Source organism: Misgurnus anguillicaudatus, chromosome 19 (assembly GCF_027580225.2).
Source record: "Misgurnus anguillicaudatus chromosome 19, ASM2758022v2, whole genome shotgun sequence".
Classification (NCBI taxonomy): Eukaryota; Metazoa; Chordata; class Actinopteri; order Cypriniformes; family Cobitidae; genus Misgurnus; species Misgurnus anguillicaudatus.
Genome location: NC_073355.2, coordinates 14,365,054 through 14,489,331, shown reverse-complemented (window position 1 = coordinate 14,489,331; position 124,278 = coordinate 14,365,054). Strand labels below are relative to the sequence as shown.

Genomic DNA, 124,278 nt, shown 5'->3' with positions numbered 1-124,278 from the left:
TTTTGTCTTCCCCTTTAAAGTAATGAATAAGCATTGCTGGGCATGTGCTTTCTCAGAGATCACATGATTTCTGGGATGAAATCAGACCCTCTTTCAAGGAGAACCTCCCCCGTCCAATCACTCACTCGTCCAGAAAAACCCACACAAATGAAACGTGCTCCTCCCCCTGATTCGATGACCCGGACTACTAGAGACAAAATGGAAACTAAGCATGCGATCATGAATGCTCCGCCCCACATAACGGAAAAGCTTTTCAACAGTATGTCAAACAAACAAAACTAAAAGCCTTGTGATGCATAATGTTTAAATTAAACAGAATAACAGAAGATAAAAAACGATTTTAGTATAAGAAACCCATTGGGTTTAAAAAACAAACAATAAAATGTTATTTAAAAAAGTATGATGAATTTATAGGACACAGTATGATCAAACCACATGGATTTAGTATAATGTTACAAACAAACAAAAACACTTTTCTCTAGACAACAGTGATTTTAAAAATAGTATTTTTTTAAAGAGCAAAATCACAACATTGTTAAATGGTGTAAATACACTGCAAAAAAATGACTTTCTTACTTAGTTTTTTTTGTCTTGTTTTCAGTAAAAATATCTAAAAATTCTTAAATTAAGATGTAATTTCTTGATGAGCAAAATTACCTAAGAAAATAAGTCTAGTTTTTAATCAAATTTAAGCGAATTTGTGCTTGAAACAAGCAAAAAAATCTGCAAATAGACTAAGAAAAAATTTCTTGAATTAAGTGTTTATAAAAAATTTAAACTTATTTCAAGAAATGTTTTCTTATTCCATTGGCAGATTTTTTTTTTGCTTGTTTTAAACACTAATTTGCTTTAAGTTTATATTTTTTGTTTAAAAACTAGACTTATTTTCCTAGGTCATTTTGCTCATCAAGAAAATACATCTTATGGGGCCATGGCATGAAAATCTGACTTTTTCCATGTTTACGTGCTATGATTGGGTCCCCAGTGCTTTTATCAACCTAGAAAATGTGAAAAAGATCAACCCAGTAACTTATTTTTGGTAAACCATTCTCTACAAGCACATGAAAAAATAGGTCGTTGAAATTTGGCTCTCCTCATGATGTCATAAGGAGCTCTTATTATAGAATACAACCCCTTAATCTGCACTATCCAATCACGGCACTGCCATTTAGTGCAGAGAAAAGCACAATTGAGTTTTAATGGCGACAAACCACCATCATTGTGATCAGTGTTTGAATTTCATCAGCTCATTTGCATTTTAAAGGACACACCCAAAACGGCACATTTTTGCGCACACCTACAAAGTGGCAATTTTAACATGCTATAATAAATTATTTATATGGTATTTTGAGCTAAAACTGCTCTGGGGACACCAAAGATTTATTTGGCATCTTAAAAAAGTCTTGTGCCATGGCACCTTTAATTTAAGAACTTTTTGATATTTTTACTGATAACAAGAGAAAGTCTCTGTCATTATATTGTTTATGCCCAATTGTGGTCGCATTTCCTGTAAAGCACACAAATATAGGAAATGTCCATTTAAAACTCACACTGAGAGCAAATGTACAAGAGCATCTCCTACTGGTTATAGTTAAACATGTACATTTATAATTGTAGAAACTTTGCAGATAAGTTACCAAACAGGCAATGTTATAATAACTTAATAAATGTTGTTAAAACAATCACATGTTGTTAATAGCACAGGTATTAAATAATTCTCATACTGTTGGATCAATTACACAAAGGGTTAAATGTTTAAGTGCTAAAAACACAATTTTAGTGTATCACTTTTGTTCAAATAAAATTGTCTGGTTAAAATTGTTTGAATATTTTCATTATTTTGCATCTTTACATAGGTCTACCATGGTTTAAGTAGGCTGAGCACCACTGGACTACTGAACCACTTTGATAAGGCAGTATGCGTCAGAATTTTTTTTTTTTAGAATTCAGGCCTGTGTTTTCTTGTAGTTTTTTTTTTTAAGTTTCTTATTACCATTGGCAAAACTGGGAAGTGTTGTAACATAGAAGTTGTAACACTGATAAAAATAAATTACATGCCACGGGTTAAAAATTACTGTCTTAATGTCTGATATTTTATCAGAATAGTTAGCATGTTCATGTTTAAAATCTCTGGCTAGTTTTAATATTTCTAAAACAGCTAAATGATGGTTTATTCAGCTATGTTGTACTCATGTTTAATTAAAGTTCCTTTACTTTTATACTTATTTTTTTATATATATATTTTTGATCGCTGTGTTACTGTTATTATAATTAAAAGTGTTGCACTAATTGGCTTGAACTACAAGCACTAGGATACATGCAATGGATGGCTGTCATTTCAGTTTTGTCCATGTTTGTATTTGTCCCTATACAAATAAAACATAAATAAATAAATTTATTTAAATATTTACACTTTTTCTGTGGCTGAATAGATTACACATGTTTTCGTATTGCATTCACTTGAGGAAAAAAATCTACTCTGTTTTTCTGAATTAACGTATACGAGTGTTAAGGACGCTCAGTGGGTTCAGGTTAAAATGCAGTCAAGATGGATGCAGATGTTTTCGGTTAGAGAAATGGAATAAGGAGGCATAGTTCAGCTTTTGAATCAAATGAAATGTAGATCTGCATATGTTTATTCACACACAGTCTATAATAAACAGAAGATATATCAGTAGATACACAATGTAACATTAATAAATAAAATATACACAATATACAGTACATACATACATACACACACACACACACACACACACACACACACACACACACACACACACACACACACACACACACACACACAGACACACACATTCTGGTTTCCATGTTTTGTGGGGACATTCCATAGACGTAATGCATTTTATACCATACAAACTGTATATTCTATTCCCCTTACCTACCCCAGTCCCTAACCCCAACCATCACAGAAACCCTTCACATTTTCAAGAAACATCATTTTGTTTGATTTATAAGCTTGTTTCCTCATGGGGACATCAAAATGTCCCCACAAGGTCACAAAAACACTGGTATTCCTATCTTTGTGGACAATTGGTCCCCACAACGTGATAATTACCAGGTACACATATATATATAAACACACACACACATACATATGGGTCAAAGACAAAAAGGGGGTTTAAAGCATAAAAAATTTAAAAGTGTAAAAGAGCTTTAAATTTAGTCGTTTTAACATACATTAGATTATGTCCTGTTTAACTTTATATTTTTCTGAGCAAAAAATAATTACTATCATACATTTTTACTGGGATTTTACAGAAGACACCAACTAAAATGTCATTCAGTGTAACAATATTTTTATGCAAAAAAATATTATCAGACATTTTTAGAAAAACTATTATTTGATGACACATTACTCTATTTAAAGATCACAGTGCAGACACCAAATACTAACTATTTGTCATTTTAAAGCATTATACTTCGCCAATATCCTTTAAACCATTAGGTTTTACCCATTTGTCAGCAAGAAGTTTTTGTAAGGAAGTAAACATCAATTCAAATAAAATTAAATTTTGTAGGATTCCACATTATTTTACATATTTTAATAAGTACAGCTCAGAATAAGTATATCGTTTCATTTCTACATAAATGTATCTGTTACACCGAATGACCATTGTTACACTGAATGACATTTTTGACAAAAGTGTCATTGTTTCCATTATTGCAATCTTTTGAATATTATTCTGTATCATTTAATTCCTAAACAAATCACAGAAGCAGATGCTGAAATGAATAATAATTTTATTCCACAATGCATATCATATTCGTAAAAATTAACTGAACTGGTGGTAATACTGTATAAGATCCAGAACTGCCCTTATACGTTTAGCTTCTGCCCTGTGTTTTCTTTGATTTTCCCACCATTGCTTTCACCTCTTCTCAGCTGCAGCATCTGATAAATTCCTGATTGACGGGTGATCAAGATTTGCAGCCAAGGCAGCTTGCTTTCTTCTCTGGTAGCTGAAATACAGATTCCATGTAATTATTGACATAAAATTATTGACATGAACTATATAAAACGTGTTATTAATTAAAGATACTTTCTTTTTGGCAACATAAATGACATGTTATCAGGATTGGTATTATGGGCGGAGAATCCTCTCAGTGGCCTCTCTTAACTTCTGGTATAGGTAGGGTGGAGCCTCTATCTAAAAACAGCAGTAAACTATTATTCTGTAGGGCTAGGCTTGGACACAAATTTTACGATTTGATTCAATTTCAAATCAATTTGATATTGATTAACATCAGCTGAAAACAGACTGAAAGATCGATTCTTGGGATTTACAAATCACTATTGTTTCTTCAAAATTAGAATTGATTAAAATCTATCTTTTTAAACCCAGCCCTATTATTTTTACATTGCACTCCTCAATACCTTTCTCGTCTCCTTGCTAAATGCATTGCCCTAGCTACTGGGTCTGCATTAACTTTCTGCCGGTGATTAGAAACTCTCTCTTTGTTTGTGGGCATCTAAAAGAAATCAGTACCCAAACGACAAAAATGCATTAAAACATTAATATTGATAAAGTTTGATATATTTTTTGTGCTAAACATCCCTCATTTATCTGGAATAGAAATAAAAAATTTTATCTAAACAGTGACACTGTCAGTATAATGGATGACACTGTGGTGTAACAGACAATTAGCATTACACCGAATGACAAAACATTACCCTGAATGACAAAACTTTTACTTAAGCTAATATTGCTAGCTAACAACTAGCCACCTATATCAAACAGTGAACTTGACCAGAAAGGTTTATCATCATTATTCACAACATTTATTTATTTTTCAAAAAATCTAACAATAATTTGCATTTCACTTAATGACAGTCGTTTTTGTAACCCAAGATACCACACTATGAAAAGGTGAAATTATCAAATATTTAAGAGCAATAAACTTACCTTGCTGACTGAATGAAGTGCACACGGTAATAGGGCCACAGGTCATATACCTTCCACGCCATGCTGAAAAAAACTCTTATATTGGATTCAGGAAGGGGGACTTCAAATTCAGGGTGCTCATGGAACCAATTATGGACCAGAGCAGCCCGATGTTCCAAATGACAATGTACCGCATCTGGTCCACTTGGTTTAATGCTGTGACAATCTTGTGCAATCTGTCAAGAAATGCAAGTACTAGATTGCATATAGGATCCCATATTTGCATGGTGGTGGAGGACCCCATTTTGTGTGGTAGCAGCACAAAGGATGATGTTACCCCCTCGCTGCCCTGGCACATTGGTGATTGCCCTGTGTCCAATTACATTTCTTTCTCTTCTTCTTCTTCTTTTCCTTCTTCTTCTAGTCTTTCCATTTTTATTAAAGTTGCCTTTTATAGCACACCTGGGTGCTGCGTTTTCAAATTTGCACATATGTGCTTCCACACTTGGTGGATGTGACTATCCAATTAATTCGTTGGTGTTGTAATTGGCAATCCAGGGCTTTGTAATGACAAGGAAGTAACCTTACAATCCTTATCTGTGTATAAGGTGTGAAAATGTGTGTGGAGTTTTACAAGTCCCTGTGTGTAATGTTTTTTTCAAATCTGTGGAGGTGTTTTGCTCATTGGAGTAGAATTTTGAAAACTGTGTGGAAATTTACATTTTAGTGTGTAAACAATCATAAAAAACTGTAATAACAAGTCAAATTACATATATAAACTCACCCCTAATCAAGTACACTTGGGAAAAACATATATACGGTTTCATAAGTAACAACGTAAACACGCCGCTTTCGTGGTCATCACGTAACTTCCGGTAAACTCTGCGAAGAATAAATAACATCAAAGTCCTTTTAAAGTAGTTTATTTATATAACAAGCAAAATAAACAACACGTATACTACTACATAGGACCCCCAAAACATTTGTTATACTGTTATCGATGAGGTATTTGTTAAAGAGTTCAGTTACAGCAACTAGTCAAACCATTAAACAAACAGAAACCAGAAGTAAAGTTCAGACCAGACGCTTATCGCGTCACCGCACGTGCGCCTGATAAAACGGTCTATACAAGCAGGGTGCGATTTGTGAAAAAAAACAGAGAGGGGATGTTTTCATAGGCGTCGCTTTCGGTGACGGTGGATACGTGTACCCACCATATTTCGTCATGAGTCATTTTGTACCCACCACTTTTAACTTCCGGCCATAATAATTTGACTTTTGGTTCGACTATTTTAGTGGTTATGAGGAGCAATACGAGAGAGAAATTTGGTAATCATTGTCCGACCTAACAAAAATTCATTTTAATATTATATATATATATATATATATATATATATATATATATATATATATATATATATATATATATATATATATATATATATATAATTAAAATATTTCGAATAGGCTATTCAGAAATGCGCTCTCCGCTCATGAGCTCTGATCGTAACAAACCCAAACCTTTTTTTTGGACAAACTGATTAATCCAGGTGTGTCTGATTATTGTTGTTGTGACTACTGAGGTCAGGCACACCTGGATTAATCAGTTTGTTTGTGACTACTGAGCAGGCACGTGCACACATAGACATCAAAGGGGGCTTGAGCACCTGCCCTTTTTATTCCTGGAGAGAAAGTGCCCTTTTTTTCTGGGGTGCTTTTTAAAAAAATAATAATAATATGATCTTTATTCATATAACAACTGATGTATGTCTGTTTCTTGTGTTTTTTACTTGTTGCTTATTTAATTTAACATGAATTTATTCAGGAATCATTTAAATGAGATTTAAACTCTTATATAAAGAAAAATAGCGCTATTTGTGGCACACAAACGGTTAACAGATGAGTCCCGCCTCCAAAATTCACATCGCTAATATGATTGGCTTTACCTTTCCTTAGTCCCGCCTCTCTAACTTACTGCGCTTTCTGATTGGTTTGTCTACACTCGTGCTGCATCATTCGCGCTACAAGCGCCATGCGCCAAAGCGAGACGCGATCATGTGCATGATTATGCAGGCAGCTACTGGTAAGTGTGTGAGGAAGAAAACCTTCTTATATTAACAGTTTTATGCACAAAATATGGGACACGTTGTTACACATAACGATTCAGGGACATTGTTTTCCACGACAATCCCATATTAACCTGAAGCCTGAAGAGTTGCAAACTTGTATCCGTATAGTGTATGTAGTTTAAACAGACTGCTCATAAAATAATAAAGCACAAACAATAAAATAATCGCTACCTGCAGTAGTAAGCTTTTTTGTTTGCGTTTTTTGTAATGGCTGTTAAATAAGTATAATGTGTTATACTGGAGTGCTGGAGTAGATTGGGAAGAAATCTGATGGTTCAGTATTTTACTTGCCCAGTCTGACTTTTCACTGACATCACAAAAAACTAAAATATAAAATACAAATAAAATAGGCCTAATCTATATTTGTTGTTTCTGACATGTGTAACCCTAATAAATATGAAACCTAAGATTAAAGGTGCCATAGGATGTGTTGTCATAATATGTTAAATTGTTCTTTGACAATTACATAGAAGGTATGTTGCTTTATTAAGTGCAAAAATTATCCAGAAACGTTTTTACATGTCTATTTACAACCCTAGAATTTGTCATTTTAATTAAATGGTCTATTTTTGCCCTATTTGAAAGGGTCATGAATAATAATGTTGAGCTCTGCTCTGATTGGCTCTGCTCTGAGGCTCATGCCAGAAGCTCACATTAGTAAACAGACCTTATATTTTGAGCACTTATCAGACAAAAATACATTTTGAGTAACAACTAATCAGCTAAACGCTAGCTTTTAGATAGAATTTATTGGCATGTAGAGCTAAACCTAGCAATCACAACTTTGTTTTTAGCATTTTAACAAATTTGTCATTAATGTGTAATTTAATGTTTTCAAAACATGCACATTGTGTAATGGCTTCCTTTGCTGCTCTATAAACCTAGAATACTAAGGAGAACATGGTTTCTGTGTGAACTGATTATTGTGTAGACATATTTTGAAAATTAAACAATTGCGTGAGTTTGAGGAAGATAAAATTAATTAACTTTTTAAATATTTTTTTAAAAAGGAAGTCAGAATTGCGTTAATATATATACTTTTTGTTTAAAAAAAAAGAAAAAAATATATATATATAATTATGAGAAGTGCCCTTTATTTCACTTGAGCCCCTGCCCCTCAAAATGTCTGTGCACGTCCCTGCTACTGAGGTCAGGCACACCTGGATTAATCAGTTTGTCCAATAATGGCAGACAGGAAACAAGGAGTTGGCTGAAGTTCAGGAAGTAGTGCAGCTGGGCATAAAGCCAATTAGCCTCATTTGCGCGAACTGGACACGCCCGCGCCTCGCTAAACGCCTCATTGGCGGTCATCATATGTGTAACTTCGGCCATTTTCAGTGGTGTGACTGGGACACTAACTCTGATTGTCATCATAAACAGATAATCAGATTGTGATCAATATATAAGAAATCTCCAAGGCACTCGAATGGTGTAGAAATAGTTAAAAAGCCTTTATTTCACATGGCTTAATCTTTAAAAACAGGTGACAAATACACCTAGCGTTGCGGCTAACAAGTCTTCGTCAGGGTGTAACAAACACATGCAAACACAAGTTCATTTGAACGGCAGTCAATTAGTCCAATAGCAACCACCTGGTCGCGATATGTAAGGGAGCCTAAAGAAAGAAAGCTCAATGTATCCCACACACCAAAGACACTCATCAAAACACCATACAGAGAGAAGAGAGAAAAAAAGAAATTCAAAATTATATAAAATCCACAGTTCAATAATGTCCAACTCAAAATACAAAGTATTATTATTCCACACATATATCACAAAAAAGGTACAAAGTCCAATTCTCCATTTAAATCTGGAAATGTTGTTGCTTTCAACGTATATATCCAAAAGGACTCTCTTTGTAAAAGCCTTTTAACCCTATCTCCTCCTCTTGTCATTCTAGGAACATGTTCTATGCCGATATAATCTTTAATGTGCTCGGACTACCATGATTTGCATTTTTATAATGTTGAGCCATTGGGAATTACAAAGCGGATTACAAACTCTTATACCACGGGTCTGTTGAATGCTGCATTTTGATTGGCTGAGAAATGTTCTATGGGTGTTGATTATTTTTTTGTAAACCGCACACCTATCTTTTCAAATGTCTTAAAAATAGGCACCAGAGCAATGTTTGTGGTAACCGTGGTATAAGCGGAATGATTGACTCCAGTCCTTTGAATTATTTGAAAATAATGCACACCTGCATCGTGCCGCATTACCACCTTGGTGTGCATTATTTTCTTATAATTCAATGGCCCGTCGTCAATTATTCCTTACTAATTGCATTTTTATGTTCTGATAATCTGATCCTTAATTTCCTCGTAGTCATCCCTATGTAGAAGCAACCACACGGGGATTCCAACTTATACACCACAAACGAGGTATTGCAATTAATAAATTATCTTATTTTAAATTCAACTCCTAAGGTTACATCTTTAAACATATTTGTCTTCAACATATTATCACAATGATGATGCAGTTGCCACATTTGTAATTTCCTGCACTTTGATGTAACCAGGTGGAAGGTGACTTCTCACTAATTTGTCTTTTATTGTAGGTGCCCTTCGAAACACAACGGAAGGAGACTCAGGCATAACTTCCCTAAGATAAGGATCACTAAGCACAATTTCCCAATAACGTTTTATAATGTTCTTAATTCTGTTCGCCTCTGTGCTATATTGTGTCACGAAATAAACAGAATTATCTGAATCCTGTGATTTGCGTTTTTGTACTAACAACTCATCTCTACTGATATTTCTTACTCTATTATATGCTTTGTTGATCACACTATTTTTGTACCCTCGTTCCTGAAATCTTTGAGTCATCTCTTGAGCCTTGATGTTAAAATCCACTTCTTTATCACATATTCTTCTCAACCTTTAAAATTGTCCAAAGGGAATGTTATCAGTTATCCATGGCGGATGAAACCTATCTGCTCTTAATATAGTATTTCTATCCGTTTCTTTTCTAAAAAAATAGTGGTATGCAACACTCCATTAAGATCTTTAGAGATTTTTAAATCCAAGAAGTTAATCTCGGTACGTGAAAAGTCAAGACTCAACTTCAAATTTATATTGATGTTATTTAAGTATGAATGGAATGCTAACAGCTCTGTCTCCAAACCAGTCCATATCATGATAATGTCATCTATATATCTTCCCCACCAAGGAACAGTATATAAGAAATTTATATAAATTAATCATAAAATGGCCCTAATATGTCTCTAGACATGAAGAAATAATTTTCATTTCAAATACTTATTTCACTCACAACAGTGGTCTGGACACGATATTGTCATTTAAAAAGTGGAGTTGCAGCCCTCAACTGATGTTTATGTTGTCATGTTGTGTATTGGCCACCAGGGGCCCGTTTCAGAAAGGTGGTTAAGTGAAAACTCTGAGTTTGTTAACCCTGAAATAAGGGAAACTCTGAGTTTTCCGTTTCAAAAAGGGAGGTAGGTTAAACCTGAGACAGCGGGGTAAGTCAAGCCTGTTTCAGAAGGAGAGGTAACTTATACTCAGAGTCTGTTTCCGGAGTAACATACTCTCTGAACCTAACCTGGTCGGGAGCAGGTTTTATCCTGTAAACTCTGAGTTTCTTGTGGTCTCCTCCCCATTTTTAAAGGAGTAGCCGTGTTTAATCTTGTTAGTTGCTTTAGTACATTCATTCATTGTGCACATTTTTATCATGTAAAATGTAAAATATTTTTTAGCTCTCTTTAAGTTATAATTAAATATACAGTGAAAACCATTTTAACTTACTACTTTATATTTGTATATATTACACTAAACTTAAAACAAAAAAAAAATTAAAACAGTAAATTGAAATGACTTGTAAAGCTAATATGATATACTTAGGTGCATAGATCGTCTTAGTGACTAAAATTTGATGTACTTTTATATAGAATCTTGTAGATGATGATGTTGCATTCATTTGTAGAAAGTTAAATTTATGTCCCGAGAGGATTTTGAGACCCCGAGTGTTTTTTGTCATATCCGCTTACATTTATGTGAGCGCAATTATTATTTTTTGCAGTCATTTTAGATATATAAATATCATTATATGACTAATATCAGTCTTTGTGGTGCTCTTACATTTATACAGTTGCCTTGACATTTCTTACGTATCCACTCGTCATTACCGCTGGTCTAGTGGATAGTGCTGTGTGATAGTTGGGCCAGACGTACCATTGGCGATCGGAGTTCAAATCCCGGCTGGGCGAATTTTTGTTTTATTCATGACAAACATTTGTAAAGTTCGTAGCCTTATATGACAAAGTATTATGCTTAATTTTATTTTAGCTGAACTGCTGTCATCTTTTTGTCCATGGGATTGCATGTGCATGTACAGTTGTGTTCAAAATTATTCAACCCCATTGATTTTGATCATTCAGTCATCCTGCTTACAATTACATCAAAGAGGCATGTGTAGGTCAGACAAATATAACATAACATTTATAATGAAATAACCACAAATGTCTTTTCTGTGCTCACATCATTATCAGTTTTATTCAACCCCCAAGTGACATTCAATCTTAGTACTTAGTACAACATCTTTTTACAGTTAAAACAGCTTTTAAACGTGAAGCATAGCTTGACACAAGTGTCTTGCAGCGATCTACGGGTATCTTCGCCCATTCATCATGGGCAAAAGCCTCCAGTTCAGTCACATTCTTAGGCTTGCGCACGGCAACTGCTTTCTTTAAGTCCCACCAGAGGTTCTCAATCGGATTTAAGTCTGGTGACTGCGATGGCCACTTCAAAATGTTCCAGCCTTTTTTCTGCAACCATGCTCTAGTGGATTTGGAGGTATGCTTGGGATCCTTGTCCTGTTGAAAGGTCCAACGTCTCCCAAGCCTCAGGTTTGTGACGGACTGCAACACATTGTCATCCAATATCTCCTGGTACTGAAGAGAATTCATGGTACCTTGCACACGCTGAAGTTTCCCTGTACCTGCAGAAGCAAAACAGCCCCAAAGCATGATTGACCCCCCACCATGCTTCACAGTAGGCAAGGTGTTCTTTTCTTCATAGGCCTTGTTTTTCCTCCTCCAAACATAGCGTTGATCCATGGGCCCAAACAGTTCTAATTTTCCACAGAACACTATCCCAAAACTTCTGTGGTTTGTCCACATGACTTTTGGCATACTGCAGTCGACTCTTCTTATTCTTTGGAGACAGCAAGGGGGTGCGCCTGGGAGTTCTGGCATGGAGGCCTTCAGTACGCAGGGTGCGCCGTATTGTCTGAGCAGAAACTTCAGTACCCACATCTGACAAATCTTTTCTCAGTTCCTCAGCAGTCACACGGGGACTTTTTTCCACTCTACGCTTCAGATAGCGCACAGCAGTCGCAGTTAGCGTCTTTTTTCTGCCACGACCAGAAAGCGTTTCAACAGTGCCCTTTGCCTTGAATTTGCGAATGATCCTATGGTGTCTCTTGGTATGTTTAACATCTTTGCAATCTTCTTATAGCCATTGCCCTTCCTGTGAAGATTAATCACCTCTTCTCTTGTCTTCCTGGACCATTCTTTTGACTTCACCATGTTTGTAACCACACCAGTAAATGTTTAGAAGGAGTTGAGTATCACAGTCATTTTAAAGCTGCCTAATTGGTGCTTATTAGGCTTTATTGCTGTTCCCTGACATCCATAGGTGTTTTCAATACCTGATTGTGATTGCAGTACCAGTTTTAGCCACAAGTTTTGTGATTGCAATACCAGTTTTGGCCACAATCCTACATACTGTTCCTTTAAATATGGATTTGAATCTGAAAAAACAAATTTCTTTTCCCATAGTCCCAAATACAAATTAGCATAGTTTGATGCAAAACATGCACCATAGCTGTACCTTTAATTTGTTTATAAAAATTCTCTTGGAAAAGAAAAAAGTTGTTATTCAATGTCCATTCTAGTTGTACAATAAAACATGCAGGTGGCATTTCGGTAGGTAATCTCATATTCAAGTAGTAAGCTAATGCTTCCAGCCCATCTTTATGATCTATAATTGTATATAGCGATTCCACATCCATAGTCACCAATAAAGATGTTACAATAGTTTTAATTTCTTTAATAATATTCAATACATGGATTGTATCTTGAATAAATGAAGGTAGTTCACTAACCAATGGTTTAATAAAAAAATCAACATATTTTGAAGCCGGCTCTATAATAGACTTATTACCACTAGGTCTACCTGGTGTTTTTTTTTTAGATTCTTATGTATTTTAGGGAGCATATAAAAAGTAGGAATTCTAGGATCTTTACAAAACAGAAAATCATATTCATTATTTGAAATCCATCCCTCATCTTTAGCATGTGATAAAATATCTTTCAATTCATTTTTAATACTTTCTATTGGATTCAATTTCAGGCGTTGGTAGTACTCACAATTCTGTAATTGTCGCAAAGCTTCTTCTACGTACTGATCTCTGCCCCATACCACCACTGCACCTCCCTTGCCGCTCTTTTTATTACAAGATCATCGTTTTTAGAAATCCAGTCCAAAGATTCTACTTCATCTTTAGGCCATCATAAATACCAGTTTATTTGAGAATCCATTAGGAGTCTGACGCACTTGAAGGGTTTTGCATCTGAGCTCCTCAATTGTTCATATTAGTTCATTGTGCATAACTAATGTTGACAGATACAACTTTTGATTTTATTATGTTTTACGTATTAATAAATGCTGAAATTGACATGAACTAATATTAATAAATGCTCCGAACATACTGCTCATTGTTAGTTAACAAATACAGCCTTATCGTAAAGTGTTACCATGTAAAGAAAATATGAATCAAAATATTTTATTATGCATTTAAAAAAAGTTAAGTCATTAAATCCTTTTGTTATTATTACATTTTTTTATTTACAAATGATGTGATAATATAAAATAGCCTAGGGGAAAATAAATTTTACACAAAAAGTGAGAAAAATTTTACATCAAGTGTTCCCACAGGTCAATAGATCTTAATTCTAAGCCTTTAATTCAGTGTCTTTTTCAAAAGCTGGTGATAAATATTTAAAAATGACTAAAAGCCTAAGACAGACAAACAAATAACTTGATGATGCGTTATGGTGCCTTTTGACCGCAGTGTCAGGTACGGTTAGCAGCTCACATTCACATTGACACACTGACATATCAATGTTCTGTAAATCCTCTCTCTGTGGACTGACTGATCTCATTGTGGGCTCAGCAGATGAAACGGACCTAAAGAAATAGATATTGCTGCTGCTAAGTGTCCTCATTTTAATTGTGCTGCGTGTCCATTTTGGCTTTGTGGATTTTTGGCAACATTCCTCAGGATATATTCGCCAATCATTGTTTTTTGTAGTAGATGATGTAGATGAAGATGATGATGATTAAGATGACCACCACTATGGCAACAATAATGCCTACTATTATGGGCACGTAATTCTCTGTGTCAAAAGAAACATAATACGAATGAATCAGTATGCATAATTTATACCCTACAGGCTAAAGATCAACAATACATACAAGCAAGCAAAAGCCTTCTGTTAGTTGGTTTTCTAAACAACTGTTGATCTCTATCCTGCATCACGATTTAGATATCGAACTTATATGCTCTGTACAATTCTTAAATCCATCCATGTAAACGATGATGCAACACGATAGCTCTCAGTATATACAAATAACACCAAACTGCAGAGTTTGCTTTACACGTCCTATCTGGTATTGACATTAAGCAAGACAAACAAAGCAAACAATATCATCCAGATGCTCAATGTAATCACACAGCAGCCAAGATTCAATATTAAAGATGGTTTTGAATAGTTTAAAGAAGAACAAGGGATTTTTATAATAATTTAAAAATACACAGCTATGACACAAAGAAACGATGAAGCAAAGTAAAACCACCTTGCCATTTGCAATGTAAACTAATGCACTGATAATATCTAGAGTAAAACATAAAAAATAACTATAGGCTAGATTCTGATTCTTGATAATTTTCTAACAAGATTATCATTTATACAGCAAACTGTAAATGAAATTGAAGTATTACTGTCAGGATTCCTATAGCAAACATAAAGTACTGTACTGCAGGCAGATGGCAGTATATTACAAAAATGCATAGTTACCTGTTATGACCACTTTTACTATTCGTATGGTTCTGTTAACAATGTTGTCTGCAGTGCATGTGTAAAACGCTTCATCTGAAACTTTATCCAGAGTAAGGATTCCATTTGATGTTTTCAATATACTGCTATTGCCATTGCTCCAGCTGATCTTTGGTGGTGGGTTACCTTCTGCTTCACAAACAAGCTGCACAGGATAGCCTCGAATCACAGACACTGTGGAGGGCAGTTTGGTCTCATTGATGGCTGGTTTAACTGAGGTTGTGGAAACACATAAAGAGGGCAGAAAGAGACAGCATAAGAAGTGATGATTGGACTTCAGGATAAAGCAGAATAAAACTGACTATAAAACACGAAACTGTCTCTTATTCTTTTCCAGTGGTGGCCGGTGACTTCTTTTTTTGAGGGCGCTCGATGCAAAGTTCGTCACGTGTATGTAGCCCGTCATGTGTGTGATTCCTTTTTTCAAAATATGTGTTCTGCGCATCAAGAGATCCTGTGTGCATCACGTGTCTTGTCAAAACAAGTGCCTGCTGCAGACGCGTCTAAAGGGTTTATGATAAAAGAGACGCTCACGTTTACCAGATACTCACATAATCTCATGCGTAATCAGAGTTTATTGAGTGTTTTGCGTGTATTTTGTGAATGTGAGCGTCTCTTTTATCATAAACGGTTTTGACACGTGTGCAACAGGCACCCACTTTGACAAAACACGCGATGGACATGGTTCACATGACGCAACAAACACATATTTTGAAAACACGAGCAACACACGACACTTTTTTGAATTTGCACCCCTCGGATGAGCAGTCACGAGCCGCCACTGTTTATTTCATGTTAATCAATAATACAAAAGTAGTTGTCAGTCACAATAACAAGTTTAATGTTTCAGTTTAATTAAAAGAGCTAAATCTGTTATTAATACTGTAGTTTTATCATTTAGATAATGAACCACAGTTAGTTGCTTTTTAGATTTTTATTAAAGTAGTGTAGACTAAGGGCCAATCTCATTTCTCTGTCTTACCCCTTCCCTTTTGTCTTCATCTTCCCCTCGAAACTGAGTGAAGGGGTAAGACAGATCGTTTGTCTAAAAAATGAGTCACCTTCCCTTGCCGCTAACTGGCTGCTATGTAAACAGACAAGCGTTGACATAAACAAAGAAGATGCCATCGTTGTGGTATCGAAAGCCTAAGCTGAGCTCAACAAATAGCGCATAACTTAGCTGCAAGCTAGCGCATTAACTAGCGATTCAAAACAAAAACATTACAATTAAAACTGCGTGATTATTTTATTTAAAGTATCATAAAACATGAGTGTCATAATATTATCTCAATTAAACTGCTGAAAATAACGTTACTTTTATTTGTGCGACTCCTTGACAGTTCGACGTTCAGCCATAAAACATCTTGATGTCGACTCTCCTGATAAATTCCTACGTTGACGTTTACCCCTCTCTTTCAGGGGTAATACAGAGAAATGAGACGCACCCTAAATCTTAAGCTTGGATGTTGAAACTTAACAACTACATTCATAGACCTCACCAGTTACGATTTGAAAAAAGAAACGCTTTCTTTTTTTTCTTATAACCACAAACATAAATCTTTAGCGAGGGACCTCTTTCCTAAAAGATATATCCTTTATAAAGAAACATTTAAACTGTGTTAGTTAACAATAATTGTGATGGTACAAAGACAGCTAATTTTTTACAATCTTTGCTTTGTCTTTTTTATTTTGAAATTTTCCCTGTTCTAGGGAGTCTAGATGTGTTTCTAGAGGTGACTATTCACACAACGCAGTAAAGTTGAAGCCAAAATACAACAACTTAAAAGTTGAATACATGGCTTTCAGGGCATTGCCTGTACTCAAGACATTGCCCAGCTAACAGAAAAAAGTTCTAAGAACTTTCCCTGAAAGTTCCCAATGTTTTTAAAAACGTTCTGCCAACGTAAAAAGTGTCCAGTTTTCTTGACGTTCTAATAACGTTTTTGTGTTGTCTGAACGTTAGAGGAATGTTACATTTTACCATTTTTAAACGTTATGACAATGTCATGTTTTAATGTTCACACAATGTTTAAAACAACAGCTGTTTATTATATTGACTTGTTTGATTGTTATGTAAATGATAGAGAAACATTGCATTTTATTATTTTATAAAACATTATTTCTGAATGTTCAGTAAATATTTTGCTCTAGAAAACTGCAAAAGTAGCCCTCCAGATTGTTTTATCCATTGTGGTAGCCCTTGCTCACAAAAAGGTTGGAGACTCCTGCTTTATGCCTTACTCCTGCTGCTGTTTAAGTTTTCACGTTATTGTTTGTAACTGTTCTGAATCGCTTTTTATATATAGTTTGTTATTCATAAGTTGATAACCTGCTGTTTCAAACATTAAGTAAAAAAAGTAATCCAGACAGCCCTGTTTATGACTGTCACTGTTAATAAGTTTGTGATTGAATCTCCATTACGGTGTTTTTTTTTGGGGGGGGGGGGGGGTTATGCGCACGGGGGGCACCTACCTAGATATTCGAATATATTCGGATACATTGCATGATATTCGAAATCCGTTCGAATTAGATTTTTCTCAAAAGTGACAGCCCTAATGTCTAATAAACAAAGCAAAAGTATCATAGTAAACAGTGCGCTCGCCTGAAAAAAGCTGGTAAGCGAAAGCGCCTACAGTTGGCGTCTGCTTGGTGTTTTCAGCAGAGTTTAAATGCTTTGGTGTGGACACACTTTATGTGTGGAAGACTAATTTTAATACAGCTTGTGACATTACCCGCACTACACCTGTCTCCACTGTCTCTGAAATCCAACAAATAACACCCGGTTTCACATGGCCGGCATTAAGACCACAATATTGTCTGTTATATTTTCTCTTGCATGGCAACAGATAAATCGATAAAACTGACAACTCAAAAGACTTACAGTATACTGTGATTTTGAAAGGTTCTGATGTCACTTTAGGAGGAGGTTGAGGTCCATCTGCACCCAGTTCCAGTTCTGCTTCACATCTGTACTGAGCTTTATTATCAGATCTGTTTGCAGTGATGTTAAGTGTGGATGTTGCAGTCACTGAAGATTTGGTGGTGTTATCGAAGGTCTCAGTTTTCACCTCTGTCTCTTCTTTAAACCATTTCACTGTGAGATTCTTACAAGGAGCCACATTCATGATGTCACACTGGAGCTCATACTGTGATCCCTCTATCATTGGTCCTGTGTGATTCACTGTGTTGATGGAGACACTATCTGGAGTCTCTGTGAAAGAAGATTTTAAAAACCTAATATTACATCAATGAATGTAGATATTATATTCTGTATTTTAGAGAATCAAAATTAATGACAATAACATGGAAACTCACTGTAAACTGTGATTGGGAGGAAAATTGAACATTGAGTCCTATTGTAGTTAATGTAGCACTGTGGCCGTATGTCCCATTTTGTCAGGTTAGACACTCTCCAGGTGATCAGTTTGTCTTTGGTCATGTGTACAAATCCTACAGCGGCTTCCCAGCCCATCCCTTCATGTGTGACATCAGTGCTACAATCCACTGAAACAGAGCTGCCGTACTCCACAACAACACTCGATGGGTTGAGCGTAAGAAAATGGCAGTCATCATTACCTGTTAAATATAGTAGGTTGTGATATATAACTTTAACTATAGCGCCCTCATCTGGTATTAGCAAGTGTCTTGCTTCATATGTTTGCTTCAAATAACGCGCACCACAAAGGCAACAAATAACTTCACTGTTGTAAGGCATAACTTTACTCAAATACATGGCTGTGCCTAGACACACATAAGGTACAGACACAAAAATAACCTGTTATAAGTTAGTCTTGACCAGTCGATATTGATCAATAATCCCAGCCAGCATAATAACAACGACAATAATAATAATGCTTAAATACTTACCCTCGACTTGCGAGACCCATGATAAATACAGAAAACACGTAAAAAAGCGACACAGCGTTACTTTAAACGTTTGTCGTCTTCTTTCGTTAATCCGTAATGATGCGTTATAAACCAGTGCTCGTGTCTGCATTGTAAAATCCTGTTTGATGATCGGTGTGATTTCTGAAGCGATCCCGTTAGATCTGCGCTACAGCTCACACAGTCTGAGTTAAAGAAGTGAGAGTGACTCGACTGACCCACGTGTTTGGTCCTCTATAACCCTGAGGAGTGCGTGAATGTCCCACCCACATTTACATCGCTAATCTGCTTTCACTAGAACTTTACTTCATTTTTTCCAATTACAGTTTTTGCACACACAAAATATGATTTCCTGTGTTACACTGGGTTATCCCTGGCTATAGTATGAAGGTAAATTAGTTGCAAAACTTGAGAGCTTGTAAATTTTTATGTGAGAACTTGTACTTGTATATGTTTTGCCGTGCGCAGCGCATACAAAGTACACGCGATTGAGTTGGTTTATGAAAAGATGATGAGACTAAAGTAATTTTCTAAATAATAATGAAAATCTTATTTTCACCCGATCATTGACACATGTGATGAACATCAGAAATGTTTGTGCAAAGCAGGAAAAGGGAAGCAAAAATGAGAGATGGTGAGTTTAAGGGAGTAAAGACACATAACTTACCCTGTCAGGGCTCAAACATTAGAGGAAAAATCTCAGGAAAACCTCTGTCAATAGTCTATAAAATTGCATTGTTCACATACAAAAACTGTGTTATACTTTTCTGTATTTTCAGATATGAAATTAATATTTAGTTCACTAGCTCTAGGTCATTAAATAAACAGTTAGCAGTAACTAAGCTAGATTTTTTAGTAGCAGTCAAAAAATGAAAATATTCTTAAAAATAAAAAAAGAAGTTATTAATCATTGTTATGTAAAATGCAAATGTGCATAAAAATATTTTCTCTCCTGTTATTATTTCCAAACATTTTATGCCTTTAAACATGTTAATAATGTTGTATGTATATATGAAGATGATACTTAAATATTTTAAATAAATGTTTGTCTTTCCCAGTACTTGTTGCAATGTTGGAATAGTGGGTTAAGCAAAGGAAATTGTATCTTGCACACCGCAGGCTTTTAAGAAAAAAAATTATAATAATGGGGGGCCCGTGCCCCAGTAGAGCTTTATGTCTAGCAACGCCCCTGCTAAAATCGTAAATTCCTGTTGTCCGGATTAGTCAATTCTGTTACTGTTAATCTTTGTTATCAAGGTTCAGTATCAGTGGTGAAAGCATGTAAAAGATCTGGCAGTCATACACTGAGAAACACATTGTCCTTTTCTTCCTCCCTGTATGGAATAAGTCACGGCTGAAGGGTGTTGTTATGCACAACGCAAAGCTGAGTAAATGCAACCTCTTCAGCCGGACAGTACATCAAGTCCCTTTACTTACCACATAATACAAATATTAAATCAAAAACATATCAACACAACTTTCATGAAGTAAAATCACTAAAAGTCTTCCAGAAAAGATAATCCCTGAGCGGCTGTGAACAGCAACAGAGGTTTCTTATGCTAAGGGTGATGCAGTGACTCATTGGGTGCAATGGTCATAGTTTTATCAAAAATTAAACAAACCTATTGACTAATCAGAACCAAGGAATGGAACTAACCATTATAGAGTGACCTTTTTAGATTTGTCCAATACGTCTTACATTCCTCATTTAGCAAGTTCCTCTTTCCAGGAAAAACACTACTTCCAGGAAGATACTTTGACATAGACGTAATGTCACAGGTCGGAGAGGACCACAGAGGTCGTGAGTCCCGCCCCTCCCTAGTTTCCACCTCGAGGAGGTCCCAAGAGCACCCCAATGACCAGACACACAGAGAGCGCAAGTAAATATTAAAACAACTTTATTAAATTATTTAAAAAGGGTATTAGGGAAGGGGGAAAGGGGCTAAAATCCAATTCTCCAGCCGGAGAATTGGACTCCCGAGTCACTCAGACTCTGTCGCGGGAAAACTCAGGTGAGTCCTTCACTCTTCCCTCTTCGATTTGTGCGACGGCAATCAGCTTATTCACAACCTGCCTCTTCGTTCTGGCTTACAGGGAAGCAGTCTCGGGCCCTCTCCTTTCCTGGACGTAAAAGGATGTAGATGGTAAGTATCAAAATGTCAGATGTAATTGAATACCTGCTGCTATGCGTGGCGAACTCCAACGCGGCCCAGTGGCTGGGACTCTTGACCGTCAAGGTGCAGGTTGAACTACACGATGAATGATGGGATCGGGCTTATGCCGTGCTGATGGGGTCCAGAGGGCTTTCACCGCTTGGTAACACTGAGGGCCAGTCAACGAACGGGTGGGTACTTCAGAGGAGTCTACTGGGTCTGCACTGGAGCAACAGGTAAGTATGACAGAACAATGCACGGACTGTAGCTTTGAGGTAAACAGGGAGTATACAAGGGACAGTGGGATCTATACTATGGTGTGTCAATAGGTGTATACAGGAGGGCTGGATCTCCACTCAGATATGCAGGTAAGTATACAATACGGTGAGTGTATAAAAAGGCAACTGGGGTTTCTTTGGGCATACAGGTGGATGTACAACACAATATGCTGGGGTTAACTTTGGACTTAAGGCAAGTACAATAGAGGGCAACTGGAACTTCACTTGGGCTTTCAGGCGGGCGTACAACACAATATGCTAGCTTTAGCTTCGGGCATGTGGTAAGTACATAGCAGGATAACTGGGGCTTCACTTGGGCTTGCAGGCGAGCGTACAACACTATATGCTGGCTTTAGCTTTGGGCATATGTTAAGCACATTCGAGGACAACTAGGACTTCTCTTGGGCTTACAGGCGAACGTACAACACAATATGCTGGCTTTAGCTTTGGGCATATGGTAAGTATATCAAATGGGCAACTGGGGCTTCACTTGGCCTTGCAAGCGGGCATACAACACAATATGCTGGCTTTAGCTTTAGGCATATGGTAAGTATATCAAAGGGCAACTGGGGCTTCACTTGGGCTGGCGGGCAGGCCTACAACACAATAGGTGGCTTTAGCTTTGTGCATATGGTGAGTATACAGAAAAGGCAGGAAAAGGATATAACTCACAGACCTTTGGGGAAATGGACGTCGGGCGTTCACCCTTTCCGAGGCTTCAAACCAAGGGCTGATGGAGATGAGGATCGTAGGCTGCTGCTGCGTTGGGCCGAACACGGCCTCCACGTCGGGCGTTCACCCTTTCCGAGGCTTCAAACCAAGGACAGATGGAGATGAGGATCGAAGGCTGCTGCTGCGTGGGGCCGAACACGGCCTCCACAGGTGTTACCACACAGGTAAGTTCAGGTAAGATGTTTCGCCCGGGGTATGCTACACTGGGTAAATGCAAACGCTTCCCTCTCCTCTCTTCCAACCAACAGGGCAAAAGATCTAGACAGGGGCGTACCTTTGGAGATGCTCCACACAGGTAGTTATACACACACACAGCTGATGTTCTCTTACAGCAGCCAACTTCTCACCAATAACACTTCCCAATGTATCCAAACTATTCTTACTTGAGGTTGTTGTCGTACCACCGTCACGTGGGGGGAAAGGAGTCAGGATGTCGCCAATGGCATATAAATGGAGATGTTAACTTCGCCAGCCTCAACGTTCACTTCCTGCACAGGATTTCGTCTGGCCTTTTCCTTCTCTTTTCCTTCCAGCTTCTGGATGACTTCCCTGCTGCCGTGTGACTTCGTCTGAACAGCCTCCTTTCGGCAGTACTTCCGGTGAGTCTTCCTGTTTACAACCACTCAGAGTCTGTTACACACTTCCATGGAACTTTTCACAGTTAAACATAGCCCACAATATAATCAGCCTGGTCTCCGTTTCTGTCGATCCTTAATCCTTCTTCGCCCAGCCAACAATATCTTCCGCCTTCTGTCCACTGCACTCGCCCGAATACTCCAACTCACTCACCGTATCGGCTTGAATAAACTGCCCCATCTGAAGTTTTTGAGGCTCTCTTTATACTCCTCCTTCTCTTCACACTGCCCAATCCGCGATCGCCACGCTCATCTATAAACCTGTGATCAATGAAGCCCTGATTTCTTCTCCCAAAAGTAACTGGTGTTTGGGGATTTCGGTCCGGGCGGAACCAATCTCTATCACTTTTTAGTTCCGCCCTCAGAAAGTCACTCCTTGACACGTAACATTTTCCTGGTAAGCTGTATTCCAGACTCTACATCTTGATCCTGTTATCATTAAAAATTCTAAATGTACTTAATGAAAATAAAATTTTTACTTTAATGATAGATTCAATTTGACAGCCGACTAGGGATGGCTCCCACGAAACTGACGTTTCGACACTGTGTCGAGATCCCGAAGCGTAAATGTTTCGAAACACTGCTCCGAAATGTGAATCGAAACACCCATGTCACGTGATAAAGTGATTCGAAACACCAAGCGGTGCATTTCACAAGTATTTCGAAAGGTGGCGTACCTGTCGAATCTGCATCGAATCTTAAACTGACAGGGTAGGAAACAAATACCTCATAGATGCGTTTTTGGCAAGATCAAATACTATAAATTACTGAAAAGAAGTAATTTTTCCTCATAGGTGTAAGGATTTTTAGAGACGAACCCAAGCGCAGATGTATATGAACACTAAACACTTTATTAAATATAAAACAAGAAAACAAAACCCACAATGGGGCAAATAACAAACAATAAACTGAACAAAAGACAGGATTTACACAGGATTATACTAACTAGACTAAACTACAAAAACCAATAACAAGCAACTGGACTTAGGCTAAACTAAACAGACTTCAAATACTCACATTGACAGGACAAAACGGACCAGTACAAGACACCAAACACAAGGACTTTAAATAGGGAAAACTTAATGACACACACCTGAAAAGAATCAAGAGTAAGGGATCGGGGAAAAAGTGACGAGACCTGGGAAATGCGTGGTCAGAATAATTCAATACTTAAACCACGCATCTCCTACATAAAATATGGTACTGCCAGGACCCCGAACACAAAGACTAGATCTAATTTAACACATGATTCAGACGGGTCCTGACAGTAGCCCCCCTTTAAGGAGCGGCTACCAGACGCTCCTCAAGGGGAACACTAAACACGGGACAAAACAGACTGACAAACAGACAAGATCCAAGAAAACATTACAAACAATAACAAAGGCAAACAAGCAAAAATGACCAATGGGTTGGGATGGGACAACAAAAACAACAAACAAGGGAGGGGGGGTGGGGGAACAACAAAGTTCATGGAGGGAGGTCCAGATTGGGTGGGAATGAAAGGGGTTTGGGACGAGGCAGGAACCATGACAGGTGGTGCTGCGGATGGCAGCGGAGCAGACACAGACAAAACAGATTCAGGAGGTAGGGCTGGTGGCTGCGAGGGCTGCAAGGGTGGGTGCGCTGGCGGCTGTTCTGGCGGCTGCTCTGGGTGCGCTGGCGGTGGCTGCGCTGGCGGCTGCTCTGGGTGCGCTTGTATTTTGTATTTAAATACATTTAAGATGAGTATTTTTGTATTTTTAAAATACTCAAAATACTTTGAGCCAGTCAACCAGTCAGGGTGCTGTTTTCATGCATCAACTAGTTCAGACCAGACACAAGAGTTCAGGTAAGCAAATATATCTGTGCAGCTTTTAGTGGTCAATCATTGAAATGTTGGAGTGGGAAAAAAGCAAGGGCGATTGAATAATTGGGTGTGATGTAATTTGTGTTATTATAACTGTCGCGAAAGGAGATTCAAATTCACACTTGCACGTTGCACGACTGAGACAGAGTGTGACAAATAGGCCTACACTTTTGACTTAAAGGAAAACCACAATTTTTTTATATTTCACAATGTTCTTACCTCAACTTAGACAAATTAATACATAACTATCTATTTTCAATGCATGGAGGAAGAGCACTTAGTTTGCAGCATTTCGACCTCAGCGCGCAATAACATCTTTACAGGAGTGATGATGTTACTGCGCCAGAGGTTGAAGTGCTGCAAACTTAGTGCTCTTCCACCATACAATATAGTTCTCATTTTATTCACTTAAAAATCACGTTTTACTTTGTGCAACCATACTTACTCGTGTAACTACTCATGTAACAGTCTTTGAATGGGGAAAACATGGAAGTGTTTGGTGGCTTCTAAATTCTTCCCTGCTTAGATCCTAAGGAATAAATGGAACTAGGCTAAATGCTAACACATTCATGACACGATGTGCAAAGATGAAGTGTACATATTGAAAAAAGATAGGCATGTATTCATTCATCTAAGTTGAGGTAAGAACATAGTAAAATATTGAAAAACGGTGGTGTTTTCCTTTAAAGGCCCTTTCACACGTGACGCTACAAGTGGTGGAATCAGCACACAGTTGCTGATTTCTTTTTAGCTTTGTGCAGTCAAAACCTTGTTTACATTTTTGCAATTCGCATGGCTCTACTCTACGGCGTGAACCTGCAGGCTCCTCAGTAAACCTACAAGACTTTTAGGCTTGACGTGTTCTCTGTTGTATAATTCTGTGAATTGAAAAAGGGCGACTCGTGAGTAATTGTTCTCAAAACCATCAAAAAGCAGCGATGAGAGAAAGTAGTTTGCAGAATAATTTGTCAAACACTCGTCTCGTGAGAAGTAAATATGTGGATTTCTTCACATATAAACTGTTTAGGTTGTGGGTCGATGACACATGAAAAAGTTTTGAAAAAGTTTTTATAAAACATCACTTTACATAAGGCTGACATGACACATTCATAATCATGACATGACACTTGTCATGAATATGAAGGAGATTTTATGGACGTTTATGACAACTGTCATTAAGTGTCATTTGTTCAATTATGTCATTTTTATTGCAAAAATGACATTGTTTGAGATGTCTTTATGACAACTTGACATTAACCCATATATCATAAATTGTCATGACAACTTGACATTAATAAAGACAACATAACTAACCACTTTTTTACCAGTGATACAAATTGAAATTGTCATTAAAATGTCATTAAGTGTTAATACTCTGTTAAATAGTTTAATAACAGCATCATGAATATTCTTCAGTTCATAATGTTTATTTGACCAAGTATTAATAATATTTGACATAGTATCAACACTTAATGACATTTAAATCACAGTTTAATGTAATGTTAACCCACCAAGCTAGGTAGTTTCTTAAGTTTGATAATTATTGTTTATAATTTATAACAAGTTGTGTTGTATTGGTTTATGTGTCAAGTTGTCATAACAAAGATATCTCAAACAATGTCATCTTTGCATTAAAAATTACATAATTGAGTAAATGACACTTAATGGCAGTTGTCATAAATGTGCATAAAATCTTTATGTTCATGACACATGTCATCTTATGGTTATGAAGGTGTCATGTCATATGCACACCCCTTCAAGTAAAGTGTTTTTTTCTAGTTTTTTATTTCCTACAGGGCAGGGGAAAGCAAGAGGTACGTAAAATAAAATGAAAGTTTCTAAGCAGTTGCACGCATTCAGAAATAGATATATTTCAGCCTAATAGGGATACTCGCACTGAATCGCCAATTTCACATGTATTTTGTGTATTTTCAAAATACAAAATACTGTATTTGTATTTAAATACATTTTTCCTCACAGTATTTTGTATTTGTATTTAAATACATTTTTTGACACAGTATTTTGTATTTGTATTTGAAATACATTTCCATGCATTTATGCCCATCTCTGCATACAGTACATACATACATGAAATCCTGGTTTCAAGATGTTTTATTAGTAAAATCTTTACTGCCATGATGTTTCTGTGGTTTCGTGAGATTGACCAAGATAGCTCAAGGTTTAAAACTGAAATGGTTGTGAAGCTACCTTAAAATAAAGTGATAAACCACAGGAGGTTTGTGACTTCTGGTTACTGGAGGTTAAGGGTGTTTACCTACCTCCTTAACCATGGTAAAACTATACATTTATGTACAGTATAACCACTGTAATGAGTGATTTATTGCTGTTTACATAAGTGTTAAATAGAATATCACATTAAATTGTATTAAATATCAGCTACAAACATACACACTTCTGGTCATGTGGCATTCCTGAAATAGATGCTTTAGATATCTGACAGTCTTTCTTGTATACTTTCTATACTTCTGTCTTTTGTGATTTGCATAAACAGTTTTTTTATGAGACACGAAAGAACTGCTTCTGTGCACACCCAGTTTATTTTGAGTGCGTCCTATATGCATCTCTTGGGAATTGAACATACCGTCTTATTCTCAAAACAAGAGAAATCACATTTGGGCGTAAATACTGATCTCTCATGTTTTGGTAAGAGCCACAACCCAAAACACATTAGAAACATCAGTCACAACTTTGCAGGTGGACACATTGGGGTGTTTTCCCAGACTTGGATTAGGTTAAGCCAGGACTAGGCCTTAGGTAAAAAGGATATTTAAGTTGTTTTTAAAAGCATAATTTATAAATAAACATGACTGGTGTGCATCTTGAGACACAACACTTGCACTGATAAATTTTAAGATATGTCAGAGCAAGTTGTTTTCAATCAAGACAACACTAACATTTAAGACTAGGCTAAAGCCATGTATGGAAAACCGCCCCATTGTGTTCAGGGGGATTTAATGCAGTATTAAAATGAAGTCTGTCATATTCCTACCCTCACGTTGTTCCATAACTGTATTAATATCTTGAACACAAACGAAGATGTTTCTGGTAAAGATCTTGGGCACCATTCACTTCCATAGTATGATTTTCTCCTACTGTGGAAGTCAATGGTGCCCCAGATTAGCTTTGTTACATCCTTCTTCACATATCTTTCTTTGTATTCAGCAGAACAAAATAATTTTTGGGTGAGTATAACTTGAGGGTGAGTAAATGATGACAGACTTTTCATTTTTTTCTTTCTTTAAAATGAGGAAAGCGTAGCATGGGTATGTTATATTGTATACTTCATGTACCAAACACACAATACAACATCATGAGCTTAAATAAACCTCATTTGGTCTATGCGTTTTGCATAAACAATGTCTTTTAGAAATGACACAGTAGAACGGGTTCTGTGCACACCCAACACGTCGAAGAAATGTATCTCAGGGGAATTTAATATAGCTCAAAATAGAAAGTGAAACGTGGGCATTAAAACGATAGTTCACCTAGAAATAAAAATTCTGTCATCATTTACTCACCCTTAAGTTGTTACAAACTTAATTTCTTAGTCCTGCTAAACACAAGAAGAACTTTGTAATCAAGGAGGAAGCAGTACTAGAGGCCTTGACTTTCATAGTAAGGAAAGAATCTTACAGAAGTCAATGGTGCTCCAAACTATTTTAGTTACAAAATATCTTCCTTTGTGTTCAGCAAAACAAAGAGATTTATTCAGGTTTGTAACAAAGTAAAGTAGTAAATGATGACAGTATTTGATGACTATGCTGCAAAAAGCAAAATGTCGTCAATGTCACTTTTCAGTCGACCGTCCAATCACAGTGGAGAAGGGGTGGGACAAATACCACAACAACCAACATTGCATTGTACAACGACTGATAAACAGAAGAATCATAGCAACCAAAGTACCCAGCTAAAAAAAGGCTTGCAAGCGCCCACAGTTGGCATCCGCCTGGCGTTTCAGCCGCGTTTAAATAGACTGTAAAAAAGATGGATGTAGTGTCTGTGACGTCACCCATAGGTTTGCGAAGATTTTTTTTTATAACCAATAGTAGGCAGTGCCTTCTGTCGCCATCTTGGCCGCGCGTCACCGTGCATCACTCCCGGATATTGAAAAATGGGTAAAGAGGCAGGACGTGGGTGAAGCAGAGGTGGCTGGTTGCTGAAACTACGCCCACCCTAGCTTGACTCTAGCGACAGCAGTGCCAGTTCACCCGTCACTCTAGTGGCCACGCCCTTAATTATGCAGATCTTTAAACTGATGAGTTACAAAATAATTCACCCCCCTCACAGTTGTCATGAAGGGCAAAATTAGCTATATAGACCAAAAAAAAATTTGTACCAGGCTGTAAACATATTTATGTCTGATGTAAAGTTGGTCATTTTACATTGACTCCCTTTTGGAGCCTCTAGTGGTCAGTCGATGAATTGCAGTTTAAGTCACATCAGTATTGGCTTCATCTGAGAAATCTGATGGTTGCAACTCGGTTTAAACGCTTTGGTATACACGCCCCCTTGAACTCAAATAAACCCACAATCTCATCTACAGCCAGAAAAATGCGATATATATGATATCATAAAATCAATTTGAACTTTAAATGTATTTAATTTTTATTTTATTTACTGGATTTACTAGCATTGATTGGATGGTCCCTGAAATGGCGCGAGGTGTTGTAAAGGCGGTGGATAGTGCTGCACAATTAATCGCATCGCAATCGCAATCGCAATGTCAGCCTGTGCAATTATATGACAGCAAAATGTTGCAATTATATTAAATAAATAAATGTGTGGACTTAACACAAACTTTCTGATAACAGTTTGATAATTTTCCTTGCTGTTTAAAAAAAGAAAGAAAAATGAACAAAAAAGGCAGTGCACGTGTGGCATGCACGTGTGTGGTGTGCGTCGTCACTTATACCAGAGCAAAGATGGATGCAGAGGAGGTTGACAGTGATCTGGTAGCTAAAAAAAAAACTCCACGTCTGTTGTATGGCGATATTTTGGATTTAGGATTACTCACACTGAGCAGTTGCTACATCACGTGGCAATACGAAAACATTTATAGTTTTACAAATACAAATTTTAGCTAAACTGTGTGTGGATTTTCCTTAAAACCCATCAAGTTGACTCATGATACCATTTAGTATAATCGCAATCGCACATCGCAATATTAGCATCAATAACCGCAATGGGAAAAATTACCCAAATCGTGCAGCCCTAGCGGTGGAGCAACTTTTTTAAATAATTATACATGATGAAACCATGAACATAATATTTAGGACTAAATAAGGATAGTTTGTGCCCACCTGCAGGAAAACCGTGGAGTCTTTTTGGTAGATCTTGACTAGTTGTAGGTTAGATATGGTGTCAATAACACCCATAACAAGACCAGACACTGCCAGAGCAAACGCCAACATGAGTAAATGATTGCATAATGGGATAATGGCAAACACCACAGAGATGATGAAAGTGGACACTGCCAATGCGGACAAAGAACACACATACCTAAAAAAAGAGAAACAAGACATCAATTATTTACTTAACTGTGTTCAAATATTGTAAAATTAAAGCTGAAGGAACGACACTTTCCATGTAAAATAAATAAGCTGCAAGTACTGATTGTGCTTAATCAGGGTTCCCACACCTTAGTTAACTTCAAATTCAAGGACCTTTCAAGGACTTTCCAGGTCAAATACAATACCCTTAAATTCAAGGACTAAATATGGGGACACATTTCAAGTGAGAGCAAGGTTACATTTTGTTACCTTTTATGATACATTGTTACAGTTCCCTTTTGAGGGAACTCGCGCTGCATCACTGCGGTGACACTTTGGGGACGCCTCCAGGGGTAAGTGCGTCTGAATGTGTATATCAAATTCAACCAATGGTGAGGCTTAACGACAAAGACAGGGTTACGTGGAAGCCAGGATTTATAACGCTATCTGAAATATTGCCAAAGACGGCGTTACAGTGACGCAGGAAGTATGGCAAAGGAGACACAGGGTCTCGTTCCCTTCTCAGGGAACAACAGTTACATACGTAACCTGAGACATTTTCATGTCAAACACAACTATGCAAAAAAGCATTTTGGTATGAATCAGCATTCGCATACAGAAGATACAAGCATTTAAAGCAAACTGATTTTTTTCAGAAAACTTCTTGCAATGACCTGTATCTATGTATGTATATTTTCAAAAACTTCCCAAGGCCTTGAATTTTTTCCCCGAGATTCACAAACTTTCAAGGATTTTAAGGACCCGTGGAAACCCCACTTAACATAAAGGACTGCTCGATGGCCCGGGGCCAGTGTGATAAATGCTCGAGCCAGTAAACAGTATTGTCAGGCCACTGCTTCGCTATTAGTCACCAAAATATCTTTTATATGGCCGTTTGTCTGCGTGTATTCTTATGGAATGTTACCATCGAGACACAATTTAAACATTGCAAAAATTAACTTCTCAGCAACATCATGAGGTTTCTCCTACCTTATTGGTTGTTGTGGACACTGTTGCGTGTTACACAGTGGAGCGAGAGACGTTAAGATGGCGGCAATGCCCTCTTAGTACGAGGTCAAATGAAAACGTAATTATTTTGGAAGCAGACATTTATTCAGTTATATCAGTTTTCAGGTAAAGCAGACAAGTTGGGACCTTTTTCATTGAATCAAACAACTACTGTAAACAAAACCTTGAAGCTCATGAGAAAAGCAGACAGCACATAGCAATGCATTGTGTCTAAAAGTGTTGCCGATAACCCTTCATCTGGTCCACTGAACTTAATGGTGAGACGTATGAATAAAGAGAATTTTAAGTGCATCGAGAGACATATCAACACAGCATATTAATAACACTGTTTTATTCGTTATAGGGCTGCAAAACAATTAATTGTTTACAGAATAAAAGTCTTTGTTTACATTATGTATGGGTGTGTATTGTGAAAAATAATTATGTATAAATACACATGCATGCATATATAATTTTAAGAAAAAAAATCTATTTATATATTACGTATTTATAATTATATATAATTTATATTATATATCAATATAAAAATGTTTATACACCTTCTTAAATTTATACTTGCATCTGTTTGTATTTATATATACATAACTATCACACACAGTACACACACATACATGATGTAAACAAAGACTTATTTTGCATAGATTGGTCGCGATTAAGCTCTAGACTTCGCTATTTTTCTTCATTTCTGTTCACAGTTTATCCTGATATACCTGAACGATTGACCCTAATGGGATTATTGTGAAATTTCAGAATTAGAGTTTATCTTAACAAATTGGCCCGAAAACTATTTTTGTAGAGATAACTTATCAAGTATCTGTGCTAGCTTCATGACAGAAGATGTTTAACTCTGTTCATGTCAGGTTTCCTGGTCTTAACACATTCACAGACCAAACACAACATAATCTTGTTTAAATATATTCAGGGCTGTAGGTAATAAAGACTGATAAAGATCCTACAGGACAACCGGACACAAATGTACAGTGTGTTGGTATTCAAAAATTTTCAGTTTTCTCATTGCATATAAACTTTTTAAACCAATTAAAGGACGCCTTAAATGTCAAATATTTAAAGAAATAACACAGTAAGAATGGGGGATTTGGTTTGTTTGATTTAATTGAAACCTTGCAGACTGTCAGTGTGAAGAAACTTGACACCTACTGTAACTATATAAGACATTGATGTTATCATCAACAACAGACCTAAAAGCAACATTTCCTTCTAAATAAACAATTCTCAGTTCCTTATTCAACACGAAGTTAGGACACAGAAGAGCAGTTTTGCAAATAAGAAGAATTTGTTAAACTTGTTTGTCATATCTTTGTCTGCCATGTACTGTTTCCACCCTAATTTTCACGTTTAGCGCCGCGTTGTTTAAATAGCAAATGCATTTGCGCCCCCTTTTGCGCCCATGGGCGTACTGGTCTGAAAAAGAGGTGTGTTCAGCATTGTTGGCGCGTTGCTATTTTGAGGCAACTAAAATAGACTACGCCATTGACCAACAAAAACCTGGTCTAAAGTCAATGGCGCAATATGTTTTAAGTTATTTAAAGAGCGCATTAGTAATATGCGCCTATAAACGGGCGACAACGCGGGTTTGTGTCACGGTGAAATCCGTGTCATGTTTTGTGTCTGTCCTGATTACGTCACCTGGACAATTCATTGATTCCTCATCACACGTGCACATCATTAGTCTGTCTGTATTTATACCCCTGTTCGTGTTGTACTCACTTGCCGGATGATTGTCGCTGATGTCTTGTTTGTTTCCAATGTTTCAGTCATTGTTCTTACCTGCCCGTGTTGTTCCTCCTGTTTGATTTAATGTTATTTATATTAAATGTTACCCTTTCCTGTGAACCCTGCGTTTGTGTCCTTACTCGTGTTTCCGATCGTGACAGTTTGCTTATCACAAAGTACATGAATGCGCAGCAGCACAAAAATGCTTTTAAAGTGACACCATGTAATTTTTCAACCTTCATAATAAATTTTCAAGACCCTTGTGATAGTACATCGACTTTAAATAGGTTGAATGACATGTCTACCATAGCCTGACGGGGTCTGTATCACTTTTACTCGTATTTTAAAACTTAGGGTTTCTGGTAGTAACCAGAGCACAAAAAAAACTACAAAATTCGACTGCTTTACGGCATACGTCACTTCCTCCACACAATTTGTTTTTAACGTGAATTTTGCTGGAGGCTTACTTAAGGAATGTAGAGAGCAGCTTCTGTTATGTGACTCTGTGGCACAGTCTTTAGTGTCACGGACCTATGACACGGGCGGCCCGGGTTCGATTCCCCTTTAAGGCAATTTTTTTATATAAACTCTTGATTCATACATAAATGCGATGTTCTTTATAAATGACGGCGATTATCTTGCATATAGTTCCCTGTATTCACATGCAGTGTTCGCGTATTTACCTTTCTTTTACTGTGTCTATGATATTTACAATCCAGGATGCAATAGCAGTCAAACTTGCTCAAACTCACACAGTGTAAAACCAAACCCTATTCATTCACCAATCAGATCCGAGCGTTTCTCTCTTCTCTCTTCCTCATTTGCTGCGTTCCGCTGTCACTCGCGTGACGTATTACAAAGCGGCAGCCTTTAGGTCTGCTTGGACCACATCGGTTTACTTGGATTTGGAGCGACGATTTTCACACAAAAGAGAGGAAAAACGAGCGCCATTGCGGAAAATCCTGGTGGCGAGGGAGAGAGAGAGAGACGATGCAACAATATTTGTTTGGAAAAAGGCAAGGAAATACTTCTGGTCGTTGCTCAATTGGAAGGCTGCAGCCTCCGGAGGTCATAAGCATACTGCAACAATTTACGATTAACTAAGTATAATAGTCAACTTTGTAATTGTTAATATTGTGAAATAAGACAGTCTTGATGACGTATACAGCTTAGAAATACGACATCTGGAGGCTGCAACCTTCAGATTGAGAAATGGCTTCTGCCACGACGAGTTCCTCATCAGAAAGTTGTAACATGACTGCGTTTCTCACTGTTGTCTCAAAATGTTGATCGTTTAGCGTTTTAAATGTTTAGTTTTTTGTTTAGTTTTAAGGTTGGCCAGTTCCTTTCCTTTGCGACAGTGCTGCGGCGCTTGTGGGCTCTAGGGGCGCTAGAAGTGAAAAATACATGTCTAGCACCCCCTAGAGGCCAAAAAGTTTCATGGTGTGTCTTTAAATATGAAAGATTAAAGGATTGAATGTAAAAGATTATTATTGAGTCTCTTGGACATAAATGAGGACTAATTATGAGACGTTAGAAGGCGCAAAGAGCTGCCTAGTAAGTAAATAAATGCTTTGCTTTAAACAAATGCATCTGTTTTTATATGTTTTTTTTTAAATGCCACCTCACGGATTTATTGTATATGATGACTCTGTACCTGTGGATATGGTGAGATGAGAAACATTTTTAAGTAACGCTTAAAAAAACTCTTTGCTAAAAACCGCTGTCCAAAGTGCTGAAACATGAGGAGAGCCGTTTGTAAATTCTTTATCTCCTGTTTGTTACAAATAAAGTATTTTTAGTACAAACCTTTTCTTACATACTTGTAAATTATTTTTTTGATATTGGATAGCCATACATTTAAAGCAATTACAAGCCTGCTCTTTTATTTCCATGACTAAAAGAAAACGGGTTTTAAAGGTTTTAATAAAACAATAACAATTTCAATACAAGTGAAAAACAACACAATTATTTAACATTAATCTTAAACTGGGGATCTTCTTCCTCCGCTTATTTTTCAGTTTACAAAGTCCGTCATCTAAATAGGTATTAGACATAAGTCCCTTTCACACATACAGTCTTTACTGGTAATTTACTGGTAAATTGCCGTTAACATGTCATGTGTGAACAGAACCTTTCCGGTAAATCAGTGCTCCCAATTTACCAGTAAGACAGGTTGTAAGATTAACGGTAATTTACCGGTAAGCGCTGTGTGTGAACGAAAAATATAGCATTACCGGCATTTAGATGACGTCAGACCGCGCTGACAGATCGGGCGGGCCAATCAGAAAGTTTTTTATACAGGTGACGCGGTGTCCCCCAGACTGTTTACGGACGTTTCCACACACATGTTGCTTAAAAGTCGAGCACACCTAAAGTTAACATCCACATTTCTTCACCAAAGTTTACCATCTAATTGCCAAATTGCCGACGTCCTTAGCACACCACCTGTGAAGCCTAATGTGCAAACGCGCAGGTTCGGTTTGACGCCGCCTAACACAATGTTGTTTGGTCACGAGCAACTTCGCGACCGTTTGCCGACAGATGTGAAAACAACAAAATACGGACCGTGGATATTAAGTCATAACCCGCCGTTTACAAATACGACACGGACGGAGCTCGCCGGCCGCGCGTCACAGGTAACTTCCGTTTTCTCTCCGAGTTTACCGGTATTTTGATACTGATGTGTGAATGATGTCTTACTGGTAAAAAGACGGAACGTCACTGCATGTGTGAACAGCACATTTTTGTATTTACTGGTAAATTAATTCTGGTAAATTCATGGTAATTTACCAGAATTACTGTGTGAAAGAGGCTATAGAGCCAGCGCAACTTGCTTTTAAAGGGGATGAGAGCTGTGACTCTCATTGGTTTATTGCACATTACGCCCAAAATACTCCCATTACAATTGTACCAACCCTTTTCCACCATGCGCTCGGCGCACAAACCATTTTTCCCGTCGTTAAATTAGCAAAAGTGGATTCGGACACGCCCATTTAGACGTTGCGCTGTGCGCTTTAGACAATGCGCTTAGATCGTTAAAATAGGGCCCTTAGTATTTTTGTCTTGTTTTCAGTAAAAATATCTAAAAATTCTTAAATTAAGATGTAATTTCTTGATGAGCAAAATTACCTAAGAAAATAAGTCTAGTTTTTAATCAAATTTAAGCGAATTTGTGCTTGAAACAAGCAAAAAAAATCTGCAAATAGAATAAGAAAAATTTTCTTGAATTAAGTGTTTATAAAAAAATGTAAACTTATTTCAAGAAATTTTTTCTTATTCCATTGGCAGATTTTTTAAACAATAATTTGCTTTGTTTATATTTTTTGTTTAAAAACTAGATTTATTTTCCTAGGTCATTTTGCTCATCAAGAAAATACATCTTATAGGGGCCATGGCATGAAAATCTGATTTTTTCCATGTTTACGTGCTATGATTGGGTCCAAAGTGCTTCTATCAACCTAGAAAATGTGAAAAAGATCAACCCAGTGACTTATTTTTGGTAAACCATTCTATGCAAGCACACAGTACTGCCATTTAGTGCAAAGAAAAGTACAATTGAGTTTTAATGGCAACAAACCACCATCATTGTGATCAGTGTTTGAATTTCATCAGCTCATTTGCATTTTAAAGGACACACCCAAAACGGCACATTTTTGCACACACCTACAAAGTGGCAATTTTAACATGTTATAATAAATGATTTATATGGTATTTTGAGCTAAAGCCTCACATATGTGCTCTGGGGACACCAAAGATTTTTTTAAATCTTAAAAAAGTCTTGTGCCATGCCTTTAATTTAGGAACTTTTTGATATTTTTACTGATAACAAGACAAAAATACTAAGTAAGGAAGTCATTTTTTTGCAGTGTGATAATAAATCTAAATATCGTCCCCTTGGAATTATAAGGTTCTATCTAACATTTTTGTCAAAATTGAGTTATTCGCATATTCTTACTCTGTGACAACTTATTTACATTATGTGATGTTTTATTTTAAGTTTTGTACATTTTGGGACGTTTTATTAAAAAAACAAAAAGGTTCTATCTACAAAATCGAACTCTAACGTGGCTCTATAAGGTTCTATCTGCGTGAGCTAATCAGCACTTCAAATGCACAGAAGGGGACCAATCAGGATCAACTTTATGGGGTGGTTTCTCAGACAGGGATTAGTTTAAGCCAGAACTAGAACTTAGTTTCATTAGAAAATATTTAACAAACATGTCTTACTAAAAGTATTACTTGTGTGCATTTTGAGGCTAAACAAAGGGCACTGATGTATTTTAAGATATGTCAGTGCAAGTTGTTTTCAGTTTGGACAGCTTTATTCTAGGACTAGTCTAATCCCTGTCTGTGAAACTGTTCCTATATGTGGTGTTGCCGGCTTTGTCCTTGACGATAGGAAAAATCACAGACACACAATATCTGTGAGGATTATGGCACGCAACGCAAGGTTTTGAAGAAACCTTAAGATCGACAGCCCGAATTATAGGCAAGTTCACCCTACTGTAAAGTCCAGCTTAAGCTGGTGAGATGGTTTTAGCTGGTCTCCCAGCTTGGTTTTTGCTGGTATTGCTGGTATAGCAAGCTGGTCTAGCTGTGTTTTGGTCACTTTTTAAGCTGGTCTAGCTGTGTTTTGGTCACTTTTTTAAGCTGGTCAAGCTGTGTTTTGGTCACTTTTTAAGCTGGTCTGGCTGTGTTTTGGTCACTTTTTAAGCTGGTCTGGCTGTGTTTTGGTCACTTTTTAAGCTGGTCTAGCTGTGTTTTGGTCACTTTTTTTAAGCTGGTCTAGCTGTGTTTTGGTCACTTTTTAAGCTGGTCTAGCTGTGTTTTTGGTCACTTTGTGGGCTGGTCTAGCTGTATTTTGGTCACTTGTTAAGCTGGTCTAGCTGTGTTTTGGTCACTTTTTAAGTTGGTCTAGCTGGACTTATCTGGTCATGCTGGAAGACCAGCTGACCCACCAGCTTGACCAGCTTTGCCAGGCTGGTTGGACCAGCTTACACCAGCTGCTGCCACCTTGGACCAGCTGGGGCCGGCTGCCAGCTTGTGCTGGTCTTTGCTGGATTTTTCAGTAGGGGCAGTTTTTTTAGGTCTTGCTGAGGAGATTGTTTTCATAGTTAGACACCACACTAGCCAGCAATGCTAGCTTCTTAGTTCCTGATATTAAGAGGCAAGCACTAAGATAAAAAATACAGAAAAAACTATCTGACCCATCCTACACTCTAAAAAAAAAAGGTTCCTTGAGGTTCTATATAGAACTGTGGGGTTCTATACTTGGCCAATAGAACCTTTTACCAAAAAACAGGTTCCATATAGAACCCTTGGAAGGCAAAGAACCATTTTTATTTAAATGGTTCTATAATTCACGTTTTGTGACTGAAGTGTAAACTAAAGATTACACAATAATTGCAGACCTACCCAACTCATTTACAAACCTACACAACTCATTCACAAACCTTTTTGTGTCAATAGGTTGTGGTCAAATAAAGAGAGAGTCAACAAATAGGCTACTAATATTTAGTGTACACTGTAAAAATCCAACTAATGACATGTTGGACGGGCAAAAATATATAAGTTAAACCAATTTTTTTGTTTGAGCTAGTTGAGAAGACATATTATTTTAAGTCTAGATAAATCTGTGTTTAAAATATTAAATGAATGGTTATTTTCAAATCCAGTCAAGATTCAGAATGGCTAGTGTTGACTGAACTAATTAAGACAAATCAGGTAAATATGTGGACTTATGACAGCTATGTTTCCTGACAACAAAATGCTCATAATATTACTGTTATTTGGTCACAAAATGTAATTGTAAGAGTTGTTCATGCGTAAATGTATGTGCTTAAAGTTTAAATATGCGGTCGGTTAATAAAGATAGCGTCTATTTAAAAATGTGCTCGGACACTTTCGGACGTAGATGAGCTCCATATGAGCTCCAGAAAATCACAGACACTTAAGCGCTCACACCCCGCCCAGCGCAGCCTCGCCTCGGCAAGCGCATCAGAAATCGACTGCTGGCTCTGGTATCTCTGTGGCGTTTAAACGTGATTTAATTCATTTTAATTTCTCATACTTAACAATGAAAGGGTTATGTTTTAAATCATATTTTAGGATTGCACTTAATTGATATTGCTGTTGAGTGATGTTTCATATCTTTTACATTTGTTATAACCGGACTGCATGCGAATTTGAACTTCAGAGCTGAAGGAGCGGGTGGAGAAATAGTCCCAATATCATAACAATCTTAAATAAAACTTCTAAATATACCCGTGTGTGTACCCGTGTGCGCGCGCGCGCGTGTGTATGTACAGTATGTGCGTGAGTTTTTAATTTAAAATGTCTTAACTTAACTCGGAAGGATCTGAATCACAGGTCATTTCATCCATAGACATGATTTCATCTGAGATCATTCCGCATGTAACAGCCGGAATCACTCACTGTTTCCCACAACGACACAAGTCATCAGCGGTTTCCTCAAAGTCACGTCAGGTAAGTGTTTGTAAATAAATGTTAATTTTAGACTATATTAATTGGCAAAGACGCAAATACTCGACGTTTTTGTAAACATATAAGTTATATAAAGGTGTGTTATGTTATGTGTCCGAGTTAAAGTGGAGCTATTTTAGTTAAGATAATACCGGACAGGGTTTAGGACTCCGTCTTAATTATAATTGGGACATTTTTACAAACAAACCTTATAAAATACAATTCTGGCGTGCATTTTGAGACAAAACAATAGCACTCATATGTTAAGAGATGTCAGTATTTTAGTCAGTGATAAGTCCTGTCCGAGAAAACCGCCCAATAGTGTTTAATTCAATTACGTGTGATGTCTGAGGGAAATTTGGCAATTTTAGGGTATAAAATCTTTCACCGTCAAGCTTTATTATATTAAACATGTTATTTATGTATGTGTGTGTGTTTATATTCCTCTGTTTATTAAACCAGAGCGGTGGTGATGTGGAGAGGGAGACCAGACCACCACCATACGCGAAGATGAGGCTCGAGGCGTGACAGTTATTTTTTCAAACTGAGGAGTTCGGACTCCGGACCGGCATTTCTGCTTGTTTGTACCCTGAGGTAAGTAAACTTCCTACATTTTTGAAACGATATTACTGAAATATTTAGTATAATTAGTTAATATTTATTTTGTTAGAGTAGGTCTTGTGCTAAATAGTGATACTAGAAGCTACATTTATAATATTTACCTCAGTTAAAAAATACTGCTGGTAACGTTAAAGCACTGACGGGCTTCGTTAACCGTCAGTTATAAAAGCTCTGTTAAATACATTTTGTTCCGGGTTTTAATGAATTACGTTACAGTCCTGCTTTATTTCTTTGTCATTTTAAATTAAATTGCCAAGCACAATAAGACAGCTGTGTAAGGAGACGAAATTCGAGACAGGGGTGTTATTTCAATGAAGCGCGTGGTCAAAGGAACCGGGTGGAAGGGAAATTATATGTAAATGTTTGTCGCAGTTTTACACATATTCCGTGAGTATTGTTCGCTTGTTCACGAGTGTTTTATCAGGGTTGGAGCTAAACCTTGAAGGAAAGTGGAAACTGCTGGCCACAGTTAAGAACTTTCTGCTGGTCTGTATTATAAATGCACGATTGCAGTGCAGCGTTCGTATCCGCAACACGTCTAGATATGCATGTTTTCTGTGATGCACACAATTAATTAATGTGATGGTAGCTGTTAAGACACTTACATTTAACATTCAAATGTTTTAAAAACCAAACGTGTTCAGGTTTTTATGTGTATTTGGTTTGTGAAGTGTAATTTAAATGCTTTTTTCCTCTCCCTCACAGATAACCATGGTTAATAAATGGTCAGACACGTCACTGGCTTTAAAATATAAACCCCATTGATGCAAAAAGGTAAGGTGCTTAAAAGGACCTTGTAAGACTTCGTCACTAATGTTCATTAAAGAGAAAATAAAAAGAAATCTGTGTTTTGTAGCTTTAATGATAATTCTTACTGTATGTATTTCATTTAGAATTTAGCATTAAAGACTGTAAAGTGTTTGAGGATTTAATTTAAATTCTGTATATTTCACACTATTTTTTTATTGAACATTTTGTTTTGAAAAATACATCACTAGTCAATTGCAACCTCAAGTTAATGTAGACTTTAAGGAACTTGTTTGTCTGAAAGTGGATATATAAAGATTTTGTGTTTTAAGATGCTGCATGGAATGACAATGAGGTTTGGAACAGACTTGGTGAAGAACATGGAAACATCTCTTAATAAAATGGCCCCAAACATCATCAGGAGTGCAAAAGAAGGAAGTAAAAAACATCTCTACGGCAATCTCATTGGAGAGGAAACCACAGAAGGTGCTTGTTCTTTGTCCAGTGTAAAGTAGCTTTATTTGCATTGTCAATGTAAAGGTTCTAGCACCTATAAATTGTATAAGTGAAAATATGAAAATAATGTTAGTATAAACTTTTTCCTTGCCATTGAAGAGTAAACTTGTTAATTAAGAGACGCTGGCTGAGAAAGAGTTAAAGTTTACCCACAAATTAAAATTGTCGTCACTTTCTTCAGCAGAACACAACAGAAGAAATTTTGAAAAAGTATGGTAATCGAACAACAATGGTGCCCATTGACCTGCATTGGTTTTGTGTCCATTAAATTGATAGCAGAGTTGTTCGATTACAGACATTCTTCAAAATTTTTTTTGTGTTAGTGTTCTGCTGAAGAAAGAAAGCTGTGAATGTTTGAAATAACGAGTGAGTGAATGAGTTTTCTTTTTTGAGTAAAATGTCCCTATCTGTACCTAATGTACAATAATTTGTATCTTTGTAGGTCTGGTGAGGAATGCTGCACTTATGTTATTGCAAGCATTATTTCAAGAAAATCCCAGCTTCCTTGACTGTGTAAATAGGGTAAGTATAGTCTTCTGTAATTTAGTTAGCATTTGAGGAACTTTATTTAAAGTAACATTCAATGCAAATATAAAAATATTACTCTGTTTACCCTTAAATAGCATACAGCTCCACATCAATTATTATGAGTCTTGTTGGTTCTTGAGTGTCGCTTGCCTAGTTGTCATACTTTATTTGTGTTATTATGGGGTAATTTTAAGTCTATTTGATGGCTTCTGTTAATTGGTAAAAAGCACTTAAAAGGTGAAATGTTTGTTTTACAGGAACTCAAAGGTCCCACATCAACCATAGTGTTCAACGGCTCTCCTGATCTTCTCAAATCTGAAAGTATCAACTTTATAATGGACAATGTGAACATAATATGTGGAAGACATTGACATCACAGGCTGTGGAATGACTGTTTGCGTTTTTTTTCTCCTCAATACCCTTTTGCCATTAAGCACACAGTGACATTAATTTATAAAATATATGCTTAAGTTTTAATACCTGTACAAAACAAATGTACAATCAACTTGTGTAAATTGTCATTCTATTTAATAGATTGTTCATGAATTGTCTTTAAATGCATTGTGATTTCGGTAACACTTTACAATAAGGTTCATTAGTTAACATTAGTTAATGTATTAACTAACTTGAACAAACCATGAGCAATACATTTGTTACAGTATTTATTCATTAACTTTGTTAATGTTAGTTAATAAAAATTTAAGCTTTAATTGCTTGTTCATGTTAGTTCATGTCAGAGTGCATTAACTAATGTTAACAAGATTTTAAGTAAGTATAAGTAATTGTTGAAATTAACATTAACAAAGATTAATAAATGCTGCAGTGCAGTTCATTATTAGTTCATGTTAACTAATGTAGCTAACTAATGTTAACTAATGAACCTTATTGTAAAGTGTTACTGTGATTTCTTTTCATAATTTGAGACACATGTAAAAGTTACTAAAAATTAGTACTGCATATACTGTACAGTATCTGCGTAAGGGAAATAACTTTAACAAAATTTTTGAATGTATAGTGTAATTAAGAGTTTAGCTGTTTAATACAGAGATGCAATTTATATATATATATAAACGTATGTATGTTTATTAAAAAGTGAAAATGCTTAATGGAAATAATTAAATAACTAAATGGTTGAATGTAATGAGACATTTTAAATGTAAACTAAAGTTTTGCTGTCTAATACAGAATAAAGAGATGTGATTTTAAGTAATTTTTATAGATTTATATTTCTGTATAATACAATTAATAAATAGTAAACTTTTATAATTTTCTGGATCGGTTATAATTTCTTATCAATAATAAATTACTCATAATAATAAAGAACCTTTAATGGTTCAAAATAGAACCATCTAACTTTGATTTAAAGAACCATTTTGGGTTCTTTTTAATGAACCCATTAAAGTGGTTCTATATTGAACCTTTTGGGGGTTCCATATATGAAGCGGGTGATAGAACCATTTCTGGTTCGATATAGAACCGTTTTTTTAAGAGTGTACCCAAAAAAAGTGTGTTTACAGTAAGTTATGATTGTAATGTCAAAATGTAAACATGAGAAAGATTACTAAAGCAGAGTTACCTCATTATTACAATGATTTCAGAATGATTGTAGCCTGTAGCTGCTTAATCCTGATGAGGGGTCCAGCGAGGACCAGCATAAGCTGGTAGCTGGTTTTGGCTGGTTTAATATGGTAGTAGCTAAGTCCAGCTGGACCAGCTTGAAAAGTGACCAAAACACAGCTAGACCAGCTACTACACCAGCAAACCTGCTAAAACCAAGCTGGGAGACCTGCTAAAACCAAGTTTTGAGACCAGCTCAAACCAGCTCACCAACTTATGCTGGTCTTAGATGGATTTTTCAGTAGGGAATGGTATAACATGCTAAAACAAAATTGTCTATTTTGTAATGAACCCGACATATACAGGAGGATGGTAGAGAAACTGAGGCAGAAGAGGGAAGGAGCAATGTTGTAAATGAGCAATGTAAAATCAGACTCTTAGAGATAAAAGTGCTAAAAATAAAAATATAAAATGTCATAGAAAGGATTAAAATGTTACTTTCTAACACATGTTAAAAAATTGTTACAACATTAATTTTATATTTAATGTTTAAATAATGTTTTGGCAGATAGAACCTTATAATTCTTAGCGAAAAGTGTTGTTTTAGAATTAGAAGGTTCTATCTGCATTTGACCCCTTCCAAAAATCCACATTTAGAAATTTGAGAGGATTTTGATATTGTATATTTAGAATACATTTAGGGTCCCTGTTATTTTCATGTTTGAAAGAAACTTCTTCCCCATGTAAGTTTTCCTATATGTAATGCAAAAACTTTGAAGCTCAATATCTCAAAACTGCTCAGAACGCAGATAGAACCTTATAATTCCAAGGGGACGATATGTCTGAATAACACAAGGAGTCTCTGTCATCCCCACAGTTTATGTCCAATTGTGGTCGCAGTTACTGTAAAGCACACGAATAAAGGAAATGTCCATTTAAAACTCACGCAGAGAGGAAATGTACAAGAGCATCTCCTACTGGTTATAGTTAAACATTTACATTTATAATTGTAGAAACTTTGCAGATAAGTTACCAAACAGGCAATGTTATAATAAGCTGTATTCCAGCTTAATAAATGTTGTTAAAACAATCACATGTTGTTAATAGCACAGGTATTAAATGATTATAATACTGTTGGATTAATTACACAAAGGGTTAAATGTTTAAGTACTAAAAACACAATTTTAGTGTATCACTTTTGTTCAAATAAAAGTGTCTGTTTAAAATTGTTTGATCATTTTCTGTCTTTACACATGTCTTTACATAGTTGGCTGAGCACCACTGGACTAGTCTACTCAACTACTTTGACAAGGCAGTATGCATCATAAATTTTTTTTTTTTTTTTTTACAATTCAGGCCTGTGTTTTCTTGTATTTTTTATTTTTAGTTTTTTTTATTACAGTGGCAAATCTGGGAAGTGTTGTAACATAGAAATTGTAAAAATAAGTTACATGCCACGGGTTAAAAAATACTGTCTTAATGTCTGATATTCAGTGTTGGGCAAGTTACTTCCAAAGTGCAATACATTATATATTACTTACCATGTTCATTACCTGATTGTTTAAAATCTGTGGCAAGTTTTAACATTTCTAAAAAAGCTACCAAATCATGGTTTATTCAGCTACAATTTTGTACTCATGTTAAATTAAAGTTTCTTTACTTTTATACTTTTTTGTTTACTTATATTTGATTGCTGTGTTATATTATTATAATTAAAAAAAGTGTTGCAAATTATAGCTTGAACTAAAAGCATTATGATAAATGCATTGGAAGGCTGTCGTTTCAGTTTTGTTCATGTTTATTTTATATGTCCCTATACAAATAAAACATAAAATCATAAATGTATTTAAATATTTTATGTGACTTAATAGATTACACATTGTATTAGCAATGTGTAATCTGTGTGTAGATTGTGTGCAGATTGAATGCATTATAAGTCGCATATAAAAGCATCTGACAAATGCATAAATAAAAATAAATCTTTTACTGAGCACTATTTTATTTGCAGCTTAATATCAGTTCTTCCCAGCTATATATTTTTTAATTAAACATTCACATACTACACTCTAATTTCTTTTAGATTAAATTAGTTTAAATAGAAAATAACCCAGCTTTTTTTTTTTGAATGACCCCTTGGTTGACAACAAGGATATTTTAGGCCCCCACCTCCACAATTTTTACTACTAAAATAGACCTTGCAATGACTACAAATGTCTTTTTATATTTTAGTTGTTTTAGTTTATTGAAATGCTTTTTTGTCCTATTTAAAACAATTTTAGGTCATCTTTAGACCATTTTTGAAGTCTGTTGACGCCCCCTATGGGAGTTATGGTTGAATTACAGTTATTTATTATTTATTTATTATCTTCTAATAAGTTATTAACTTAATTATAAACATCTAAATTAATATGAAACAATATTTAATATGAAGATTTTATTTATAATTCAGTTTTTTTTGTTGTCGTTGGAAACTACCCTGCTAAAAAAAAAATAGACATCATCACAGAAATTCTATTGGATGTATTGGTTTTAATGGGAATTTTAATAGGTTGTATTGGAAACTAATGGTGTCTATGGGTCTCTCTAGGTCTCTACTGGTATGTGTTGAGTTCTATTGGTGGGACCATTAAATCCTAATGGAATATGTCCCAAAATGAATTTTGTAGTGGTTTTAATGGTAAAAGCTAATGGTTCCTATTGGTATTTTAATGGAAACCATTTGGATTTCTGTCATTTTATTATTATTGTTTTCAGCAGGGTAAACTTGTTTTTAATTTATTACATTAAAGTTTACTGAATTTGTCTAAGGAAATATAGGAAAACTTTAACGGAAATCACTTGAAACGATAAAAAAGTCGCAGATTTTTTGGTTTGAGAGATTTAGTTATAAACCTACAACGACCAAAAAATGAAAGGTGACGACGCAATACATTTTTACAACACAAGATGGCGGATGTGGACAGCTGTAAAACTCCACGCAAAATCCATCACTTACAGTTATATTGTTTTTTCCACAGAAAAATGTACTTTTCGTAACTTTTGATTCGTTTGGCTCTTGCTAAAAGGCGGCTTGTCGAATAGTGAAGGTTGAAACGTCCAACAGTCTCATGTTTCTTCTGGATTTAGGAAACATCAGCAACGGCGACCACAAGAACCTCAGATAACCATTCTGGTTGTGAAAGTGTGGTTGAGCTCATGAGGACATGATTAACTATGTCAAACAGACTGGTTCACGTCGTTACTGTGAGTTTTTCAAGTATTTAATGTTTCTGTGGTCGACCTCGGAGATGCAGGGAGCTGATGAACTAATAAAATAAGTCCTACTTGCCTCATATTTAGTGATTTAACAATAATAAATATTTAGGCTTCACATGTTATTTCGCATTTAAAATGCATTATTGTTTTGCAAAATATTATCAGTGCACAGATAAGCTGGCCTGGCTGTTTCCGGTACAACATGCTCAGTTGGTATGCATTAGCAGTACAAAGGTCACAGTAAACACACAACCTGATAATATCAATAGCATAATGTAAAGTCATTTTTCGATAAAATTGTCTTCCAAATAAATAAATGGTATGTATGCGGTATGCGGTAGTGTAAACAGATTACACTGGTTTAAATAGAGACAAGTTTCACAAGCCGTATTGAAGAAGATTGTGTGACATAATGCTAAACATGTTAAGCTGTTTTTCTCAATACTTTAAACGCAACTAGACCTCCCTTAACTTTTGTTTGTTTGTTTTGGGTGGCCTCCACAGCGTGTGTTGCAGATGGACATACTCTCATGAAGTTGCTCCATCCAGAAGGCCGTCCCAGCCCCTGAACTAAGCCTGAATCTTACTCATACAACCCCAAACTGCTGTTTTTGTGTACTACTTTGTGACCCTGCCTGTGTTTTTGTGATTTACTGTTTTCTACATAAAATCACCCTACATCATTTTGTGAAAATAAGACATTGAAATTTTTAATATTGACTGAGGAAGGTCATGTGAAAGACTGAAATCAATGAACTTTGATGCTTATAATTTATGAGGCTTTAGTCTTGTTTTCACACCTAGTTCGTTTGGAGCCTCCAAACGCTCTCGAAGCAGTTCCGGGTGTATATGTGAACAAACCAAGTGATCTCAAATCCCTCTATAAAAGGACCCAAAAGTGAACCGAACTCAGACCACGTCAGGAGGCCATTTCTTTTTGATATATGTGAAATCAATGAGGTCCCAGTCCGCTTCGCGTGTCGTTTGGACACTGTATCAAAATCAACTGCTGCACAGATAGCTGGGGTTTGAGTTCTCATGAAGTTGTGGTTTGAACAAGAAAGGGTCTAAGATCACTTCAGTTATGAAGAGGATAAAAAAAGAACTGGGTCCTCTTTTGAGTCAACTATATTGTGAGCACCAAAAGGACTGAGGTTACATTCGGTTAGTACGTTTCCTGGTTCACTTTAAGTGACCCTTAATTTCACATGGGTCACTTCATAACAAATTGCCCACCATTTTACATTAGCGATAGCTTCAATTTCAACTGCGATTTGGTTTTTGCAAAAAACATCTTGTCACCCTTCAATTCAAGCAATGTCATGGTTACTTTTACATTTATGCATTTGGCAGACCCCTAAATCCAAAGCGACTTGCAGTGCATTACAAGGTATACATTTTTATCAGTATGTGTATTCCATGGGTTCAAACTCATGACCTTATGCGCTGTGCTCTTTCACTGAGGAACAGGTTATGTGTCAAGGAACAGGTTATATATCAAGGCTAAGGTAATACTTGTTGCAGTTATTAGTGCTGGTTTGTATCAGAGGCATTAACATACCATGCCAACAGACTGAAGGTTTTGTGGCTCTCACTGTTCCCCAGTGGCCTTTCCAGCTCTGCACTGAGGCACAGATGAAAGCCAACAGGCCTGTTTTTCTCAGACTCACAGACTTAAATCCCTCCCTCTCTTCTTCCTGTGAGAACACTCTGTCTCAAACAAATCTCGCTCCCTCTCCAAGGGAGACAGTTGGGTCAAGTGAACCTGCACTTGAGATCGGCTCTGGATTCTCCCTTGGGGGACGAATAAGCACTTGTCTCCAATTCAGGCCCAGTCGGAGAGATAAGTCAGCAGCTCGACTACAGGCATGAAAACGATTGGTTTGTGGCTGTGGCCAATTAAAAGACTTTGTACAAAGTAATGGACATTGGTATTGGAGGAATTTAAGGCGAACGGACACAACTTGATCCCTGAAATATGAGCCCACAAGCACCTCGGATCCCCGTGCCTGAACTCCCAGCCACTCATCGCCCTCCCCGCTCCCTTACTAAAACAAACAGGTCACGTGGTGGGGTCACATTCCCATGAGTTTATCTAATGATTAGAGATCTTGCCTGTTGAAAAGCCATCAATAAATGCATCCTTTCAAAATCACACACCTCTGAAGGTAGTTGGCGTGGGAATTGGCGTAAAAGCTGATCCAGATTGGGAAAAGAATTCTACTCTCTGTCAGTTTGACCTTCAGCCTGGTTGATCAGAGATCAGTAGCTTGTGATTGTGGTGGGAGACGAGCGTGTAAAAAGGGAAAGGGGACGGAGGGGGGATTTACAGACTCCAGCCTTTCTTTCTTTTAAGTCCCCGAGGCATCATTAAGACTCCCGTGAGAGGGGCACTTCCAGTGTTGGGTACGGCCATTGAAGACAACATCTGGAAAGCATTAGTCTATTATTGCCCAGGGGTGAGGGTCTATCTCATGGAGAGCACGGGACCATGTTTGTTACTTTTCCCCTGCCAAATGAACGTCACTTTTCCATTGAAGCAAAAGTGTGAGGTCGAATGTGCGTGCGTGAGAGGCAGCTGGCGTACGAAAGAGATGAAGAGATACCAAAAACTCAGACGTGGACTCTGTTCGTGTATGCCTCTTTGTTCTGAAGACTCGTTTGAAGACTGGCCTTTTCATTTCGAAGCAGGAAGTGGAAAGCGGCATCCTTGGCAACAGAGTCCTTCCATCTGGACCACGAGCTCAACAGAATGGCTTTGTATGTGAGACTCGCCCCCACCTAAGATAACTCGGCCTCTGCAGTTGGATGCCAGGTGCCCTCCCTCCGTCCTCAGCTACATCAGCCCAGCTGCGACAGGCCAAGAAACAGGCCACCCTAAAGTGGTTCTCTATCAAGGGCTTGTTACACAGACTGTACATTCATGCAAGACATTTGGCCTTCATCTGGTTCGGATTTGTCAAAAGGCTTAGTATTCTTGCCTTTAAGTGTCTGACAGCATCGGCACAAAAGCCTTCAGCCTGAGGGAGGACAGCGAGATTCTGAAGTCTTGTTCATTATCTGAGCTTATCCACCGGCAATATGGATCCTCCCTCCTGTAAGCCATCACTCAAGAGCACATCTGCAAAGGAAAGAGCTCCTGCCAGTCACCATTACTGATGATTTTCCCAAATTCCCTGATGCACCAATCCGAATTGAATATTTTGGTTTAAGCGAGTTGAAATGCACCATAATGTGAATTCACACTGTGTTTGGGCTAAGTGCCCAGAATATGGTGAAGACAGACCTTGGACGTTATGATCCTCACCATCAGCTCCAACCCCCCACTGTGCCCAGGTCCATCACTCTGCCCCAGGCTTCATTCTGCCCCAGCCCCCGCTCTTCTCTGGCCTTGGTCGGGGCTGTTTTTGAGCAGGAGGCATTTCACAGACACTCCCTCTGAGACTAGTGACCTCATCGCTGGGCAGGAAGTCAAGGGGTTCAAGTTCTCCTTGTGAAAGTAATCCCACACTTCCCTGAATATTTCAGCTGGTGGGGGGGGGCAGAACATTCGGGGAAGGATTGGGGTGGAGAGTTGGGGTGTTGGTGAGGAATTAGGCTGCTTTTTTGCCACATCTTCAGTGCTGGATGCTAATTCCTTTCTTTTCACCTCATAAAGCAAATATATATTCAGCTCAGGTTCTGTAGCATCTGGAGACGTGGCAGCAGACATGGCGATCCTTTGAAAAATGGTACGGGAAGCATAGGAGAGACAGAAGACAAATGCTGGCAGGGTGTAATGAAGTCATGGGGTAGTATTCTCCACGGACACACGGCACTAAACAAAAAACACAGTGTATTCATGTATCACTGATTGAGTATGTCTGGTCTAAGAGTATCTTGATGAGAGAAACAGAAAGTCGAACTTCGAGCTTCATTCCCTGTTGCCATTCAATGACTGAGACTGTTTGTTTATGTTTCATGTGTTACTGCCAGGGGTCTCTGCCTGAAAAATGTCATCGGGAGGGCAGTAAATGCACTTTCGATTGAAATTTGGCTGAGCTGCGTCTGTTTAAAAGGAAATGCACCAATGCTTATTTGGGGTACGAAGCATGTCATTATTTGTGTCGTAGAGGTACGCCTTTACATTTAGAAACGTAGATAGGTAACCACATGTGCATACAATTTATCTGCATTGCATGTATGAGATCGTTTCTTGGCAGATACATAGCAACTCAAAATTTAAAGATATTGAAAATACCCCCAAAATACGCCCCCTTGAGCTGTTTTTTCCCTTTAACTATCCAAGTTGAGTTTTTGTAAGTGCTGTGAGACGTAAAGTCATCTTTAAACTGAATATTACATTACAATGATTGAATACCATGTTGCAAATCCAAGAAAAGAATCCAAATTTAAGGGATGAAAAATACATCAAGCCAAATCTATCCAGTTGAAGGTGAGCAAACAAATTACTAAAGAACGTATCATGAGGATAAGTCCTTGCGAGCAGGAAAGAGACGAAGGATTGTATTGATCTAAAAATCGGATTTTCGACCAGACGGCTCAAAGCGATAATAAAAAGACAGATCAATGAGGCCACAGGTACCTTAGAGACGTCTAATGTTATGGTCTCATGCTTATACTCATATTGTTTAAATGGCCTCACTAAGCATGGAGCCATAAGTCCTTGCATAGATAGACACCTGCTCTTTATTCACTAATGCACCAAAGGAAAGTTTGGACACTTACAAGCAGACAGGTTTCTATCAACCTTTCCGCTGACAGGGCAGAAACTATATACATACACAAACACTTCCCTAGAAGGGTGAGTCTAGGCTTAGCCGCTCCTACCACACTTAAAACAAAAAATCACACCCCGCCATAAGACACACTTAAAGAAGAGAGAGAGAGAGAGAGAGAGAGAGAGAGAGAGAGAGAGAGAGAGCCTGCTGGGACTGGTCTATGCTCAGAAAGAGAAAACAAAGGCAAGATCTAATCTTACAGGCTTATATACAAATATAAAAATATGACATTTCACATCAAAACCTCAGTATGTTTTAGAAGCGATCTTCAGCTTTTTTGGAAACCATAGACTGTTTGAAATGCACTTACATGTGTGCCATGTCACACCACAACTTTACCACACTCTGTTTGAGAAATAGTGAAACAAAAGTGGGCTGTAGACCAAAAATCAGTGAAGACACCATATGAGTGGAATGCTTCATTAATTGAACAGCGTTTGGCAATCAAATACTGCATAAAAGATGTCCTGTTTATAAGAGACAGGAAAAACCCTTTTTGTGCGTAACATTGCATCGTATGTGGGGGCTTATTATTCTTTGGAAGACATTTCAGTTTCCACTGTGATTCAATTCAGGCTGTTGTGAAATAAGCCATTCAAATAAAAGCGGTGCAAAAACTGGCTGAACATTCAGAGATAACTTATAACGGCCACAATGAGAACATTCAGCCTCTCTTGTCCAACATTGAGCAATCTGGAACCATGATGGATTGTGCCGTTTGTATGTCCATGGCTCACAGAGCAGGAAATTAACTTAATGTATTACTCATTAGATTGTCGCCAGGCACATTACTCTGCAGCTGCTGAATAAAATTACTGAATAAAGTTACTCTCATGCGCAGGTTCTTTGTCTGGATTTATGGTTCCATGAAGAACCTTCAACATCCACAAAAGCTTTCTGTTGCACAAACGGGTCTTGGAAAAGATTTTACACAGGTGCTGTTGTTTTTCATAACGATCCGATAGAAGAACTATTTTTGGTTCCACAAAGAACCTTTCCATCAAAGTTTCTTTGAAGAACCATTTTTTGTCATCTTAAGCACCTTTTCACTACAAATATGCTTTTGCGAAACAGAAACAGAGGTTACTTATGGAACCATTTGGCCAAAAAATTGTCCTTCTATGGCACTGGAAAAAACTTTATTTTTTTAAGAGTGTACAGAAAGTTTAGAACCTTTATTAGAACATTTGATGGTCAGAAACCCATAGGAAGTTAACATCAGCATTGAGTCAATGACAAATATAACTGTGCGTGCATATTATGGAACAGTTTAGCAAAGCAGATTTTTGTAATGTGGGGGTGGGGGAAAAAGAGGAGAGAGGGGAGAAATTGATGTGGGGGCAAAGAGTGAAAATGAGAGATTTGAGATGGAAAAACTGAAAGTTGTTGAAAAAGAGAAAAAAAAACATGAACTAGCGTGATGAATCATTAGAGAACAAAGTGTTTGAAGTACTTCAGAAGGGAAGTTAGATACTGTTGAATAATATCTCAACTTGTGATTTAATGGAAATAAGTCATATACATTTTGAGTCACCTTCTCAGGAGAGGAAAATGACGACAGATGTTTTGTTTAGGGTGAAGTAACCTTTTAAAGGTGTCATATGATGCGACTTCATGTTTTCTTTGTTTTTGGAATGTTAAAAGCTGTTGTGCATATTAAAGATCATCAATATCATCAATTCCTTCCTTAAACGTCTCATTGTGGAAAGATTTGCATATGTTGTAATATATAGACGGTTTTCATCGGACGCAAACGTGTTGTTTAATGGTCTGGCTTGTGGCTCCCTTACGAAAATGAACCATGTTTTTTGTGGTAAAAGTGTAGTAACCATGTTTTTTGTGGTAAAAGTGTAATAACCATGTTTTTTTGTGGTAAAAGTGTAGTAACCATGTTTTTTGTGGTAAAAGTGTAGTAACCATGTTTTTTTGTGGTAAAAGTGTAGTAACCATGTTTTTTTGTGGTAAAAGTGTAGTAACCATGTTTTTTTGTGGTAAAAGTGTAGTAACCATGTTTTTTTGTGGTAAAAGTGTAGTAACCATGTTTTTTGTGGTAAAAGTGTAGTAACCATGTTTTTTTGTGGTAAAAGTGTAGTAACCATGTTTTTTGTGGTAAAAGTGTAGTAACCATGTTTTTTGTGGTAAAAGTGTAGTAACCATGTTTTTTGTGGTAAAAGTGTAGTAACCATGTTTTTTTGTGGTAAAAGTGTAGTAACCATGTTTTTTTGTGGTAAAGGTGTAGTAACCATGTTTTTTGTGGTAAAAGTGTAGTAACCATGTTTTTTGTGGTAAAAGTGTAGTAACCACACTCTAAAAACAAACAATGCTAAATAGCACTAAAAGTGGTTCTTGGATCGTAATCATAGAGGAACCATTTTAAGTGCCATATAGTAGAGGTCTTCTCGGGTCCAAAGAAATGTATCCGACCCGAAATGACGAATCACTTTATACCCGAACATGACGTGCATAAATCATTTTTAAAGAAAGACCCGACCAGAGAAGTCCAACCCTATATCACAAAATTATGTACCTATAGGCACGTATGGACCAGCATGACAATGTCACGTTTCGCCGCGTTTGAGGGTGAGCATGTCATGCTTTTCTGTTTGTGTCACTGTCACGTATTGGTTACTCAACTTTTTTGTCCTATTTTCAAACCATTGTCGCTTCGGTTTAGGGTTAGATTTTGTGCTTTGTCACTTTAAGTATTGGTTTATAAAAAAAGATACAAGACTTATTTTTTTATATTTTCTAAACTTTAACCAAATGTCGTCTGACGTTGGGGTTAGAGTTGGGTTTGGGTAGGAATGTCATTTTATGTAAATCTAACCCTAAACCATAGTGACAATGCTCTGAAAAAAATGATTCATTGAATTTAATAATTTTTTTAAGGTAAGTGGTTGCAATCAATTTATTTAAGCTACATTTAAACAAAAAAGATTAGTAAAGTAACATAAAATATAAAACTTTTGTTTAAATGTAGCTTAAATAAATTGATTGCAACCACTTACCTTAAAAAAATTATTAAATTCAATGAATCATTTTTTTCAGTTCAAACAGAAAAGCGTGACATGCTCACGCTCAAACACGGCGAAACGTGACATTGTCACGCTGGTCCATACGTGCCTATAGGTACATACTTCCGTGATATTGGGTTGCAACACGCAATGTCGCCAGGGCTCTTGGCCAACAGATGAGAGGTTTGAAAAGGACATTGATGCAAACACACGAGGGAGTTCGGGTCTTCTCTATAATTTCTCAAACTATTTCTTTCTTTAGCACAAACTTTTATTTACCTGCAACTTTGTGAGCAAATGTACAAACAATAAGAGTTGTGCTAAATAAAGACTTCGAGGGGGCACATCAGGCCCCCTAAGTGGGCATGATGCCTCTAGCTGTTCGAACACTGATGGGACGGCAAGGTGAGTGTACTTGCTAGTAAAAGAGCATGCAGATCGGTTATATGGGAAAGCAGAGAGAAGAAATAGTTTTAGGTCTGTTTGGGATAATTGGACTGCGTCCCTCAGCTGGAGCCCGTGGTGACTGCGTGTGTAAAAAGGGGAGTTTGGTGCTGGGGAAAGTCTGGTTCCCATTAGACCAGAGGCCCGGGGGTCGGTTTGTTTGCACAGGCAGAATATCCCATAGGATAGAGAAGGGGCGGGTCACTGTGGCTCCGCCTCTTTGGGTCGCTAAAGATGGAATATCAGCTGCAAACTCTCATGTACTTATACTCCAACATCTACCCACCCCCCCACGTTGTTAGGAAAGAATTGTGAATTGTTTACGGATGTTAGCTGTTTATAAGTTATTCATGAAAGTTCAGCTCTCATGCCTTTTCAAGAGCATGCATGCTTTGATGGATGTGTCATTGGCTGCTGAACCATGCCCATTGCTAATCGCCTTTTTGCTGTTTTACCAACGTGCGAGGACAGGTTTATGCTTCGAACGGGCTTGGCTTTCACAGTATGCCTTTTAAATGTTCTGCAATTATCCCTGGGGAAATACGCCAGCTGTATGCCTCATATCTATCACACACACTTCTTCCATTTTGATTCTCATCAGGCCTTCCAGACTAGTATCCAGTCTTTATCCTTTGTGTCTGGCGCATCTGTCATCACCTTTGTGTCCCGTTGAGATGGTCAATGAGACCAGAAGCTGATTACAGGCGGTAAATGGCTAACGGCACCCTGGCAATGGAGTGACGCTAATGGCTAAAAGAGTGTAGTCTGTTTTGAAGTGCTTTGGCATTGACACCTCCGTGGCAATTTAGCTAGCTTTTGGGCTATAAAAAGCTTCACAGACCATAAGAACTGATGATACTAGACAGACCAGAGTTTGAGGAGACTGTGTAAAGGCGTCTCGTTTCCCTCTCGGAAAAGAGGGGTGGAGGGCTTTGAGTCTCACCCCCGGTTCCTTGGACACAGGGGGACGCTGATTTATAGAGCCAAGAGCTCCACTTCAGCTTTCCTGGAATCCAAAGTCATTTCTGGAGGAGCATAGGGAGGCTCCGAGGGTGAGCACACACTTGAGGAAGAGAGAGGCCGTATTTCTTTTTGGCCGTTAAATCAATTGATTCCCAGATGCGCGAGAGCGTTTTGAAGTGTATCGACCACCACACAACAGTCTCCTGCCCACTGTTTCCAGTTACAATGCCTACTGTTTCCTGATGGATCCAGTGTTAAGCACTGGAGAGTCTAAAGGATTGTTATTTGAGATTGGAGATCCTAAGTGTAAACTCTGACATGCCTCAGGCAGTGACCCATACTAGAGAGGAGAGCCGGTAGGGCGAGGTAGATGTTTATGTGGTGAAAGGTTTGCTTGTTTAAAGACTGACCATTAAATTCTCATGAATTAGAGTCATTTGTTTAGAGAACACAGGGAGTCAGCCACCCTTGAGACTGCCAGCTGGATGAACGGGTTGTTGTTTGAAGGACACGGGAGAGTATAGGTAAAGATACAACATATTTGGCATTTTACTGGGATTTTGGACAAGGTGCCGTGGTGGCATATTGTTCTGGTTATGTATGCATGCTTATTTTCAACCCAGTGTTGGGTGAAAAATAATGATTTAACCAATGCTGGGTTGTTTTAAACTAAAATAACCTGTTGTTGGGACAAACATAAACATTTTCTGGATTAATTTAACCCAACGACTGGGTTTGTCCCTTTTTAGCCCAGTCTCCTGAAAATGCGTATAAACAGCACGAAGTGCAAAACTCGTGCAACACATACGCCAAACTCCACTCTGGCGTGCACACGACACGCAAGTCCCTCCCATTCACCCAAACGGGGCATCCTTTCCGTCGTTTCATTTATTGGTTTCTGAATTTTTTGCTTTTTTCCCATTTTCGCTTGGGTTTAAGGTTAGAACAACTTTTTGTTATATAAAAATGACATCCTAACCCAAACCCCAACTCTAACCCCAACTCCAAGCGACCATGGCTTAAATATGGACAAAAACATGGAGAAACCTGTATATTAAATAACCTCATTAAGCAAATCTGAAATCTAACCCTAAGCCCAAGCGAAAATGGTTTAAAAAATAGAAAAAAATTGAGAAACCAATAAATAAAACTACAAAAAAGATGCCCTTTTTAAGTGAATGGGAAGGACTTGCGTATCATATGCACGCCAAAGTGGAATTTGGCGCATGTATTGCACGAGTTTTACACTTTGTGTTATTTATACGCAACCTCAGGAGACTGGGTAGCCCTTTTTGACCCAATGTTGGGTTGAAAATAACCAACTTTTGCTAAGTTTCCTGATTCTGAGAGAAAGTCCCAAAATTTTTAAATCACATTGTCAGACCTTAAAGAGATACACAATTTACGGTACCCATTGACGTCCATGGTATTTGCTTTTCCTATTATGAAACTCAGTGGGTGCCGTAAACTGTGTGGTAACCATTATATATCAAAATATCTTCTTTTGTGTTCAACAGAAACTCATACAGGTTTAAAATGACACGAGGTAGAGTAAATGATGAATGAATGTTCATTTTTGGGTGAACTATCCCTTTAAGCTGAAGTTTCTAGTAAGGTCTGTTCAATATTATTGAACATTCTTATGCTTTATATTAATGTTAGCAGCCAATATGACTATCCTATATACACAATTATAAAAGAAATTTAAATGTAACACAACTGAGAACTCAAATCCCCTGAGCTATGAAAAGTGCATCACTGTGTTGTTTGTGAAATTTAAGATAGCATGACTGTTTGCGAGTGATCTGCTGTCATTTGACTTTCTCGGGCTCAAGAAGAGGAAGAAAATATTATTGTCGACATCTATGCCAACACATGATGCAACAAAAAACAATCCCCCATCTTTAATCACCCGCAGTCAGTAATCTGAGGCGTTACGCTGTTTCAACATGGATTTCAGACCATTTGCAGCAATCTGTTTTCAGTTAGCACTAGCACAGACAAGCATGTCAGAGTTCCTGTGAGCCGATGATTAAAAGTCTACCAAACAATGTTTTCCTCAGTTTATGAAGCATTCTTCAAAGCAGCTGCAACATTGCCAAACTCAAACTTTGAAGATAAACTCTGGAAATTACCCAGCATACCTCTTTAGCAAATGGTCACGAGTACTTGTGCTATGACACAGACACCATACATATGGTTACACATTTAGAGTTTAGCTAAAAAAAATACTAAATTAAAATTTAACAAAGACTTAGTTGGTTAAGCTGATTTAAATTAAACTCCTTGTTTTAACTTCCCCGCTTGTAAAACACCACAGATTTGGAAACTCCAAAAAGTCTACAGAGAATTACTCCTGTCTGTTTGCCTGTTAACTGCGTCATTAACATGGATTGCTCTTTAATCCAGTACTGGTTTTAATGCAAAAACCCTGTTGCTAAAGTGATCTTAGATTATGATTGATGGAGTTTTCTTGATGGTTACTAAGGCGTTGCTTGGGTGTTTCTGAGTGTATGTTATTTTCCCTATACGACTGCAATTAAATGCCATACATAAAAAGGAACAACAAATGCCTTAGAAAGCATAGCTAACAATAGAGGAGGTCAGATGCAAAACCCTGCGACTGACATGTTTCCTTATAAATGAGTATTTTTTAATCAGGAACTAGTTTAGGTTCAGTAATTTTACTTTGATGGCAATAAAAAACTTTTGTCTGATAAGTCAGTAATTGAAATGCCTTATTTTCACAAATGTCACTTGATTGGTAACAAATTTGACTGTCTTTCACTTCAAAACCCTCTAAGTACATGCATGTTTTTTGGCAAAAACCTACGCTTACACAAAAAAATCCACTTCTTTGGACACTGCAAAACATTGGAAACAGTTGAAAAATCATTAAAGATGCAGCTAAAATATTGCAAATGATGAAGGTGAGAGTGTAAAAAATGAAGAAACTGAACCACACACCCAGAGGGCGCTGTGATGCATGTGACTTCCACATTCGGGTTGTATTCAGGAGGTCCAAATACTCACAAGGAACACAATTTTGAATGTGATTCACGCCCATTTTGGACACCGTCATTTATCCAATTCATCTTTCGTGCACTTAGAGGAGTTTGCTGAAAAATGGAGTTTAGCGGATTCTGCTAACAAGTATTTATGAATGACCTGGAGACGGGATTAAGAAATTAGTGAAAGTATTGGATGAACCTATAATATGTGTCGAGAGTATTTGGTTAATATCATGATCTTATTTTTGATGGAGGTGGTGTTTAGGGGCTTTTGCATCTGAGCCGTTTAATTGTTTGCAATGATTGGCATGTAAAAACTTTTAGTAATAATCTAACGTATTCAGGTCAGACAATTTAATCCTATCAAACATTTCACCAGACTAATAGCTGCATGTTTATATCATACATCATCATCTCTTCAAGCATGATGAAGGCTCTTACATTTAGATGAATGACACGCTCTAAATGTTTGACTGAGAGAGGCTCTGGAGCAGACTGAGCATGTTTTTCATTATTCTTTATTGTGTTTATATCACTCTGTATTGCAAACGAGAGCAACTTCATTTTGGTTTTTCAGTTTTTAATGTAAGTTTAAACTATAAATCAATGCCAAATATTCACAGTATTACTCTCCCTCAAACACCGGCTATATTTTTAACTTCAATAACTGGTGTTACTGCACCGTTGATTGGATCTGGTTGATTAGTTTTTTTTAGGTTACGATTGGCTGCGTTCTGTGAAGTCAAATTGTAGTTATGGCACAGCTGTAACAACATCACCAAACTTTTCCAGAGCTGTATAAACTCCCTTCCACCCGTAATTCGGTGCACATAGAAAAACTTTCTTAGGAAGAAGACATATTTATAATATTTTTCCACAAAAAGGAGAAGTGTGATACCACTGAATGCTGATCTTTGCAACTATCGTTAAATGCCACACATATTTGCCCTCAATCGAGTATATTTTTTCTTTTTCACACGTGTTATCTGTGTGGTCCAGTGGACCTTATTTCAAGTATCTGCACTAAAACACCGGGGGAAATGAAGCTGGCAACACAAAATTAGTCACGTGTCTGACTGTCTGTCTGGATCCTCAGGAGGTCATCCGAGTGTCCGAGGAATGTGTAAACGGTAGCTCCGTCAGAATAGTGTGACTTTTTGAGCTCATTCACCATGTTGTCAGCCACCGCTCTGTGCCTTTGTTATTTTACGATACTTACATTAGCCATAGCAAGACTCAAAGAGCTTTTATTGACTCGTTATACAGGGGGTTTACATTTACAAAGCATTACTAATACTTAACATACCAACATATATCTATACACAGTTATTGGGTTGCATGTGAGTACACTGTAAAAAAATTGTTGGTTCAACTTAAAAGAAGTAATTTACTTGGTTGCCTTAAAATGATTTAAACTTACAAATATTAGTTGACACAATATTTTTACACAACTTTTCAACTATGGTAATATTTTAAGTCAAATTAACAAAAAAATTTAAGGCAACCAGGTTACTTATTTTTTAAGTTTACCCAACAAATAATTTTAACAGTGTATTATAACTAAGTGCGCAGGTCAGAATTAGCTTTGGTCTCTGTTTTCCATTAGTTTCCTTGTTTGAAAAGCAGGATTTAACTCACTTTCTAACCTGATCTACACATCCTGAGGACCTTAACAATTATGGGAGTTTGTGTATGTTAGACTTCAATTGAAATTCTTTGCGGCCGATTGCGGTAGACGGTAAATTTCTCCCTAATTTAGAGGTAGTTGAGGTTTGAGGTCAAAATGTTTTTTTTTTTTTTAGTAGACAGATGTATCTGTACTTTGCAGTTGATTGGATCAACCGAAAATGGAAATTTCTGTCATTATTTACCAATTATAAGGGTATTTTAACTATGTATGAATATGTTTTTATGCGATTACAAAAGGAAAACTATAAAAGCATCATCATAGTAGTCCATACAACCCTTCTGAAGCTATGCAAAATATTTTTGCAAAAAATATACAGATTGAAATTGTGAAATAATTTACTTAATATGTTTATAATGTGTTTGTGTCCATTTTTAAAAGTTGTACTGCAAAAAATGACTTTCTTACTAGTATTTTTGTCTTGTTTTCAGTAAAAATATCTAAAAATTCTTAAATTAAGATGTATTTTCTTTATGAGCAAAATTACCTAGGACAATAAGTCTAGTTTTTAGACAAAAAATATAAAATTTAAGTTAATTCGTGCTTAAAACAAGCAAAAAAAATCTGCCATTGGATTAAGAAAAAATTTCTTGAATTAAGTGTTTATGAAAAAAGTAAACTTATTTCAAGAACTTTTTTCTTATCCACTGGCAGATTTTTTTTTTCTTGTTTTAAGCACAAATTCGCTTAAATTGTAAAAAATTTTGTCTAAAAACTAGACTTATTGTCCTAGGTAATTTTGCTCATACAGAAAATACATCTTAATTTAAGAATTTTTAGATATTTTTACTGAAAAATTATGATTTACTTAAAGTTAATATTTTTTGTCTAAAAACTACTTATTTTCCTAGGTCTGAAAACAAGACAAAAATACTAATTGCAGTGTGCATTTATTTGCATGTACAAAAATTGCAAGTGCATATGAGTTTGAAACCACATGAGGTTGATAAAATAATCACTGAATGTTTTTTTTTCCCATTTTGAGGTGTACTACTCCTTTAATGTGGGCTAACATACTAAAACAGGTTAAGTCTTTGTTTTCTTTAGATTTGACTTGGTATCATATGACTTGCTCTACAAGACATGATCTCTTGCCCTTTACCCCTGCCATATTCAGCCCCTTTGCCATCTGAGCTGTAAGTACTTAACCATAGACTTCTGTCATAATGGTGCCTTTTAACATCAAGTTTGTTTGACGTAATTGCAGGTGTGTGTGGGAGAGTCGTGTTGACCGAGCAGAAATGGCTAACATCAACAGGGATTGAAAATAAAGCCCCTGTGCCGAGCCAAGTCATATCTTCTGTTATCAGATGACCCCTGACATTGACCTTTGACTTTGAGCTCTGCCTCGGGGTGGCCTGAATGCAGCACAATTCATCCAAATGTGAAATATACAAATATGTGTGCTTAAGTATGCTAATAAAAGCATTATCATTTTGTTACAGTTCTGAAATATCATCTCCGCAGGTTCTGCTGGAATATGCATGACTAGCTCTACAAAAGCCTGTTTCACCCTCCACTGATCCAACTCACCGCATTTCCTCCGTTCCCTCCTTCATCAGCACACGCACATCCATCCATCCAGCTGTTTTCTCATTTCCTCTCCGAGACTTCAGTTATCACTCCAACTCAAGCCGCTCTGTCTCTGTCTGACCCATCTGGAGCTCCAGGTCAATTTGCATGACTGCTTACTGTTATGCTTCAGTTTGCATGCAGTTGTGCTTCATTAACAGGAAAACATTCAATGTGTGGTGCATCTGGCTTCAGTTTGACCAGACGGGTCGTTCCGAGAATGAAGCCCCTGAATGGTCATTTTACTTCACCTTCTGTAAAACAAGTAACATCAAATGAAAACGTGTCCGCAGTGGGAATATGTTGGATTAGCACACGAGTCTCTGTTCAAGTGATTTCTAATGGTAATCCATGTAGAGAGGCCACATGAGGATCTCAGTTATAGCTCATTTGTCTGCGAGATCAAAGGGGTCAAGAGTGCTCCGTATGGTAGGGACATGCTGTGAACATGATCGTGCATCGGATATAATCACCCTTGGGCCTTTATCCTTATGGGGGAGTAAGTTGAGGTTAAATACATTTGAAAAGACTAAAGATACCTTAAAAACACAATTCTAGATTAGATTCGTTTCTTTGCTAACCCAATGTTAGGAACTATACTATAGGAGCAGGTTTTGGTGGACCAGCGTGGTTTTTCTGGTAAAGCTGGTTGTCCAGGGACGTCTTGCTGTGTATTTTAGTTAAGAAACCAGCACCCATGCTGGGGATCAGGAACCAAATCACAACATACGCTGTTGACAAGCAATGCAGGAGTACAACACACATAAAGTCCAATTTATACTCCTGCGTCAAGTATACAATGTAGCCTATGCATAGTCATGCACCTTACGCCGTAGCCTGACGCGCACCTCCCCAAAAATGTAACAACGCATCAATTCTTTGCGGAGTGCAAGCACTGTAATTGGTCTGCATTTCCTCATTCACTTTTCTGCTTGCGACAACAAAAACAATGATGAACCAAGTTGAGGAATAATATTTCACAACTCGGTCTGTAACAAAAGTTGCTATCTATTTGCAGTCATCATTGCTGTGCAAAATGCACAATAAGCTGCTGCTTCTTTTTCCCTTGAAACTGTGTGTTACACCAGTAACTAGGGCTGGGTATTGATTCAGATGTTCCAGGGGTGCGTTTAGCAAACAACGACATAACTTGTTGCTGAACGACCATAGTACGATGCGTCGTTGGAGAAATGAACTACCTTTTCCCGAAAGCATAGTAACTTTGTCGCACATTCGCTGGTTTAACAACATAGTTGATGATGTCACATGGGAGGTGAAGTACTAATTAATCTGTGCAAATTGATTTAATGTCAGATTATTGCTGTAAATAACATATATTGCATCGGAAGACTGATTTTGTTATCGTGATTTAGTTATCTGTTGTTTGTATATTTAATTCACGCGCAAGTTACGTAACTCCTCCCATGCAGGGATTCCCCAGGGTCTTAAAGCTTGTAGGCTGCGCACATGCGCAGCTTTCAAATGCAGAGCTTTCATTCTGTTAACAAATTTAAAGACGTAAAATAAAATTTTTATATATTTAGAATGATGGATATAGACTGTACTACATGTTTTTTGCTTATTTTGTTCAAAAGCATGATCAACGTAAATCTACATATGAAAATAACAAGGAACTATGCTTCTAACGACAGGTGAAGAGCTGTCGTTCCAACGACACAAGTTAGCGATACAGTTTGCGAATGTTCGTTTGAACGATGGTTTCGGGAAACACCAAATCGTTGAACGATGTTAGTAACGATGGAACTTACAATGTCGGTGGCTAACGATGCTTTTGGGAAACGCACCCCAGATCGATTCGATTTCGGTTCACAAGCTATCAAAACTATTCGATTTCTATTCTCGATTTGATTTTCGATTCCGATTCTCGGAATGATTTTTATACTCGATTCTCAACTCAATAAATATAGATTTAATACAAATACTATATTTATGAAACAGAACAGTAAACATTAGTTTACAAGTGGGTAATTAATAAAAAGAAAACAATAGCAACAAACCTGTATATTAAACTCTTTTATTTTTGGTCCACTTGGGTACATTAAAATAGAACTCTAATCTCTAATTTTCGAATGAATACAATTATGTTAAATACAATAACATTTTGATGCAAGATCAAAAATGTATGCTGAAAAATGTCAGAACATCCGCATTCCTTGATCAAACAGGATCAGGTTATTTCATAAAGAAAATCGATTTGTGGCCTTTGAGAATCGATTTTGAATCGACCACGTAAAAAAACACGATTAATCGAAAAATCACCTATAACATGCCCAACGACACGTGTTCAACGACACAAAAGTATAAATTGCGTACAGAAGTATAAATGGCATAGGTTGGACGCAGATTTATAAATCAAGCTTAAAACCTTATTTAATAAATAAAAGCAGAATGCATAATAAATTAATCAATGTGGAAACGGTTGTGATAGAATACACATAAAATAAAAACGCATTTCCGTGAAAAAGTCCTATAAAGTTACTCAGGATCCTACTATTGATCTTTCTACGGTTATATAATGAATGTGATTCAGCGTTGGGTTTGTGATTCATGTGTCAGTGTTGGGTTTCAAAGTCAAAGGGGCCATAACACTGATGGCTGCCATATGTTTTGCAGGCCAAAACAACAGATTTTGCCTTTGAGACTTCAGTCTCTAAAGATGAAATATCAGCAGAAAGGTTTGGTGTCCATTTCCCCGCCCATATGTCCATTGTTGTACCTCTGTATATCTGCAATCACACAGTTTCTTGTAGCAGGAACAGCCTTTTCACACATTTTAAATCCCTGATACGATCAACTGCATGTCCCGGCCGTCTGGGACTTTACAATCCCTGCTAAATCACATTTTAGTACTCGTATTACCATGCAAATGACCAGCCCTCCTATAGGGAAAGAGGGCTTTCTCAGTAATATTGTTAATAAAGAAAAGGGTAATAATGGATTTGCGGATTACTATGTGTTATGTTAAGGACACTCGAGGTCCTCTCTGTAAATAATGGTCTAATCTTCAGGAAGGCAACACCAAATCCCTCAGTTCCTATTGACGCTCCCCTGGTGGAAGACTTATTGGCGTTTATGTGAACATACTTTCTTCTCTCAGATGCAGACAGCTGTACATCTTTATCCTCAGTGAAAAAAGCACATTCACATAATTAAACCCAACGTAAACATAATACACGCGCACACGTACGCAAACACCACATGCACATTTTGAACCATGGGAAAAGCGTACCCTTGCTATAATAAAACGGTGAACTCCCTTTGAGAATAAATGAGTCCCTAATGATGAACGTACAATGGTTTAGATGCAGTCGTTGAAACCTAAATCAAAACAGCATGTCGAACTGTTGATTAAAAAGGTCATCGCCCTCTCGATGGTTTCGTTCTTTGGGGCATCAACAAACAATAAAGTCATAGAAGCAGCTGTGCTGACAACAAACTATTGGGAGCATAAGCACCATGTCCAAAAAACAAAGCTGGGCTTTAAGAAAGGAAAATGAACAGGTGATAAAAGGTAGAGATGGGGGCGGGGGATGTTGAGCTCTTTTAGACATGTGGTGCAGATGACACTTAAGCCACTAATGGATGATTAGTAGGGAGTGCAGATCAGCCATCTTGACTCCAGGTGCCATTATTTACTCTTTTGGTAATGGGTAAAGAGAAAAAAGTGGAACATCTGACACCTCCATTCTTAACCTATCATAGAGTTTCTCTGTGCCGAATTTTACAATTTAAAGTTGGTGTCAGTAAAATGTGTTGGGAAATGAATAAAGCTAGGATACATGCTTTCAAAGGAGGCAGATGATGTACAATGAGATTTGAGTTTTAGAGTTTCTGTGATTTTTTTGGAGCTCGACATTGGCGTAAAAAATTGTCCCAAGCTGCCATTGGGGAAGTACAATTTTAAAGGTCCTATATGCACCATTTAGGTACAGATTTGAATCCAATATGTACCTTTGAGGTACTAATATGCACTCTTTGGTACCAGTATGAGATGCTACTCTGAATTTTTTCGGTGCAAATGTGTACTTTTTGAAAGGGTACCGCCCCATCTTTTCAGACAGTGAGGCTGTTAAGTGCTTTAGTTGTTGCTTTGGAGATCCATCAATGCTGTTCATCAACCTTAACAAAATTTGCCCCCATAAAGTATAACCGTCACAAAAAACATGTGACCATTGGTTTATAATATAACTTGGCCCATGCTCTCTAACTACTGAGAATGAAAGCAGATAATTAAATTCTCCACGCATCACATTAAATGTAGTCTTGCATCTAACTTGATCAAAGGGCTACAGAGCACATGACCGAGAAGAGAAATGCTCTAAAAATAAAACTGGCCTGTAGTGAAGATGAAAAAGAGGAAGGTGTTAAGCCAATATTTGAGTTGTTCCTATCACTTTGAAGAGGAAATGAATGTGAGCACAGTTCTTTATTTTACGTTCAGATAATCTTTCTTTGAAAGGTCGACTTTGAAGTGCGCTGGATTTAATTTCATTTAGCGTCTGTGTACAGTGATAACTGACTTCACAGTGCTGTTACTAGATATGTATAAGTAGATAATGTACAGTCAGCTAGTCATTATTGCAAGCCCACTTCACATCCGGGGCCTGATCATTGTGACTGCACATTATCACGTTACTTATGGCTACTGAATAAATGGACTTGAAACACTGAGCTGAGTTCAGATGTGAGAAACATATGACCACAGAGCCAAACTAGATGGCAAAAATAGCTCCCTATACCCTTAAATAGCACAGTATTAAGGAAGTGGTGTCCGAAGTTATAGACCCCTTCACGGTTCACGTCACAGGCGGTTCCCACTGCACATGTCGGGGTCAGAAAAGTCATTACAGCAGATTGAGTTGCGTATTATTCGGTATCGCACCAGGTCTTCTGATAAGTATTGCGATTCATGCAGAATCTTAAAAACAAAAAAATACAACATCTGCGGCTGCAAGCAATTAACGTGCAGACTGGAACAATGCAAATATCAACAAGGCTTGTGTTTGTAGTGCTCACTTCATTTGAGGTAAGTCATCATTTTTCAGTCCTGTTTGATTAAATTATAAAGCCGGGATGGTATGAACAGTTTGACCCCATGCTGCGCGCGCACCCGATAGTCATTCAATGTTTACAAACCTTGAAGGGGTCTATAGTGGACATTATCGAGTGCACATATTTAATCTCACAATGCACCGCAATAATAAGTGTACAACGGATGTACACTTAACGGCTAGCTGCTAGCTCGCTACCCCTTCACTGTAAGGCGTGTGCCAACTCCCGCATCTCGACACAAGATGGTGCCCGCAACGGTTCTGGAGCTTAGTGTCCAAATTCACTTTGTTTTCATTCACTCATTTAGGTGGACTATATTAGCAAACGTATGTAGGGAATCATTGGTGGCCGGTGATTTTTCGAGGGCGCACAATGCCAAGCTCGTCTCAACGTGTATTTAGCCCATCATGTGTGTGGCTCTTCATGTCAAAATACATGTCTGCTGCATGGGGGTTTATGATAAAAGAGACGCTCACGTTTGCACTAAACTTAAGTGTAATCAGAGTTTAGTGTTAAGTTAATATCTTGCGAGTTTTTTTTTTATGTGAACGTCTCATTTATCATAGCACAAACATGTATTTTGACATGACGCATCATGCACATGGTTCACACATGGACTCTAAAAAATCTGGACGTATTGTCCGTGACGTCACCCATATGTTTGTGAAGAGCTTTTTTAAACCCAATAGTTGACGGGGCTTGCTGTCGCCATCTTAGCATCGCGTTACCGCGTGTCACTCGCGGATAACCGAAAATGGTCAAAGAGGCGGAAAATGAGTAAAGCTAAAGTGGCTGATTGCTGAAACCACGCCTGCCTAGCTCGACGGGAGTGACAGCAGTGGCAGTTCACCCGTCACTCAAGTGGCCACGCCCTTAATTATGCAAAATTTTAAGGCTTAATATAATTTAAACCGATGAGTTATTAAAAAAATTAGCGCCCTCACAGTTGTCATGAAGGGAATTAGCTTTAAAGACCAAAAACACATTTGTACAAGGCTGTAAACATTTTATCATAGGGGTCTATGGGAATTAACTCCCTTTTGGAGCCAGCCTCTAGCGGCCAGTCGATGGATTGCAGTTTAGGTCACTTTCGTATTGGCTTCATCGGATAGGTCGGAAGTTTGCCCCTCGGGTTCACATAACGAACACATCTTTTGACATGAGAAGCAACACACATGACACTCCGAACACTATTTTGAATTTGCGCACCTCGGAAGAGAAGTCACCGGCCGCCACTGTAGGGAATAGTGAATGAGGGTATAGGGGGCTATTTTGGACACAACCAATACCACAAAATTGCTGTAACTGACCAACCAAAATCAAGAGCAGCTCTGTATATAATAATAAAATGATGGATAAATAATAATATTGTACAACAATATTGTTGACAAATATGCGATCATCACTATTTTACATTCCTTTCTAGTTTACTAAAGCTGCAATTCGTAACTCTCTATTGCTAGCTCTGTTTGAATCCTAAAATTGCAGGTTACTTTATTCACTTTTCTTTACATGGTTTGAAATAACAACAAACAGACATTTCCTGCTAAATTGCACTCGATTGAATCTTTAACTAGTTTTGTTAAAGTATTTCTTCCTGTAAAATTATTCTAAAATTAAAGAGCACTTATTTCATTGCTAAAAACGTTATTTTGTGCATTTGGTATAATACAATGTGTTGTGCTAACAAGAGTTAACTTACAGGCTGTGAGTCCAAAGAGGGAGGAATTATGATAGTGTCTGTCTCTACTACATAACCAATCCCAGGAAGTAAACTGCTGCTTACAATCCAATGTGTTTGTTGTAGTTTAAGAAAAGAGATTTACGTTGGAGACGATAACTTGCGTCATTGTTTACTTTGGGGTTTGTACCTTTTGTATATCGTTAACGTACTTATACACACTTACACACGTTAAAAACGTGAATCGGACAATAGGTGCTCTTTAAACTAACTTGTTTATTTATTGTTGAATGACAGAGGATGTGTCTATCTAATGACTTTGCCAACGTAAACCAAAATCTAAAAATAGAAGCATCTTCTCTGGGCACCCACTTTAAGCCTCTTGAAAAATAAACGAATGTGCTTTATCATTTAACAGATATCTGAAACATTAATTTAGGGCATAACAACTTCAATCATATGCAAATGTAAATTTGAATAAAGTGCCTTGTTCTCTTTTTATGAGGAACTCCCAATGACCACCAACGTCTCTTTTGCCATGTGGGGAAAGGCACTTGTGAGAGATGTTGGCGCCAAATTGTCCCTCCCCCAACCTGGTGTATGAATCAACCAGTTCTCGACCTGAATATGTTGGCAAGCATAAACCACATCAGTACCGGAACTTCATAGAGTAAACTTCGGATGGTAACCTATTTGTGGCAGACCTAACACACACGTCAGAGCCTCTGTGTGCAATATACATACCAGTGTGTGCAAATGAGAAAGTTGAAGCCGGCAGAGATATTTTGGGGAAGTTGGACACCAGAAACATACATAGATCTTCCTGAGAGTGAAGAGAGATGGGGGTGTACAAAACAGCTGCCAGATGTGGAGGAGTCCCATGAGCCCCGTCACATACTCACAGACAATGCATGGCCTGTGAAGTCGGCCACAGGAAGTGAGGTCAGGGTTCCTGACCCCTCCCCCAAGCTGACAGAAATGAAGAGTTCAAGCTGGAGTATTTTGGACAACTTCAGGAAACATTAATCTGTCAGTCAGAATAGGCTCTGATATATTTAATTATGTAGTGATGCATTTAGCAACTGTGTATTTATAAAAAATTAAATGGCATGCAAAGTGAAATCTTATACTTGATATCAACTAAAATCACTTCAAAGTGTTGCAACCTGCGCTTTGTGGTGGCTGTATCGTTAATTATGAGTCACTCATTTCCATATACGCTAGAGGGCCTTATCATTACAACAGTAGAAAATTAACCACATGGTCCCCATTAGAAGGACTTTTTGCAAACAAGTCTTTTCCAAAGATTCAGTTCAGTGAAGCAAGTCTATTATGATTCATACTTTGCCTTTTTTTCCCGAACACGATACAACATAGCCCCAATAACAAACAAGCCTAGACCGAGCTGCACACACCTGAGGCGAAACTCGTTCATCAAGACAAAAAGATCAGACATTGACAGTGCATATGAGCAAGAACTATTAAAATAAATAAATAAGATCACCAAGGTGACTCAGCAAAAAATGCTACCGTCGTAGTTTACACATGTGAGGGCAGATGTCAATCAAGTAGGCTATGACTGACGCGTGACCATTTGCGGCGTCATTTAATTGACGTCTCTCAGCTATAGTCATTAGAGGTCGATACACAAGTTGTGAGGAACCGTATTCAAATGTGCGCGAGGCAAAAACAACGAGGAGCGGAGCGGAAGTGAGGAGGTGGAAGAAGAAAAAAGACAGAAAACATCTGGACCTCATTTGTACCCTGGGGAGAAAGGGAAAAAAATACTGCCATAAATCGAACTTCTTAAATCTTACCTCCTCACTGAGCGGCGAAAACATCCTTTGCGATATGTTTTTGTGATAAATTTATTTTTGTGGAAACGCAAAGGGAGGTAAAATAATTACTACTTGGGCACCCTCTGCAGTGGTTGATGTGCGCGTGCGAGCGTGCGTGCGTGTGACTGTGTGTATTACGTGATTGTGTTAGAAGCGCGCAGCTCGAGTCTGATTGCTGGCTGCGAGGACAGAGGATCGCGGGACAGCGCGTGGAATTCAACCCCGGTTTTAAAACGTTAACGGACAATTCAGTGCTAACCGACGCGTCGACAAGTCAGTCGTTGACTAGTTTTGCTTATCATAGACATGGCTTTACTAATGGTTAGGCTGAACACAGTAACGTGCGTTGCTCCACGAAACTTTTGACTTTTGTGAAAATCAGTTTTTGTCGCGATTTTCATTTGCTATCGGAACTTCAATCAAACATCCAGGATTTACGGAGGCTCATGTAACGTCAAACTTTGTAAATGAAGATTAAAAACAGCGGCACGCGTTTCATCTCTCTGCCGGGCATCGCACATGGGGTGAGTTTACCAGAATAACAAATCTCCTCATGTTTTATTATTCTCATTTCTCAACAGTGTTTTTATGATGATATCTATTTTGTTAAAGACAGATGTTAAAGCAAATGTTAAAGACCGACGGGTTACCCTCTTGACAAAATTCACACTTTAACAGTAACTTGAGATTTCTTTTATTTGTCAATAGAGGCACGTTTCCTCCATTCACAGGTCAGTCAGATCTTTTCGCATTCACTGATGTTTATATCTCGCTGATAAGATTATCTCAAACACAGTCTCTTATCAAACTTCTCGACACATGCATATTCCACCATTAACACTTAAAATGTGTTATTCACAGACAGCCCGTTTCTGCATCGTTTACGAGAATCGGACAGCTGTTGTTTGTTTGTTCATTCATGTGTAATGTGTAACACGCATGCTGTTAAAAATTGACCGGACCCACGCAGACTGTACTTCATGTGTATTGCAGCGGTTCATTTGTCAACAGGGACGGGCTCGTGCTGAGCTCATAGAGCCGAGGGAGCGCTATACAACATTTGTAGAGTCCTTGCATGAGGCGCCGTGGGGTGCGTGGGGATTTGTCCATCCGTCACCCTAAAGATGGCATTGTTCTTAAAGAATGTTTTAATAAGACAAAAGACTCTATTATACTATTATGCTGGACCGAGTGCTCTCGAGGCTGTCTGTCTCTTAAAGGGATAGTTCACCCGAAAAACTAACCCCTGTCATCATTGACTCAAGTGTTACAAAGCGAGATGTACTATCCAGCTCTTTATAATGCAACAGAGAATAGATGTTTATTAACTTGACAATATTGTACGTAGTCAGTTTGGGAACTTTTCCAAGTCCTCTAAAGATAAATCAGACATATAGTAGACAAAATGTACATTTACTGTATGCACTTTTTTTGAAGCGACATACAGTGCATTGCAAGTTGTACATTTGTTTTCTGCAATTGAACCTATGACCTTTTGCACTGCAAGCTCAATGATGAGCTGTGCAGAAACAAAATGTGAAATGCTCCCTCGCTCGCAAGTCACTTTGTATAAACCATCTGCTAAATGAAATAATGGTGTTATTTTTATTATTTGAGGTTTGTGAGATTAATAACCATAATTCGCTTTTGTTTCATGGATAAGATCAGCGTTTGCTTTTGGTTGAATGGTTCTTTGTACAAACTCTAGATTTAGGTCAGATGTATTGTACTATTTCTCCTTCCCTTGAATCCATAGTAGAAACATTGCATCTGAATTCAGGTCAAGCCGTGAAATGCATCCCTCCGTCTATTCACTACTAAACACACCTCTGCGAGGTAGTGGCAAAACACGATTGTTGTTTTTTCTCTCGTGCATTGAAAAGAGGAAGAGTTTGAGATGTTTTGTAATCGTAATGATGCCTCCCTCAAAAAGATAAGCTGATATGTGGGAGGAAACAGTGATTATCTTTGAGAAGTGTTCATCCATCATTCTCAGCCGTAGACGTGAGATGTGTGTGTGTGTGGTCACGTTAGCGTCTAAAAGCTTCAAATTGAATGATTGCATTATCTAGCTTGCATCAGGCCTTTTTAACAGCGCAGTCTGGTGCACATGGGAATTTCGCAACACTGTAGAAGAGCTAACTCTTTTTTTTTATTGGATGCGCATCATTCCCAGAGTAAGGAGATTAAGACGAGCATGAATATCAGGTGTTGGATCTATTGATGGCTGTTGGGAAAGGGTCGAGTTTCTTGTTTGGGATGTGGGGTCTCGTATACAGGTGATGGTGGGGTGTAGTAAACAGATTTTTATCACACACTGTGAACCGATCTGTGGATTGAAGCTGTTGTGGGCAGCGTGTCATCCGCGTTGGCATCGTGTGATGCCACGGTTCATTAAACTTGAACAAAACCAATCGACTGCCACCAGCGTGCCTCACTCATATTCACACTATCAACCCATGCCTGTGTGAGAGACACGCATCAGCTGTGATCTCTTCGTGTAAAGACCGCATTACTCACTGTTCCTGAAGCAGACGCGATGATGACTCTTCAGATCTTTTTGATCCGTTCACAGCAGTTCAGATATGAATGTTACTACTCATTTTGACGGAGTTGCGTCTGTCATAATGAAGTTACAGGTCGACTGTCTGGTTGTTAGCGCTTGATGTCGCTTTCTTGAATTCCCCTGACCTCACTTTCAACTCTCCCCGAAGCACATGCTTCAAGAATGAGATTTGTTCTTTGTTATCTAGGCTTGCAAACCCACAGGTCACGCATGTGCATGGGGAAGCTGGAGAGGAAGGACTGTATGAGAAGCAAAGTTTAATAGAAGAAAAGGTGAATAAATAAACAGATATCTGTATAAATAAATGTCGCAAGTGGGGATGGAAACTGGAAGTGTGGGATTTTTGGACTTCACATGAGGGGTTAAGGGTGGGGCCAGGTCACAGTGTGGGCGGAGCAATTCCTTAAGGACTCGTGCATTAAGCATTTTAGCAGTGAGCGTATTGAGAGAAAGGGCGCTGCGGATTCGTAGTGCCTAAATCCCTCACAGCATCTATAGCTTTAAAGAACAACAAAGTTGTATTAGAAAATCATTAAATAGAAAGCTGATATGGTCTAGTTAAGTCTCAGGGATCAATGTATGTCTGCTCAAACCAGGACAGCATTTTTCCATCAATAGTAGACCATCTTTGGTGATATTAATAGAGCCTGGAGATTCCAAAGCTTCAGGGCTTGCACTGACTCTTAAGGCAGCATGCCATCTTTCCTCAGCTGAAAAACACTTTTGCTGGGTGTGGCAGCTGGGACAAAATAAACGCCTTCTGTTTTGGAGGCTGCTGCTGAGCAAGTTACAACTCACAGCCGGCAACATGGAGCTCTCGGTTTATGTGCCAAGAACTGGGAGTGTCGTGGTAATGCTTTGCTCGCGCTCTGTCTGCTTGAGCCTCGTTCATTACATGCGCTATTATTTACGCCTCTTCACTGAGCGTTCGATGCAACTGTACAAACAGTTGTTTACATACTCTGCGTTAAGATAATCATAAACGCATCCAATAAATTTGTGTTGTATACAATGCAGTCGCTTAGCCTAATCTGTCTGTCTTACACAGACACATGTAGGCAAAGCTCATGGGGAAACTTTCTAAATATTTACTGAGAAGCGTTACAGTTCGGTGAAGGACTTTGTCCATTTTAGGGCAGATAGAGTTTCGGAGGGACCTTCCACCGAGGACAAGGTTCTTCCATGTCCTCATGTCTTGCATCTGTGCAAAATCAATATTTATGGGTTTGATTTTTTGCTAAGCTTTCTTTAACTGAGATAAATCTACCGTATACAGTGAAACGGCAAGTCAAGTTTAAACTTGAAGCATGTGTACACAATAGGCATTTTTTCATAATCGACAATGACTGGCCGACCAATCGAAAGCTCTGAAAAACTTTTCATTAGGGTTCACTTGATTTCCATTTGAAAAGTTTTTTTTTAAAGGTTGTTTACGCATTCTTGGGTTCAAAGCGAGTTAAATGGTGTGCAACGAAATGCGTTTTTATAAGTTGGTGTATTTTTAACTTGGCATGGCGTCTTTAATGGTGAAGGGCTTTAGAAAACGGATCTCAGCTGAATGCCTGTTTAACAGCAGTGCTTTAAAGAGGATGAATTTGAAAAAATAGCTAAAGCACAATATGATGCCAGCTCACTACAGTATGGCATCGTCAAAAACATTGGTTAGATGACTAATTGGGTTTCAGTTACTTACTACTCACCCTAACTTAAAAAAAATACCGTATGTAGTACTTTATATGTTACTTTGTCAGGGAAAAAATGGTCCCTATATGTCACTGGGGCGGTACCCTTTCATAGTAAATTTTTTTGTAACGAAATAGTACCGTGTTTTTCAGTCATAAGCCGCTTGTTTCATATCTTGGCTGGTGCTGCGTCTTATAGTTAGGTGCGCCTTGTAAGTCAGTATGAATTAATTTTGACATTTATGAGGCAAGAGACATCATTACCGTCTACAGCCGTGAGAGTCCGCCATATGCTGCTTCTGTATTTATGTAATTCAATGGATTAAAGGAATAGTCTACTCATTTTCAATATTAAAATATATTATTACCTTAACTAAGAATTGTTGATACATCCCTCTATCATCTGTGTGCGTGCACGTAAGCGCTGGAGCGCGCTGCGACGCTTCGATAGCATTTAGCTTAGCCCCATTCATTCAATGATACCAATCAGAGATAAAGTTAGAAGTGACAAAACACATCAACGTTTTTCCTATTTAAGACGAGTAGTTATACGAGCAAGTTTGGTGGTACAAAAAAAAACGTAGCGCTTTTCTAAGCTGATTTAAAAGAGGAACTATATTTTATGGCGTAATAGCACTTTTGGGAGTACTTCGACTCGCCTGAAAAGTCCGCTCCCCTTCTCCCCCTAATAATGGGAGAGGGAGGGTGTTACTGCGCCGAGTCGAAGTACTCCCAAAAGTGCTATTACGCCGCAAATTACAGTTCCTCTTTTAAATACGCTTAGAAAAGCGCTACGCTTCATTTTGCACCACCAAACTTGGTCGCACAACCACTCGTCTTAAATAGGAAAAACGTTGATGTGTTTGGTAACTTTATCTCTGATTGGTACCATTGAATGAATGGGGCTAGACTAAATGCTATCGAAGCGTCGCAGCGCGCTCCAGCGCTTACGTGCACGCACACAGATGACAGAGGGATGTATCAACAATTCTTAGTTAAGGTAATAACATATTTTAATATTGAAAATGAGTAGACTATTCCTTTAAGCAATGTGGAATGACTAGTATGCGAACTTCACGCTAGTTGGCTTGTTCGGTTAATTTAGTCTATTCAACCTTCCAGGTAAGTTCTGTATGCTATGGTTTATCGTTTAAATAACTGATAATATTACTTTAACGTATAGATATCTATTCAGCCTGCTGTTCTGTATGCTATTGTTTAGTTGAATAACTCGTCTTTCCTGATTAAATGTCTGTTCTTCGGCTTGGATTTTGTGAAATAATTTTCTAAATAAACGCGACGTATAGTCCACTGTGACACATTTTTGAATGATGCGGCTTATACTCTGGTGCGGCTTATAGTTTGGAAAATACGGTACTTCAGAGGTATATATTGGTGCCTTAAAGGTAGTACCAAATGTATACATACCTGTACCTAAATGGTACATATTAGGACTGTCTAAAAGGGTACAGCTAGGGACATTTTTTCTGACAGTGTACAGGAAACAGGTATTTATACATTAACCTAGCTGGCACAAAAATGCCATTGCAGCTTTCAGGAGTAGAGAAACACTTTTAACAGTAACATTACCCCAGTAAATTTGGCTGTCGCCCACATTATTATAATGTTTGCCATATAACTGACCACAAAAAGGCTTGACGATTTTTTTGTTGTGTTACTGAGACGTTTATGTATGATTTGTGGCTTTAAGTACTCCGTAAAGCACTGCGTATGTGGTGATGTGGTCAGATTGTGGTTTTATAATTTCCAGGCATCACTACATCCAGCTGCATTAAGTTTTTCGAGCAGGTAAAGAGGGAGATAAGGGCATGCCAGACCCAAACACCCTCCCCCTCATGATACACGGCGTATTGTTACCCGGACTGCTTTTGTTTGTACACCTGGAAGAAGCCCACCGAGGAACCCCTATTGGAATGAAGAGCTGGATTGCTCACTCGGGCTCAGCAGATTAAATTGTGGAGGGGGGCTTTCTCCATCAAACCTGTTCTTTCAGCTTTGGCATCTGTGATAGGATCAGACCCATCCTCATGGTAATGCAAAGTCATGAATGTCCATAAGCAGCAGAAAAAGGAGGATCCTGCCCACACGGGGTCTTTTAGCATGTGAATGGCCTTGTTCTCTGGCGGGACGTTTCTGTAGTCATTTTCTTGCAGGTTTTTTTTTGCTGAAACTGGAAATGTTGCACAAGTTGATCTTGTCGTTTACAGAAACTGATATGAAACAAAACCGTTTACTTTCTTGCGAAATCAGTGGTAGACATTGGGGAGAAAATTCGTTATATCTGGGGGGGAACAGTTGGTCACTTCTCTTAAATAGTAACATAATGATACGATTATGCAATCAAGTCTAGATGCTTGTGGTGAATGTGTTCTGAAATCCCCTGTCTCGAACACACGATTTACATATTCGCTGATGTCTAAAAAGTTGAATGCACAGAAAATTGCAGAAAAACCTGCTCTAACAATGTAGTTTATAAAATGCATGGTTTGCTGTCCCAGTAATCTACAGTGCCCTCCATTTTTATTGGGACATACACTGACTTTTGCTGTGGAGTCAAGAAATGTCTAAACATTAAAAGGTGAATATAAGACAAACGTACTGAATGTCAGACTCAGATTTTATTTTTCACCTGTTTTTAAAGGGATAGTTTGGCCAAAAAGGAAAATTACCCCATGATTAACTTACCCTAAAGCCACCCGAGTTATATATGTCCATCCTTTTTCATATGAACACATATTTAGATATTTTTGAAAAGGTCCTAGCTCTTCCAATCTTTACAATAGATGAATATGGGGTTCACTCCTTCAAGTCTAAAGAAAGTGCATTCATCCTTCGCAAAAGTAATCCATATGGCTCCGGGGATAAATAAAGGCCTTTTAAGGGTAATCAATTTGATTTTGATTTTTAAAACTTTACAAACGAAAATAACTAGTTTCTTATAATGCAACCATCTTCCTCTGCACTTTTAATTTGCGGAGGCACAGAGCAGGGAGCAAAACAACGCTCCGCATTCGTCATACGTCACTATGAAAAGTGCGTACACTACGCTGAGTCTAATGCTGCATTCACACCAGCCGCGGTTAAGTCAATGTGAAGATGCGTAAATGCGCGTCTGGAGGTCTGAATGAGGCATGAAGTAATTCCGCAGAGTTGAAAAATTCTAACTTTGGCGGAAAAAAGCGCCATGTTAACCAATCAGGAGCTTGCTCTAGTAGTGACGTGATTATAGGAAGCGAGCGGAGTCGCAGAAGCCCCTCCCATGACATGAATTTTCTGCGTGAATGTCTCGATGACTAGAATTTTACACGCGGCTTTCATGCGCGAATGAAGGGAGTACACTCAAAATGTTCAAGTAGCAAACTAGACGCGGTAGACGCGAATTTGATGCCTCAAACGTGGCTGGTGTGAACCCACATTTAGATGGCGGCATTATTGGAAGCTAGTTGTTTTCGTTTGAAAAGTTTTAAATATGTATAGTTCTGTTACGAAGTCTTATCGATTGCCCTTAAGGGACTTTTGTTTGTTCCCCGGGGCCGTGTGGATTGCTTTTGCGGGGGATGGATGGGCATTCTTTGGACTCGTGGAGCGGACCCCATATTCATCTATTATAAGGATTGAAAGGACAATTACAAAAATATCTGAATATGTGTTTGTATGAAAAAGACGGACATATGTAACTCAGATGGCTTTAGAGTGAGTAAATCATGGGATAATTTTCGTTTTTGGCTGAACTATCCATTTAACATCAGGGCTCCATACTAACTTTTTTCACTAGGAGCACAGTGGCCCCCAACTGAAAATTTTAGGGGCGCAACTAGAAAATTTAGGGGCACAAACCAAAAATCAACATGCTTACCAAAAATGCACATGTCTACTAATTTCCACTATAATACTAATAAATACTTCAATGACAGATGCAGAAAGTACAATGTGTGGTTTCAAATTCAGTGTCACATCACAAAAAATGTACTGGTTGCACATGTGCGACTGGATGTAAAATTCAGTGGCACACTCTCAAATTTTGGTGGCAGTCAGGAGCCCTGAACATATACAATTTACCAACTCAACAGAATAATACGTTTGGGTTTTAATACCTCTATTTAATGCGATCATATTGCCTCACAAATGTTAAGTGATGAGCTTGATGCATTTATTGTTTACACTTCAAAGGCAAAGTATGTGTCGGTTTGCATTTTGAGTCTTGCATTTGGTGACAGAACACATAAGGCAGGATGACAGGTTGTTTTTCTTGTTGGAAACATAAATGAAACATTGTGTACCTTTGGCTCGTATTCGTTTTACAATTTTTGTCTATGGAGGGCACTGTAGTTGGAGGACCACTTAATATAATTTTCCAGCTCTCTCTGCCTATATCCACCCCCAATTAGTCTGTTGAATTTGATCTGCTTTAGATCAATGACTAAACCACACCCCAAAGGAAATAAAATTACAAAGAGCCAAGTATACTGCAGAATCTTAGACTTTTATATCGTTTCAAAGAGGGGGAAGTGGGACTTGTCTGTCTGTGTGAGGCAATCCAGCCTGTGGCATCCCAAAGGGACACAATGCTCTAATATGTCAGGAGGGTCTGGGAAAAATGGGAGATCACTGTACATTTTTGAGACTAAGCCAATATCTATGTTCTTCATCTAATCATGTTTTTGTGTATACAATTCAGAAAACATCCAGAATCACCAATATTAACCGTTTTTTAACGGTGTCGCTCTTTACCATTTAAAGCTAAGTGTCCCCCTTTTGCATTCAACCCCCAGCCTCAGTTCTTATCCCTACCATCATTGTTTGATGAAAGGTACCAGACCATAATACACCATCGTATCACAAAAGGCAATCAGGACTGCTTTGTTCATCAATGTGGATGCCTGTTTCCTTTGTCGAAACTCCCTTCTTCACTTCACACCCTCAACCCCCCACCGAAATGCACACTCCATCACCAGCACCTCCTCCAAACTTATGCATATGAGAAACACATGCGGGTCACGTTAGCACAGTGGTACAATGTCAGGAAAATCTGCCCATGTTTCGTCTGTCTAGAAGATGAGCGCACAGATGGAACGTGCACATCCCATGAAGAATATGAGCATGGGCGGGGTTCGTGTTATGGGGGAACAGGAGCAGGGCTGCCGAACAAAGCAGATGCGATTTCTGTATTAGGACCTTTCTTTAAAGGATACTTTCTATGTGAAAACTAAGCATGTGAAACTTGATCCATGTGTGATTGAGGTCACGTCCACAGACAAACACTTCACTTTGCTATTCTGGTAAAGTGTAAACCACTTGTACAGTTTCTTGTTATGTATGTTTATGTTTTTTTGGCAACCCTTGGTAAATGATCAAACTTTAGCTATCGTGTGCCCTGTTCCCATGCTTGAAGCTTGCCTGGCATTGAGGGCAGATCTCGGTCTAGACATGCCTAAACCAGTCGCGGGTTCTTTAGAAGATGAAATAATGAAGATCGCATTAGCTCATCATCATCATCTAATGAGCTCTACAGACGGTGTGACGGTGGTTGTGGGTCTTTAATGAAATCTTTGTTATTTAATCACCCTTGCTTTGATCTACAGAGTAGACATTAAACCACATAGGGGGTTGGGGTAGCAGATATTTACAATGTTGGTCCATTTTCAATAATGGTTCAGACAAAGACAAGGTTTTCGCCTGTGTTTCTTAGACAGCTCTTTGCTTCCTGTTGCTTTTTACACTTGATCAAAACGCACACATCAGCAAATTAATAAACACCACAGACATAAACCAAAGATAAGACTGATTTATTGAAGTATATCCTGAAGCAGTGACGAATCGGTTGTAGACACAAATGTAACTCATGTGAAAAAGCATCTCGTGCTTCGGCCCCTTCACTCCCATTGAGCTGAATATGTATCCAACTTTCAGACACAGTCTGTGTGGCACCCTGCCACTGCCTCTTGGCCGTGAATGGGCTTTTGTGTTTTACATGAAGTCAAAACAAAGACTTAATTGAAGGAATTAATTCAGAGGGATGTAGATTGACTTCAGGTTGTTTTGTAGGGCTTATATTGTTCTGTTGAAATGGGACTTATTAATAGCGATTGCAAAGTGTATAGCTGGTGCTCATGGTTGTAAATATTCATTTTTGTGCTATTTGTGCCACAGATATGGGTCCGGTTGCTCCAGCTGGACCCGGCTTAGTGAACGTCTGAGACTAAATCTTATGTCTAGTGAAAGGTAGGCATAAAGTTTAACATCTTGACTTGTTTCTAAAAAATAGAAATAATTAAATTGACGAGACAATGGCGTGTCTAACGCACAGGCTACACAAACAAAGAGACCACACCAATAAATTCTTAAACAGTATGATAATTAGATATTTATGAAGGCAGAGTAACCTTGCAACAAGCGTAAATATCTTTCACACAGCATGATGTAGCAAAGCCCAACATAGGGTTTACACCCAAGTTTTTATGTTTAGGTGGTGTAACTGGTCAATAAGGGACCTCAGATATTGATGCTTGCAAATGAATGGTTTGCTGTCATTTACTACGCGATTGGATGATAAAAGTGGGGTAGAAATCTTACTCATTTGGTTGAAGGGCCTGATGATATTATCTTATTCATTCAGAGATAATTTTTTAAAATTTGGGCCAAGTATGCTTCAACAACCTACAACCAAGCAAAAATGTAGCACAGTGGCGGACAGTTATTCACATATAAGCTCTTCCCACATTTCAGAAAATGTGAAAACTTTATGGCCTTGTTTTAACAGGCGGGACTTTAAGTCTTTAGGATATTAGTTACAAATGTGCCTTAAAAATATTACTAGTGTGTGGGTCAATGATGTGATGTTAATTATTTTGTGTCTGTATATGATTCAATTAAATGTAAAAGGGTTAAAATGTCAAAAGAAAAATTTGCAGATTACTCATACATTCTCTTTTGGAGAACCAAGTCTAATATTTCTGGGTTTTTTTCAATTTGAAATAATTTTTGGGGGATTATTGTAAAAATGTCAATGTGGTGTAACCGGTCTATCAATTGGTAGTATTTTTTAATGAAAATATAAATATATTCATAAAAATGTGGAATAAAATATAATCATCTAGTTTAGTGTAATATGATTTTTTTCATATACATTTTTACATAATTTAAAGATGACTTAAAAACAGAGCTGTTTTCAGCATTTGTCAGGACAAATACACTGAAAAAATATTCATTGAATTGAATAAATTTTTTTAAGGTAAGTGGTTGCAATTAATTTATTTAAGCTACATTTAAAGAAAAAAGATTAGTAAAGTAAAATAAAATATAAAACTTTTGTTTAAATGTAGCTTAAATAAATTGATTGCAACCACTTACCTTAAAAAATTGATTAAATTCAATGAATCATTTTTTTTTCAGTGTATAACAAAAACGCATTAAAATTCACATTTAGTAATAACTAATCAAATGTATTTTCATGCGATACTTTAAAATGTTTTTTTTATGATTATGCTTACATGCCATCAAGGTGGATAAAATATTTAATATTTCTTATTTTGTTTTTTTTTTTGCACAATTGACGATTACACCATTTGATATTTTCAGGTCCATTCAGTCTTAACTTTCATAAAAAATGTTGCAAAAGTATTTTTTATTGCATAAAATCAACATAAATACACTATGTGCATTAAAGTATACCTAATGCATGCTTTTAAAAGAAGTTTTTAAAAAGATTTTGCCAAACTGTTTTTGTCACTGACAATAGCACTGATATATTTTAAGATAAATCAATGCAAGTTATTTTCAGTTAAAGCGATAGTTCACAAAAAAATAAAAATGTCATTATTTACTCACCCTCATGTTGTTTCAAACCTGTATATATTTCTTTGTTTTGATGAAATTTTTTTTTTTAAGAATCTTTGCAACAAAGCAGATCTGGGGCACCATTGACTTCCATAGAAGGAAAATAATACTAGTGATCTGTTTGGCTATTACCATTTTAAAAAGTCAGAATTTTCATTTATCAGTAAACAGTCTTTTTAAGAGGGATCAAACATGCAATTTAGGCTGGGACTGCGCTTGAACCTTGTCTGTAAAAATGAGCCCAATTTTACTTTTTAAAATGTAAAAAACTGATTATTCATAGGGTGCGTTTTAAATGTAAGTGCTGCTATTTGTAGAGGTAGTCAAACTGTAAATTGCACCGGAGGTTTCACAATAATGTGTTTGCATTTTGCACGTGTAAGATTTCACAGAGCTATTCCCCATGAACTATGAAATTGCTTACCAAGTTGTAAGATAAGGTACTGATCCATTGTACCCCAGAGCTATGTGGAGCTGTTCAAAGAGTTCTCGCTGTTTTGAAGTTGTATAGATTTAGGAAGCATATTTAAGAGCTGAGTGTCTATTGAAGCTGAAGCCAGCATCTTATCTGCGGTTTAATCTTAGTTTTTTCCCTGCAAGTCACTACAACGAACTGTTAACCAAAGTTATGTGAAATAAAGTAAAAAATTTGAAGCGCTTTATATTTCTAAGTGTTATGTCTTTGCATCTGCGCATACGCTTGGTTTCTCAGATGAGAAACGCTGATAATGGCATCTGTGTGTGTTTTGTTTTCGTGTGAAGGTCTGAGATTAGGCCTCTATCCTCCGTATTATCTATATGCAGCCTGGTCCTCATCCGTGTCTTGAAGATAACAGTGAAGATCCTTGTGAGGGAGGGTGATTATCTTCTGGCAAAGGCAGAGATTTTTTTTGTGCATCAGTGCATTTGGATGAGTCAGAGAGCACAACCTCCCCAGATCGGGTTCTGACTCCTTAAAACTTTCCCAAACATGCTCAAACACACACCTTTATTTGTGGTTTCCTTTTAAATGCTTGTAGAAGTACGCATGCATTATGAATAAATACTATAACTAGGAATGAAAAAAATACTGTAACGGGTTAATGTTAAGCAAACGGGTCTGTGGTCAGACACAGGCCAAGGTGGTTGCTCTTAATTTACCCATGCAAATGTGGTCGCATTTAGGGAATGCGGCTGCATTTCAAAAGCAGTCAGGTGATAATGCAGACTCTATGTGTATAAATGTGTATAAACAACATTGACAAAAAATGTAAAGGTGTTACATCACAGCCCAGATCAGTGGCACTTTTGCAGTTACCACACAACGCTGACTGTGGGAAACTTTTATCATGTGTAAGAAAGTTAAAGGAAGCCCCAGGCTCTGTTGCAGAGTGGCGGTGGCAACACATTTGTGCACAAGGCTGGTCTGCGTGTATTTGTGTCAAGGCTTGCTTCGGCCTGCCCACATGCGTTTTAACTTGTGAGAATGGGGCTGGATAGAGCGTATAATGCAGCCCAGGTACTTGCGGTGGTACTGTGTTATGGGTCAACTTGCAGCTTAAGCTCAGAAATCAAACTCGTTGGTTTGTGGATAAGTGATTTATCACCCACAGCCTTTGCTGAGCCAACAAATGTTTGCATGGTTTTTTTTTATATTCTTAGCAACGGCGGTATTAATAGTTTGATATCGCAATGTATGTTTTTGCTCCCGGGTGTGTTAAAACAACACATTTTGTGTCTAGTTAAGGACAACACATTATCGGAAACATTTTGTGTTGTTTAAACACAAAATCAACACATAATGTGTTAAAATAACTAGGGCTGGGTGCAGAGACTGGCAAGCAGGAAGTGCACTTTACCTCCCACTCTATAGGTGGCGGCCATGTGCTAAGAACCTGGTTTGCAACTGCCATCAAACCCTACACGAAGAAGATCATGCTCATGTTTGGCTAGAGGCTTGGGTGCATTAACGTTAATGATGTTGTCAATAACATTACATTTCTTGCAAAAACAGATTAACTTGCTTCACAAGACATCAGTATGTCGCCAGGAGTCACGAGGATTGCTTTTGTGTTGGATATATATCTGCTTTTGAGCTCTCAAAGAGGCGGATCCATTGACTTGCATTATATGACAGAGCACTCAGACTTCTACAAACACAGAGAGATTCCTGCCTTTAGAGAGAATATGTTCAGCCCCCTCCCTAAGGTTTGAATATTCAGTGTTGATCATTACCAAACTTCGAAGCTCATAAACTGGTATTTGGACCTGCCCTAAATATAACACGTAGCATAACACAATACAATGTGTTAAAGATGAACACATCCTTTCTTTCAGTTTATTAAGATGTGTTTTCATTGATCTGATGTCAAGGGGACAACCCTAAAGACAAGAAAGTGTGACCACATTCAGAGGTAAACAACACTTTAGATCGGACGTGCATGTGGTCGAATGTGTTTGGACAGCCACAAATGTGGCTCTCCACCTATTTATCTAATGTGATGTACCGAGCACAATTTTTTATATCTTTTCTGACTTCTAGCGTGAACACGGTGTACAACACTATCTTTAGGCTTTCACTGATAAAACCAAAGCGGTTGCCCTCCGCGTCTTTCATTAGTTTAAAGGCGGGGTGCATGATTTTTGAAAAACACTTTGGAAAAGGGAGTCGAATACCAACACACTTGGGGCCAATCAGTAGTAAGGGGCATGTCTACTAACTGACATCGTTGCCTGGGTTGCGTATGTGTGGGGCGGGTCTATCAAAAGAAGGTCCCCAGATTCTATTGGGGGCGTGTTTGTTTAGGTTATTTCAAATGTGAACATTGGCTTTTAGAGATCATGCACCCTGCCTTTAATTCTGTGAGCATGTGAAAGTCGCACAAGCTTATTTCATCAATTGCTCTGAAATATCAGAGAAAGCTCTTACATATACACGTACGAAACGCTGTGCAGCATGTTTACTTATTGTCTTAATTTAAACCGTCATCTCTCCTCGTTACGTTTAAACAAAAGCAGAGGGACTCGCCCACAGACCATCCGCTCAAAGAAGCGGTCGAAAGTTTACAAAAGAGATGGATTAAAATACCAGGTGCAAACAGAATGTGTCTCTCTCGTCCACTTGTGGTCCGATCGACGAAAACGCATCTTAAAGGGATAGTTCACCCAAGAAGGAGAGTAGTGTTATTGATGACTCATTCCAAACTTGTTCCAAACTCGTAAGACCTTCGTTCATCTTCGGAACACAGTTTGAGATGTTTTATATTTAGTCCAAGAGCTTTGTCAGCATTGTCTTTTCTTCCACGTCTGTTGTGAAGCGCATGCGCAAGACTAAAGTCACGTGACTGCAGTGACACGGCTGACGTGTTATCTGGTGCGCCCCAACAGTTTTTTTTTTTGTGGGCCCAGGCTTCATTTGCAGTCTGAGGGAGACGCACGCTGTTGTTTGAAAAAAAAAAACTTTGCAAACATATCTGAGGATAACACGTCATCCGCATCACTGCAGTCACGTGACTTTACTCTCGCACATTTGCTTCACAACAGACACGGAAGAGAAGACAATGCTGAATAAAGTTGTAATTTTTGTTATTTGGGACCAAAATGAATTTTCGATGCTTTAACAAATTCTAACTGACCCACTGATGTCACATGGACTACTTTGACAATGTTTTTATTACCTTTTTTGGACATTGACAGTGTACCGTATGTAGATTTTTAATGAAGGGTCAACAAGCTCTCAGACTAAATATAAAATACCTTAAACTGTCTTACGAGTTTGGAACGACATGAGGGTAAGTCATTAATGACATTATTTTCATTTTTGGGTGAACTATCCCTTTAATACCAAGTGTAAACAGCCTCTACACCAGGGGTCTCCAATGTGGTGCTCGCACAGAGTCTATGAGCCGAGGTGACCACCAAAGCACATTCTGTTAAAAGTCTCTATTGTAATACTTATTTATTACATATTTTTTATTAGCTTGGCTTGGTTTAAGTATGTTAACATTTTAAACAATACTAAAATAAAACAAAAATGTTTTGAGTAGACTATATCAAAAAGTAGCCCTCCAGATTGTTTTATCCATTGTGGTAGCCCTTGCCCACAAAAAGGTTGGAGACCCCTGCTCTACACATACAGTATAACCGTCCCTCACTTCAGTGCAGTTATGATTTTTGGATCATCCCTCCTCCACCCCATCGCTTTACTCTCAGCTGGTATATCTATCTCAGTTAAGGAAGTGGGAGTACTTTGGATTCAGGCTAATATTCCAAGCTCGGAGCCCTTTTATCGGAGAGCACGCCAAATATGCTTATTTCATATTTTAATGCGAACCTGTGAAAGATATAGAAGTGGTTAACTGTTTATCAGACTTGGATAAGTAACCGTGTGTTTCATAAAGCCTTGTCGTCTTGGAGTGCTCTGTGTTTTATCACCTTCACTGTATTAACTGGCTTTGACTCATGACTCTTTCTGGCCTTGCCAACAGATGGATTTTTCCTCCGCCATTTCCCCCACCCTCGTGTGCCTGCGAGTGCTGTTATACTCTCTTAGAGCCGGAATTCGGGCTCGGCTAGCTAATCAATGCAATAACGCATGACGTAATTGTACAACTCTCCCGAGGCAAGTTATGATTAGTTTAATGATCGTGTGCACTGAACTGATTCTATTTTGATTTAACTTCGACTGCAGTGCACGCAAACCTCTGCCCTTCACTTTAGTGCTCATCTCGTGACTTCATTTTGCATTATTGCAATGTTCATTGCACTTTATGCGAGTTTGACGTGTGTCACAAAACTCCATATTAACAAGCTCTAGGTAATGGTGCATTTGCGGTAGAGGTGTGAGGAGATTGTGGTCATGTCGACGGTGATGCCTATCACGTAAAGCACAGGATGTAGAATGCATAGTGTGCAATTGCCTGAAGCACTTTACATGTTGACAGCGACATTATTGCAAAATCTGAACTTTGCCCATCCATTGTGAGGGACCACATGGAAGGAGATGCTGCTTAGACCTAAACGGTGCAGTTAAAAACGTTATGCTAATAAACAACATATATTAGTATTTTTCCGGTTGAGGAGGAGTATTGAAAAAGAGATATAAAACTGATGTTTTCAAAACTTTTGTTTACTAGGTTTGGCTAGACAACTTAACCTGCGTGGGCTGATTTGTCATGACATGAGAATTGACAGTTATAAACTGAAGTGAAACATCTGTCACTTTTTTCCCAAGTGCGGTTGTCTGACGGTTTTGCATGCAAGCTGCAAACACACGAGATTCTCTGGAGAACTTGTTGGTTAATGGTGCTAGGTAACAGGTGCTTTATAAGAAACTCTCCCATTCGGACGCCTTTGACTAATTGGGGCTTATCAGGTATTGCTGGGAAGTGCAAACAACACCTGGGGCTTTTGTCGAGCTGTCACGGGGATGTGGGCAGGGTCCTACATGAGACTGGGGTCTTTGGTTCATGTTTCAGTGTTTTTGAAGTGGGAGTCAGGCAAACCCAACATATGGTTCTCTGTTTCATAACGTCGCCCTCATGACATAATTGTCAGAACTGAATCAATGCAAGCACATTGTGTGGCTAGATGTTAGTAGGTCCATTTTGTTAGTCGCTTTGGATAAAAGCATTTGCCTAATGGCTACACTGAAGCGATGTAGTGTGATTTTTCATATTTTTGGCTGTTCAATGTAATAGACTCGCATTCGGTTTCAGTGCCAGATGGACGGTTTGAAAAAAAGAAGAACAGCTTGTCGCATAGACTCATTTCCTGCCGCACGTATCACACCTGTAAGAATCCATATCAACTTCCTCTGTTTGCATTTGTGTCTCTCGCCTTCCACCGAACCTTTCCCACAATAACTGTCTCGCTGCTAAAGCTCTCAAGAGCAAGCAGGATGTTAGTTTTTTGAAACCAATAACATTTCCTTTGGTCTAAAATAGCAGACGATGTTATGTACGACAGACAACAGACTGTATGTCTGTTGCCTAACTAAAGAAAAGTGATGGGAAAATGGACATATCAAATTATTGTGATACTTTTAGATATGTTTTCTTACCATTAATATTTGTAGCAATTAAAAGGTGAAATACTGTAGCATTAGGCTAGCGATGCAAAGTTTTATTTAACCAAAATTGTTTTACATTATACAAATTATTTTCGTATGAACAAGTAGGTACTTAAAGGGACACTACACTGTTTGAAAATATGCTAATTTTTCAGCTTGATTTTCACTGTTTTGGAATCCATTCAGCTGATGTCCAGGTTTGGCGCTACCACTTTTAGCATAGCTTAGCATAATCCATTGAATCTGATTAGACCATTAGCATCGCGCTAAAAAATAACCTGCAGCAGCCGAAAATAGCCCCCTTAGTAACTTTCAATGGCAGGGGATTGTTTTTGAGCAGTGCGTAATATCACTACGCCTGCTGCAGCCATGTTACAGCAGCAAAGTCCTTGATTATTACGCCAGAATGAGAGTATAGTTCCTAGCTATATCTGTCTAGAAAATCACAACTTTTAATTTTCTGTCGGTCTTAGTACACGATGTAACTATAGAAGAGTCAAGTTTTAAATAGGAAAAACATCCAAACTCTTTGGTTATTTTTTAGCGCGATGCTAATGGTCTAATCAGATTTATTGGATTATGCTAAAAGTGCTACCGCCAGACCCGGAGATCAGCTGAATGGATTCCAAAACTGTAAAAATCAAATATTTAACTCGAGGGGAGATGGAAAATTTGCTTATTTTTTTAAAAAAAAAGTGGAATGTCCCTTTAACATGCAGTTTTGTGATGTTATCATATTGTGATATATGACATTTCAATATGCTATTAACATGTGCTCCTGTATAGCTCCGAGGTAAAGTGTTGCGTTCATTTGTTCGAACCCAGGGAACACATACTGATATAAGAAAGTCACTTTGGATAAATGCATCTGCCAAATGCATGAATGTAAATGTAATGTCTATGGACCCCACATCTAAATCCAAAAATGCAACTGCATAGAGTTGCTTTTACACATTTTACAGGTCTTTCTGCATGCCGTATTCGTCTCACTCTCTGTATATTCTGATAAAGAAGAAAGATATGCTGAATGCCTATCAGTGCATTCATTCATTCCTAAACAGCAACCCTGCCTTCTTTCAGCGAGGATTATTGCCTGTGGACTGCAGTGAAGGACATGGTTGGTGGAGGGGGGGTTAGTAAATGGTGAAGGAAGACAGACTGGAGACAGAACTGCAGACAAACCAGACCATCAGGTTTCACATACTGTCAAATCCCTAGATGAAAGACCGCAAAGGTCTCCACAGTAACGTCAAGGCCAATAGTGCATGCGAGAGGGACCTTTTCGGATGCCAAAGTGAAATCGCAAACATTAGTCGTCAGCAGCGAAACTACGCACTCAAACCTGTTCTGAGATATGAAATTTTAGTGGGTGGACGCGGTCTCGAAATGTATCTTTCTGTTTCTGAGAAGGAAACTGCGATGTGTAATTATTAGAAGCTGTCTTTTGTTTACAGTTTGAGTAAATCTTGACAAAACGTGCTAGTGAGCATTTAACGTTTTTTTTTTTTTTGCTGTTGTTTAAAGAAAGCTTTTCTAATACATTGACTACTTAAATATACACAAAAAAAAAGTGAAAGCAGGATTAATAAAAAAATTACTTCAATTAGGAACACCTAAAAAATTTGCTTTTTACTTACATTTTCTCACTTCAAGTGAAACATTTAAGTTGAAAAGGCTTAAAGGGACACTCCACTTTTTCTGGAGGTGTGCAAATTTTCCAGCTCCCCCAGAGTTAAATATTTGATATTTGATTTTTACCATTTTGGAAACCATTCAGTTGATATCCGGGCCTGGCGGTACCATTTTTAGCAAAGCTTAGCATAATTCATTGAATCTGATTAGACCATTAGCATCGCGCTAAAAAACCAAAGAGTTTTGATATTTTTCCTATTTAAAACTTGACGCTTTTGTAGTTACATCGTGTACTAAGCCTACAAAAATTTAAAAGTTGTGATTTTCTAGGCAGATATGGCTAGGAACTATACTCTCATTCTGGCGTAATAATTAAGGATTTTGCTGCCGTACCATGGCTGCAGAAGGCGTAATTATTTTTAGTGCAAAGCTAATGGTCCAATCAGCCTCAATGGATTATGCCAAGCCATGCCAAAAGTGCCAGCACCAGACCCGGAGACCAGCCGAATGTACTCCAAAACGGTAAAAATCAAATGCTTAACTCTCGGAGAGCTGGAAAATGAGCATACTTTCAAAAAAAGTGGAGTGTCCCTTTAATTTTTAGGTGTTGCAAAATTAAATCATTTTAAAAGTTTTTTTTACATTTAATTTAACAAAATTAAATTTTTAAGTGTTACCAGCGAAAATATTTTTTAACGTAGATTCAGCTTTCACTTATTACAGTTTAGTGCCTCCTTAAATATGTCCTTCATTCAGAAAGCAAACCCAGAATGCGCTGTGACACTGTAAAAATGTATCCAACATAGAAAAAGATATGATGATACTATTCATTCATTCAATACTAAATTAATAAAAAATAAAACAGTGTTTTCTCAAAGTTGCAAAACAACTTATTGCTTTCACCAATAGCAAAACACAAATAGAAGCTAAGAATAAATGAGCGAAAGCCCCCCACAACATGACTCACGATGTGGGGGATTTTCGTATCTCTCATATGTGGGGGTCTTACATAAGATGTACTATATATTGCTGTGCATTAGTGCTTATTATGACATTACATTGTTCCTGTCATGAAGTTGCTGCTGTCACATTTCATTCTAAGGTTTCATTTCTGTGAGGATGTTGCCATTGAATGCAGCTTGCTATGCGGATACGCCTAAAACATCTGGAGTACCTCAGAGTCGAGGGACACTGTGTACTGAATTGCTGTTTATTTAAATCCTTTAAATTAAACATGCAATTGTTCTCATTTTCTAGTTGACGTACGATGTAATTATGGATCTGTCCACCTTTGGGAGAGTATCGGTGAAATATAACTTGGACAAGGAAGTCATTGTTCTGCTGCTGAAGGAAGTGACCTTGCTGGATATTGTTGGCATTTGGCATTAGAGTCGTGGTGCTTTCTGCGCAGCTGCGCCTTATTGTGTTCTCATAGGTGACCGTGATGTGTTTCCTGCAATGTTTACTTAAAAAGTCTGCATCTGGATTTATGCGAGCAGTTTCGGACTGTATGCAGCAAACAGTGATGTTGAGGTGTGCGAGGTGTGTGCATCACACAGATGACTCAAATTCCTGCCTTTGTCTCCAGATGCCGTTCCACATGATTGCATAGTCTCTACAGTGACTCTGGCCTGACTGGGGATTTGTTCGTTGTAGGGTTGAGGCTTTAGTGTTTCTGTAGCTTTGCGTTAGCATCAAAAAGGTTGTGGGTTTTATCGCAGTGAACAACACACATTAATAATTAAAAAAATGCATAGATTGAACTGTAAGTCACTTTGGATAAAAGCTGCCAAATTTGTGACTTTTGGCAAAAGATGCATTTATCCAGAGTATTTTAAAAGCTAGATGTTTTATCATATGGGATTAAAGCACTGCTAACTCAATGCTCTACCTGCAGAGCTACAGTTTTGTGCTGACTTTGATCAGCTGTGGGCAGCGTACCTTATTTGTTCAAGCTACATATGGCAACCTTCTAAAGTAGTGGAAACAGCTGATCTAAGTAGTAGGCATCACCAAGCGTCTAGAGATCATCCAGCCAAATATATGGTTTGTCTAGAGCAGTGGTCTCCAACATGGTGTGAGGTGCCCGCCAAAGCACATAATTGCCTCAATTTTAATATTTATTTATTACATAATTTTATATTAGCTTGGCTTAGAGTGACACATGTGCCATTTTTCCTGAACAGGATTTTGGGTGCGTTCTCCGGAATACGTCATCAAGGTTTATTATTCCAGGTTCTGTTTTAGAAAAGCAATCGTTACATTTCACTTTAAGAATGAAATTTGTATGTCTCAAGAGAAATAAATGTTAATTTTATAATGTTTTTAACCGAAATGTGACGTATGCCGTCGACAAATGCGACTTCCAGAGGATGCACCCGAAATCCTGTCTGGGAGTAATGGCACGTATGGTCAACCTAAACTTGGCCTCTTTAATGTATGTTACCATTTTAAACAATTATAAAACATATCAACAAATACAATTAAATAAAATCAACAATTAAAACAAAAAGTTTTGAGTAGACCAAACCAAAAAAGTAGCCCTCCAGATTGTTTTATCCATTTTGGTAGCCCTTGCTTACAAAAATGTTGACGACCCCTGATCTAGATATTGTAGGTAAACGAAACTTCAAGAAAGATGAATTTGTATTGTTTATCAGCATTTTTATGTTTTTGTTATGGATTATTTTTTATTTTTTATTATTTTTATTAAGGGAATAATAAAAATATATATATATATTTTTTTTTTATTAAGGGAATTATGAGGAGGCGAGGTAGGTAAAGGACAAGATTTGTGCCTCCAGTATAGAAACCATAGCTTAAATCAGTGGTTTTCAAACTGGGGGCCGCGAGATGGTGCCAGTTTTATGACATTTCATAAAATAAATTAATTTATCATGAATTCTGTGTAATTAAACCTAAAAAAAATAAGGCTACTAACCAACAGCACTACTTTGTATTTTTTAATATGTTTTGTCTTATTAAAATGTTACGTTTTAGAACAAATTTGTTATAAAAAAAATTTGGGGGGCCGCGAAGGAATGCACCATATACAAGGGGGGCTGCACACTGAAAAAGTTTGAGAACCACTGGCTTAAATAATCGAATATTTAAAAATAAAAATCATATTATTTATTACAAATAATATTATTATTAAAAAAAAGAAATGCAAAATGGTATTGTGCATCGCATGCAGCTAGTTCATTTATTATGTTGCCGTCACGCAAAACAAAATGTGGTGATGTTTTTCTCCCGGAAAAGACTATTAAAACATGACTAGTCTTGATAAGTTGCGACTTTAAATACAAATCGACATAATTCTAGAATCAGATTAGATGCCAATCTCAGCTTTTTTTTTGCCGAAAGTGTTTTTACTTATTACCTTTTGGGGGATTTTTGTTCAGGGGAAACATTCGCCTCTGTGGGCTGGTGGAAATCGCATAACACGATCTAGTCATCAAAGCTTTATTGATCTGTAAACTTTGGTAGACACGATATTAGTTCAACATGTTTCACACCTCGGGACGCAAATTTTACATTGTGAGTCAGTGATTGGCACAGCAAAGTTTCCATTTCTTCCCCTGCAGTTACTTGTGGGTGTAAAAAAGTAATATAGTCTGTTGCTTGCACTAATCTTATGTAGTTCATAGGGCAGGAACATGCGTTAGTATGCGTTACTAACACCATGTTGACAACATCACAGACAACAGGAAACCAAACTTCTTTAAATGTGTGTAGGATGAGCTTCTGTTTTGTAGTATGTATGGGGGAGGAGTCACATGACTTTGCATTGGATTATATGAAATACATCAAGATTTAGCACAGATTTAGTCGTTTTTGTGGCACTAGAGGCACAGGAATTGCAAAAATAGTTGTATTCAAACAAGTACATATTCAAAATGTCCCTTGCCTTAACTTGTTATCAAAGAGGTGATTTATTTTGATCTCACACTAATGTTGAGTGCTCAAGAAAGATGTTTGGTGACACATAAGTTCACACATTTTTTATTAGATTTGTGTAATTGTTAATTTGATATATTATATGATTTGGCACATTAAATGGACTGCCAGTAATTTTGTTTCGTTTTTGTTTGCAGGTGATACAGAGTAGCTTCCTGGGCCGCTGAGACGTGACTTTGGGCGTCTTATTTCCCCTGCCCCTGCTGGCCCAGACAAGCTCGGACAAGCTGCCCTCTGAATGACTCCTGGTCACAAAGCTGTAGGACTTTGCCAATCCGTCATCATGAGCAAATACTCGCAGTATTTCAACAAAACCCTGATACAGGTCCACTACTGCGTGGCCAAGGACATGAACAAAAGCGAACTGCGGAAACGCATGGAAAGCAAAGCGCGCTTTAGTTCCCTGAACATTTTATTCGTGATCATCTGCAGCATCATCATCTTGGAAAACCTTCTGGTGCTCATTGCAGTATTCCGCAACAAGAAATTCCACTCGGCCATGTTCTTCTTCATCGGGAACTTGGCTTTCTCCGACCTGCTGGCCGGCTCGGCGTACATCGCCAACATCTTCCTGTCGGGTCCTCGGACGTTTGAGCTGTTTCCTGTTCAATGGTTCATAAGAGAGGGCACCGCTTTCATCGCGCTGGCCGCCTCGGTTTTCAGCCTGCTGGCTATCGCTATTGAGCGCTATATCGCCATAACCAAGGTCAAGGTTTACGGCTCCAACAAAACATGCAGGATGTTTCTTCTGATCGGAGCGTGTTGGGTTATGTCGATTCTCTTAGGAGGTCTACCTATTATCGGTTGGAACTGTATTAACAATCTGGACGATTGCTCGGCTGTCCTACCTCTCAACTCCAGATACTACATCCGGTTCGTCGTCACCATCTTCAGCATGATCTTAATGGCAATTGTGATCCTTTACGTTCGCATCTACCTTATCGTACGCACAAGCCAACAAGAGGCCACCAATTCTCCAGCATACGCTCTCCTGAAAACCGTCACTATCGTGCTGGGTGTGTTCATCGTGTGTTGGCTGCCCGCCTTCACCATTCTTCTGCTGGACACTTCCTGCTCGATGAAGCAATGTCCCATTCTCAACGATGCCGTCGTCTTCTTCGGCATCGCCACCCTCAACTCGGCGCTGAACCCGCTGATCTACACGTTGCGGAGTAAAGACATGAGGAAGGAGTTCCTCAGGGTTCTTTGCTGCTGGGGGCTGCTCAATTGCGGCAGACCTCCCCACCGCTGCATGGTGCCGCTCAAGAGCTCGAGTTCGATGGAGCACTGCACGATCAAACACGAAAATCAGTCGACTCCCATCATGCAGGACTGCACTACGTGTGTCTGAACCATTCTGCACTAAATGAGAATTCGAGAGGTGATCTGGAGAAAATCCATGCAGAGAAGGGTTCAGAGATGAAACGAATTTGCATTTTTAAAAGCAAATATCAGCCGTGGCACTGGACTCCCTTGTGTTATTTGTTGCTTCTGTCCTTGCAAAAAAAAGTTCATGACCATCACAGAGTAATCTTGCGTCACGTATTTGACTTTTTACATTTGAAACCAAATTCAAATGGGAATGATTGCATTTTAGCTCATTAGACAATTTGTGTGTGTGGATGACAAAAAAGAAAATGAAAATGCAACGTTTTCCCTCTCTTAATAAATCAAAGTCGAAAATATTGCACTTTGTAGACTTTTAGGCAGTTTGCAATTGTTTTTTATACTCACATTCTGGCCAATCACATTCAAGAACACATCCTACTCGACGTGTTTATAAGTAGGCTGCCATTGTCTTGGTCCAGATGAAAATGTATGGATTGACAATGCAATCCATGCGAGCCCAACCAACATGCATGCTTGCAAAACGTATTTATCTAAATACTTGATATACATAACACCCTTTACATTACAGACAAAAAGTATTCTGCATTATTGTATTGCATGAAAGTCTAACCTGTGTAATAACTAATATGTATGGCAAACTTGTGTACAATTTCAATGTTACTCCTGATTCATCTTTTGGCCTCCTAAGCTTACTGTACCTGTGCTGTTTTATTTTTATCCTTACCATTCCTAATGTTTTCTAAGGAAAGCACAATCAGTACGTACTTGTAGTTACTGATTTTTTGAAATGAGCGTGTACTGTTCCTTACAGTAGCAGGTGAAACGCCAGACCTACTGGAATGACAATGTTGTAGCATCGCTGCGGCAGCGTATGCTTCCTACTTAGTGCCCTCTTAACAAACTGAACTGAATATAAGAATGAAGTGTTATAAGCGAAAAATTCGCCAATCGACAGTATTAACCAACATCATTCTTCTCCTGTGGAGTATTGAGCTTTCAGCAACAAGAAGTAGAGGGCTCTCTCACTGTGAAGTCTTATTGACATTTAAAGAATTAATTGAAAATAGGATTAAGACCAATTAAGTGAGCCTTTCTGTCTCTCTAAAATGCATATTCATTTTAAGACATGGGGGGGTATCTTCAACTCTCTTTAATTGGGTCACAAATTGTTCTACCGTAGATCGAAACTTCCTGCAGTCAGCGGAAGTCCAGTATTTCCTATACTTCTTCCTGTTGTTAAAGACTGATCTTAATATTCATGTGTGTTATTGTCAAAACTTTCACCCACACAGTCAGACGTATTCACTCTTTGATCCAAACGCGTTTTCGTTTCCTCTGTTGATCGCTTCGTTCAATAGAGAAAGCACTTTGGCAGCTCTTCCAATACAACGCCTAATGTATTTTGTTTTTTTTCCTTTTAATTCGACTCATATATAAGTCAGCGTGAGCATCCCTGTCACTCCGTTCAGTGTAAAACATTGCCGACCCTGTGGAACAATGTTTGTGTTTTTATGATAAATATATGAAAGTATGTATGTTTGTATGTATCTATGTACAGTATGTATGAAAAGTGTATACGTATAGAATGTCTTGTGTGCAATAGCCTTGTGTTTAGTAGCCTGTGCTAAATCGGTACAATCCCAAACACTAATGTAGGTACATAAACGTTAGTTCATTCCGTTTTTTACAATAAATTAAATACAAAAAAAGATTTTTGTTTGATTGTTGCTTTTTTGGATTTTTATTACTGTTTATGGCTGTATATGAGAAGCTGAGATGCAAAAGCTGCTTAAAAGTGATCATGATATTAAGTGCACATATTACACGTCAATCAAATACTTTCACTTCAAATCTGCTTAATCCCACCATTAAGATACTCAGAAATGCTTTGTTGGCAGAATCCATTACACGAAACTGAGATTTTTCAGTCCTTTAGGTGCATTAAAAAAGAATTGAATGAACGACAGCACACTATGGAAGTCGAAAGAGGACATGTACTACTATTATTTTTGCTTGCTTGTTTTCTCATGATCACAACTTAATTTTTCGTGATCTCGAGATAACAAAAGATGTTTTCTTGTGATCACGACTTGATTTTCTCATGATCTCGAGAAAACAAAAGTTGTGTTCTCGTTATCCTGACATGATGATAAATGTCATAATGTAATTTCCTGTCCATAATATTTAGTGTATTTTGAAGTGGACTGCTAATCCATAAGTTGGGGTCTTCGCTACCACACGTGTAGCTAATGTGTAGCCGATAGACTTAATAAATAAATAAAGTTGGACGGTTCATGTTCGTGAATTTAGGGGCCATCGCTAAAGTAATACTGTACACGTTTCTATCTTTAATACAGTTTATTTAAATAAATATCAGAAATCTAAAATGTGTGCATTATAGCTGACAACCACATAAACACGTTGGTTTTGTGACTGTTTGTTGACTTTAAGTCATTCCATTTAAATGCTGTTAAAAGTAGAAACTTTTATATTATTGAGTAACTTAAAGATGGTCCCTAAATTCACCGCTGTAAAATTGTAAATATTGACAAATCTATTTCAGCTTGAGTGAATCTCTGATCCAAATAAAATCTCATTTGTTCATCCATGCTAATAATATGCTTTTGCTGTTTACAAACAAAACAACACGTTCTATCAAGATCACGAGAAAACAACTTTTGTTATCTCCAGATCACGGGAAGTTAAGTTGTGATCACGAGAAAACAAGCAATCAAAAATAATAATAGTGCATGTCCTCTCTCGACTTCAGTAGCACACGCACATCACAGTGCAAGAGTTTTTTGTCCTATTAAAGGATTTTGACTGCATTGTTTTTTTCGAAAGGACAGTAAAGAGTGACTGGACACTTTTAAAAAGTGGGGATTTTTGTGTACTTAGAGGGTTTTGCAGCAAAAGACAAATTTGTTAAATTCCAATTGACTTATGACTAAGGGGATATTTGTATAACAAATATAGCAATTGAATTACTGACTAATAACCTTTTTATTGCTTTTAAAAATAAATTACTGAACCTAAACATAAGAAAAAAATGCTTGTTAACAAGAAAACAGGTCAGATTTACTTTGAGAGCTCTTATAGTTTAGATCTTATATATACTGATAGCTTTACATGTATACATTTACCAAAAGTTTTAGTAGTTATAGTGCCAATGTGCGTGACAGAGAAATGATGAATGCTATGGAGGAATTTTGGTTTGGATTTCAGTCCTACGCAGTAATGGATTAACAAGCCTTACACAGCAGCTTTCTCCCATTTATTACAGAAATCTAGACAGACACAATGAAAGGTAAACTAAAAGAGAAAGTATAATACAAACATGCACAAACTTGGTTAGAGCAAAACTCGCCATGACACGAAAAGCTGCTTGGAAATGATATTGCCTGGAACTGCTGGCCTTGATTTCTGACAGGCCAGTCAGTGCCAGCTTCGTGGGAGTGCAGATGTTTTGCTGAAAGAGGGAGTATGACAAGCAAGGGCATTGGTTTAGTTTGAACATGAAGGGGGAGTGGAAGTATCATTTGTACATATTTTTTTAATCGTTGTTGTTGTGATTGCTAGTTTTTATTACGGGGGGGAGGGGGAGGTTTACTTCCCACCCAAAAAACTTCCCACTTAATGAAGAGATTAATAGGAATGGAATTGTGGGAAAGGTGCTTTTGGGAGGCCAGTCGCTTGGACTGCCCAACTATGAGTAACTATGAGAACATTGAGTGAGTGGGCTTAAAGACGGTCTGGCCTGGTTGTTGTCAAACATCTGGAATTCCTGGGTGGGAACAGCAAGCCGCCCCTGGGACACAACACAGCTGGGAATAAGGCAGGATGTGACATCATCCATGCTGAAACAGCTGCAAATATCCAGTTGTTTCCAGTTTGGCTGTTTGATTCATGTGCACTTCTCCCAGCATACATGAGAACATGAGGACCCACACCCAAAGCTGTAACTTTTACTGCTGTAAAATAGTGTCATCTTTTGGTCAGCTGAAGTAAATACATTTGACGTTATATCGGTGTTGTAAAACTAGGCATGTTGCGCCATCTGCAGGACAAACTGTATATAACACTTGTCTACAAGGAGAAAGTTTTGGAAATGAAAATTAAAGGAAAATTAAGTCATAAGTGTTAATTGGCTCCAGTTTCCAAGATACAGCCTTTGGTCAAATTGCATTAAAAAATATTTTTTTGCGTTTATGCACATCTTTTTTTTGCAAAATATAATATAACAATGAGAATGTTTCATTGATACCAATAACACAATTGTTACACAATTATTATTTTTTTCCCTGTAACATTTTCATGCTTTTTTCATAAAAAACTGACTGAATTGTTTCTGAGGGAATCTCATTGGAGATGTAATGACCAAGACAAATGTCTGTACTCTGCAATAAAAGACCAAAGCATTACAATAAGGTAAAAATCTTTAGTCTCAAAGTGTAAATAAATGTATACATTTTAATATGGTACCATTTTTATTGTTGTACCTTACTTTCCCGGAGGTCGATAATTTCCAAAAAATTGTAGACCTGTGTATTATATCATAATATTATCATAAACCTGATATATATTAATATATATATATATATTAATTAATTTAGTTATTTATTAATTTATTTATATGTTACGTATACACTACCATTTTAAGTGGACAAAAAGTTTATCAGTTTTCCTAAGACAAGAATTTTAAGAAAACTTTTATGAAAAGTTTTTATCCACTTAAAATGTTGATTAGTATTTTTATATAGCTTACATTTTAACAGAATTTAGTCAAAAAAAAAGAAAAAGTTTTATTTAGATGACATTATGTAGGTTTATTAGTTGTATAATACATGTAAGAATGTCTGGAGCTATTTATAAATAGTTATAAATATTTAAATGTTAATCAAAATCTTTATATTAAACTATAATTAAATGAAGTGATTTTTATTTGACATATTGCTTTACTATTAGTTAGTAAATTATTAGACGTGTACTCACTATATTTAAATAAAATCATTTATTAAAATTAAGAGAGAATTGTCACCCCTAAGGCAAAAAGAAAAGTGGTACAACCCATCGGTTGTGTTTGTCCGCCGAAGAAGGGGGTGCACAAATCTTAATTCCTTTACATCGGTTTAGAATTAGCATTTTCCTGACTTCCAATGCATATATTCCCATTTTATAATACATTTTCCGTCTACTCCCAATATCATCTTTGTATGACTTGATGCATTAACAAAAGCGAATGACTTCACAAGCACCCTTCACCCCGACCATTAAACTAGTGGTAGCGTCCATCTTACCCGCGTTTCCGCGCGAAAAAGCGGCCCGCGCGTATTTTCCAGCTGCTAGCAAGAACCCATAAAGCCCGTCGAGCCTCATCAGCGTGCGCTGCTGTTGGCACTGTCAGATATTAATAACTGCTTTTATCTGTCGTTGTTTTAATCGTGTTTTAAATAGTCATTTTTATTTGATCAAACTCTAGCTTGAAATGCCTACCAGGACCTTATTGTCTCTGCCAGAGGATGTCAAGGAACGGTACGGTGTTGTATTTACCTTCCTGCAACTATAACGGAATGTAATGTGTTGTTGTTGGTGCGCGCGCGAATATTTATATGTTAATCTAATGTCCGCCGCTGAATTCTGTGCTATTTGGCTCTGTGTGTCGATTTGTTTTTTAAGCATTTCAGCTCATTTGTTAATATCGTTAGCATTTAGCCGTGCTACAAATGCTCTGGACGCCATCGCCTTGAATTTAATGTGTAAAACGGGCAATTGGTGTTTTTGTTGCGAGGAATCTGAAGATCCTCGCAGGTGTCAGTCTGACTGGATTTGGCGCCAATTACTCATGTGTCCATAGGAAGCCATGCACGCCTCCTCTCTCTCTGCTCAATCACTCACATCAGTCATTAAACAAACAAGATAGATTATTCGTGCATCTAACGCGTTTACATTTGTAATTTACTCACAAAACAACCTGAAGTACTGTTGATAAAAACAAACACGCGAGATTGTAGCTGGATGTGCGTGCGCAATCTTAGTGTTTATGCTAACATCAACATGAAGTAATGGTAACTTAACCGCGCTATCAACGTTTCATGTTATAACTTACATAATACAAACATTAACTTCAACTTTAAGGTTTTTGTCATTTTAATAATCCTTTAGATGTGAAAAGTGTTTGTGTGGTACAGCTTTGGTGACCGTATACATTCATGTTTCCAGGCTTCAGGTACTGGATGAAGGTGGAGAGGACATATCAGATGAGGTGAACCTTTGTTTTTATTGCAGATTTTGGAAATTATCTTTGTAGGGAAGACCGTCATGCACATGTTTCTGACACAAAATAGATAATTTAAACACTATGCACCCTTTTCTACAACCCTAAATTTTATTTAAAACGTATTGGGTTTGCTTGCGACTAACAATTGTTGTCGCTGTGTAGGAGTGTGTGAAGGAAAAACTCAAGATACTGAAGAAGTTCCTGCTCACTGAAACCCGAGACCAGCTCAAAATCCTTGAGGACAAGTTGAAGAGCTCTGAGCTGACCGCTGTGAGTTACATACACGATTGTGTGTTCACTTCTAGATGTCTGATTGGCTCTCAAACAGATGTGCTTTTTTTTGTTTAGGATGTCTACACATCAGAGGTGAAGGCAGTGTTGAAGAAAGCTCTTGGTGTTGGTAAGGAGGATGGAGTGGAGCAGAATGGACATTCGAATGGTATTTCTGAAAATGGATCTCATAAAGACAATGATGAGCAAGGAGCCATGGATACTCAGGAAGATGCTATGAAGTCTCCAAGCGCCCCGAAGGGAAAGGGCCGTCGCAGTAAAGCAGAAACCGAATCCAAGAGTGAGGGTTTTGCAGTATTTATACTTGACCGTTTACAACAGATCCGTCTTTGTGTTAGGGCTGCACGCCAAATCCCATGCGATATCATGCGCATCTCGTCAGTAAAGCAGGTTCCTTGATTAGTAGTAAATCACCGTCACCTGCTTTCAGAGCCATAGTTCACTGACAAGCTGTGCTGTATCGCAGACGAAACGTCCGCGGTAATTAATGCAAAATTTCCACCGATTGTCAGTGAACTATGGCTCTATGTGGTCAGGGTTCCCACGGGTCCTTGAAATCCTTGAAAATTTGTGAATGTGGAGGGAATGCAAGGCCCTGGGAAGTTTTTGAACATGTACATGCATAGATACAGGTCATTGAAAGTGCTTGAATCTTTTTGCAAGAAGTTTTCTGGAAAAAAATCCATATTATTCCCTGTGTAGTGTAGGATAATATCATAAAAATTCTAGCCTTTTTAGCACATGTGCTAAAAAGTGCACTTTACATGCTTAATCTTCTGTATGTGAATGTTGATTCATACAAAATGCTTTTTTGCATCGTTGTGTTTGACACATGAAAACGTCTCTGGTTACGTATGTAACTGTTGTTTCCTAAGAAAATGAGGAGATGCGTCTCCCTTGCCATACTTCCTGCATCCCTGTTACGCCGTCTTTGCCAATATTTCAGTTGCTGATATACTTCCTGGCTCCCGCGTCACCCTGTCCCCCCCATTTAGTCCTTGAATTTGAGGGTATTGGACCTGAAAGGTCCTTGAATTTGAAGTATACTAAGGTGTGGGAACCCTGTGTAGTAAATGCTGCTCCATCTGAAAGCAGGTGATGGTGATTTACTACTAATGAAGAAACCAGCTTTACTGTTGAGATGCGCATGATATCGGATTAAAACACCGAGATGCGAGTACATTTTAAAAATGCGCATAAAAATAATTGTGCTCAACTGAGTTGCTACATTTCTTATCCGATAACAAGACATGCACTTGCGATGACACATTTATCGACTGAACATCGTGATTTGGTCATTCTGAAATGCCTTATGCAGAGCATGTCATCAAAGTAGGGCTGGACGATATATCAGCTGGAATTGTCATGTGGGTGAATCGCTGCGATATTGCCTAACTTGTCTGTGGACTGCGCTCTGTGCCGAAAGCAGGTAGTGATCTACTACTAATCGGTTTTACTGATGAAGTCTCATGCAATAAATCGCTCAGCCCTACATCAAATTTGTTCGGCATAATGACCTTCCCGAACTGTCTTGCGTGACTGCATTTCCAAACAGCAGGCTTTTTCTGTCTCCCGACTGCAAGATGACGGATGTGTTTATTACACATAATTTATTATAGACAAACTGGGGCCAAATGTCAAAGAAAAAGGAATTTGCTTTCTGAGGAAGTGATGCATTTGTGCTTTTTGACTCACTGGATGAAAACCGTGCTTTTTTATGTTTTGCTTATAAGTTTAATTTGCAAGTTTTGATGGAAACCTAGCTAATGGCGCTTTTCTCCTTGCAGAATCTCCTGCCAGTTCCAGGGTTACACGCAACTCTGGGAAACAGCAAACTATTATGTCAATGTTCTCAAGAGTGTAAGTAAACATCCGGATGGTGCGCAAATTTTTGAATACCTGTGCATTTATATAAGGGTGCTGTCACTTTAAATTATACTTTTGTTCCCTCCAAAAGCCCGAAACGCAAGTCTGATGAACTGAATGGCGAAACGGAAAATGGTAGTGAAGAAGTTAAGCCTGTTACCGAAGAAGTTAAAGAAGACGTAAGATTTATTTCTGAAACGATTCATGTTCTACTCAAGTCTATGGAAGTAATATTTAATTACGTTTTTCCTTTCGTTAAGGTCCATGAAGAGAAGCGCTTAAAAACTGAGGCTGAGAAGTGAGTTTTTATGTAAAGTCATACTTAGACGCTTTTTTTAATGGGTTGTATTGGGTTAATATTTTCTGTCTGCTTCTCCTCCCAGTCCTGAATCTGAAAATTCCACTAATGGGAAGATCAAACCCGTGTCCGCTGTCAAGGTAACACGCAAAGTTTTGTTCATTTGTGCTCATGAAATAATTGAAACAATGCAAGTTTTAATCTGTTATTTTCTTTTAGACGCCTCCACCAAAATGTCCTGACTGTAGGCAATTTCTGGATGATTCAGACCTCAAGTTCTTCCAGGGAGATCCTGATGATGCAGTAAGTTTCTTGATCCTAGAGTTTTCCCATAAAAATCTAATTTAGTTGGATAGGTTTATCATAAATACTAAATGTTCGGCCTTCTGTAGTTGTTTCTCATTTTAATTGGCCCCCATACTTTTTTTGTGCTTCTGCAGCACTTTGTGACTATTTATTTATTTTTTAGCTTGATGAACCAGAGATGTTGACAGATGAGCGTCTCTCCCTATTCGATGCGAATGAGGATGGTTTTGAAAGTTATGAAGACCTGCCCCAGCACAAGATTACCAACTTCAGGTAATTGAGAAGAAAGATTGATTTGTTGCAGCTGTCGTCAAGTTTTGTCAGTCCTGACGATATACCAACTCTCTTTATTCAGTGTTTATGACAAGCGCGGGCACCTGTGTCCATTTGACTCTGGCCTCATTGAGAAAAACGTGGAACTGTACTTCAGTTGTGTCGTTAAACCCATTTACGATGACAACCCATGCTTGGATGGTACGTTCTGTTGGATAACTCTGCTAATCTGTTTTGGTATTGCTTAAGTGCCATACGTGTAAGCCAGATTGATGCTTACGTTTTGTTTTTCAGGTGGTGTTCCTGCCAAAAAGCTTGGACCTATTAATGCTTGGTGGATCACTGGTTTTGACGGAGGGGAGAAAGCTTTAATTGGCTTCACTACAGGTAACCTTTTCATAATCTTTCTATCTCTAAACTCATCCTAGTCTAGTTTCTGTTCGACTTTGCAATCTAATCCATCTTGTTTCACAGCCTTCGCTGACTACATCCTAATGGACCCCAGTGAGGAGTACTCTCGCATCTTTGCTTTGATGCAAGAGAAGATCTATATGAGCAAGATTGTGGTTGAGTTTCTACAGAAGACCCAAGATGTAACATATGAAGACCTGCTAAACAAAATTGAGGTAAGATGAGTGTGGTGTATAGCCACATTGTTCATAAATTCATCTAGAGTTCAGCAGTTTTGAACACATCATCCATGTCTTAGACGACCGTTCCACCGGCTGGGCTGAACTTCAACCGATTCACTGAAGACACACTACTGCGCCATGCCCAGTTTGTGGTGGAGCAAGTGGAGAGTTACGATGAGGCTGGAGACTCGGACGAGCAGCCCATTATTGTCACTCCATGTATGCGAGACTTGATCAAGTTGGCTGGTGTCACTTTGGGAAAGAGGTGAGAAAAGGCATCTTGAGATTGCACAATGGCTGTCAGTTGTGGCTGACTAAATCTAATGACGGTGCAAAAAGCAAGGGTGACTGGTTAATTCATGTCCTTATCAGTTCATGTCTATATGGCGTTTATACGGACTACCGGCACATCCGGGAACTTGACTGTAAATTTCGTCACCGCCCCTTTTCGGGGGTTAAAAAAGCTGCGCCTCCATTGGCTTCCATTCAAAGTGGCGGAACAGGGCAACGGTTTTACACAGCCGGCAGGCGTAAATAACTTATGAGGTCACTCAGATTGGACGTGTTGGGTATTTGTCTGTCCATCCTGCCTGCCATGGAGCGCGAAAGATACATTAACACATTTAATTTGGTGAATGTGGGAGCATGTCCCTTTCATTCTCGCAGCGTCAAATTTGTGTAACAACGCCATCCAGTGATTGCTGGAAATATCGCTAAGCCAGTTAGTTGTATGACTCGACGGAAAAGTGCACTCAGTACTCTAAATATAAAGACATAATAAATAAATACGAAGTAACTTTCAAATACGAAGTAAAATCATTCACTTGCTTCCCTGTTGACTTGATGAGGTACGTGTTTAATGTCCGGGTAAGACACCTCTGGCCAATAGGGAGCGTTGTTACACAAATTTGGTGCTGGGAGAATGAAAGAGACATGTTTTTATATTGACCAAATTAAATGTGTTAATGTATCCCCCGCGCTCCACGGCCGGCAGGGTGGACAGACAACTACTCAACGTGTTTAATCTGAGTGATTTCACAAGCCACTTACGCCTGCCGGCTGTGCACGAAGGCCGCCCTGCTCCGCCACCTTGAATGGAAGTCAATGGAACGTCTAGTGCGATTTCCCCCAAAAGTGGGCGTGAACCTGTTCAGAGACATTCTATGACGTTGCGCCGGTTGTGCGTATGCTGTAGCCACTAAACATTTTGTATGGATTAGGGATATCAAATTATGCAATTTCCCATATTCGATGATCATTTAAGTTAACAATCAATCGAATTATCGTTAAAAGTAATAGTGCAATAAGCCATTACAGCAGTGCCGAGTGTGCGTAAAAATGCCAGCTTCCTCACGTGAATTAAAATGTTTTATTTTGTCTAAATAACATGCTAGTGGGATTGGAAAATGAGTACATGTAGTTGGTGTTTTGATAAAAATAATCAGTTTAATCTCGTAATGAAGTATAGTGACTAATAGACACGGTAAACTCATAATGCCTCATAACGGGCACTCTGCATAGTCGGATGAAAGTCTGTGCGTCCATGACAAAAGTTTCATTATCATCAAGTGTTATTTTTCTAGTTGTTCACCTAGCTTTCTGAGTCGTTAATACATCACTTGTTGTAATTATATCCAAGAAGCACATGAATGAAAATCAAATCTTATATTATGAAGATTTCAACCTTTCATTAGAAAACCCGCAACAGTGTTTAGCGTGATGTCGAAAATTTCATGTGCGCTACACGCGGACCCATAAAAATGAACCATACTTCGGCTTTTAGTATACTGGTCCTGGTCAGTGTTTCTTTTTGTACCCCCGTTTTTTAATGTTCCTCTAACTTTTCCAAACGCAGCAGGCAGCTGTACTGGTATGTAAAACCTGATGTTTATGCAGAGTTTGTGGCTTGGTTTTTTTCCCCATTTAAGCTTAACTGTGTAAGCCATGTTAGTGGCACACTACATAACTGTCTGCAAGGCGAGGGTGATGAGAGAACATTTTCCATAGCTTTTTCATACCTCTGGGTAACAGATGTTCACTTGGGTTCCCATTGCTTGAATTTACAAGCAGCACATTTGGGGAAACCACATAAAGTGTTTATACAGAAAGAAAAAAGTGAGCTCTACAGACAACTTTGAAAGAACTGAATCTTGACAGTGTATTTTTGAAACAAAGTTGCATCACCCTGTCTTGAACAAAATGTCAGCCTGAACGTGCACGTAATCCAAGCATGGCTCCATTTCATTGTGGCTGTTAGTTGGCTCTTTCTTGTATATTTGTGACGCTAGTTGCATAATTTCTTTGTTTTTGGTCTTTAGGAGGGCAGCCAGAAGACAGGCCATACGTCACCCCACAAAGATTGAAAAGGACAACAAGGGTCCCACTAAAGCTACCACCACTAAACTGGTCTACACGATCTTTGACACATTCTTCTCTGATCAGATTGACCAGAACAATAAGGAGGGAGGTGGCATCAAGAGGCAGCGCTGTGGTGTCTGTGAGGTAATGTGACCAAGATCTGTCAATGCTCTAATGCTTAAAAAAATTAGGGTGATTAACTTAAAATACTTCTGTTTTTAAGGTATGTCAAGCTCCAGACTGTGGCAAGTGCTCCGCCTGTAAGGACATGATCAAGTTTGGAGGCAGTGGCAGAAGTAGACAGGCCTGTCAGAAGAGAAGGTACTGGTTCACAAAGTCGCTTTAGTTTTTACTCTTATATGCCAGGCAGACAAAGTTAATTGGATGTCTTGTCAATGCACAGATGTCCCAACCTGGCAGTGAAGGAAGCTGAGGACGACGAAAATGTCGATGAGGAAGATGTCTTGCCGCTTTTCAAGGAAACAAAGAAAACGTCCCAGACCAAGAAGAAAAAGCAGACCAAGAACAAGCTTAGCTGGGTGGGAGAGCCCGTCAAGGTATGTGCTCCTTGATCTTAATGAGAAACTGAATGTCCATGTTCAGGATTGACAGTATTGATCCTGATCTTGCAGACTGAGGGAAGGAAGAAGTACTACATGAAGGTGCGTGTGGAGAATGAGGTTGTGGAAGTGGGAGACTGTGTCTCCGTCAGCCCTGATGACCCATCTCATCCTCTCTACTTAGCCAGGTATGCTTTAACAAAGCTTGCTCTGGGGATTTGTAGCAAAAGCATCCTCATGAAATTGCTTTAGTGTAAAACCTTTTTGTTGTCCCTGCTTAGTTCAGGGCTGAATAATGATGTTTTTATCGATGTGCACCCAAAAGGCCCGTTTAACAGCTCTCATGTTTTATTGTCATAATGGCTAATGCTTCTCTCTTAATGTGCAGGATTACGGCGCTATGGGAGGACAGCGAGATGATGTTTCATGCCCACTGGTTTTGTCGTGGCACTGATACAGTTCTTGGCGAGTCATCTGACCCTCTTGAGCTCTTCCTCGTGGATGAGTGTGAAGACATGCAGCTGAGTTTCGTCCAGGGCAAGGTCAACGTCCTATACAAGGCACCATCTGAAAACTGGTTCATGGAGGTATATGTGCTGATACCAAAGCTGTATTAATTATGCGCAAGCCCTGTTATGAAATGCACTGAGTTTGAATGTTTTTGTTTCAGGGCGGTATGGATGATGACATTAAAGTGGTTGAGGATGATGGCAAGAGCTTCTTTTATCAGCTTCGGTATGAGGGAGATTGTGCTCGCTTTGAAACGCCTCCGGAAGTCACACCATCTGAGGACTGTAAATACAAGTGAGTTGAACAATCTTATGGCTTGCTTTTGTTAGTGTCATGAGTTTTTCAAAGATTTCAGTGTCTTTACTCCCATGTTTTCATGCATTAACCTTGGATACATGTCATGCAGGTTCTGTGCCAGCTGCTTCAGGAATAAGGAGCGAGAAATGCAGGCTGTGCCTCAAGTGTATGAACCGCTGGAGGATGAAGAGAGTGACTCTAAAGTTTTCTATGCATTGGCCAGCCTGAAGGGAGAGCAGTACAGAGTAGGAGACAGTGTCTTCCTACCACCTGATGCTTTTAATTTTGGGTATTTTTTCCATCCTTAGAATTTAATTTTTAAATATGTGACATAGCTGACAGTGTGGCTTGCGTTATCGGGATGTTTGTGGTTTTATTAAACCCAAGTTTTTCCCCATGCAGAGTTAAGGTGGCGAGTCCTGTGAAGCGTTCTCACAGGAAGGATGATGTCGATGAAGATCTTTACCCAGAATACTACAGGAAGTCCTCTGACTACATTAAAGGCTCAAACCTGGATGCACCCCAGCCGTTCCGCATCGGGCGCATCAAAGAAATTTTCTGCAGCAAGCGCAGCAATGGAAAGCCAGATGCATCTGAGATCAAACTGCGTGTCTATAAATTTTACAGGTGATTCATCTTTCCTTCTGCGTCATATGAGGAGCTCAGACGCAAGTCTCTAAACGCTACCTCCGTCAAAATTAACGCATACGAATGCTCTCAGAAATGATGCTTAATTTTCATAATCCACCAAATGCACAATGATTTTAATCAAAAGTGCACAGATAAAAATTTGTCTTAAACACTTAAGAGGATTTTGAATCTGAACTCGTATATCATCAAAGGCTGGTATTTCTGCTAGATGTACAACAAGACTGTGCCAGTTCTGACCTGTTGTTTCTCTCACAATAATTGTTGCTTTCAGACCAGAGAACACTCATAAGGGACCAAAAGGTGCCTACCATTCGGACATAAACCAGCTGTACTGGAGCGATGAGGAAGTGACCGTAAACATGGCTGAGGTCCTGGGCCGCTGTCGTGTGGAGTACGCAGAGGATTTGGTAGAAAGTATGCAGGACTATTCAAACAGAGGACCTGATTGCTTTTATTTCCTTGAGGTAATTACTTTTTGTCCCCCCTCCATTTAAGTTTCTAGTTTTCATTGTAGCTACTTTTTAATATGGCCATAAATGAAAAGACCCTTACATCTTTTCCTTATTCTTTTTTTTAGGCATACAATGCAAAGACTAAAAGCTTTGAGGATCCTCCCAATCATGCCCGATCAGCTGTGAATAAAGGCAAAGGAAAAGGCAAGGGCAAAGGTAAGTGTGTGTTAATGAAGTATTAAGGTCTCTTGATCTCTGTGTAGGTTTGTTTGTGAGAAGTTACAGGACTGTTTCTCTGCAGGTAAAGGAAAGGGAAAAGCTGCTTCCCAGGAATCGCAGGACGTGGAGCCGCAAGAGCCTACAGTTCCCAAACTGCGCACACTGGATGTGTTCTCTGGTTGTGGTGGTCTCTCTGAAGGTTTCCATCAAGCAGGTAACTCTATCTAATCTATTAAAATGACATGAACGTGTCAAGTGATTTATTTAAGAATGATATAGCTTGATAGATTAATGATCCATCTTGCATGTAAATGGCCCAAAAATGTTTTGCCTCAAGTAATTTTGGTTTTTCATTTCTCGGCAGGCATCTCCGAAACTAATTGGGCCATTGAAATGTGGGACCCTGCTGCTCAAGCATTCAGGTTAAACAACCCTGGCACCACGGTTTTCACAGAGGACTGCAACGTCCTGTTGAAATTGGTGATGTCCGGTGAGAAAACCAACTCTCTAGGACAAAAGCTACCACAGAAGGGTGATGTAGAGATGCTGTGCGGTGGGCCACCATGCCAAGGTTTCAGTGGAATGAACCGCTTTAATTCTCGCACATACTCCAAGTTCAAGAACTCTCTGGTCGTCTCCTATCTGAGGTCAGAAGAACATTAAATCTAAAATGTTTTGCTTATTTGGTAACGTTTGCCACAAAGTAGTGCATCATTTTAATGTGTTACTCTTTCAGTTACTGTGACTACTACAGACCCAAGTTCTTCCTGCTGGAGAACGTGAGGAACTTTGTGTCCTTTAAGCGCTCCATGGTCCTGAAGCTTACACTGCGCTGTCTGGTTCGCATGGGCTACCAGTGTACATTCGGTGTGCTACAGGCAAGTTAAAATGATTTGTGCATGTATCTTTAAGAGTCACACGTAGATGTTCCTGATGTTAATCCTGATTACGTCTGCAGGCAGGACAGTATGGTGTTGCCCAGACTAGACGCAGGGCCATCATCCTTGCTGCTGCCCCAGGTGAAAAGCTTCCTCGCTACCCTGAACCACTTCACGTGTTCGCCCCAAGGGCGTGCTCTCTCAGTGTGGTGGTTGATGAGAAGAGATACGTCAGCAATGTCACTCGGTAAGCATTTCTGGGTGTTTGGTTTTGATTTTTTGCATTAGGCAAAAACTTGTCTTTTAATTAATTGTCTGTGTTTTTCCAGTGGAAACGGAGGCATTTATCGCACCATCACTGTGCGGGACACCATGTCTGACCTTCCAGAAATCCGTAATGGAGCTGCTGCTCTTGAGATTTCTTACAACGGTGAGCCGCAGTCTTGGTTCCAGAGACACATTCGTGGCTCACAGTACCAGCCCATCCTCAGGGACCACATCTGCAAGGTCAGTCTCTCGTTTGCTGTTGTGTTTTTCATGATCTTAAAGTTTAAACTATGATTTTAATAAGTACTTCCAACTGTTTTAGGACATGAGTGCCCTCGTGGCTGCCCGCATGCGTCACATTCCTCTGGCGCCTGGTTCCGATTGGAGGGATTTGCCGAACATCGAGGTGCGGTTGAGGGACGGTACCACCACCAAAAAGCTGCGCTACACCCACTCCGACAAAAAGAATGGGCGCAGTGGCACTGGTGCTCTGAGAGGAGTGTGTTCCTGTGCTGAGGGTATGAGCTGTTCACACATTCTGCTTTAAATTTTTATTATCTATACAGAAACTTACCACTGTTACACAATCTCCACAACAGGAAAACCCTGTGACCCTGCGGACAGGCAATTCAACACACTGGTTCCCTGGTGTCTGCCTCACACGGGTAATCGCCATAACCACTGGGCTGGCCTGTACGGCCGACTGGAATGGGACGGTTTCTTTAGCACGACAGTTACCAATCCTGAGCCAATGGGAAAGCAGGTATTAACCTGATGATTGACATCTGGGGTAGCATCAGTATGAAGTTTTGCAAGTCTTTGTTTAATCCCTATGTGTTTGTTTTTTTTTTTTAGGGTCGTGTGCTGCACCCTGAACAGCACCGTGTGGTGAGTGTCAGGGAGTGCGCTCGCTCCCAGGGCTTCCCAGACACCTATCGCTTCTTCGGCAACGTTTTAGACAAACACCGACAGGTATGATGCAGAACCTCGCCTTCTCTCTTTTGTGTTGCTTTTGGCTAATGACTCAAACGCGATTTGTATCCTTCATACAGGTTGGAAATGCTGTGCCTCCACCTCTTTCCAAAGCCATCGGGCTGGAAATCAAGAAGTGCGTCATGGAGAGGATGAAGGAAAATGTTACAGGTAAAACATTTTGTATTTAGACAGAAAATTAGTTAACTTGGTGGTTGTTTTAAGAATTAATCTTAATTTATTCTGTTTTGTGTCTTAGAGCCTGTGAAGCAGGAGAAGATGGAGGTTTGTGACTAAAGCCATCCTCTCTCCACAAAGCCACAAAATCATGCGTTTTGCTCGAGCACCTTGTGACTCATTAAATTCATTCCAATATTCTTAAGCTGGTTTGGAGCCCAGCCACTTGAGTGGCGTTTTTATGGATCGTCTGTGCAGTGCCATTTATGTGATGTGTATCAATTTTTAAATGTGATTTTGCAATATCCACTCTGAAAGTGGTGTAAATTCTATGTAGTTTTTATATGTTGTAATATTTCAAATAAAGCTCTTATCAAATGGTTTAATTGCTTTGAAAGGGACTTTTATTCTACTGTTCTCTTTAGTTTTTGTCCTCGAGGTCCAATAAATGGACGTCTTTTTTATTGGTTTGTTTTGTGTGCTTTATTTTGCAGTTATTCTGACAATTATATAGGGGCAGTTTTCTGTATGGGTTTAGCTTAATCCAGGACTATGCCTTGCATTTTGAAACAACAATACTGGTGTGCACCTTGGAACAAAACAATGGTATTCATATATTTTAAGAGGTCAATGCAAGCACTTGTCTTGGACTAGAATTGACCACTGTGTAGGGATCCGGTTGAATTCGTTGTTTCTGCAAGTTTCACTTTTTTCACTTCTCTGTGCTGTTAATGATGTAGCACTTTCAGTAATGTGCTCCTTGGCACATTTTTAAACCCTGCAGCTCACCTTCCTGACACTTCAAATTTGATTTAAACTTCAAACATGTACATTAGGTGGAGAACTTGCTTTAAAGGATATGGACGATGTACTTGTCCTGTTTGGTGTTTTTAGAACTACCAGAGCTTATCCTGGACTTCTGGGGGCCCTGTCAGCACGCGCGTTCACCGCCTCTGCTTCTCTTAATGTAGCTATGAAGAAAATGTTAACTTGAAATGTATTTTCTTATACAGTACCTGTACGTTTGTGCCTTATGGACATTACTGTGACCCTCATCAAAATAATTCCTAATTACAACATTGACACGTTTCCTGAAAAGCCCTTAATCCGTTACATTAGTACTTTAAAACCAAGGTCTACTGCCAGACATATTCTTCAAGAGATGTAGAAGATCATACCAAATTCTGAATAAAATGGCTATCAATCAAAATACTATAACTCGACAGATTATTCAATTTGCTTAACTGTAAGGCATGATAAGACGCCAGTGTTAAACAAACCAAAATGCCTCAATAACGTTAATTTTTTAAACATCCAAATTTAAGACATGTGCAGTCCCTACTGAAAAATCCAGCTAAGACCAGCATAAGCTGGTGAGCTGGTCTAGCTGTGTTTTGGTCACCTATTAAGCTGGTCTAGCTATGTTTTGGTCACTTATTAAGCTGGTCTAGCTGTGTTTTGGTCACTTTTAAGCCTAGCTGGTCGGGCTGAAGACCGCTGACCCACCAGCTTAAACCAGCAAATATCAGCTACCAGCTTATGCTGGTATTAGTTGGATTTTTCAGTACGGTTTTTATCAAATGAGTCACACAACATCTTGCATGAATGTTTTTTTTAACACATTTGAAAGATTTTGATTCGTAAAAACATTTTTAACAAAACACACTGGACTAATACTAAATCTGGAGATTTGCAGTGCAGTAAGAATACCAGTGTAAAACATTCTATGTCTATTATCTTTTACTTCACCGTCATGGCGCTTTTTGTCTTTTCTGCTTCGGACGGATATTTCAAGACACATGTCGATAGGCGCGTCAACTGCATGCGGAGCAGCACAGACCGACTGACAACTGAACAAAGTATCGTGAGATCAGACTGCTTGTTACCCTTCCGAATGGCTCTCGCGACACAATGATGTCACTCACCAACTGAGTATTTTTGATACATGTAATTCAAATACGTATTTCAAATACAAAATAGTATTTTGTAATATTTATTTGATAGGGATTATGAAAATGCCTTACTATTTGTATCAAAATACTTTAGTGTTTTTTTATTTTAACACTTTGTAAGAAGTCTACATGATGACATCATAGAAATGCGGCCTCTGATTGGTGCCTGGTGAGAAGTTTGCCCAGACCAAATAATTGAAAGGTGGTGGTCAAGGTAAGAAACGCATTCATCTTTTTTTTTTTTGCATAATTTGCTATAATTTTTAACAGTTCATGTTAAGTTTTGGTTTTTATGAAAACAATCAAATGATTAATTAGTTACAAACTAGCTGCTACGAATACAGGTGCCATCGGTTGTCTTTTTATGAATTACTTGTTTGTCAGTATTGCTAATGCAAAGTATGCCCTTCGTTACCGGTTGCATATGTCAGATTTTTGCATGACTCAATCAGAAGAATCAATGTAATTGTGAAGCAATAGATCAAAGTCTAACAACTGATGAAAGGTTTGTAAAGAAATTACATTGTACAAGTACTTTTTAGTATTTTCAAAATACAGTCGTTTATTTTGATACATGCTGTGGCTGCTGTATTTTGTAGTTTAAATTTGATACACTTAAAACTAAGGTATTTTATTTTAAAATACATTTTTAAAATACTTGCGTACTTTGAGTATATGGAGGATTGGCTCTGAGAACTAACATACTAATTCTCTGCAGTATATAAATATGGATGCTTTGTACAGTATGCATACAATGCCTGTATTGACTATTACAGTTGGGAAATCTAGCAGTACCATATCCCAAAATCTGATATTAACATGCATTTTATTGTCTTTCACTTGAATCTTGTTTAAGATAAAAAGCAAAGTTATTTATCAGTTATAAATCAAAGTAAATATATAGCTCTTACAACATGGACCGTCCATATAGATGACAGTCTATATGACCTCAAATGTTTATGGACTTGGCATATAACTGGCTAAATAACCACTATTTACCTCATTAGCAAGGTAAGGACCAGTGAATGTTGATTTAAAATATTTTATTAACTCATACAGTATCTTGCACAAGGAAAACCCATTTACTTTAGGTTTTAGGCTCAGATGTCACAAACACATTTGGTTTAATCACTTGTAAATGTAATGTCATATATTAAAAGAAATAGATGTAATTTTGTGTAACATTAAACAGTACCTGTCATAATGATTTGCAGCATCTGGGTTAACATGCGTTATTAATTTTTAGAGCGATTGATATCTGGTAATAACATACCTGCAAATGTTGTGACTGGCCAATCAGAATCAAGCAATCCAACGAGTAGTGTAATAAATCTAAATATTACAAAATGTGCATGCATGACATCTTTATAACAATATACTTTGGTGAATATGACGTGAATGCATTGTACCACCTATGAGATCTTTCAGCAAAATCATACTGGCATGACAGAGCTGCTGGTGTAGTGGGCAGTGCCCTGACCCGCTTTCAGCGACCCGAGTTCTAAGACCCTTCCTGTACATTACTGTCTGTCTATTAAAGGCGAAAAATGCCCAAAAAATAACTTAAGTCATACAAGGATTTTTCAGATTTTAAAGATGATGATTATTAGTTCCCTATTATTTGCAATTTCAACATTATGTTTATTAGTTCTTTAAACAGCTTAAGTACATGTACAGAAAACAAGCTAAATAAAGACCCAGTGTAAATATTAAGATGAGGCAAATTAATTTTTTATAATTTGCATTTATTTGCATCACTTTCTTATACAATTAGGAGAACACTTGAAGACCTCCTGGAATATTTATTGTACTCTTCAGTTGTTGGAGGGTCTAAAAAAGGAAGAGAAAAACATGATTAGAAAGAAAAAGAAAATAACCACATTTATACATCATTTACACTTTCCAGAAGACTCACTTGGCCCATTCGACGTTGAGAATAAGATGATCGTATCCGAAGCCGGACACACCGGCGATGGCTCTTGCGGCGTCCTCACGTCGGTGGAAGCTGATGAAAGCAAAGCCCTGAAGTGGGGAACAAAAAACATAGATATGAAAGATCCACATTCATACCCAGAGTAACATACATAACTTCAGGTAAGATACGCTTCCTTTTCCATTCTCAAATTGACTGTTTAAGGGTCAACATGCATCCTTCACTACTCCATGTATAATGTGCTCACAAAACCCTAAAGGTCACATTTGATCTCTCACCTTAGACTGGCCTGTGTTCTTATCCTTAGCCAGATAGATCCTAGAGATGGAACCAAAAGGCCTGAAAAGCTCCTGCAGATCTGTTTCCCTGGTGTCCTCGGACAGGTTGGTCACACGGATTGTAGCATTATCATCAGCTGCAAAGAAATCATGAACACGTATTACCATCTGTTCAGAACCGAGCATAGTTTGCCATCTTCATGCATTTGCCAAAATCCAAATCACAAACCTCTGCGGTTAGGCTGCATGGACTCTCCTCTCCGCGTGCCTCCGTCCCGCAGGCTGGGGGGAACGTACTTCCCGGTCTTGCTCTGGACGGGCTGAGCGGGCTCAGGCTCTGGATGATTAAAGATGATTACTCTCACATTACTGCTGGATTAAATGTGAATAATACACCTGTCGGTTGTGGGTCTCCGTCATCATACCTGCTGTTTTGTCTTTCTCTCCTGTGGACAAGCCCAACTGCTCTGCCAGTTCCTTCTGCATAGGACCAAGCGTGTCCTTGTACGGACAGCGGGTGGTCCAGTGATCCCCTTTACAGATACGACAGGACACGATCTTCTGTCCTTTCAGCTTGTTCATGGGATCCTCATCCTGGTCTTGAGCATTCAAGTCCTGTAAAATAGTCGGATGGGTCACTTTTTGCCTTTGGTACAACAAGGAAGTGAAACACTTGAAATATCTTGTAATCAGCACTAAACAGTTAAAGTAAACGTGTGTCTACATAATCATGAACAACTGCAGGACAGATGCCTAACATGTATCGGCAATGCAAATTTAATTGTTAATATAAGAAAGGATTCTAATGTATTTTATTCTGTGGTCCCGTCTGTAAAGAAATCACATTTTCCAATCTATTTATTTTGTAAAATAAACTTACATTTTATAATTACACTTCTAGTGAAATGCTCTTCACATCATCATACCTCTTTGTTAGAGATGAAGGTCATGAAGACATCATCACTCACTGTTGTCGTGGCAACATTAGGACCTGGTTGGTCAAATTCTGAGTTGCCAAATTTCTTCCAGTTCTGTGGGGAAATTACACAACATGTTTACCGCCGAAAGAAAATAGAAAAAGGATATTAAGAGATTTTATCAAAGCCATACCTTTCTCCTGGCAACAGCTTTGGAGGCCTTGCGTGTCTCAATCTTGAAAGTTCTGATAATCTGATCAAACAAGGATAAAGGGTTAATAAACACATTCTCCCCAAACAATTTCACAAAAAAAAAATATTTCAAAAAATGGCCAAAAAATATATGTACTGAAATATATTTCAAAACATGTTTACAAAGATCTATTTTTCACCAATATGTTTTTTTAAATATTTTATAATATATTTTTAAAATACATATTTTGAAGTAGTTATATTTTTTATATAAATACTTAGAAATGTTTTCTTCCAATGTGAAATAATAAATATAAAATAAATATTTCAATGTTACAAATCTGTAAACATAATAAAGATTAAAATTAAATATATATTTAAAAGCAAAAATAATCTTATAATAATAATACTACTACTACTACTAATAATAATAGTATTATCATTTTATCTTTTATACATACTAATATTACATTATATGCATTTTTCCAAATATTTTGGCCAGGAAAATTCTACAAAATGTACTTATATGTTTTTGTCATGGTCCTGTCAGACATCCGTGCTAGATGTAGGTCTGAGTGCATCTGACAGGACCGTGGCAGTATCATGTTCTGTGTGGGGACATGTGGGATCACATTCTGTGTGTGGCTTCCACATGTTCCCGGTGTCTTGTTGCTGTCGTGATCTTGCCAGACCTTAGTGTAGATCAGGTCTATGTTCTGTGGGCAAGGTCAGGGCAGCAGTGTGTGTACGTGGGAACACGTGTGTTCACATCATATCTGTGTGACACGTGTTCCCAGTGTTTTGTGGCTGTCATGGTCTTGCCTGACCTTGGTTATTATCCAGAGGGCAGGACCAGGGCAGCAGTGTTTTATGTGGGAATGCGTGTGTAGTCACATCATGTATGTGTAACACGTATTCCCAGTGTCTTGTCACTTTTACCCTACTCCCTTATGTAATCATGTCTTAAGTGATTAATTATGTTCACCTGTTCCCCATTGATGTGGTGTCTTTATAATGCCCTTGTCTTTTCTGTGTGGTGTGCGTGCGTTGTTTGATGTTTGTGGTAGATTCTGTGTTCATGTATCCTGTGACATGTTCATATATCCCCAGTTTATTTGTGTTTCATCACATTATTGATTATTCCTTGTTTTACCCCATCGTGGGTGTTTTGTTTCTGTTTTTGTAAATAAATAGTTATATTTTTGTATTGAGTCTGCGTTTGAGTTCTCCTTTTATTTTCCACAATCCGGTTTTACACGTACCGTGACAGTTTTTTTTTTTTTTTTTTGATTTGGCCAATAAAATTTTTTATTTTTTTTGCCGTTTGGGAATAGAAAACACTGCTCACTTTGTACTTCTTGCCATCTTCATCAATCTTGTATTCAGTGACGGTCTTAATGTTGCCTTTGACAGTCTCTTTAGGTGAAGGGAGTGATCCTATAGACAAAAAAAGACAGAGATACTGTAGTTTACATTGGCATTTACTATAGTAGAGTGTAGTTCTCCTGTGTTAGCAGCCCAAAAAGTCAAGGGTTCAAACACAGGGAACTGGATCCCTTGCAAGTCACTTTGAATAAAAGTGTCTGCCAAATGCATAAATGTAAAGTTTCTGAATACTATAGTGTTTCTGAACTTTACCATAGTACATTGTATTTATTGCAGTCTTTCAAATCACGTTAGAAAACACTACAGTATACATTAACAAAATGTACTATAGTAAGTTACACTATAGTTTACTACTGTAGATAATAAAGAATACTACAGTATGTTTTATGTGGTATGCTTATAAAAATATGAAAACGTGCCCAATCGCGGAATGTACATACAGTTACACACTTATAGTATAGTATAGTGTCAACACGACGCAAAAAAAAGTATTTTAAGTCAAATATTATACAAAATATCCGCACTTTATATTTAGTGTAAATGAGATAGCGCAACTGAGAGATATTGAGTGTAACGTTAAGCGCAGCACAAAGCCAGCTGTCTGCAAACAACTAATGTCCTGTCACCGACTGTTATCATTACCAGCAACTATACTCGATATAAATAAAGAGATTGACATATATCGCTTTCTGTAATCTGTGGACATTGTTAAATATTGTAAACACGTGGATGTGATATAACAGGCCTCGTACCTTCATCTCCTTCCTCCTCCACCTGATCGGCCCAGCTGGGCTTTGAGCTGTAAAATACACACCATTAACATAACCGCTATTATTAAATATACGACAAAAGAAAAACTAAGAAGAAAAAACTCACTCGTCGTATTCGATGGATGGCATTTTTACCGGTTATGGCGCCTCGTGAATAATCGTTTCCAGGTGTTGTGCCAAGGTACTAACTTACCCCTGAAAGGAAATGTATCCCCGGTCGCGGGAGCGCGCACGCATTGTAGCGGTAAAGGCGGGCCATTGGTTTGACGGTCTGACCAAAGTAAATGAAACTATAACACGTGAATTGTCCAGGTTATCGTTTAACGAATGTTGTTTTATCAACGATGTTTAGCAGAGACAGCTATCACGTGGCACATCTATCAAAATAAATGCTCTTCTGTAGGCTAACGATCGAACTTCATTGCACTTGAGAATATAAGTTACTGAAAAAAATAAGACGACCACACCGTTTCACAGTCTTGATATATCAAATTGTAATGAATCCCCCCTCCGCTTTCCACGGTGAATTATTATATCAAAATCATTTAATAATACATTGCACTCAAGGCCGCCTTAATGCACAGGCTTACCTGGGCTGAAGCCCAGGGGCCTCCGAAGATCAGGGGCCTCCCACATGATGAGCTGAAAATGTCATTTTGTTTTGTAACTTGTCAGGTTTTCTGTCAATCACTCTAATTGCACGTTACATGTCTGCTGATTGGTCCGTGGTAACTTACCGCGTAATGTAACTGCGTGTTGTCAACTTGCATTCCTGCATGTTAGACTGCGTGTGGCAGAGAAACGGGAAATAATCCACCAACAAATGAAAGAGTAATTTCTGAATTCCAGTGAGGTGCAGGTCTCTCTCTCTCTCTGTCTTTCTCTCTCTCTCTCTCTCTCTCTCTCTCTCTCTCTCTCTCTCTCTCTCTCTCTCTCTCTCTCTCGCTCGCGTGCTCGCTCTCTCTGTGCTCGTGCAGCTGTGACTCTGGCATGCAGAAGTCTTTCCAACCGTGGGTAAGAAACTGTTCCGCCAAATAAAGAAAGGAGTTCCCGCACATAATGGTGTTAGTTGTTATAAAGTTTAAGTTTACTCGCGTTTATATCAGTGACGTGGCGCAGCTGGAGCGATGTAGTTTGACGCGACGTTAGCTTATCAGTACACACATCTGTTGGTTTAGAAAGACGAGAAATAGACGCAATTAACGGTAAAGGTGCAAGTCTAAGAAAGTAAAGAGCAAAAAGACGATCTCAAATGATCATCCCCTAATAGCACCATTCATATTTATAATCGCATTATCTTAAGATCTTATATACAGGTATGTTTCCTGTCTGTTTTGTGCATATTCATGCTTGTTTGTTTTACATGCTTATGTATGCATAAATACTATATACAATGCATACTATATCTTCAATATCCTACAAAATAAATGACTTAAAATGACTGATTAAAAAATAAGATTTTGTCTATAAAGACCTATTTTTTGTTATTATCATTAATGCATTTAACAAGATTCTGTCTATAAAGACTTATCTTTTGTTATCATGAATGCATTTTTTTTTTTTTAAATAAACTTTAACGTCTTATATTTTTAAAACTGTGCTGAGCATTTGGTTAAACATAATTTCAGACATTTTGGTTTTATTATCACCACAAGTTGCTGTGTGTGGTTGTTAAATAAAGTGTCTTTCGTTTATGCTTAAGTGGGCTCAGTGATATGTTAATAATGATATTATGGTGTTTTCTGGGTCAAAGAGGGAAAACTCACTGTTGTATGTCTTGAAAGAAACTAATGCATTTTGTGATGTAGATTACCTAGATATTTCACTTAAAGGTGCAATGTGTCATTTTTAGAAGGATTTCTTGACATAATGCAAAATAATATACAAAACTATATTATCAGGGGTGTTAGGTCCGGCCCTGGGCATAGGCGGAATAGGCAAATGCTAAGGGCGCTGCAGACCCCTTGGGCGTCCGTGCGCCCAAATTATAATTTTTTTTAAGTATATGTATATACACATTTTACTATAAATATTTATATATTTTATAATATAAATATTTTGCACAAGAAAACAGCAAGAATTATTAGTAGCATAGTATCTCGGAAGATCGTGCTTGTTAAATAGCTCTGCGGCTACACTGCACCGAAGCGGCAGTTCAAAACACAAACCCAGAATTCAGCGAACGTCAAGAACAAGAAAACGGAAACAACAACCAGACAGAGACGCGGAACCCACATAACGCCACATAGACCATGTCCAAACTTCACTGCTTCTGCACAGAAACACCAACCCTTGTATCACTTTGTTTGCTATTAATAAGCTGCGCATTGGAGCGCTGGCCGCGGTGCCGAAGACGCGCTCGGACGGAGTACTGGTGGCAGCACAGATATTTACGTGCAACCTTACCTATTGGAAACTATTATTCGTTATTATATAATTATTATTCGTTATTTTACTTTATTACTTCCACTTAAGAAGAGTTCTGCACTTTTTATTTCAATATTTCTCTTTATATAAATACAATTTTGTATCTATAATTTCATTATTTTACTAACCCAACTAACTCATCTGCGCTTTCCGATAGGTTGCACGTAAGAGGAAAAGTATAGCTTTCTTCCCCTTCTGCACTTTTAAACTTTAAAAAAAATATCTCTCTACAAACAACTTTTTTCTTCTATTTAAAAGCTGTAATTTCGTTATTTTACTTACCCAACTAATGACTCCTCCGCTTTCCAATAGATTGCACGTAGATACCTGTGTATATGTGCCATCACGCGTCTTCAGCACCGCGGGGAGCAGCCAGCACTCCAATGTGCAGCTTATTAATACCAGACAAAGTTGGTATTTCTGTCCAGAAACACTAAAACTCATACACGGTCCGTGCAACGCAATTTAAATCCCGCGTCTTGGCCTTATTGTTTTTTTTTTCTTGTTCTTGACGTTCGCTGAATTCTGGGTTTATATTTTAAACTGCCGCTTCAGTGCAGTTACAGTATAGCCACAAAGCTATTTAACAATGAGCACAATCTCCCGAGACACTACAACATGCTACTAATAATTCATTAATAAGAGCAGTGGTTAAATTGGGCCGGAGCTCACCGGAGCGCAGCTCCGCCTCCTCGGGTCCACAACACACCCTGCCGGAGCTCAGCTCCGTCTCCTTCAGCAACAGGGTTTTGGGCTGGGGCCAAATATTTTTAATGACATTCGGGTCGCGGTCGGCCGGGTCGTTTGAATTAAAGATGCCGTTTAAACCTTTGTAATTTTGGATCATGCTTCTCAGAGGTCCACTGTGTTTTTAATCCCGTCCGAATCGGCCCTACCCAGTCATGTCTGTGTTTTTCTCTGCAACCTCTGTAAAAATTCCAGAGCAATTTACCTACTGTTTTTCGCCAAACTCAGAGGTCCTTTGATAAATGTAATCCCGTCCAGATGCAAATGTCTGTGTTTGCTCGCAATATATTTTTCGTGTTTTGCTCAACGTGATCTGCCGTAAGGTCTCGAGTCCCATTCATTCAGATTTATGTTTTTTTACATTCTGCGAAATAAAATAATTAAATCAAGACGAGCTGAATATCATACACTGTTAAGACTGGCCACTGTAATATCAATAACGTTATAAGGTAAGAAACTCAACCTTATTTTGTTTCACTCTGAAATGGTAATGTTAATTAATAAAGATAATAAATTATTTCTTAATTTCTTTGTGTTTATTATAAGCAGCCAG

General features: G+C 38.2%; 4 protein-coding genes and 1 long non-coding RNA gene across 6 annotated transcripts; 3 read left to right on the top strand and 2 right to left on the bottom strand.

The window, feature by feature from the left end:
* Positions 1-13,868: 13,868 nt before the first annotated feature.
* On the bottom strand, positions 13,869-19,291 carry LOC129431094 (cell adhesion molecule 2-like). Its single transcript, XM_073856989.1, has 5 exons — positions 19,035-19,291; positions 18,483-18,743; positions 18,049-18,378; positions 15,129-15,380; positions 13,869-14,447 (listed from the first exon to the last, which is right to left on the bottom strand). Exons 1-5 carry the CDS (start codon positions 19,162-19,164, stop codon positions 14,347-14,349), a joined length of 1,074 nt encoding a protein of 357 aa, XP_073713090.1. The 5' UTR covers positions 19,165-19,291; the 3' UTR covers positions 13,869-14,346.
* Positions 19,292-46,468: 27,177 nt separating this feature from the next.
* On the top strand, positions 46,469-62,117 carry LOC141351014 (uncharacterized). Its single transcript, XR_012359158.1, has 3 exons — positions 46,469-46,667; positions 61,627-61,715; positions 61,787-62,117. It is a non-coding gene; the product is annotated as an uncharacterized lncRNA (long non-coding RNA).
* Positions 62,118-70,514: 8,397 nt separating this feature from the next.
* s1pr2 (sphingosine-1-phosphate receptor 2) lies at positions 70,515-96,174 on the top strand. Of its 2 annotated transcripts, none has more exons than XM_055188742.2 (2): positions 70,515-71,267; positions 94,627-96,174. In XM_055188742.2, the coding sequence occupies exon 2, from the start codon at positions 94,728-94,730 to the stop codon at positions 95,838-95,840; it is 1,113 nt and encodes a 370-aa protein (XP_055044717.1). In that variant the 5' UTR covers positions 70,515-71,267; positions 94,627-94,727; the 3' UTR covers positions 95,841-96,174. The 2 variants fall into 2 exon arrangements, with proteins under 2 accessions (XP_055044717.1, XP_055044725.1); XM_055188750.2 differs by lacking the exon at positions 70,515-71,267 and adding an exon at positions 73,561-73,581.
* Positions 96,175-101,163: 4,989 nt separating this feature from the next.
* dnmt1 (DNA (cytosine-5-)-methyltransferase 1) lies at positions 101,164-113,509 on the top strand. The gene is made up of 34 exons (XM_055188730.2): positions 101,164-101,371; positions 102,059-102,101; positions 102,279-102,386; positions 102,465-102,687; positions 104,195-104,267; positions 104,365-104,452; positions 104,534-104,571; positions 104,657-104,711; positions 104,791-104,874; positions 105,041-105,150; positions 105,233-105,351; positions 105,445-105,537; positions 105,625-105,776; positions 105,860-106,047; positions 108,101-108,284; positions 108,364-108,461; positions 108,544-108,697; positions 108,773-108,888; positions 109,089-109,287; positions 109,371-109,504; positions 109,617-109,796; positions 109,910-110,134; positions 110,430-110,622; positions 110,736-110,826; positions 110,912-111,043; positions 111,194-111,476; positions 111,566-111,711; positions 111,792-111,954; positions 112,037-112,214; positions 112,297-112,492; positions 112,574-112,737; positions 112,830-112,946; positions 113,027-113,117; positions 113,206-113,509. The coding sequence occupies exons 1-34, from the start codon at positions 101,325-101,327 to the stop codon at positions 113,241-113,243; spliced, it is 4,503 nt and encodes a 1,500-aa protein (XP_055044705.2). The 5' UTR covers positions 101,164-101,324; the 3' UTR covers positions 113,244-113,509.
* A 3,290-nt stretch (positions 113,510-116,799) lies between these two features.
* Positions 116,800-120,972, bottom strand: LOC141351012 (eukaryotic translation initiation factor 3 subunit G). The gene is made up of 10 exons (XM_073856985.1): positions 120,658-120,972; positions 120,534-120,580; positions 119,744-119,832; positions 118,397-118,456; positions 118,213-118,317; positions 117,712-117,901; positions 117,516-117,623; positions 117,287-117,423; positions 116,991-117,097; positions 116,800-116,905 (listed from the first exon to the last, which is right to left on the bottom strand). The coding sequence occupies exons 1-10, from the start codon at positions 120,678-120,680 to the stop codon at positions 116,890-116,892; spliced, it is 882 nt and encodes a 293-aa protein (XP_073713086.1). The 5' UTR covers positions 120,681-120,972; the 3' UTR covers positions 116,800-116,889.
* Between the last annotated feature and the right edge of the window lie 3,306 nt (positions 120,973-124,278).

Coding starts and splice junctions, on each gene's coding strand:
- LOC129431094 (XM_073856989.1), bottom strand. CDS start 19,164: ATGCAGACACGAGCACTGGTTTATAACGCATCATTACGGATTAACGAA. Junction 18,379..18,482: donor CCTCCCAATCACAGTTTACA/GTGAGTTTCCAT, acceptor CTTCTTTCACAG/AGACTCCAGATAGTGTCTCC. Junction 14,448..15,128: donor AGTAAAAGTGGTCATAACAG/GTAACTATGCAT, acceptor CTTTTGACACAG/AGAATTACGTGCCCATAATA.
- s1pr2 (XM_055188742.2), top strand. CDS start 94,728: ATGACTCCTGGTCACAAAGCTGTAGGACTTTGCCAATCCGTCATCATG.
- dnmt1 (XM_055188730.2), top strand. CDS start 101,325: ATGCCTACCAGGACCTTATTGTCTCTGCCAGAGGATGTCAAGGAACG. Junction 104,453..104,533: donor CCGAAGAAGTTAAAGAAGAC/GTAAGATTTATT, acceptor CCTTTCGTTAAG/GTCCATGAAGAGAAGCGCTT. Junction 109,797..109,909: donor CCTGATGCTTTTAATTTTGG/GTATTTTTTCCA, acceptor TTCCCCATGCAG/AGTTAAGGTGGCGAGTCCTG.
- LOC141351012 (XM_073856985.1), bottom strand. CDS start 120,680: ATGCCATCCATCGAATACGACGA. Junction 118,457..119,743: donor AAGATGGCAAGAAGTACAAA/GTGAGCAGTGTT, acceptor TTGTTTGATCAG/ATTATCAGAACTTTCAAGAT. Junction 117,098..117,286: donor AGAACACAGGCCAGTCTAAG/GTGAGAGATCAA, acceptor TCCCCACTTCAG/GGCTTTGCTTTCATCAGCTT.